Source organism: Ochotona princeps, chromosome 22 (assembly GCF_030435755.1).
Source record: "Ochotona princeps isolate mOchPri1 chromosome 22, mOchPri1.hap1, whole genome shotgun sequence".
Taxonomy (NCBI): domain Eukaryota; kingdom Metazoa; phylum Chordata; class Mammalia; order Lagomorpha; family Ochotonidae; genus Ochotona; species Ochotona princeps.
This window is the reverse complement of record NC_080853.1, coordinates 34824422-34967315: the sequence shown is the minus strand read 5'-3', so window position 1 is coordinate 34967315 and position 142894 is coordinate 34824422. Positions and strand designations below refer to the sequence as shown.

Genomic DNA, 142894 nt, shown 5'->3' with positions numbered 1-142894 from the left:
TATATATATAATTTATTTTTGAATCATACATATGACAAAATTACACACATACACACGCGCGCGCACGCGCACACACACATACAGTTTCATCTGCTGGTTCACTCCCCAAAGGGTTGAAATGGCCAGAATTGGAGTTGAGCTGAACCCAGAAGCCAGGAGCCAGGAGCTTCTTCCAGGTTGCCTACATGGATGCAGGGGCCCAAGCACTTGGACCATCTTCCACTGCTTTCCAGGTGAGGTACCAGGCAGCTGGATTGGCGCTGCAGGTGCCGGCTTTGCCGGACACATCTCAGTGCTGATCCCCACAGTTTTTAGTTCTTGAATAACCCCCCGCAATGTGGTCAGACTGTGCTGAAAACGGCTGCATTGGTGGTATGCCTGGGTTGTCAGTGTGAGTGACTTTGCTCCAAGAGAGATAATGTCAGCGGCTATGCACTTGTGGTTAGAGGTTGCTTGCAGATACGAGTGTGGGCTATGAATTTCTCTGAGTGTGGTCTGAGAGTGCATTAAAAAAGCAGTCCTTTTTAAAGATTTGTTTTATTTTTCTCTTTTATTGGAAAGTTAGATACACAGCAAGGAGGAACAACAGAGAGGAAGATCTTCTGTCCAAAAATTCAATCCCCAAGCAGCCACAATGGCCAGAGCTGTGCTGATCAGAAGCCAGGAGCCAGGCGTTTCTTCCAGGTCTCCTACGCAGGTGCAGGGTCCCAAGGCTTTGGGCCATCCTTGACTGCTTTCCCAGGCCAAGGGCAAGGAGCTGGATGGGAAGCAAGGCCACTGAGATTAGAACCGGAGCCCATATGGGATCCAAGGGCGTGCAATGCGAGGACTTTAGCTGCTAGGCTACCATGCTGGGCCCAAAAGCAGTCATTTGTATTTCAACTTGTGTGGCAAGAAGTGACCTGTGAATACATCTTACATTTAATAATTCAGTGGAAAATTTGAATCCTATTTTGCAGATACGTGTCCTTTGAATCAACTCAAGCAAACGAACTAGAAATGTGTATGAGTCAATGAGGGGGAGGTGAGTGGTGGAGGAACGTTTGGCAGTTTTCATCATGCAATGAAACCAAGCAGTGAGGATGCTCAGGACAGGAGTCCCTCCACTCTATAATCAGGAGCATGACGAGGACACATGGCCGAGCCTCTAGGAATGACTTGAGGCTTTTTGGAGGAGGAAAAGCTCACTCCACTGATCTGAAGGATGCGAGGAGCTAACAGGTGCAAGCTGAGGGTGAGAGGGTCAGATACGAGTAATGGAAAGTGCGTGCAGGAGAAGCTACTCAGCCAGGTATGAATGCAAAGGGGAGCTCCTTGAGACTGAATGTTCAGCAGGTTTGTCCTCGAGTGTGGCCAGAGAGGGGGCTGAGCGGGGATGTGGGGCGGGGGGGGAATAAACATTGACAAAGGCCCAAGAATTCTTGTAAGAGCAATGAGAAGCCAATGAAGGAGTTACTTGACTGAGCCATGGGTTAGAAAAATTACAGCTACAAATCCCAATCCCAAGACATCCCCAAGTGCAGAAGTCCAATACTCCAACCCTCCTCTTTCTGAGCTGTAGATTTCACCTCCCTTACCAGTAACTATTGCTTCATGCATGACAGGTTCTGTGGTAGCAAGTGGAAAGTTCCAGTCTAGGATGAGGGACAGACTGCTTACCCGTTGCTGTGGGTTGAACTGGATCCCTGTCCCCGTCCATGTTGAAATCTTGTCCTCAAGGACCACATTTGGAGATAAGACATTCAGGAGATAAGCAGAGCTCAAATGAGGTCACAGGGGTAGGGCTTTAAATCTGTATGTTAGTGGTCTTACAAGGAAAGAAGGGAAGAAATGGATGGTTAGCCTAGTGGTTAAGATCCCTTTGTCTCGTCCAGTTAAGCTGCCACTTGCAGCGCCAGCATCCTACCTGTTTGAGTCTTGGTTGCCCCGTTTCTGATCCAGCTCCCTGCTAATGCACTTGTCTTCATCTCTGCCATTTGGGGCGTGAACCATTGGGTAGAAAGCTCTCTCCCTCTTTATCTGTAACACTGCATATCAAATAAGTAAAGTGAATCTTTTTTTAAAAAGCTGTCTGTCCCACATACAGTGTCTGGTTTCAGTTCCCTACCAGGGCCCTTCACTACAGCTTCCTGCATTTGCAGACCCTGGTAACTGAGTTCAGGTCATCCCGGGAGGATGGGGGATATCTGCATTGCATTCCTGGCTCCCGGCTTTGGCTCCAGGAATGAACCAAACAAATTAAGGATTTCCCAAATCAAAAAAGTTCTACTTACTAGCAGAGAATGAAGAGGGAGAGCAATTAGTCTATGCATGAGGCCAGCACAGAGGGGCTGGCAGTGAGCAGGTGGCTACCTGCAAACCAGATCGAGAGGCCACATAAGAACCTTCCACACTGGGACCCTGGCCCTCTGAAACTGTGAGACTATGCTTTGCTCCTGGTTGAACCACCAATCTGATATTTTGTTGTGACAGCCGAGCAGACTAACTCTACTAAGGCCCTTTCCACCCAGATAATTCTGGGCTGGGACAAAGTTTACATATTTCAAAGTCTTAATCCATTGACCTTGACTGATTTTTAATGATGATTAACATCATACCCCACTGTAGCCATAGTTTCATATTCATCCAGGAGTTCCCTGTATCCATGATTTTACTGATTGATTCTGCAGCCCAAAACCATCAGATGGAAAATTCCAGAAATAAACAATTCCCAAGGTTTAAATTGTTCTGAGTTGCATGGTAAAACCCTGTCCCGTCCTACTCCATCCTGCCCAAATGTGAGTCATTCCTCTACCTAGCATGTCTTGTAGACCGGCCTCAGTTGGGCCAACCTGTTGTGACATCATAATACATCTAACCCTTACTTTATCTAGTAACAAGCCGAAAGTTTGCACACCGTGAGGCTGAGGGGGCCAGCTTTCTCTGTATCTCCTGCCATCATGGTGCTCTATGACCTTGCAGAGCTCCCAAAGGCCTCCTGCAGACACTAATCAACATTTCTCAGTGCTCCTAGAAAAGAATCCAGGAGGCAGAACCCACCTGCACAATCAGGTGCCCACTTTGGCCAACCAACTATCACCGGCTGCTGAGAATGGATGATGTAAGCAGTGCTGCAGGCTTCCCCTTGGAAGACAAGAATGGGGCTCACATATAATATAGTTGGGAGAGGATCTTGAGCAGTGCCCGTCAAGAGTGGAGACACAGCAGAGGGAGGCGGAGGAAGCCTGGTGTGTTGGCGAAGAAGAAGCATCAGGGTTTGGGGCCTCGGGAGGAGAAGGAAGACCTGTTGCAGAATCATTCCATCTTAGGCGTTAGGTAGCTGCCTTATTTACTTACTTTCCAGCCTCCACCACTCATTGCTTGAGGGTAGCTTCTACAGCATTAATTCCCCATTGCTTCCAAGGTTAGTGAAGGTGGAATACCCAGGCACTGGCACCCAGAAGCAGAGGATAGAAGCAGATGTTAGGTGCCATGGTTAAGATGCTGCTGAGCAGCCCACATCTCAAACTGAGGGTGCCTGGATGGAGTCCTAGCTCCTATGCTTCTGGTCCAGCTTACTGCTAAGACTGTGAGAGGAAGCAGAGGATGTCTCACGTGTTCGGATCCTTGCCACCCATTCTAGAGACCCAAATGGAGCTCAGTGCTCCTAGCCTGACCTGGCCTAGTCCTGGAGGTCTGTGGTATTTGGGAAATGGATGAACAAATAAAAGATCTGTCTCTCTGTATTTCAAATGAAGTGGAAAACATTTTAAAAGATTTATTTATTTAATTTAGGGCCCAGCGCTGTGGCCTAGTGGCTAAAGTTCTCGCCTTGAATGTGCTGGGAACCCATATGGGCACAGTTCTAATCCCAACAGCTTCACATCCCATCCAGCTCCCTGCTTGTGGCCTGGGAAAGCAGTTGAGGACGGCCCAAAGCCTTGGGACCCTGCATCTGTGTGGGAGACCTGGAGGAGGTTCCTGGTTCCTGGCTTCAGATTGGCACAGCACCAGCTGTTGGCGGTCACTTTGGGGGTGAATCATCAGATGGAAGATATTCCCTTCTGTATGTCTGACTTTGCAATAAAAATAATAAATAGGTCTTTAAAAAGATTTATTTCTTAATTTGAAAAAATTACAATTAAAGAGAGAAATGGAGACAGAGATCTTGCACCCCCTGATTTACTCCCCAAATGGTTGAAACAGCCAGAGGTAAAGTGATCTGAAGCCAGGAACCAGGAGCTTCTTCCAGTCTCCCGTGTGCATACAGGGGTCCTTCAGCCAATCCTCCATTGCTTTCCCAAGCCATAAGCAGGGAGCTGGATCAGAAGTGGAGCAGCAAGGGCTTGAACTCACATCCATATGGAATGTTGGCACATAAATGGTGAGAGGCGTTTGCTCAAAGCACTAGTGACATTGGCTACAGAGTCTGTGAGGGGCCATGTGAAAGGAGTCCCAAAGGCTTCGGAGAAACTCTGGGAGAAACTCCCGCTGTCCCAGTGAACTGACAGTGAACCGCACAGCAGGGCTTAGCAGCGGGAGAAAGGGCCCAGGCACGGACAGGCCCGCAGACGTGCCTGCTGTAGCACAGCAGAGCAGTTCACCAGCCAAGGTTCTCCCTGTTCTGTGAGAAGTTTGAAGTGAGACAAAAGAAACTGCTCTTTTAAATAGCTGCTTTTACCTGGTGCCATGAAAAATATGAAATCAGTGGTAACAGAACAATGACCGATTCTTTTTCTTTCCTCCTGCATTGTCCAGTGTTTGGGCAGCACATGGACCTGAGAGCACAACAGTGCTTCCTAAAATGCGTTGTATTTATTTACTGATTGAAGTTTTCTATTGCAAACTGTCTTTAACTTTTGTGACACCCTCAGTGGCAGAGCTGCCAAGATGTCCCCTCTTGAAGACAATGCAAAATCCACACTCAGCTCCAGTGCCTGGAGCAAAGACAGCAAAATGGGATCTGTGAGACTTGGGGTTCCTGCCAGTGCTGCAGATGACAGCTGGGGCTTGGGTGATCAGCTGGGGTTCGCTATCTGGGGGGAGGGGCAGGGCTACAGCCCAGGGCCCTGGACTTACCTGCTTACAAGCCCAGGGGTGACCAGAGACACACATGTGTGAAACAGAAGCCTCTCCCTTGAGGAACAGGGCTGCCAGGGCCCCCTCTGAGTCACCTCCCACCCCTTGACATGAAGAGGCGATGCTACCAACTGCGTGGAGATGTCCCCTCCTACGTCTCCACCCTACACTGGTAAAGACTTGGTGTTTTCCCTAGTGCATGGAACAGTTGCCCTATACTCCTGAGGGTCTGCAGCAGGTCAGCAGATGCTAAAAGATCCATATACTAGAATTTTCCCCCAAGTGATCTTGTTTTTTCTTAAAAATGTGTAACCCCGAGTTAAACCAATGCTTGCAATGCCAGGATCCCATATTAGAACACTGGTTTGAGTTTCGGTTGCTGTGTTTCCAATGCAGCTCCTTACTGGTGTGCCTGGGACAGCAGCCAAAGACAGCCCAAGTGCCTGGGCTCCGGTCACCCATGTGGCAGGTTAGTACAGAGAGGCAAGCTCCTGGCTTTGGCTTGGCTCATTCTGGAATAGCAGCTATTTGGAATCTGTGGATGCTAGATGGCTCTCTCTATCACTTCTCTTTCCCTTTAAATCTGTTTTTCAAATAAATCTTTTAAGCAGACTGACAACTCCCAGGGTTGGTGAGGGTATACTATGTCTTAAAAACTGGCAAGGGAGGCCAGGGCTGTGGTACAGTAGGTTAAGCTGCCTCTTTCCATGCCGGCATCCAACATTTTAGGAGTTTCCCATCCGTCTTCCTGGTAATGAGCCTGGAAGGCAGCTGATGATGGCCCATGCACTTGGCCGTGCCACCCACGTGGGAAGCTGGATCCGGTTGCTGGCTCCTAACTTCAGCCTGGCGCAGCCCCAGGGAGGCAGTCACCTGGGGAGTGAACCAGTAGATGGAAGAGCTCACTCTCTGTTTCTCCCTCTGTCTCTCTGTAAATAAAATATATCTTTTAAAATACAATAAATTCAAATAAATATAAAGTGTTAACCAGTTATCAGTGGCCAGGATCCGTGAGGATGTATACTGCTGGGGAAGCCGATGGTCAGGAGAGCCCTTCTAGAAGACAGTGTCGCAGGACAATGTGTCCTTAGTTTAAACACACATACCCTATGACACAGTGGTTCCAATTATAGCTCCCTGGCCCAGGGAAATAGTCACTAAGGTACATAAAGGGCCAAAGCTTGAGTACAAGAAGTGTGAGTCATAAGACATTGACAACAGTACACAGGCTCAGCATGGGAGAATGGTTACAAAAGCCATGGTTCATCAACACCCAGTACCAAGGAAGACTTAGGAAGATCTCCATGTACTGACATGACAAGATAGGGCCAAGGATAACCAGTGAGGGCCTGCCTGGATTCAAATCATGGTTGTGGGAGTTCCTGGTGCCTAGATTTTTGAGAAGGCACTCCAGCTCTCGAGCCTTTGCAACGTGGGACAAGCAGGCTTGTGTGCCTCCTAAGGCTTTTAGGAAGAATACCAGGGCTCAGCACTTTGAATGTACATCGCTCTAGAAGCTCATCAGTAAGTGCCAGCTTTTCTATATTGTTCAAAGAGAAAAGCAAGCTGTGCAGCATCGAACATGGTATCAAAATGTTACTTTAAAGATAATACATCTTTAACAGAACGATTTATCTCCGAGGTGGGGGTGGGAAATCAGAAGAGGCTGAGCAGCAAAGGGACTTGTCCGACCTGCTTACTGTTCAGTGTTGTTCAGTTTTGTACAGCAGAGAATGTGACTTCTGTAAACACAACAGAGTCTAACAACTTTATAACTGGAACAGCATCCCAGGCACGTGTGCACACATACACACGCATACATACCTGTAACTATGGCAAGGCAGCGCCAAGCCTGTGCCCTGAGGGATTTGAGTCATGTTGCAATCAACAGCAACTTTTTAATTCGTTAATTTATTTTTTATTTGAAAGGCAGAGGACACAGGAAGGAGAAAGAGTGAGAGAGATATGAAAGGTCCTTGAATCCCAACTAGTTAATTCCCCAAGTGCCTGCAGCAGTCAATGCTGGACCAGGCTAAAGGCAGAGATAGCTCAGTTTGGGTCTCTCTCACAAGGGTCAGGCATCCAAGCGCTTGAGCCGTCATCTGCTCTTTCCCAGGTGCACATTTGCAGAAAGCTACAATCAGAAGGGGAGCTAGGACTCAAAGCCAGGCACACCAATATGGGTTGTGGATGTCCCAAGATGCGTCTCTAAACAAAGATGGTTTTATTTTTGTTTAACAGTCAGAGTTATAGAGAGAAGACAGACATAAAGAGAGGTCTTCCATTTGTTGGTTTACTCCCCAAATGGTCTCAATGGCTGGAACTGAGCTGATCCAAAGCCAGGAGCCAGGAGCCAGGAGGTAGGAGCCAGGGGCTTCTTCTGGGCTTCCCACATCAATGCAGGGTCCCAAGGACTGCTACTGCCCTCCCAGACCATAAGCAAGCAGGAAACTGGATGGGAAGTGGAGCAGCTGGGACATGAGCCAGCATCTATATGGAATCCCAGCGTTTACAAGATGGGGGTGCAGTCACTAGGCCATTGCACCAGGCCCCCAAGATCCACTTTATAAACTGTATTAATAAAGAAAAATGTTTTTGAAATATTTAATTTGACACATAAAACCAGGTATTAAGACACATATTTATCTGATTTACACATACTTGCATTGGGTTTTGATGCTGTTTTGTCTCATTTAAGATTTTTTATTTATTTGAAATGCAGAGTTAGAGACAGAGGAATTAAGAGAGAGAGAGAATCTTCCATTCACTGGTTCACCCTCCGATGGCTGCAATGGCCAGAACTGGGCCAGACTAAAGCCAGGAGCCCCAAGCTTCTTCCAGGTCTCCTGTGTTGGTGTAGAGCCCAAAGCACCTGGGCCATCTTCTGCTGCTTTCCCAGGTACACCAGCAGGGAGACGAATTGAAACTGGAGCTACTGGGTCTTGAATCAACACCCATGAAGGATGTCAGCATCACAGAAGCTTAACTTGCTATGCTACAATTCCAGCCCCTCTGATGTCATTAAAATTTTTTTGAAAAATAAGAAACTCTGCAAATCCACTCAACAACTCTCTCCCTCATCAAGTCTTTTCTGCTTCCTTCTTCAGCTACAACAAGGCTTCTGAATTAGAGTGTTTAGCATCAGCAGGCATAGTTTGAATGGTATGAGGAAGTGTGGTTAAGATCCCATTGGGACACATGCTGTATCGGAGTGCATGGGTTTGAGCCTGACTTCCTGCTAACGGACATCCTGAGAAGGTAACTGTGACGACTCAGTTAGCTGGGTCCCTGACACCCATGTGCGAGGCCTGAGCTGGGTCTGTGCCACCTGTGTGCAAAACCCGAGCTGGGTCCCTACCATCCGTGTGCGAGGCCTGAGTTAATGCAGGGATTTGGAGAATAAATTTGAAAATTAAAAATTCCACCTCCTCCCCCACTTGTCTTTCTTTTAAATTTGTAAAATAATAAGATTTCAAAAATCCTTTCCACATCTATATATGGGTATTTCAACAAGTTTTTGAAGCATGGAATAAAAAATTAAATTCATGGTGTCAGCATTGTGGAGTGCCAGGTTAAATGGCTGCCTATGATGCTGGTGTCTGTATGGGCGCCAGTTCAAGAACTGGCTGCTCCATTTTCAATGCAGCTCACTGCTAATGCACCTGGGAAAGCAGCAGAAGATGGCCACTAATGTGGGGTACCAGAAGAAAATCTGGGCCCCCGGCTTTGGCACAACCTTGGCCATTGCAGCCATTTGGGGAGAGAACCAGCAGAGGGAAAACCTCTCTCTCTGTCCCTCCACTTTCTCTCTATCCCACCCTCTTCAAATAAATAAATATATAAATCTTTAAAATAAATAAATTCATAGGGTTTTCAGTAAATTCATGGGAAAATAGCACACAGATGTCAAAAATGTTGCTTCACCAGAATTAAGCTTATCATTAAAATCTGTTTTCCAGGGCCGGCACCATGGTGTAGACGCTAAACCACAACAGCCTGTATTGGCACCTATGGGAGTCCGCTTCTGACCCAGCTCCCTGCTAAAGGCCTGGAAAAGCAGTGGAGGACAGCCAAGGGCTTAGGACCCTGCGTCCATGAGGGAGACCCGGAAGAAGCTCTGGACTCTGGCTTTGGCCCGGGTGATCTCAAGCCTTCCAGGCCATGTGGAGAGTAAATCAGCAGATGGAAAACCTCTCTCCTTCTCTCTGTAACTCTGCCTTTCAAACAGAAGAAAAAAAATCCTCTTTTCCTTGAACTTTTGAAGCATCCTTGGATATGCATGACTCAGATGCTTTGCAGGTGCACAGAGTGGGAGGCCAAAGCAGAGGGTGTTACAAGAAAACTCTGTAGAGGCCAGTGAAGAACCTTGAGGGCAACTGAAGGGCGCTTGCTACGGAGCCCAGAAAGACATGCCCACCGCAGAGGTGACCTGATGGCCTTCGTGAACAAGCACAGACTCTGTCAAGCCCAGCCCAGCCCAGCAAAGGAGAAGTGGAGGGGAAGGTCCTGCGTTCAACACCCAGCCTTGTCCTCCTGCCCTCCTCAGACTCCCACTGGCTTGCCGCATGGGGTGAGCCCAGCTAATGCCGGGGAAGGGAACTAGCTGTCCGAGGAATGCGCACAGTCTCCTGGGGCCGGAGGGGTGTAGAGAAGGCTGGAGGCTGATCCTGACATTGGAGAGTGTGTGCTCACAAACAACACAGAGCACTGTGGATGTGATTTGTGAACTTACTCACCTGATACCATATTGTTGCATGGGCTTTGGCAGATCACTTTATGTGTTCATTTGTTTCTGAGCTGCACCCATACTGAGAAATGTAGTTCTAATTCATGGTCCATTTCAGTTGTTCCGTAACAGTGCCCCAGCACTTCAAGATCTTAAGCAATGTTGCAAACAGGAAGCTTAAGCACACACACTCTGGCTCCTATGTGGGAGAGAACCTTGCTTGGAGAATGTAGACGCCTGTTCAACTGAGGTTATGAATGCACCAAGCTTCCCAAGGACTGCAAAATCACTCCCACAGTCACTACTCCTGTATCACTCCCACAGGCCAATCTGAAAGTACATTCCTCATTCTCTACTGTTGTTCCAGTTGTATTATCGGACTGCCAATCTGCTGGCTCTGACACTGTATCTTCTTTGTATTTTCATTTCTCTTTTCCTGATCAGGAGTGCTCTTTTCTTTCCTGTGCCTCCCAAACTCCAGCAAGGATGCGGAGATGCTGCCCACACTGTCGTGTCATTGCAAAGCCCAGGTTTTTGGTTCTAAGGTTCACAGAATCCACACTGCCTTCACTAGCTTGCTCACTCCTCCAACTCCCTGAGCTTGCCACACTCCGACTTGTGAATGCCAGAGCACTTGGTGGTGCCTTCAGGGAGCAGCTTGTGCCAATCCACTTCACAGGCAATCCACTGAAGCACACGTGGCCTCCCATGTTTTCGTGTCACGTTGGAGGAACATTCCAGATTCAAGTTGCTTATGCAATGAGCTCCAAGATTTTGCCTCAAGAGGCACCAAGAGTTTGTTTACCATGCGATAAAGAGAGGGAACAGCAGGTGCTAGAAAGTTTGCATGTATTAAAAAATTTCAAAGGTGTAAGATGCGTTGGTTGGGGCCAGCGTTGGGGTGTAGCTAGTTAAGCAGCAACCTGCAGCATCAGCATTCCATCTGAGTGCCAGTCTGTGTCCCAGCTGCTCCACTTCCTATCCAGCTCCTTGGTAGTGGCCTAGGAAAAACAGTAGAAAATGACTCAAGACTTTGGGCCCCTACCACCCATGTGAGAGACTTGGAAGAAACTGCTGGCTCCTGGCTTCAGCCTGGCACAGCCGTGGCTGTTGTAATCATCCTGGGAAGTGAACCAGCAGGTAGAAGATCTCTCTGTCTCTTTCCCTCTCACGGTGCAACTTCAACTTTCAAATCAATAAATTAGTCTTTTGAAAAATGTGTATGTGTGCATGGGATATTTTAGGGTTAGTATTTCAGACACAAGGAGGGTTGGTTGCCTCTAAGCAGTAGACAGATTTTCAGGCTCTGAGTAGGGAATGCATTGAGTTTCCATCAGCAGCTCTTCGTCTTACTACCTGCAAACAACTGAACAAAACAGAGAAGAAAATCTGGTTAAACTATAATTTGTGCCTTTGCTCATCTAAATTTTTTTTTAAAGATTTATGTTTTTATTTTTTTATTGGAAAGTCAGATATACAAACAGGAGGAGAAAGAGAGGAAGATCTTCCGTCCAATGATTCACTCCCCAAGTGGCTGCAATGGCCAAAACTGAGCTGATCCAAAGCCACAAGCCAGGAGCCTCTTCCGGGTCTCCCACACAGGTGCAGGATCCAAAGGCTTTGAACGTTCAATACTGCTTTCCCAGGCCACAAACAGGGAGATGGATGGGAAGCGGGGCTACCGGGTTTAGAACCAGCGCCCATATGGCATCCTGGCACATGCAAAGTGAGGACTTTAGCCACTGGGCCAGCATACTAGGCTCATGGATCATTCTTTTAAAATTTACCTTTAAATGAGTTATTAAACAGCAATCATGGGTGACATTGCATTTCAACCTATGACTGACCGCACGTGTGACAGTGGCCTCATGAAATCACTTATAAGTTGTGAAATTCTCATTGTCCAGTGACATCAAGGCCACATCATAGCACTGTGACATCTGGATGTGTTTACTGCCTCTCTTTGTTACATTATTTTCCTTGTGCTTGATTGATTATTGTGTGGAGCATGGTCTAGGTGGAGAGCAGGCCACAAAGCCTAGGACTGTGTGATGACACTCTATGACAAGCTCACAATGACGCAATTGATGATGTATTTCATAGATTGTGTGCCATCACTAAGTGACTTGTGATGTAAGTTCTGTTTTAGTCTGGGTTTCTGTAACTATGTGGTTTATAAACAACAAAAATAGCACAAAGTCCAGGATGCAGGTGCTGGCAGATGTGGTAAATGGTGTACGCTCACTTCCTGGTTCATGTATATATACAGCTGTGTTCTCACTATAACCTCGGGTGACCCAAGGGCCCTGGGAGCTCTGGGTACCCCTTATCAAAGGTCACTAATCCCATTCATTAGGGTTCTAACTTCATGACCTAACAGCATCCCTAAGGCCCCACTTCCTGACAGCTTTGTATAGGGAGCTGGGTTTGCACACATGAATTTCAGGGGGATCCAAATGTAGCAAATCCAGAACTATTTGAGAAGGAAATCACCTCTCAGAAATTGTGAAAGGAAAAGGTCAACATATTGAGTTATTTGTTTTTTCACTCAAAGATTTCCTTCTAGTGTGAGCAATCCATGTTACTCTTGTGGTTTGGAAGCCGGAAAAGGATGGAGGTCACTTTGACACCCAAAGAAAGGACAAAGAGCATCAAACAGGTGCTTGACAGCTGTAGGCCAGTGTCATTGAGGGAACAGGACTTGGGCCCCAGAGTCACGTCAGCCCCTAGCCTGATGGCAGATCCCCCAGGGGGACTCCCTAGCCGCAGGCATTCTTTTACAACCAGTTCAATCCAGAACCCTGTGTTCCTTGCCACCTCACCTCCGCATTCTAGAAAGGTCCACTGGTACAAACCAGATGAGCTTCACCCACTGCCCTCCCTGCAGGGGTGGGCCTCTGCCACCTGCAGCACCAGGCACCTGCTGGCAGCTAGCCACTTTGGCAAACTTCCTCCTTTGAAGGAATTTACTGTGACTGTGAGTTCGAATCCTGTCTGTCCCCCCTCTCTTTTCACGCACAGCTTCATTTCGTGAAAGTTGTGAAGTTCTGTGAACCGGCATAACTGCTATGTGGCGATCTGCCATATCCATTAATGAAAAAATTTCCACTCCACATTCCTTTCACATTGCTAACACATTTGCCTGGGCTGGCAGCAGATGATTTTGCCTCTCTGGGCAGCACACAGAGATAACTGGACGTCCACTGCAGTCTCAACACAAGTCCTCTGATGAGCTCTCTTGCTTTGCTCCTGAGGGTGGCGGACCCTACACTTCCGGATGAGCGACAACATTCCCCTTAGAACCTGTTAGATCCCTCTCCCCACAGGCTCAAATACATAATTCCCACCAAGCAAATGTTTTAAAAATAAGCATTTTTGATCTGCAAAGTTGTTTTGTTTTGGGGGTATGTATTTTGTTACGTAATTGGGTTGTCCGGAAATGATAAAATGAGTATTGTTATGATAGCATACTTTCCATTGTGGTTGTATTTATCACGTTACTCACTTTGTTCAGGATGCACGTAGACATAATTGATAATGTATAGAATGTTAAACACTATGAAAGTAGTTCCATAAACGTTCTTCCCTCCGTTCCGTATCACAGATCCCTCCGGTGTCTTGAAGGGCACTTTGTGGGACTAGTATTGTGGCACAGTATGATAAGCCACCATTTAATGACATCAGCATCCCATATTAAAGTACCAGCTTAAGTCCTGACTACTCTGTTTTCAGTCCAACTCCCTGCTAACGCATGTGGGAAAGCAGTGGAGTTCAAGTTCTCGGGCCTCTGCCACCAAAAAAAAAAAAAAAAAAGAGTAATTTGAAAATCATAACATACGTGCCAAGTCTATTCATTGATGTGTTCTTTCTTTATGCTATTTACTTGCAAAGTATCCCTTAGTGTACACTTTGTGCCAGGCACAGTGTCATTGCTGAGGATACAAAGATTAAAAAAAGCAACCTACCCCTACTCCAGTGGGATTTCACATACAGTAAAGGCCCGTGACGTGCAGAGGCTGGGGGCTGTAAAACCCTGCAAGGGTTATGAGAGTCAGCTGCCCCTGACATGCAGGGGGTACGTCAGTTAACTATCTCTGCGTAACAAACAGCCCTCAGATTTTTCATGACACTCACTACAACTCTGGGAGCTGTCCCATGTAGTCTCTCCTAGCATGACTGCACTGGGTGGCTCCATTCAGCTCCTCTTCTCTCCATCCTTCTCCTGCAGTCACAGGCTAGCCTGAAATGTTCCTTTCATCTTGGTAATGCAGAGGGAGGCAGAAGCACATGTCGCTTTAAGAAACATATATTTATTATATTTTATTTTCATTGGAAAGTCTGATTTACACAGAGAAAGAGACAGATCTTCCATCTGTTGGTTTACTCCCCAAGTGGCCACAACGGTGGAGCTGAGTTGATCCGAAGCCAGGAACTGAGTTGATTAGAAGCCAGGAGCCAGGAATTCCTCCAGGTATCCCACGCGGGTGCAGGGAGCCAAAGCTTTGGGCCGTCCTGCTGGACGGCTCACTCGGGCCACAAGCAGGGAGGCAGACATGACCACTGCTTGACATGCCTGCAGAAAGCACCTGCAGTACCCACCTCTCCTGAGAGCCAAGCACAGCGCTGGGAGGGGAGGAGGAGGTATTTTTACTTTCACCGTGTTTGTCATAGAAGCAAAAGAGGGGCAGCTGCTGGGGGTGGCAGGAGTGCTTTCAGAAAACCCAAAGGACTCTTCCCACCCACACGTGCATTGCCCCGCCAAGGGGGGGAAATCTGCTGCCCCCCAGCCCCACCTCCTTCGCGCTGAGGCTACGGATCAATGAGCCGTGGCTTGAAGAGGCGTGAGGACGACTGGTGTACATTTATGGCTGGAGAGTGCAAGGGTGGCCCCCTGACTCATCTGCACAGAGCCCTTACGGGGGGTCACAGTGGGAGAAGGGCATAAACGTGGAAGGCGGATCCCAGTGCCCAGAGCGCAGCATGATGGCGCTTGCGGAAGTATCACGAACCCTCCTTAGAACAATGTTTGAGTGCAAAGGAAACCATTTATATGGAATGCACTTACCAAAATATTTTTAGAAACAAGTGTCTGATACAACCGTTAAATATCAAAATCTAAGCACATGTGGAACAAAGCAACATTAGCATTTGTTATTGTTGAGGGGTGAACAAGAGTCCCAGTCTTGAAGCATCACTTACTTAATTCTTGTAACAACTCAAGGCCCTCTCTCCGTTCCTTCCTGAAAGATAAGCTCCGAACAGCAAAGGGACTGCCCACAAGGTGTGAGCGTAAGAAGGCAGGGTCAGGGTTCAAAGAGCTGTTGGGCTCCACTACCCACTTCACAGCGCGCCTGTTTTGGGTGCTATGGGACGCATGTTCCCTCTGCTTGGAACCCTTTCTCTGATCCTTGCCTACCCAATCCTGCTCCTGGTAAGCACAGTGGGGATGCCCCGGCCTGCAGCTGGTTCATTGTGCACCAGCACCTTCCTGCCAGCACCTGTGTCTTTGACCTAAGCGCTTTCCAAGCTGCGGCTGCCTGGGGCATACACGCATGCAGTAGGTGGGCCAGCCAGGAAATCCATGCCCTTAGAGAGGCTGTTGATGTGCTAAACCCCCACCCCCCCCCCATCCCCAGTGCCTAAATGACAGCAGAACTAGTCATTTTTCTCTGCCTTCCTGGGCACATTAGCAGGGAGCTGTACTGGACCTTGAACTGGTGTCCATATGAGATGCTGGCATTGCAGGTGGTGGTTTAAGAGTCACAGCATTGGCCTCCCAGAGCACATTTTGTGTTGATGTCTTTCTTCCTTTGGCTCACTTTCTCCTTTCCCACTCATGTCTGAACAGCGACTTGTGTGGAAACCTTGTCTCAGGGTCTCTTTCTGGAAGCTCTGACCATGACACATCTTCGCTGGAGATCCCGCCCCATTCTCCTCAGCTAAGGTGATTGTCTTCTCTTCTGCCCACTGTTTGGGGCACAATCGCCATGGTAATACGGCTCATATTGCCTCACAGTGGTGAACTTACCTATCAGGATGTTATTCGGCTGTTGCCCTGTAACAAACTGCTACCTATTTGTTGGTTCAAACCAACACAAGCCAGAGTCCAGATGCAGCATAGCACAGCTGGAGCCTCTGCACAAGGCTGCAAGGAGCTGCCAGCCATGGCATGGGGCTGACAGAGCCGTGTTTCCTCCTACAGGTGCTGGGGACAGACTCCCTGACAAACTGTGTTAGTTTTGGCAAGTCTGTTGTCCTGTGGTCCTGGGAAGAGGGTTCCAGATTCCTCACCAGTGGTCAGCTGAAGATCAGTTCCTGCTTCCAGAAGTTTCCAGCATGACATTTCACACCTTCCATGTGGCTCCTTCCAGAAAAGGCATCTTGACCTACGTTCCATTCCTAAGGTCCTCCCCCCTATTTTTCATTGGATAATGTAAATCTGCACGGGTGCTGAGAGAGGAGGGCATCACACCATTAGGGTGAGGGTCACTTCCTGCACTGGACCATCTCTCCACTCCATCAGGTACCTCTTTGTTTAGACACCTGCAAATTCCAGGGCCTCAACTAACAGAAATTTTATTGTCTCTATGCTTCTGAGCCTGAGAGTGGGTTCTGCTCAGCATTTCTTCTGCTGGTCTTGTCCAGGATTGGTCAGCCTGCCTAGCCCATAGGCCACAGGGTATGTGAAGTCATTTGATCTGGCTCTGCCAAGGCCACTGTAGGTAGGACTCAAGACACAACGATTCTATACAGCAGGTTAATTTCTAAGTTGATAGGTTTAAATGTTCTGTGAATAATGTTATGAATATCCAGATGGCTCTTGGCAGAGTCTTTCTGGAGAGTCTTTTCTGGAGGGTCAGGGATAACCTCACACTCGCTCCTGTGTCTTTGATATTGGCTGTGAGTTGGGTCCTTCCCTTGCTCGATGCGCTCTTGTTGTTTGGTCATTTATCCCAGATGAGTCTGCATGGAGGCAGGAATGCCACGAGGAAGAGGATGAAGTTGCAAGAGATCTTAGGTTCTATGTTCAGGACCAGGGAAGCATTGCTTCTGCCCATTTTGTCCTCCAAAGCAAGCCACAAGTGCAGTCCAATCCAGTCAACCACAGTGACACTGGAGACTTCTCAAGGACAGAGATTGGACATTGATTATCCTTCCGCCCCAGTATTTTGCCTCATACATAGTAAGATTCAGTAATATTTGGGCAATGAATACATTCATGCCCAAATTCATTCATGTCGGGTAGGTGACAAGTTGTCTGTCATGGTGTTCCCTTGAGCAGCCATTTTCTAAAACTATTAACTCACTAACAACCACAGCACTGAAATCAACTTTCCTTTTGCTCACATCTCCCCACTAACTTTTAAAAAAGATTTTTTTTTTTATTGGAAAGTCAGGTATACAGAGAGGAGGAGAGACAGAGAGGAAGATCTTCCATCCAATGATTCACTCCCCAAGTGAGCGCAATGGCCAGTGCTGTGCCGATCTGAAACCAAAAGCCTGGAGCCACTTCCAATTCTCCCACGCGGGTGCCGAGTCCCAAGGCTTTGGGCCATCCTCTACTGCTTTCCCAGGCCACAAGCAGGGAGCTTGAAGGGTAGTGGAGCTGCCGGGATACAAACTGGCAGCCATATGGGATCCTGGTGCGTGCAAGGTGAGGACGTTAGCCACTAAACTATTGCACCAGGCCTTGTATTTATTATTATTTTTTAAAAGTTTTGTTTTTATTTAAAAATAGGATTTTACAGAGAGAAGGAAAGAGAGAAGGTCTGGCCCTACAAGGGCCAAAGCGGAGCTGTTCCAAAGCCAGAGCCGGGAGCTTCTTCCAGGTCTCTCATATGGGTGCAGGAGCCTAAGGACCTGGGCCATCCTCTGTTGCTTTCCCAGACCATAAACAGGGAGCTGGATGGGAAGTATTGCAGCTGGGAAGTGAATGAACACATACCCATGTGTGATGTGTATGCCACAGGCAGATGATTAACTTGCTGTGCCATGGCACTAACCCCCTTAGTAGTTATTCTAAGAAAGCCCACCCAATTGAGGAAGCAGGGGGAAAGCAGGTGCTGAGACAGGAAATGGGGGATAGCCCCTCTGTGGCTTAGGTGGCACAGAAAACATAGCAAGAGGTCCCTCTTCTTCCCCTTCCCACATCAGGCCCACCTGAGCTCATCGCAGGTGCACTGGCTAGCCTGCCACCACCCAAGCCACACAGCTCTGCGTCGGAGCCCCCAGAGGACTGCATCTTCATGCTCCAGACATCCTGGCTGGCAGCGCTGCATGGCATTCCACGGCAGGAGCCCCTTGTGTTCAGTGAGTGAACCCCACCCAAGGCCTTACAACCATAGCACAGCAGGTTGATCCTCTGCCCTGTGGCAACCTCACCATTGGGAAAAGAAACAGTCCATTATCAAAACAAATTTCATGCTGAGGTTACAGATTCTCGTTTCTGAATTTCCTCTACTCCTTTCTATGATTTCCAAGTTGTGTGTCTGTGTTTGTGTTTTCAGGAGGGCTGAACCAACTTCTGTGCCTTGAAGCAGAAAGCTCTGCTTGCGCCAGGTTCCTGCTCCATGACTTTTTCAGCTTCGTCCACATGAGGCGAGACAGCGCGTGCAGCAGTGTCAGGATGCAGGCTCTTCTGTGCAGCTGGACTGCAACCATCCCGTGTGAGGATTTGTGACAACATGAGCTTACCCTCTGCCTTCAAAGAAAAATACCTGGCTACTGCAATCATGGCTCATTCCAGCTTTTGCTTTCCTAAAGAATTGTTTATTTATTTGTAAGGCAGAGTTACAGAAAAAAAGGGAGCAAATTCTTTCATGTTCTGGCTCATTCCCCAAACGGCTGCAACTGCTGGAACCGGGAGCCAAGAGCTCCATCCTGGTCTCCCCCGTGGGTGGCAGGGGTCCAAATCCTTGGGCCACTTTCTGCTGCTTCCTTAGAAGTCATACCATAGGGCTGGACAGAAGCAGTGCCAATGAGACAGAAAGTGGCACTCACAAGCTACAGCTTAACCTACTGCACCGCAACTGCGGCCCTTTACAATCAATGTTTATTTATGTTTCTGTATTTTACAATAATATTGTAATAATAATGAGGCAATAATATACCTTAGTTTTCATAATAAGAGGGGAAAGTATGAGCTGATTTTTTTTAAGATTTATTTTTTTTTTATTACAAAGTCAGATATACAGAGAGGAGGAGAGACAGGAAGATCTTCTGTCCGATGATTCACTCCCCAAGTGACCACAACGGCTGGTGCTGCGCTGACCCGAAGCCAGAAGCCAGGAACCTCTTCCGGGTCTCCCACAGGGGTACAGGGTCCCATGGCTTTAGGCCATCCTTGACTGCTTTCCCAGGCCACAAGCAGGGAGCTGGAAGGGAAGTGGAGCTGCTGGGATTAAAACCGGCGCTCATATGGGATTCTGGTGCATGTTCAAGGTGAGGACTTTAGCCACTAGGCTATTGCGCTGGGCCCTGTACAATTTTTTTTTTTAATCTTTCAGAGCAGACATTGTGGCAGAGCAGACTAAGCTTGGAATAACTGCATTGAAAATCAGAATGCTTGTTCAAGTCCTGGCTAAATTTCACTTCCCATCAGCCTTCCTACCAATGTCTCCTAGAAGCCAGCAGGGTTCAAGTGCCTGGGTACCTGAAATCCCCAAGTGTCCAGGCTCCTGGCTTTATTCTGGCCCAGCCCTGGCTGTTGTGGGCATTTTCAGAGTGAACCAGTGGATGAAAATAAAAAAACAAAAATTTTTAAAAACTGCGATCCTATCCATCTCTAACAGTAGTAGATTTTTTTTAAAAGTTCATGGAAAATGTGTACCACAAAAAAATTATGCATGGATTTCAAAATATTTTCAACAAAATAAATGTATTTTAAATGTAATACTGTTAACTTAAAAACATTTGCACGTTCTAAACATGCAAAAAAAGATAACATCACAAGATATATTTAAGTATGGAAGGTTCTAGAACTTCCATTGCTGGCAGTGGCACTTTGCTGACGCTGAAGAGTTCTACAGCTTGTTTCAAAAAAACAGTTGGAAAACTACCGCGCTCAAGTGAAACAAACCGAAACAAACAAAAATCCAACCCTTCTCATGCTAGCTGACCCCCCTTTATGTCCACAGCTACTAATGGCAGCAGAATGCCATGTCACTGTATACAAAGGCAAGACAGCCAGAAGTGAAACAGATGCCCATTGCGGTGTTAACAGGTCCAGCCTCGCAATGCACACTCTGAGCTTCAGCCCCTGTACAGGCACCTGCACCACTGGCTTAGTGCCACACAAGGAGCATCTGGCGTTTGTCACTGTTGTTCTCTCTTTACAAACTGTATGTACAGTCAGGAACTCAGGAGCTGTAGGCCACCACCAGAGAGCTAACACAGCCTTACACATTAAATGAGAAGGCCAGAAACATCTTGAAATGCCTTTGTTATGTCAACAGCAAAGTGCACAGAGTAAAGAGAACACAAAAGTGCCTTTTCCTGTTAAGAGCATTTGGAAACATGTACAGCTTTGATACAGTTTCAGGATGCTCCACACACCCATGGCCGCATCAGGGAAACTGACAACTTTGAGAACACTTCAAGAAACCACAGTGATTGTGTTGAACTTCTGTAATTAAGCCTAATGAAGGCAATAGACACATCTCAGACAAGAGACGTGCTGGTTACCACACTCCCCTCCTCTAAGGTGTTCACAAGGAAACAGAACAACCTAGTTTGTTTGTATCCCTCTTCTTCTTTGTCTTCCTCTTCCACTTTTTTTTTAAGATTTATTTTATTTTTATTGGAAAGTCAGATATACAGAGAGGAGGAGAGACAGAGAGGAAGATCTTCTGTTCACTGATTCACCTCCCAAGTGGCCAAGCTGAAGCCAGGAGCCACTTCTGGATCTCCCACATAGGCGCAGGGTCCCGAGGCCTCAGGCCGTCCTCGACTTCCTTTTGGTTTCTCTTTGCTGGCAACATCCTTCTAGTACTTCTCCTTTAGCTTTGCCACTTTAATGATGTACAGATTCTTTTCACCATCACTCAGGTTGTTCCACATCGCACCCAACTTCTTGGCTGCATCTCCCATGGAGATTCTAGGGTTGGTGGATTTGATCTTGTGGCAAAATTCTGAAATGAAGAGGAAGAATCCTTATGGGGGTCTTTTAGAGACATGTGGGTCCTTTTTTTTCTTGCCTTCCTTAGCTGGTGCATAATCCTTCATTTCCCAATCATAGCGCACTTTAGCTTCCTTCGCCATCTGGTCAGATTTGGATTTCTCCTTCCCAGACGTTGGTTTCCACCTCTCAGAGCACTTCTGGGAAAATTCTGTGAAATTCACAGGGATCTCTGGGTTTTTCCTCTTATGTTCCTCCTGGCATGTCTGCACATACACTAACAACTTGCCCTTTGACTTCTTGGGGACACTTTTAGCCATCCTGATTGAATTGTACGCTAGTCTGGACCTAAATGTATTTTTTTACTTCCACTTTTCCTACCGATTTCTTGGAGGTACCTTCACACGTTACATAAAAGAGTCTTTCCTTAGAAGCAGGTGTTTGATGCAGTTCAGAGTAAGTGATGGCTCCAATCTGTGCATCCCTGGGTTGAGTTCCTGGCACCAGGCCTTGGCCTGGCTTGTCCAACCACAGTTGTTAGAGACAGCTGGAGAAGGAGCCAGGGAGTGCAACCTCTCCCTCACCATCTGTTGGACTCTCTCTGCCTTCTAAACATAAGCAAACTTTAAAGGTTCAAAAAAAAAAAAAAAAAACCCACACCTTTCTTTCAATTGACAGCCATCTCCCTTTGCAAACAGAAACTGAGGGTCAGGGTGGTGGGATTGCGGTCACCTGGCTGTTCGGTAGGTTACTCGAACCCTCCTGGGACCACCCTGGGCCTAAGTCTTGTCTTACAGCGAATCCTCAGAAGCTGACAGTAGGCAAGGATTCTTCTTCTTCTTTTTATTTTTTAACACTTATTTATTTTATTGGAAAGGCAGATATACAGAGAGGAGGAGAGACAGAAAGGAAGATCTTCCTTCCAATGATTCACTCCCCAAGTGAGCGCAATGGCTTGGTGCCGTGCCAATCCGAAGCCAGAAGCCAGGAACTTCTTCCGGGTCTCCCACACAGGTGCAGAGTCCCAAGGCCTTGGGCCGTCCTCAACTGCCTTCCCCAGGCCACAAGCAGAGAGCTGGGCAGGAAGTGGAGTTGCTGAGATTAGAACCAGCACCCATATGGGATCCTGGCGCGTTCAAGGTGAGGACCTTAGCCATTATGCTATCGTGCCGGGCCCTAGACAAGGATTCTTGAGCAAGCGTTTCTGTGGGGGGTGATCCCAGGAAACACGGCTGCTCACAGAGTCAGGAGAAGAAAAGGAAGCTTTGAAGGACCTAGGGGTCCTGTTTGCAGGGGGCCTGTAGAAGAGAGTAAGGCAGCTGGGTACTGACTAAATCAACTGTCATCACCAGGTCTCAAGGGCCATTCCCAGGGTGGTGGCAGTCCATGGGCACTCCGTCCCATGGGTAGGCAAGTGGGCTCTGCATCATAGAGGAAGCTTCCAAGCAGCTGGCAGTGGGGAACTGCCTGATGACGCTGTTAGAGTGAGGGACTACGGGTGAACTACAAGAACACCTGCTACAGGCATCACAGGGAGGCGCCTAAACTACACCGAGAGGAACATCAAGATCCACAAAGCTACAGTGGTGGTCACGGGCCCCATCTCACCTTCAGGAGCATCATTTGGGGCGGTGGGGGCTAGAATGCATGACCTCCAGGAAGTATAAATGAACAGCAGCACTCAGTGGCCCACAGTAGCCAATGACACCTGGGTGAGTCAGGAGTCTTGATTTGCAAGGGACAACTCCCAATTCCAACCCATACAGACGCAGGAGTGTCTACAAGTACGAAGTCCTCTCCCTGGTACCTGACCGATATGACTTTATTTGGAACAGGGAGCCTGCAGACCTGGTCAATTTGAGATGAACTCGTCTGGCTGAGTTGAGACAAGCATAACCACTATGTGATAGTGGAGATAGATTGAAACGATGCATGAGCAAGCCAAGAATTTCCAGCAATTTCAGAAGCCAAAAAAAAGGCGTGGAATGGATTCCCCACTGCAGCCTTTAGGGGCCTTGCCAACATAATGACTTCCAGCCTGCACAGCTACAGGAGAGTCAATGTCTGCTGTTCTAAGCTGCCCAGGGTGTGGTATTTTGTTATGGTAACTCTAGGAAACAAATACAGTTACTAACCAGACAAAGGAGAACTGGTGGGAAGGGAACACCAGGTCCTGGCAGGACAGGGACGGGCAGTGGGTTCAGCATGAGGACACTGGGCAGATGGGAAAGGGAACCAACTCCATGCGTTCTTACCAACACGTCCCCCGCTGGGCTGTGTAAGACTGGTTCTCTAGGCTTAAGGGCGGTCTGTCTTGGTTCTTATCCTATCCACTTCCAATCCAGCTCCCTGCTAATGTACCTGGGAAAGCAGCAGGAAGATGGCCGAAATGCTCCAAGATGGGAGGCCTGGATGGAGTTTCAGACTCCTGGCTTCAACCTCGCTCTGTGTGTGTGTGTGTGTGTGTGTAATTCTGTCTTTCAAACAAATAACCAAACAAAAACAACAGCAAAAAGCGAAGAAGAGGGGTTTTTTCTTTTTTCTTTTTTTTTTGCTTTTGCTACTATAGATGGCTAGTCCAAGACCATTACAGCTGTCTGGAGAGCGAACTAATGGTGGAAGATCTCTTTTTTTTCTGTCTCTGTAAAAATTAAAATAAAAATTAGAAAGTCTTTTAAAAATATATACCCTCTGACAGCTATCTTCTTTATGCCCTTTTCCTGTGAACTTGGAGGGCCCAGTGTCTTCACAGGACCTTCATATCCCAGCCTAAGAGAGCACTTCTTCCTGGCCCCGCCTACAGTATGTATGTCTCCTTGAATGGTTGTGCGTGGAGCAGTTGATGGCTGACTGGCTCATGGCTGCACCCCTGGGCGTGAGGATTTGGTCCAGCCAGCCTCATCAAATCATCAAAACAGAGCCTATTCAATTTTTTTAAAAGGAGTTTATATATTTGAAAGTCACAATTACAGAGCTGGTTCATTTCCCAAATGGCCCCAACAGCCAAACCTAAACCAGGATGAGGCCAGGAGCTTCATCTGGACCTGTCACGTGAGTGCAGGAGCCCAAACACCTGGACCTTCTTCTGCTGCTTTCCCAGGCCATTAGTGGGGAGGTTGATTGAAAGTGGAGCAACCAGAACACAAACCAGTGCCCACATGGGATGCCAGCCCTGCAGGCAGAGATTTTAACTGCCCAGGAGTTTATTACTTTCCCGTACATACAGGCTGGTGTGAAACAACACAAACACAATATCCAGCATTCTGGAGCGCAGGGGTCTGAAAAGAGAATCACTGGGCTAAAGTTCATTTTCTATCGCAGCCGCCATCCCTGCTGAAGGCTCCAGCACAGAACCTGCTTCCTCGGCTTTTCCAGCTTTCAGAGACCACAGACACAGCCAGCAGCTCTTGGCTTGTGTCCATTTCCCCCGTCTCAAACGCCAGCAATGTCCTTCCCAAGTTGTCATCATCTGTCTCTTGTTCCCCTGGCCCCTCTGCCACTTGGGGGCTTGGGATGATCCAGAATCATCTCTCCGTCTCCAAACCGGCTGATGAACAAACTCTTTGCTTTGTAACCTACAGAGTCATAAATTTTGGGGTTATTGCATGGACACATCTTTGAGGGACAGTTATATTGCATGCCACACAGAACAATTACAATGAAACAGGGTATGAGTGGTCCCCCACAGGAAGGAATATTGAGCAGAAAAAAAGCACGTGTCCTGTGCCATAGCCCAAGGCTTCACAGGGCATGTGTGCAGGACCGGGAGGACCTCATCTCTACTCATTTCAGTATATCCTTAATGGGCAGTACATGTCCTTAGTCGGCAAGCATTATCAAGCATACACTGGAACAAAGAACATTCTCTGCTTCTTAAATCTGTGTAAAATTGAAAGTATGTGTGTGTGTGTGTGTGTGTGTGTGTGTGTGTGTGTAGCAGAGAGGCAGAGAGTCAGAGAGAGAGAGAGACATTTCCACCTGCAAAGCCAAGGCTGGGGCAAGCTGAAGCCAGAGAAGCCCAGAACTCAATCCAGATCTCTGATGTGGGTGGCAGAGATCGAACCCCTGGAGACATCACCTGCTGCCTCCCAGGGTGTGCCTTAGTAGGACGCTGGGTCAGAAGCAGAGTTGCAGGTCTCTGAGATGGGATGCAGGCACCCCAAGTGGTGGCTGCCTCACCGTGCCAGATGCTCTCCTCTGTCTGCTTTCTCTAAGACAGCAGGTAGGGCCTGAGGACGCAGGGGAGTTACTATCCAGGCCCCATCTGAATCTGGCTCGGACGTACCCACTGGGGAGTGGGTCACAGCTTCCATCCTCTGGCACTGCTTTTCTGGTATCGTTCCTCCAGAGAGAGCAGGTTGGAGTCACCCTCACCAGTCCATCTCATCAACATACCTTATGCTCACTGCTTTTCCTTCTCTGTCACATCCTCCCCCATTTTTATTTCTGCCTCCTGGGATCACCTCCCAAATAAGGTTTGCGAGAAAACCAAGTAAAAGCTTGGGCAAACCCAAGAAGACAGCGCTCACGTTTGATGATGCTTAGTGATGTGGCCGACTGCACAGCCTGCCTGTCAGGATGAGCCGAGGCTGGCGTGTTTACCATGAGCCAGTGTTCATCGGTCGTGGGGCAAGGGCCCATGACACACAAGTCATCTCCTGCTACTAAGGTTTGTCAGTGCAATACAAACCCTCATCACTGACATGTCCTTGGCTGGTTGTGAGATTTCAGCTCAGCCACGTGGGTGAAGAACACAAACATCTCAAAACGCAATCCCATTGGACCATGTGCTAAGAGGTCTGTGCACCTCAAATAGGGAGGAAAGGTTGCCTGAGGTCTTCCCCCGCAACCCTCTCAGTTCAGGCTAAGGTCAGGGTTGTTTATTTGCGTTCTGGCAATAACCCTGGGAATTTATTCAGGTGCCAGGGGAACTTGAGGACGTAGGCTCTAGCAACACTGTGCTCTAAGCTGCAGAGTGCAGCAGATGTAACCCAGAGAGAGAGATATACTAGGGCCTTGCTCTAGCCCCAAGAGGTGCAGGTGTGATAACATTTATGGCAAGGTGTGTGTTCAGGGTTAGCCAATGAGGATTTCATTGAACCCATGTACAACTGATAGGCATTTCAGAGAGCAGGCAAAGCATGAATCTCAGAAAGACTGTTTTTTTTTTATCCCCCCTGGGGTCGTGTGGTATTCCTATCAGCCCCACATATTGCCACCTGCTTTAGGGAGTTGAGAACAGGCTCCCACACTCTCAGGTTCTCTGCAGATCCCTTCTAGCATTGGTAACGTGACCTCCAAAGTGAAGATTCACATGTGGGAAGCTTTCTGGGCCTTTGGGGGAGTCAGGGAAGAAAGATCAGGCACCCATGGGAAGTTGGACTTCCCCAGGATGAGCCACAACTGACCACACCTGCGGGAGGGATGCAGCTGGGTGGCCCCTGAATTGGCTGAAATGGTCACAGTGGGTCAGCAGATCCAGACCAGTGCTAGCAAGGCCATGGAGCCGGGGCCAAGGAAGCCCTGCAGGCCGGCTCTTCCAGCAGCTGTTGGGGAGGGATACTGGCAGGCACCCGGCACCTACCACAGCTGCTCCAGTTAATGCCACAGGCTCGGGTCCCAGCCCCTCAGCCACCTTCAGCTACCTTCAGCCAGCCCAGGGAGTACCAAGAGCTGCTTTTACCTCCCAAATGCAGAGGGCCGGCTAGCAAGGTGAAAGAGATGAAGCAGTCTGCCTTTCGCTAAGTGATCCTGGCTCACAGATGGAGTCTTTCAGAGACTTCAAAGCACTTTTGCAGACATGGTCTTACTTAATCTTTACATACATCTGTAACATTCACAACACCCATTAATTATTAACATGAAATGTAGAAGAATCAGTTCCCATTACAGATGAAGAGGCTGAGGGCTAGAGAAAGTAAATGCTTAATTAAAGAGGACTTAGGACCGGTGCTGTGGTGTAGCAGGGAAAGTCATTGCTTGCCGAGATCCCATACAGACACTGATTCCAGTCCTGCCTGCTGCACTTCTGATCCAGCTCCCTGCTAATACACCTGGGAAAGCAGCAGAAAATGGAGTGAGTACTTGGACCCCTAACACCTTGCGCCTAGAAGAAGCTCCTGGCTTTGGACTAGCCCAGCTCTGGCCATTTCAGCCATCTGGGAAGTAAATCCATAGATGGAAGATCGCTATCTCTCCTCTTCCCTCTGTAAATCTACCTTTCAAAAAAAAAAAAAAAAAAAAACAGTTTCAATAAAAGTATGTAGAAATCTGGGTCCGGAGAAGTGGCCTAGTGGCTAAAGTCCTTGCCTTGAATGCACCGGGATCCCATATGGTTGCTGGTTCTAATCCCAGCAGCCCATCTAATCCCATGCTTTCCATCCAGCTCCCTGCTTGTAGTCTGAGAAAGCAGTCAATGATGGCTTGTCCTGAGGAAGTCGCTTTCTAAAAGAGAGACCAATGACAAAGGGCCAGGCAGGAAGCGGATGCAATCATTCAGCAACATGAAGAGCCTGAGCCTTTCACAAGACTCAGGCAAGACTCAGGATCAGTGACATCTTTGTTTCCGTCTTTGCGGACGGAGTTGTGCATCTGCACCTCAGAGTCTTGGCTGAATGCCCTTCCAGTTAGCAAGGCATCCGCCCCGCTTGCTTACACGAAGGGATGGACTAGTTGCTGTAGAACCTAGCCCTGCACACGCAATTTGTTATCTCTTGGAATAAATGGAAAACGAGGGCAGAAAGAGACCCAGAGCCCTACTACAGCAAGTGGTATTCTGAGCAGCACATTGATGGAGATTCTCTCCGAATGCCAGGAAGTTTCCCAGCATACAAAAGTCTTTGTTGCTGCAGTCACTCCGGTCTCACGGCAATGTAGTGTCTGACCTAAAGTCTGCTAGATTTCCTTGCTGATGCAGCTGCGTGCAGCAAGGAGCCTCGCCCGCCACAAGCCAGAGCACAGCCTCGCAGAGCTGCGAGCAGGACCCCAGCAACGTCAGCCCGCTGACATCTCCCATGAGTTTGGTCTGGAAATGCCAGCGTTGGAGTTGACGGAAGTAAGATTTTAGTGTTAGCTGTCACTTCTACAGGAAAAATCCCGAGGAGTCCTTCCTTTGAATAATTAAATGTTTGTACCCAGTCAGAGCAAACAGCAGGAAAAAAAAAAACATCTGTAATCAATCAGACTTAAGGGGGCCAAGGCCAATTTTTATTCAGCCTGCTGCAAGCGAAACTGCACCAGCCAGTGCTCTTCGATAGGCATGGGGAGCAGGGCTGGGTATTACATATATTTTTTTTTCAAAAGAGCATTGTTATCTGCTTGGGAAACTGTAACGACAAAATGAATTTAAAGCTGCTTCAGGACAGAAGTATAAATGGACACCCAAGATGGTAAACTGAGGTAAAGGTTATGTAGCAAACATAACACTATTAGTATAAAGATTAGATGTCAATAAACCAGAGACACAGCGTAGAGGAGGAAGACTTGGTACTGGGTCGTGGCAGCCACTATTACGCGTTAGCTCTTCCTGTTGGCAGCACACCCTTCTGTGCCGCAGGGGCGTCAGACCTTCGCGCCGATTGGTTGGAGGCCCTAAAGAGGCTAGCAGGGCTGCGTGCCTACAACAGAGCCTGACTCTCCTCCAGCTCCTGCACCCACATCACTTGCGCGTCTGCGCACACTGGACCTGCACACTCAGATGTGAAACACAGGCGTCGTAGCCAGTTTCCTAACAACTACATCAGACACCTCTCCCTGCCTCCCGCTCTGGCCTCTTACGTTTATCTTACAAGGACCCTTGTGATGACCTTGGGCCCACCTGGGTAGTCTAGGATCATCTTCTCATCCTAGAGCCTGAAGTCAATCACACACCTACAAAGTCCCTTTTGTCCCGGTGAAGCAGCACTCAGCAGTTCCAAGGATGAGGACACGGACCCCTTTGGGGATGAGGGGGTGTCACTCTGCTCCCCACTCTTTCACCTTCCCTGCTATATTTGGGCTGCCACGACGGCAGCTTCCTTTCTTGACGGGACTCCTAAGCGCAAGACCACGGAGGGGAGGTTTAGATATGGCAGAAAACGCAGCAGCCGTTCACAGGGGCTGTCTGGGCTGTGGCTGGATGTCCAGCTACCCGCTGATGTACTGGCTTGTCTGAAGGCTTTTCTAACTCTCAAAGCCTCCCACAGCCATCCAGGGGCAGGCCTGCAGTGTAAGGAATCCATGCTCCTCTCTCTCCTACGTATTGCTAAATGCTAACTGATGAAGACCCAACTGTTCTTGTGTTCTGAATAGGAAAATCTTCCTACCTTGTCCTCCAGCATTCATTCAGCTCTGTTTGTCTACAGGGGTGCTAACAACACAACCTCCATCTGGTGGCCTTCTCAAGAAAAAAAAAAAGATTTTGTTTATTTTTTTATGTGAAGGATTTACAGAGAGGAGAAACAGATCTTTGATCTGGTGGTTCACTCCCCAAGTGACCACAATGGCCAGAGCTGAGCCAATCTGAAGCCAGGAGCCAGGAGCTTCATCCAGGTCTCCTTTGCGGGTGCAGCGTCCCAAGGCTTTGGGCCATTCTCCACTGCTTTCCCAGGTCACATGCAGGGAGCTGGAAGTGAAGTGGAGCATCTGGAATATGAACCGGCACTCATATGGAATCCTGGTGCACATAAGGTGAGGACTTTAGCCACTAGGCTACTGTGCTGGGCCTGGCCTTCTCCTTCTGACCTCATTAACCTCATTAACCTGGATCCTCTTGGGTGAACTGACTGAACTCAAATCCTTGCCCCAGGATTCACTTTCAGGGAATTCAAACTGGGAGGTTCGGGCACTCAAGTCACTTGTTTCCGGGTTTCTCTTCACTGTCTTGCTCCCCACTGGCCTGACAGAGACTGCTGGCCCAGGACACCACTGTCCCAGGAGGGAACCTAGCTGGAAGGTGCCTCTGCTCGAGTTACTGCTTTGAAAGAAGAGAAGTTGGCCTACCCTGCGAGTGGGGCCTGCACTTTGCTCATCCCGGGCGTGGACCTGCCTGACAGGCAGTGGCTAGTGCTGGGAAGCCCAGGCTGTGAGAGCCTGTAGAGCTTCCTGCACTTCCCAGGAGCCATGCAGATGGAGCTGCAAGATGTAGTAAGGAGGAACTGGGTAAAAGCGAACAGGCATGTGCAACTTGTCAATATGTGCACAGGGCTAGAGCAGTAGACCTCAGGCCTGGCCCCAAGGCCCAGGCTGCCCGAGGCCATCTTCCCAGGATGTGGCTCCACCGCTGAGCAGCTCTAGAAACGTTGGCTTACAGCCCATGAAATGTTTGTGTGACTGAAGTGAAAAAAGAAACAAGAGAGCTGCCTCTTTTCCTCTCTTTTGTTCATGCTGGAACTGGAAGAGCGATGACTTTAAGTCTGATTTTACAAGGATGAAAATATCATGACTAAATAAAAAAATGTATTTATCTATGTAATGGCAGAGTGACAGAGAGTGAGAGGGAGAGAAAAAAAGAATTGCTGGTTTGCTTCCCAAATAATGGTTGCAATGTCCAAGGCTGGGCCATGCTAATGCCAGAAGTCAGCAGCTTCTTCTGGGTCTCCTACAGGGTGGCAGAGACCCAAGTACTTGGGCTATTGTCTGCTGCTCTGCCAGCCACATTAGTGGGGAGCTGGATTGGAAGTGAAGCAGCTGGGATTCAAACAGGTGTCAGTATGGGATGCTGTTGTCCCAGGGAGTAGCTTAACCTACTGAGCTACAACATGTACCTGGATAAGAATTTGCCTTAAACAGAATCCTTGGCCTGTTGAGGCTTGTATGCTTAATTGTGTATGCAATCCCTTTGGTTCCTGGAGCAGAAAGCTTTGAAGAACAAGGGACTATGTGAACACTTGAGTTCAGAATAGGTGGAGAGTGTCATGTGCACAATACGGCAGGCTGTCCATTCATAGAAGCAAACTGAAAGTTCCCTTTGAGTTCTGGATGCCAAGTTCAAATCCTAGTTTTGTTGCTGACTTACGACATTGAGACTTAAGTGATCTTCTTAGCCTTTCTCCTTACTGGTGAAACAGAGCTGGCATTCCAATTAGTGGCTACATCCTCGCTGGACCATCAGCAGAGGAGGAGTCTGCTAGGGGACCTGCATGGTGGGTTAATCCATCCGCGCAGCTGGGTCATCTCATGAAACCGACGTAAATGTCAGTTTAACCGATTGACAGTAGAGGACGGTGTTGTGGCAGAGTAGGTAAAGCTGCTGTTTGTGAAACTGGCATCCAGAATTGGAGCAGCAATTCGAGTCCCGGCTTTTGATTTAATCTGGAACAAAGAGTTTGGGACCAAATAATTTTCCCACTAGAAAAATATCTGAAAGACTTATCTAGGGAATGAAACAACATGGGAGCTGTTGTGGCACCCCCACTTTGTCATTCCTCCTCAGGCTGTAGACTCACAGGGATCCCTGGACCTGAGCTAAGAAAATAGACGGGTAGTAGGTGTGAGCAGCTGGGAGAACAGGTGAATGCCATCACCCCCATGGGATGCTCCTGGATTGGTGGGGAAAAGGTGGAGGATGCAAAGCCTACTGTCCTTGTGGGTGGCTCAAGAAGGGTGGGGAATTCAAGGGCCATCTCTTTCTCCAGGGCAGCCGCTGCCAGTGAGATAGGTATCTGCCACCTAGGCAGTAACATGGTTAAGGAAGTTTGCAGCACACGGTTACTTAGCCTGTTCACAGAGGGGTGTTTTGGTTTCCTGGCCCCCATGTGCTGTAGATTCCATTTTCACAGTCCACCCCACTGATGAAGCAAGGTGAATCAGAAGGCCTAATGGAAGCCACCCAAGTGGTTCAAGCTCAGCCTGAAATAGAACACTCTGGTAAAATGATCACAGTGGAACAAAGGCTGCATCTGAGACAGCAGGACAGAGAGCAGGTGATACTGTGGCCAGCAGTGCTGCAGAGACTTCCAGGAACGAACAGGTGGCCAGCTCGGAGAGGCCACACGAATCACAGACTCTGGGTGTTCCGTAGTTTCCAAGTGCTTGGTTGTGTCATGTAAAATGGACTCTCATGGGGCAGAAGTTTTGAAGCAGAAATGGAATCTAAGCCCGTTGGCCAGTTAGGGACATGAGCTGCCATCTATCGAGTGTGCAATCAATGAGGATTGGCATCTAGATGGAAGCAAGGGGTGTGAGCTCACTGGGTGGCCCACAATCACTTTGGAGGAGAGCTGTTCTGTGTTACCATGCTGGTTTTGTTGTTGTTGTTGTTGATATTTGTGAACAACGTCGGAATTTATTGTGATCTGGGTTCTTTCTTGGAAAATCATGATTGTCTTCTGTGCCCTGTTTTCCCAGTATCGTATTCAAATTGAGAAGATTGAATCTAATGAGTCCGTGAAGAGAATGCCTTCCCTTCTGCAACAATGCCCAACGCACTGGCTCCAACACTCGGTTTGCCGCTGACTCTGCAGGTGAGGGGCACAGGCATTCCACTGAGCTCTCCTGCAGGGATTCTTTGAGGCCTGGGATGGTGGTACTTTCTCCGTGGAAGATATTTGCTCCCTTCTGCCAACCATCTGGAGGGAAAACCAGTCTGGGTTGACCTTAATTCAGTTAACATTTCCAGTTTCCTAAGACTACTGGCTTCAGGCCCTAAGGTGTTGGTTTACTACTGAGCACCCTCATCTGAAGACGAAGGCTTGGTCTCAGCCTTGAGTGGAAAGTGGTCTATCAGAATCTTCAACCTAGATAAGCCATGACCTTTGCCGCATTCCTTAGGAGTTTAAAATCATAGCTCTGTTTTGTGGTTGTTGCTTTCAAATCAACAGATGAGCCTCAGGCCAAAACAGTTCCCAGCATCATGCTGACTTCCTAGCAGCCCTGCCTGAGATACTTTTGCCACATTAGTTCTCTCTCCCTCTCTCAAGATTTTTTTTTTTTAAAGATTTATTCATTTTATTACAGCCAGATATACACAGAGGAGGAGAGACAGAGAGGAAGATCTTCCGTCCGATGATTCACTCCCCAAGTGAGCCGCAACGGGCTGGTGCACGCCGATCCGAAGCCGGGAACCTGGAACCTCTTCCGGGTCTCCCACGCGGGTGCAGGGTCCCAATGCATTGGGCCGTCCTCAACTGCTTTCCCAGGCCATAAGCAGGGAGCTGGATGGGAAGTGAAGAAGCCAAAACTAGAGCCCGCACTTGTACGGAGGGTGCCAGTGCCACAGGCCTATTTAGTATGCCATGGCACTCGCCTCTAATCATGTTTCAACACAAAGGTATCAGTATGAGGTTTTAATTTAAAGGAAAAGTCTCACAGTGGAACTTTCATGCACATGCAAGTTGCTCCTTACAGGGCCCCAGATCTGTTCCTCGAAAAGCTTCCTTCTGTTGAACTCCTGTGACCATTCACCCAGTGACCTCTCCCGAGCACTCCACACAGTCACCTGTTTCTGGTTTGTCTATACAACAGTGGAGATTAGAGCAAGTGATTTTTTTTTTCCAGCTGAATGAGCACTCTTTAAGGTGTGCCTCCCACAGAGAGGAACACGGTGACTTAGATGAAGTCACTTATAAAGTAACTGTGGCCCCAAGCAGGGGTGTTTTGGTTTCCTGGTCCCCTCGTGCTGTAGATGCCATTTGAGCAATGCTCTAAGAGCGCACAAGGCTTGCCTCCCTCTCTGGTCCCACTCTTGAGAGAGCAGGCACAAGTGACAAGAGAGCTTACACCCGTGGCTTCACACAGAGTTCTAGAACTCTACCCACTCTGGTGTCCTGGGCTGTAATCTGCCTCCCTCCAGGTCCTTTCATGTCTGGGACACTACTTTTCCTGTTGCTGCTGACTCTGCTCATGTTACCATGGTGTCCCCACTCTGCCAAAGGCCCCACAACTTTTGAGGTTGTTAGTGTATCCATGCCCTGGGTTAAGAATTGATTTCTGACAAGGAAAGCTTAGAAACAGACAGGAAACGGTCAGCAGGGATGCACCTATAACTCACTGGGTGGGACACAAAGATTAGTCACTCCTCACTGGGGTGTTGAAGATTCCTCTGCACACCCCTCCTATAACTGTTCACCTAAACTGTTGACATATGTCTTGTTATAGAGTTAGACTACCAAAAAAACCAGCCAGGTTCAGAGAAACCATGCTTCAATGCTATAAACTGCTAAATACTAAAACTAAAATGGACATGAGACAGCTGAATGGCAATCCATAGCCATTTTAAGGTGTATAGAACTCGGTAGAATATAAACCAAAATGGAAATGTCTATGAAGAAGTCACAGGTTGTGGTTGAGAACCTGCATTTTCCTATTAACATACTGGTTAATCAATACCATGTCAATTAATGCCATAATGTTGTAATTGGTTGTAAATATTATGTTGGGGCTTTTAATTGATTGGGATGATACTCTGCTGGCTCTACCTTCAGACCAGAGATGGTCTCACCAAGAAACTATTGAACTTACCAGAACAATAAGATGCTGGACTGTATGCTTGGTAAATACCTCCAATGAAAGAATCTCAACTGAATTTGAACTATAGAAATGCAATAAGGTGGAACAATCCACCGTGGGGGGAGGGTTTAGGGAGGAGTGGGGGAATCCCAGTGCATATAAAAATGTACCACATAATGCAATGTAATTAATAAAAAAATGATTAGAAAAAAAAATTGATTTCTGAATGGAGGTTGCCAATGAAGCAGGGAAACTTCCTTCTGTGACATGAAGTCCCAAGAAGTTTAGACATGCCAGCCACAATGAGACACCATGCTCTGCCCATGAGGTTGGCAAGATCAAAGTGTCTGATAAACTCTTTGGGGGGTGGGAGAAGCAAATACGGCTGGCGCAATGGATATCAGTAAAACACTGTAGCAGAGTGACTTGGTCCGGTCTGCAACAATGAACAATGCCCTGTCTATTTGAGCAAATCTACCTCTGAGTTATACTCCAACACAAGAGGAGTGGCAGGTAGAGGATGATCATTGCAGCGGAAGGTTGGAAACCATGGGGCAGCAGACGCAGCCTGGCTTTCCCACGCCCCCTTGGCCCACTTTGGAGGTCAACAGCTGCCAGGAAAAGACGTTCCACACACGGGCAAGATGTCCCACCACACAGCACCTGCAGCGCCCTTGAGGAAGCCCTCCTGTGCCCGTGTTAGTCGGCTCAGACAGCTTCAACGAGGAACTACAGACTGTGTGGCTGAGCAATGGAGATGAATTTTCTCACTGCTCGGTAATCTAGGAGGCTAAGATCAACATTCTGACAAGTGTTTTCAAGTGAAGTCAAGTGTTAATCAAGTGTGAAAATCACACGTTCTGCACGTGCAAAGCTAGATTTGCTTTTCTTGGACCATCCCTCAAAAACAGGCAGTGGCATTCAAAAGAGTAAGTAGCTGCCATGAAAAAGAGCCAGCGCCCGATATGCAGAAATGTTCGCAGCATTATTCAATAGGCCAGTTCTCTAAAATACCTTCCTCAAAAGAGTTCTGAGTAGCACAAGGTGAGATTAAAGTGATTATTCCAAAGACCAGGCACGTTCCTTGGTGTCAGGGTTGGAGCACTCACTCGGATTTCACAGCACTTGACTTGGGTGTGATTAACTCAACCACCTGCTCCACCCCCGAGCGCCCCTCTGGTTCCTCCATTCTGCAGAGCCAACACAAACATTTGTTCATGAAAGAATTAGTAGGTTTTTTTTTCTTCGTGTAACTGATTTCACAAACACTGTGTCAGGAAGCGACTACTTCCCATAATGTGAGTTGACAGATTTTTTTTTCTTGTTCTTTTTTTCATTTGAGAGGTAGAATTACAGAAAGAAGAGGAGAGAGAGAAAGATCTTCTATCTCCTGATTTACTCCTCACATGGCCACAACCACGGTTGGGCCAGACCAAAACCAGTAGGCAGGAACTTCATCTGGGTCTCTAATGTGGGTGCAGGGAATCCCACAACTTGGGCCATCTTCTGTTGCTTTCCCAGGCACATCAACAGGGAACTGAATTGAAAGTGGAGCAGCTGAGAGTTGAACTGATGCTCATGTGGGATGCCACCATTGCAGGCAGTGGCTTAACCAGTTTCACCACAACACATGCCCCTAGACAGAAAACTTTTGAAGTGTGGATAGAGAGCAGATTTAAGGGCTCGGCGCGATGGTTCGGTTGGCTAATCTTCCCCCTTCAAGTCCTAGCTGCTCCACTTCCCTTCCAGCTCCCTGCTTGTGGCCTGGGAAAGCAGTCGAGGACAGCCCAAAGCCTTGGGACCCTGCACCCGTGTGGGAGACCCAGAAGAAGCTCCTGGTTTCTGGCTTCATATCAGCTCAGCTCAGGCCATTGTGGCCATCTGGGGAGTGAACCAGTGGTTGGTAGATCTTTCTGTTTGTTGCTCCTCTCTGTGAATCTACCTTTCCAATAAAAATAAACAAATCCCTTTAAAAAGAAGGAGGAGGATTTAGAGTAGCAAAATGGATTAGAAAATGATCTCACCAGAGGCTGGTGCCTCAGCATGGCCTGTTAGGCTGTGATGTCAGTATCCCGTCTTGGTGTACTAGTTATCCTATTTTGGAGTACCAGATTCTGTGCCCCTCTTCCTCTCCTCCTCTTTCCTCGTCCCCAAAAGGTCTCGCTGTTGCTTTTCTGTCACATAGATCACAGTTTACAAATGTAACTTCTATGAAAAAGAACAAGGCCCTCCTTTTCTTTCTTTTTACTCATTTTTATTGGAACGTCAAATATACACAGGGGGAGAGACAGAGAGGAAGATGCTCCGTACACTGATTCACTCCTCAAACCGCCGCAATGGCCAGAGCTGACAGGAACCTGGAGCCTCTTCCGGGACTCCCACACTGGTGCAGGGTTCCAAGGCATTGGGCCGTCCTCGACTGCTTTCCCAGGCCACAAGCAGGGAGCTGGATAGGATGTGGGGCCGCCAGGACACGAACCGGTGCCCAGATGGGATCCCAGGCATGCAAGACAAAGACTCTGGCCACTAGGCTATTGTACCTGGTCCAAGGCTATCCTTTTCTTCTGTCTTCAGGTTCTGTGAGGTTTTGTACAGTCTTTTAGAGCACTAAGCTCTGGTCACATCAGTTGCTTGGAAAAGATGAATTTACATTGCAAGGACGACTCAGGATCACGTTAAAGGAATTGGGGCACACATCATTCTTGAAAGCACTAAGCTTCGGGCATCTTATCATGATCATCAGGTTTGTTAGTAAGAATGCTTGCCCTTTGTGGACCAGGCAGCGCTGGACTGTAATACCCAACCAGAATGGGTGTGGCCAGTTGAACAAGGACAAGGTTCTTGTCAGGACAGGAGGCAGACAAAGTCCACCTGGGTCAACAATCCACTGGTGTGTGAGGGAATTGCCACTGGGAGGAGACTCGATGGAGGAGCTCAGGAAACTCCTTCATTGGGATGCATTCCCTGCAGGTAAGCGCAAGAAGCAAGGCGAGGAGCAGCCCAGACCATGCCAGGTTACAGTACCCGCCGGTATGCATGTGGGTCAGGCCTGGGGACAGACCAGTCTGGACCAGCACGTAACACCCACTGGCAGACTGAGAACCAGGGCAAGAGGCAGGAGGAGCCAGATCAGGCCACAACACCAGCCAGTTGACATTAGGACCGGGACAGCAATCAGGCTGGGCTGGGATAGGCTGCAGCACCCACCAGCAGGAGCTGGAACAGGGGGCAGACTAGACTAGGCCAGGTGGTGCAATGAGATTGTGAACACTGAGGTGTGGCGAGTCATGCCAGCCTGGACCCAGTGGGGGCCAGGTACATGAGTCCCAGGGACAGGAAATCTGACAGAGCCCGTGTAGCTTGGCTCAGGTCTGGGGCCCCCCTGTGTGGTGGGGCTGGGTTCCTAAGCCTCAGATACAATGGAACTAGAGGGGTTTGGGTCACTTGGCTCAGGTCCTGGGGCCCACCTGTTTGGTGGGACTGGGTTCCTAAGCCCCGGGGATGGGGGAAATGGTGGGGTTTGGGTCCCTTGGCCCAGGATCTGGGTAGGCCTACTAGGTGGGTATCAGTTTAGTGAGTCCCAGGAGTGGGGTTCTGGTGGGGCTCAGGTTGCCTGGCCTGGGTTCTGGGGCCTATCTGCTAGGTAAGGGCTGGGTTTATGAGTTTCGGGGTGGGAGATCTGGCAGGACTTGGGTCACCTGGCCCAGGCCCTGGGTCCTGCTTGTGAGGTGGGGGCTGGGTTTAAGAGGTCTAGAGGCAGGGGATCTGGTAGGGTTTTGGTTGCCTGGACTGGGTACTTGGACTCACCTGCAAGAACATGCCCTACTTAATGAAAAAGGTAGAGCAGTAGACACAAGCCCTGTTATAAAAGGAGAATATGGCAGCTCATTCGGTGCAGAAGGAGAACAGGACAAGCTGGACAACGACCCCAAACAAACGATGACAGCAAAAATTCTTAGTGACTGGAGCCAATGGACACTGGGAGGGTGACATCATCCTTGGATGGGTGAAAATGGCAGCATTTCAGAACCATCCAAGCCGCTTGGACAGAACCCTCGGAATATGTACACGTTGAGAAAACTTCAATCTTTCCCACCCGATCCACCATGTAATCATTATTTAAAAAAAAAATTAAAAGAAATGAAATATGTTGAGCACCCCACCACACACACACACACAAAGAATGCTTGTCCTTACTCACTACCTGCATGAACCCAGATATTCCAGTTACCTTTACTGCAGCACAAACTACTCCAAGTGGCAGCTTAACATGTTATGCCACAATGTTGTTCTCCAAGGTTCCTTTCTTTAATGGTAATGATTTGTTTCATATAATTTTTTTCCTCTATTATTAACTTACTGACTTTTTAAAAAATTCTTGACTTTTTAAAGTGTCCTGTGGGGTGGGCCCTGGCTGGACACTTGAGCCAAGACACAAGCATCCAATACCCTCTACTTGTACTGGAAGGTAGAGGATACTGGTCAGTGTTGTGGTGTCACGTGTGAAATCAGGAGCTTGGCAGGGCTAGAGTGGAGTGTGTGTATAGGAGAAGCAGAGACAGCCAGCAGAACGCCAGGGAAAAAGCAGAAAGTGACAGGGGCACAGAGAAAGAAGGCGTTGGGGCAGACAGCAAATATGGCTTCTGCTGTAGCTTCTCCCTCACTACCTGATGCCCTCTGACCTCTGGCCCCTGACCTGTGAATTAAGCCAATGTACATGCAATAAACTTCTCCTTGTCTCTCAAGCCAGCTCAAAGCGCCATTGATTACGCAGTACCCAAGAGGCAGTTAATTCTGAAAAGCGTCATAAAATGACATGTTTGCAGTGAGCCAGAAAGTTCTGTTCCACTTGGCCCCTTTTGAAAAATGTCCTTCTCACAGCCCTGACAGCACAATGATCGTTATTGTCCCCACAGGAGAGTGAGCAAGTCTTTGATGGCCCTAAGGCACTCACAAACCGTGCCCTGAATCCCTGGCTGGTGCACAGAATGAGGCATTGCAGGCCAAGCATTCTAGAATGGAACCATTTATTCCCTAATTACCTAGCAGGGGAAGCACGGGCTCACTAAGTGACTCCAGATTTAAAGGTATGTGGGTGGGCAGGTCAAGTAGGCATGGGCGGGGGGCACCGACCATGAGGCCGGCCCCGCAAGCACCCTGCTGAGGCTTGCCAGGACGTCTGCCTTCCTTCCACCTTTGCTCCTGGGCCACCTGGCAGAGCACGCACCCCCGAGATGATGTTGTCACCCAGAAGCAGCGCTCCTTCAGCTAGAAGCATCTTATGTCTTCCAGCCCACCACAGTTCTCCTCATTCTCATCACCCTAGCTTATTTCCACGACTTGGAGCACAAATGTGCTATCAAGTACTGGAAGACTGGAACCTGAGACCCTGCTTGTAGGGTGTGTCACTCTGGGTGGGCCATAGAGCAGCTCAGAAGCCCCCAAGCTGGTTCCCAGAACCCCTCACAGCCGCTCCAACTTCCCCAGATGTTCATCCACAGAGCTGTCTCCCATGGAGGGTCTGCCACTTCCTGGGGGTCCTGGCAAAGGCCCGACCTTCTCCACCTCGTCTTCTCACAGGAGGTGGGGGAGAGTGGTGCCCCAACAAGGAATCCAACACCTTATCCTGGAAAAAGAACATTTCTTTCTCTTCCCTCTGGTGGGACCATTGATGTTGTTTACGCAGATACACCAGCCCACGTGAACAAAGGTTGAGTCTGGAATGACCTCAGCCCTCATGCTCTTGCACAAAGAATCCAAAGCCTTTGTGTCGTGCCCCACCCCCTTCGCACACACGCACGCACGGTAGGGTGGAGGCAAGGAGATAAACTGCTATCTTTCTGGTGTTAAGAGAAAGAATGTAAGAAAACATGGCAGGAAAACAGTCATCAAAGGACCTTGATCTGTTCTGGAATCAGATTCACTGGTTGAGCAAGCACCTCTCAAAGTCCTACACCATGGCATTGGGAAAGCAAAAACAAGGTCTTGCTCGTTTGAAACTCAGAGAATAAAGCAGCTTTGAGCAGAAATTAAATAGCCATCACACAATAATCGTTTTCAACCTGGGCTGAGTTTGCTCCCCAGGAGACATATGGAAATATCTGGAGTGACTTCCATTGTAACTGGAGAGGCTGCTATTGGCATCCGGTGGGCTGAAGGAGGGATGCTAACAGACGTCCTGGCATGAACAGAACAAGCCCTTCCCGATAACGCATCCTGACTCAACAAGCAACAGTGCCACATGTAAGAAACCCTAAACCAAGGCGATGATGCTTAAAGTGTGGTTCTTGGACAGGTGGCATCAACTTCACGGGAGCTTATTTGAAGTGCACATTCTTGGGGCTGGCTTAAAGCTGTTGCTTGCAATGCTGGCATTCCCTATGGGTGCAGGTTCAAGTCCCAGCTACTTCACTTGCAATTCGGGCATGTACTCATGATGTCAGGACAGCTGTGGATGATGGCCCAAGTGCTTGGGCCCCCACTACCCACACCAGAGAACTGGAAGAAGCTTTTAGCTCCTGGTTTTGAAACATTTCAGTTCCAGCCATTGCAACCATCTGGGGAGTAAACCAGCAGATAGAAGATTTATTTGTCCCCCAACTTTCTCTCTCTCTTTTTTTTAAGATTTATTTTTTTATTGGAAAGGCAGATAGACAGAGAGGCAGATCTTTCGTTCTATGGTTCACTCCCCAAGTGAGCGCAATGGCTGGAGCTGAGCCAATCCGAAGGCAGGAACCAGGAAGCTCTTCCGGGTCTCCCAGGCAGGTGCAGGGTCCCAAGGATTTGGGCCGAGTTCGACTGCTTTCCCAGGCCACAAGCAGGGAGCTGGATGGGAAGCAGGGCCGCCAGAATTAGAACTGGCGACTACAAGGGATCTTGGTGCAAGTCAAGGACTTTACCCACTAGGCAATCGCGCCAGGCCCATTGTCTCCCCAACTTTCAAGTAAAATAAGTAAATCTTAAAAACAAACAAACGATCAAGAAACAATTTGTACAGCAAGCCACGTGGTGCAACCATAATCGGCTGTTTGGGACGCTCCTATTCCTTATCAGAGTACCAATCTGAGTCCCATTTCCTTTGTTTCTAATCCAGCTTCCTGCTAATACACACTCTGAAAATGCTCCAGACGTTGGCTGAACTGCTTGTGCCCCGCCACTTACCCAGCCATGTGGCAGACTTCATGGAGCTCCTGGCTCCTGGCGTTGGCTTAAGTCAGCCCTGTGTGTTGCCACTGTTTTGAAAGTGAACCAATGGATGAAGGATCTCTCTTTTCCCCTCTGCCTCTGTATTTCAAGTAAGTGAAAAAAAAAAACTAATAAATGAGGGGCTGGTGCTATGGTACAATAAGTTAAGCTTTTGCCTGTGGTGTCACACCTTTACGGACGTGTCAGTCAGTGGATTCTGGACAGATTTCATCGTGCTTGGAATAGAGAGACTAACAGCAATTCAGAACTGTTGAACTATTGAAACCGCTTGAACAGTGCCCTCAGAGCATGCCCCACATCGGGGACCCCGAGATGGTTGGAAGGTGGGTGTGGCTTCTCCTTTTGTCTCCCACTCTCCCCCCATATACAGGAAGGAAAAAAGAGAATGTGGAAACTATGGTCTTACCCACCTTCCTGCAGTCCTTGACCCTTTGTGCTTTCGTCAACTATGTAAAGATCATCAAAATAATAATAATAAGACAACGTGCATTTTCTCTGAAATTTTCAAGCTTCTTTACGTATGTGGCTACCGATAGGTGTCAGACTGCAATGCAGACATGACAGTTTGAGTTCACACGGCCGTTCCGGGCCAGGGGGTGGGGGAAGCCAGATGTCTAAAGGAGGGGTGCAAAACACGAGAGTCTGTTGTCCTGTGACCGTGGGGCTGGACCAGCAGAACTGAGCTGCACTCAGTGGAAGACGTATCTGCTCCGTGGAGGTTAGCTCCTGTTGGACATGAGCGAGCCAGCCATAGCAGGCTCCCCATGCGCACTGCTCTCTTAGCAGCCCCACATCTACATACATTCTGTCATTCTGGCGTTGGGCCTTCCTCAGCCCTCCAAGGTCTGTTTGAACACCCACCTTGGGTTTTGACCTGGACTCAGATCTGCTCGCTCAAATCTCTGACCAGAGGCTTATCTTATTTGTCTTTAGAGCACCTCTACTTATAGCTTACTTCTGATTAAATTGCAGAGGCTAGCCCTGATCAATTCTCAGTTCTTTTCAGTACTTTCAAAGACAGATTTGTTTATTTAAATTCATAGTTACAGAGAGAGAGAGACAAAGAGATTAAAAATTATCTTCTCGGGCTCGGCAGCGTGGCCTAGTGGCTGAGGTCCTCGCCTTGATCCCATATGGCCGCTGGTTCTAATCCCAGCAGCTACACTTCCTCTCTATCTCTCCTCCTCTCAGTATATCTGACTTTGTAATGAAAATAAAATAAATCTTTAAAAAAAAAATTATCTTCTCAGATGACCAACAGCCAGGGTTGGGCCCAAGCTGAAGCCAGGAGCCAGGAGCTCCTTCCAGGTCTCCCACATGCCAGGACCCTAGTAAGTGGGCCATCTTCTGCATTCCCAGGCTATTAGCAGGGAGGTGTATCAGAAGTGGAGCAGCCAAGACTCAAGCTGATGCTCATATGGGACTCTGGTATCACAGGCAAAGAGCTTTATCTGCCATGCCAAAACACTTGTATCTATTAGCTCATTTATTCAACATTGACTAAATATCTCCTATATACTTTGAAATCATGTGGATACAAAAATCAGCAAAACAAAATCTTTCATCAGAAATTTGACAATGCAACAGAAGAGCGATGTGGCAGCAACAGACATGACAGAACCAGGGAGGAGCTGGAGTTGGGCACTTTGGGGAAGTCTGCAGTTTTCAAAGTCCTTCCCTGAGTTCACTTCTCTAATTTGTAAGATCATAATTAGAACTAGACTTTTTAAACTGATAATATTTAAAGACAGATTTCTTTAAAAAAAAAAAAGGATGTATTTTTATTTAAAAGGAAGAGTTATATGGACAGAGAAAGAGAGAGAGAGAGAGAGAGAGCCCGTATCCATTGGTTGGTAACCAAAGAGCTACAACGGCTGAAGCCACCTGGTCTGAAGCCAGGAGCTAGGAGCTGCTTCCAGGTCTCCCACACGGGTGAAGGATCCCCAACACTTGGGACACATCTTCTGTTGCTTTCCCAGGTGCATTAGCAGTGAGCTGGATCCAAAGCGAAAGAGCCAGGTTTTGAATCAGTGCCTAGAGAGGATGCCTGGGCTGTAGGTGATGGCTCAGTTTGCCTTACCTCAGTGCTGGCCCCAGATCTAGACTTTTATAGGTTCCAATATTCTGATCATAATGTCACACTCCACATTTGGCTCTGATCCCATATTTCTTAGAAGCATCTGAAAAAAACACTCTTATTTATATGCTCGCTCAAAGGATGGAAAATAAGCAGTTTGAAAGAGTTAGGGTTTGCTTTAATTTTATTCATTTATGAGAATTTAATATCTACCATGTATTAGGGTTAGAGGTAGATACAGGGATAAAATGGGAATGAGCAACTAGTATGGCCCTGTCTCATGGATATGAATAGCAACCATAAGATGTTAGTTACGATTAAATGTTTCCAAGGCAAGGTACACGGTACTAAGAGATGATCTATCAGGGCACTGGTTCTAGTTGATGCGAGCACAATGGGGCGGCCTGGAGGAGGGAGGTGGAGCGTTGGAAGGCCACAGCAGGAAGAAAGCCTCGCAGCAGGGTAGAGTACCCAAGGAACCAGCCAGAGGAACTGAAAGTCAACCGGAGAGGTGGGGCCCAAAGAGCAAAGGGAAGTGAAGATGACACAAGAGGAGACTCAAAAGGTCGCCGGGGCCAGATGGCAGAATCTCTGTTAGATCCGTCGTGATCTTGGCTTAGGAGTAATGGGAAGGAAGGAAGTGAAATGATTTAGAGCAGGAGTGGGCTGAGCAGTTAGGATGCCCAGGTTCAATATGTGCCCCTGGCTCCTGATTCTAGCCAATGGGATTCTCCTAATCCCCACACCCCAGAGCTAACGGTGATGGCTCAAGTACTCAGGTCCTTGCCACCCTCATGGGAGGCCTGGCTTGAGTTCCTGGTTCCTGCAATCCACCTGGCCTAACCCTGGCCAAACCCTGGCCAATGTAGTCACCTGGGTGGATCAGGTTGTTCCATCTATAAAATAAATAATAAAAACAACGTTTTCTAACAAGATGATTTTCTGATCCCAAAATCCCATCACAAAAATTAAAAAGAGTAAAGAATTCTGGCTGCTTAGTGAAGAGCAGAATATAGAAGTTGGAGGTAAGAGTGAAAAATTGGGGGGCATGGTAGGCGGCTCTTGGCAGCAATGTGGTGAGAATAGCTCAGACTAGAGTGTGGAGCTGTGGGGAAGTGCGTTGATGGGAGAAGTCTACAGGAGGGTGGTTAATGGTTTGTTTTTAAAATTTAATTAAAATTTGTTAAGTTGAGAGGTTGAATGACAGAGAAACAAGAGGGAGGGACACAGGGTGAAAAAGAGCGGGGTTGGCAGTGGGGAGAGAAGCACACACACACAGACACAAAGAGATCTTCCATCTTCTGGTTCATGTCCCTAGTAGTCACAATAGTGGGACTGGACCAGGTAGAAGCCAGGAGCCAGGAGCCGCATCCTGGTATCTCATCAGAATGACAGTACTTGGGTCATCTTACATGGCCTTCCCATTAACATTAACAAGACGCTGTGCTATATCTGGACAGCAGTATACTAAATTCTTTGCCATTGTCCATGCCTGCAACGATGGACATATGACTGTTTATGAAGAACTATAGTGTAGTAATACTGTAGGGGAACTCAGTGAGGGGGAGGGGACTTGGGGTGGGGGTAAGAGAAATCCCAAGGCTTATGGAACTGTAACACAAAATGACAATAATAATACAAAAAGTGTGAACAATAACAACAAAAAAGGTGCTGGACTGGAAGCTGAACACCTGAGCCTCTGAGAAGATGCTGGTGTCCCAAGCAGTGTCCAGCTCAGGCAGTGCTACGATGACACTTCTCGGTGAGATCAAAAGTCAAACTAGATTTGCAGATCTTTGATGAGTTTCCCTCTTAAAACATATCGACTTCGACATGCTTTTGAAACATCCAAATGGAAATGTAGTCTACGGCCATATCATCCTGAATGTGCCCAATCTCGTCCCAATCGAAATGTCATCAAGGGAATTAGAAAATCAGGTCTAGGGTCCGGTGCAGTGGCCTAATAGCTAAGGTCCTCGCCTTGAGTGCGCTGGGATCCCATATGGGTGCCAGTTCTAATCCCGGCAGCTCCACTTCCCATCCAGCTCCCTGCTTGTGACCTGGGAAAGTAGTAGAGGATGGCCCAAAGCCTTGGGACCCTGCACCCATGTGGAAGACCTGAAGGAAGTTCCTGGCTCCTGATTTTCAATTGGCACAGCACCGGCCATTGCAGCCACTTGAGGAGTGAATCATTGCACGGAAGATCTTCCTCTCTGCCTCTCTCTCTGTATATCTGCCTTTCCAATAAAATAAATAAAGCTTAAAAAAAAAAAAAAAGAAAGAAAATCAGGTCTAGATTTGCTGACAGGTGCGAAGAGGGTGGGACACAAATGATGCTGAGTGATCTCTGAGTTGGTTTTGGTTTGTCTGCTTGTCTGTTTGAGAGGCAGAGAGACAGGCTGACACTGTATATACGGACAGCACCATCAACAGTGACAGTGCAGTGCTGCAGGGTAGGTGGGGCAGCACCAGCCTGCGCGGAAACCAGACTCAGCTAAGGAGGAAGAAAGAAAATTGATCATCATGATCATTTAAAAAGAAGAGAGGCTGGCAAGTTGAGCCACAGCTTGTGACACCAGCAACCCAGATCAGAGTGTCAGTTCGAGTACTGACTGCCACGCTTCTAAGCCAGCTTTCTGACGTCAGTTGGCCTAAGCACCAGGCTCCGGCCACTTTGTGGGGACCAGGATGGGCTCCCTGGCTTTTAGCTCTGGCCCTTGTGGTTGCCATTATTGGAGTGAACCAGTGGTTTGAAGATCTCTTTTTCCTTCTCTCATATTCTCTCTGTCACTCTACCTTTGAAGTTAATAAATGAGTAAATTGAAGAAGAGTGAGAGAAGAAAAAAGAGAAAGAGGAAATTTTTCATAGTTAAAAAAAACCCACACGCAAAAAGCAAGCAAATAGAAAATACCATAACTGAGGTAAAAAAAAAGTGACAAACTTGGAGGAAATACTATGACCTAGTATATTTATTATACATATTATAAAGGAATCTACCAGATCAGCCAAGAAGGAGCAACTGGCGAGGGAAGCGAACATGAGTAGCATGAAAATGAGTGTGCCATGTGAGGGCCCTGGCTGGCATTGAAAGACCAAAAAGAACCATCTGTAACCCTTGCACTAAATCGAGTGGAGGAAGAGGGTCTGGGTACGCATGCGTTTGGATCTTCAGTGAGAGAAATTTGGATCATCATGGTGGTGGAGAAGTGTCTCTGCAGACTAGCGGTGGAGGACCAGGACCTGAGCAATCATGCGCTTGCGCAGTTGGTGAGCGAGCTTTTCCAAAGACACCACGGTGCCCCAGTCCCTCAGTGATGTGATCTTGTACTGTCTTCTGGAGAAAAGGAATCGTGCCACTTCAACACCGTCATCAAGGAGGCGTCATCATGAGATCCAAGGGCAAGGGAGGAAATGAAAGGACCGGGAGCAAGCAGCCGTTCAATTTCCAACGAAAAGACTATGCTGAACTCAGTATTTCCCTGGCAAAGCAGGTGAACCAGGCTGAGAACCTAGCAGTGTTAGAGACGGCTGTTAGGCCAAGGCCAAGGGTGAGGTCCCTTGCCCTCTGCCACTCCCAACCGCGTGCCATGCATAGATTGGCTACGCAGCGATAGTTTCTGCTAGGAGAACCTTCACGTGGCCGGGGTTGATGGGAGTGGTCCTTGGTTTGGTGTTGCTAGGGTTTGGGGAATGAAGCGCTCATTTCATCCTTGCAGGAAGAATATGGACATGGTGGGCGCTTCAGTGAAGGGATCTTTAATTCCAGTTCGAGCAGAATTCTAACACACGTTCCATGGAAAAATTAAAACATAATCAGAACCCCAAACCGAAACGCCAGTCCCAGGGGGTGCAAGGGAAAGGAATAGTTCCCAGCCACCCCACCTGGAACACTGATGCTAGCCCAGCTCCGTGCTTGGGTCTGCAAACCAGAAGAGGGAAGACAGCCAGTGAGTCACCAGTCCGCTGGCACTGGTGGCTGCTGTTTGCTGGGAAATCGTCACTTGCAGGGTAGGGTGTGGTGGTGGGGGTATGATGTCAGAGGGAACCGGGCCAGAGTTGAAGTTTCCGCACAGCTGGAGCAGAAAGCAGATGTTCAGCCTGGCCTTGTTCATACAGCGCTGGATGAGCCAGAAGTCTTAGAGCCCTCAGAGTAGGAAGGACTGGCCTTGGTGGTCTGTGTCGCCCTCCTGGGGAGTCCCCTGACACCCCTGAGCCTGGGGGCGTCACATTCAGTAACCCAGCTTTTAACTCAGTGCTCCTGGGCCTGCTGTGAGTGTGTCTACAGCTGGGAGGGAGACTATTCACTGACTCACACTTCTTTCATTTATATCTTTTTTTTATAAAGATTTGTTTATTTTTATTGGAAAGGCACATTTTACAGGGAGAAGGAGACAGAGACAGCAAGATCTTCCATTCACTGGTTCACTCCCCAAATGGCCGCAACAGCCAGAGCTAGGCCAGGAGCCTCTTCCAGGTTTCCTATGTGGGTGCAGGGGGCCGAAAGAATTGCCTCTAGTCCCAGGAACTTTAGCAACCTCTGGCTTTCCTGGGGCAGGAGGTCCCTGATTTCAACGGGCTGCAAGGACTTATTGGTATTTAGTTAGATGGAATCAGAAGACAGCAATCAAGTTCTTCCAGACAAAAGGGAGAAACGACAGGTGCTCAGCACGGCTTTTATTACCTCTTTTTTATAGAACAGAAGGCATAGGAGCCCTGGGAACTGGAGCTGCTGACTGTGGGAGAGCCACAGCAGCCTGAGCTCAGCATGCTGCCTCCCCTGAGTCTGTCCAGCCACCACAACAAAGGAGGGCCCGTTGAAGATAATAGGTCCCTGGCAAGAGAGGCCTTCATGTTTTTTTATTTTCTACATCAATTGGTTTCCAGCATTTGAGTTTCATAATTATACATTTCTCCTCATTTATGCTTGCATTGCAATGTTTCCTCTCTTGGCCTTTAAGCAAGCCACCCCAGTAATGAGGCACCCTTGGAAGGCAGCCATGCAAGTGGTGTTTCTAAAACGTAAACGCCTGGGCTCAGAGATACCGAGGACGACACTATAGGCAAAATAATGCCGAAGTTCAGTGTACTCTGGCTCAACTCCTTCTTTAACTGAACTTACCTTTGGAGCCAGTGAGGCAGCTCTTAGGCTAATCCTCCACCTGAGGTGCTGATATTCCATATAGACATCGGTTGTGTCCTGGCTGCTCCACTTCCCATCCGGTTCCCTGCTTATGGCCCGAGAAAGCAGTGGAGAACGGCCCAAACCCTTGGGCTTCTGCACCCACACGGGAGACCCGGAAATGGTTCCTGGCTAGATTGGCTCAGCTTTGGCTATTGCTGCCTTCTGGGGAATGAACCAGCCAATGGCAGATCTTTCTTTCTGTCTCTCCTTCTCACTCTAAAATCTCCCTTTCAAAGAAAAATTAAAAAAAAAAACTTGTGTATTATTTTTTATTTTTAGTTTTTAAATTTTATTTATTTATATTGGAAAGGCAGATTTACAGAGAGATCTCCTGCTTTGCTCCCCAAATGACTGCAATGGCCAGAGCTGAGCCAGATTGAAGCCAGGAACCAGGAGCTTCTTCTGGGTCTCCCACACAGGTGCAAGATTCCAAGACTTTGGGCCATCCTGTACTGCTCCCCCAGGCCACAAGCGGGGAGCTGGAAGGGAAGTGGAGAAACTGGGACACAAACTGGCACCTATATTGGATCTGGGCGCGTGAAGGTGGAGGGTTAGCCAAATGAGTTGTCATGTCAGCATTCTTTAAAGCAGGGACTGGCAATTGTGATGCTTTCTGGAGTAATTGCATTCTTCACAGTTTATATTTTAAAATAGCTTTTTAGCCAACTCATCCTTTTATAAGCTCTGTATCTCTCTACCTCCATTTCTTCACCCACAACATGGACACCATAATAGCACCCTCCTCACAGTATTGCTAAGAAGATTAAATGAGGAGCGCCCAACACAGCAGCCTAGTGGATAAAGTCCTTGCCTGCGTGTGCTGGGATCCCATACGGGCACCGGTTTCTGTCCCAGCTACTCCACTTTCCTTTCAGCTCCCTGCTTGTGGCCTGGGAAAGCAGCTGAGGACAGCTCAAAACCTTGGGACCCTGCACCAGCGTGGGAGACCAGGAAGAGGCCCCAGGCTCCTGGCTTTGGATTGCCTCAGCTGAGCCCATTTGTGGAGTATACCGGCGGATGGAAGATCTGTCTGTGTCTATATATATATAAATTTGCCTTTCGAACATAATTAAATATATCTTTTAAAATAAAAAAAATGATGAAATCGACATGATTAAATTTCCTTCCACAGTCCACAGTATTGAGCAGGATTAGCATTTCTAGAACTATTCTGGATGGTCAAGGCCAAGCTATGGGAATGGTGATCCACAGGTTATGTCGAGGGAATTGAATGCCCTGGCCACACTGGCAGAGACCCCCTGCTAGGCATGCTGCACTCTGTCTTCCTACATGTAGGGGCCACATGCAGGACATACTGAGCAGGATACATGAAAATCAAAAAAAAAAACAGTACACTGTCCCTCATGTGAAAGTGGGCAACCTCAAGTGGGACAACTGTCCCTCCCCAGGCTGTGCCATCCTTGTAGAAGGCAAGCCTGATCTCAAGAAGGGAGCATGCCCTGGCACTGAGAAGCCTGCGCAAAATGTGGGGTTCTAAAAAAAACAAAAATGCTAACAAAGTTTTGAAAATGTTTTGGACCCAGAGTTATGACGTGAGCATTAAGCATGACTGGGAAACATAGGATTAATGAGGAGGATATTGGTAAACTGGCTGCCTAATAAGTGGGATACAAAAGAAGTATGATTGCATTATTGACTTTTAAGAGCATTACATTACCTGAAAAAAAAATGATGCAATACATTATCGCTTTTAGTTTGGGCTGGTGTGGTGGCTCTACAGGCTAATCCACCTGCAAGTATGAGCATTCCCATATGGATGCCAGTTCTTGTCCTGGCTGCTCTACTTCCGATCCAACCCCTGCCTGTGGCCTGTGAAAGCAGCAAAGGAGGGCTTTCGTTCTTGGGCCCCTACATCCACACAGGAGACATAGAAGAAGCTCCTGGCTCCAGATCGACTCAACTTTCATTGTTTTTCCCATTTAGGGAATGAACAAGTGGAGGAGGGAGGATGTTTCAGTCTGCTCCCTAACTGCTTTTCCAATAAAAATAAGTCTTTCTTTAAACCATCATAACTCTCAATTTTTTTATAGATTTATTTATTTTATTGGAAAGACAGATGTATAGAAAGGAGGAGAAACAGAGAGGAAGATCTTCTGTCTGATGATTCATTCCCCAAGTGAGCGCAATGGCCGGTGCTGCACCGATCTGAAGCCAGGAGCCAGGAACTTCTTTCCGGGTCCCAAGGCTTTGGGCTGTCCTCAACTGCTTTCCCAGGCCACAAGCAGGGAGCTGGATGGGAAGTGGAGCTGCCGGGATGAGAACCGGCACCCATATGGGATCCTGGCGCTTTCAAGGCGAGGACTTTAACTATTACGTTATTGCGCCAGGTTAATTTTTAATAGTTGCGGAGTTTAGTGGCCAGCAATTGTGGCTTAGCAAGTTAAGCTGCCGCTGTGGTGTTGGCATCCCACATGGATGCTGGTTTATGTCCTAGTTGCTCTACTTGTGGTCACACTCCTTGCTAATGACCTGGTAAAAGTAGCAGAAGATGACCCAAGTGTTTGGGCCTCTGCCACACACGGGAGAGCTAGAAGCAGCTCCTGGTTCCTGGCGTCAGTCTTGCCCAGCTCTGGTTTTCTGGCCTTGTGGGGAGTGTACCCACAGAAGGAAGTAATCTCCCCAATGTGTGACTGTGACTTTCAAATTAAATAAACTTTTTTTTAAAAAAAAAGTTAACAAAAAAAGAAGAAGAAGAAGGGAGCATGGTGCCTGGTGCCGTGTGCACAGGAAGGCTCTGCTGGACGGGGTGGGTTTGCCAAGGCTCCAGTCACGATGAATCAGCACACAGGTGATGGCCTGAGGGTGGGGCATGCTCTGGGACGTGGATCCCTACCTTGCCCACATCAATAACATGTACTTAAGGTAAGAAATAAATAATGTGATGATTTATAGAGTGAAAAATAGCAGTGTCCAAGTTTTTTTTTTTTGACAGTCCTGTGACATCTTTCCACAGAATCTCCTCTCGAACCACTTATTTACATAATGTGGACCTCCCTGTCTGATTTGCACATGGCTCCTGTATCTGGTTGGGGCACATTTCTTTGTAGTCAAATTCTCACCCTTTTCCTTGCACTTACCGGCCTTTGCAGAATGCTCTCAAAACCCCTGTCGGTCAGCATTTAGAAGTCCACCTGCCTGTAATGATACTACACTTGATCTTAGCCAAAAGGCCGAGAAGCGATTCCCTGCCCGTAATAAAAAACAAAGAGGTATGCGTAACTCAAGAGAACTTTTGGAACTCACATTCTTTATTACACAAACCCTTTGTAAGTGTTGTAAGAGATGTTACTTCAACTACAGGGGAGAGCCGCAGGATGAGGACATCGCTCAGGCTGCCCGTACCGGCCAGTGCAAGTCACGGGCTTCCCATACTCTGTAGCATGTGGGGGAAAGGAGGGTGTGAGTCATTTGGTGGTTGCCAGTTTTGATGGGGCGGGTGTTACGGTATGAGAGACTCTGCCTTTGATCTCTGCATCCCATCTGGGAGAGCTGCTTTGAGTCCTGTTGCTCTGCTTCCAACCCAGTTCCCTGTTAACACACTGAGAAGGCAGTAGAGGATGGCCGCACAGAGGCCTAGATCAAGCAAGCAAGCAAGCAAGCAAGCAAGAAAGAAAGAAATGACTCCTGCATTTGGCCTGGCTCAACTGTGACTGTTGTGGCCACCTGGAAAGTGAACCAGTGGATAGAAGATCTTTCCTCTTTCTCTGACACTCAGCTTTTCCATCTTTGCAAAAGTTTATAGTTGAGCCTGTGCTTAATGTGAGGTTTGCTTATACATGTATTCATCTTCTTTTGAGAAATACCTATACAGATTCTTCACCTAGTTCTTTTTTTTTGTTTGTTTGCTTGTTTCAAGGTTTACTTTTTAAAACTGGAAAATAGGAGTTTGCAGAGGAGTGGAGGGGAGAGGGAGAAGAAGAAGGAGCAGGGGCAGGGGGAGAGAGAGAGGTCTTCCATCTGCTCATGCACTCTCCAAGTGGCTGCAGCACCAGGCCTGGGGCAGGTGACACCAGGAGCCAGGAGCCCCTTCTGGGCCACCACATGGGTGGCAGAAATCCAAACACTCGGGGCCCTTCCACTGCGTTTCCCAGGCTGTTAGCAGGGAGCTAGGTCTGAAGTGAAGTAGCCAGGACACACAGGCAGGTGCCATAAGAGACACTGATGTTACTGGTGGTGCCTTTTCCTGCTGCACCACAATACAGACTTCCTTTGCCCATTTCTTAACCGGATTGTTTTTCCCCAGAGAGTTGTTTAAACTCTTCTGTGTTTTGAACATGTGAATCCCTTATCAGATAAATGGGTTACAAGTATTTTTCCAATTGTAGAGTGCTTTTTAGCCCTGTTGATGGCTTTCTCTGTTGTACAGAAGCTCTGTAGTTTGATATAATCCCAAGTGATGGCTATGGGACTTTTGTCTCTGCTACCCATCCGAAGATGTGAACTGAGCTCCAAGATTCTGGCTTCAACCTGGCTCAGACCCAACCATGGCTGGCATTTGGGGACTGAACCAGTAGATTAAACTTCTCTCCGCCTGCCTCCACTCATCTCTCCCTTTGGAAGGCAGAATGTGGGTGGGGGAGGGATGTCTTCCATCTACTGGTTCAATTCTTCAGTTGGCTGTGATAGCCAAGTCTAGGCCAAGCTAAAGCCAGGAACTCTGTCCAGGTCTCCCACACAGGCGTCAGGGGCCCAAGCACGTGAGCCGTCTTCTGCTGCCTTCCCCGGCATATTAGCTGGAAACTGAATCAGAAGCAGCCTGGACTGGTACTGTGATATGGGATGCTAGTGGCAGCTTAACCTGTTATGCCACAATCCTGGCCTCCTCTGAGGATATTGAAAGATAAAGTTAGACTCTATATAGGTACATGCTCACAGTCTGGTTATCTGTATTCTTCAGTATTTCTTCCCCATTTTACAGAGCCCTTCAGGAAGATACCAAGTAATTAGGAGCAGAATATTGTATGTCATATAGTCATTAGAAGTCTCTCTGGGGTCTGTTACATTAACCATGAGGCTCCCCACATTATCATTATTTTTTATTAAAATTATTTTTATTGTTAAATATATTTTGTATTTTAAAGGCAAAGAGAGACAATCAGATAGAGATAGTTCAACTGCTGCTTCATTCCACAAATGCCTCCAGCTGTTTTTTTTTTTTTTTTCAGTAGTCCAGGAGTCTTTTATTGTCTGTTTTTCCCAGATAAGGCTAAATGTTCCAGAAAGGTTAAGGGTCAAGTGGCTACAGTTACACAAATGCTTAGGAAGCAGGTTCCAGCTCAACCTCCTGGCTTCCAATTCAGAATGCTGGCTACTTCGCTACTGAATGTGGACTTGAAGGTGGGTCTGGGACACGTGTCTCTGGCATCATGAAAGGCCTGCTGCTATTAAACCACTTGGGCCATTTCTCAGGATACATTACCAGGAAGCCTGATCAGAAACAGAGGGATCTGGACTAGAGCCTGCAATTAGTATGCAATGTGTATTCCAAGGGCAGCTTAACCTACTATGCCACAACGCCTGCTCCATCAGGCATGATTTTCAGTTTATCATTTGCCTGGCCTTGTGCTAGTACTGATTTTAGTTCTAAAAAGCCAACTTCGTGTTTTTTCTAAACATAGAAGGAGCTATTGAATGAAATACTTCAAGCATATCATATTCATTCTCAAATATGGATCTTGCGGTCTTGTTGGGGACCTTACAATCTGACATTTCCCCCTTGATGTCCAGTATATTCATTCCTTAACTATGGTTTTAGAATATTGCATATTTGGAAACTGGTGCCATGGTGTAGCAAGTTCAGCCTCTGCCTGCAGCACCGCCATCCCATATGGGTGCCGGTTCAAGTTCTGACTGTCCCACCAGATTCTTGCTAACTCACCTGCGAAAGCAGCAGAAGACGGCCCAAGTGCTTGGACCCCCACACTCATGTGGGAGATTCAGAGGAAATTCTTGGGTCCTGGTTTTGGACCTGTCTAGCTCTGGCCATGTGGGGAGTGATTATTCACTCCAGTAGCTGGAAGATTTTTCTTTCTTTCTCTTTGTTTCTCTCTCTCTTAAAAAAAAATTTTTTTTAATTTTATTTGAAAGGCAGATTTTAGAGTTAGAAGGGGAGACAGAGAAGATCTTCCATCTGCTGGTTTACTCCTCTGACAATTGCAATGGCTGAAGCTGGGAATGAGGAACTTCTTTCAGATATCCCATGCGGGTGCAGTGGTGCAAGCACTTGGGCTATTTTTCATTGCTTTGCCAGGCACATTAACAGGAAGCTGGATAGGAAGTGGAGCAACCGAGACCTGAACCAGCGCCCATGTGGAATGCAGGTGCCACAGGCAGAGGGTTAACCTAATACATCACAGCAATGACCCCAAGATCTCTAACTCTGCCTTTCAAATAAATGAATAAAACATTAAAAAAGCATATCACATACTTTAAAAATCAGTATCACATCTTAAACTTCAGTGACATCTCTTTTCCCCTTTCTTAAAGTCAAGCCCTTATTTGGGAGATTAATTTGATCAAGGTTCAGAATGACACGATTAGATAATCTCAAATGACATCACCTTCTTGGAAAGAGCTATTTCAGTCTTTCAACTGGAGTGATTTCTCTCAACTGAAAAATTTGGCTGAGGCAGATGGCTTAGCTGATGGCAGAAAATCAACATGTGCTCTAAAAGTGCTTTGGAAAATTGGGACACAACCCAATTTATACGTTGATTATATAATCAATGGCAAGACAGTGGAAAATGCAAAATAATTTATGCTTCTGGGATGCAACAAATTCTATATTGATGTCTATGCAATATCTGTGTTTTGGGTTTTTTTTTTTTTTTTTTTTTTTTAGATGACTGCTTCAATTAGTTCGTATTTCTTGTGCAATGAGAATTGGTAATAGGAGATGGTTCTGTCCGGAGATTCATGTTCTGGCTGCTCCACTTCCCATCCAATTCCCAGCTTGTGGCCTAGGAAAGCAGAAGACAGCCCAAGTCTTTGGGCCCCTGAACCCATGTGGGAGACCGGGAAGAATGTCCTGGTTCCTGCCATCAAATTAGTTCAATGGCCTAAATGGTTATTTGGAAGATTTCTATCTCTCGTCTTCCCTCTATAACTCTGCCTTTCAGATAGCAAAACAAAACAAAGTGAAACAACTTAGATATCAGATGAAATCAGAATGGAGTCATTCATGCTAACTATCAAGGGATCAAAGTTAACTTTGGAAAGGAGTCAATTTTCCAGACACTGGAAGTTCCGTTCAACCTGAGAAAGTGTAGTAAGGAATTCCCTTCTAACTTAACTCTATGTTCTTCAGTCCTTTAAGCCAGGTCCCAGCCTTTTTGGACACTGATGAGATCATCACGACAAAGTGTTGTAGTTTTGCCTTTATAGTGGTCCAGCATTTCTGGTGTTTGTGAATAGGTACTCACAGGCATTAATTTTCATCTTCTGAGTTAATTTTTATTCACATAATATTTAACTTTTTAAAATATTTTAAAAATTTTCCGTTCTTCTACTGTCTACCAATTACCCATATCAATAAACCTCCTGTAGAAACAGCCTAAATAAACAAGAGAGGCAAACTTGCCAGGACTGGACAAATGCCCTCAACCAAGATGGCCGCGCCTGCCTGCCACTTATTTTTCCCTGCGCACAGCAAGGATGACTTCGGGAACTTTTTTTCAAATCTCTCCTTTCCCAAAACAAAGATGGCGTCCCACTTCCGGCTCTGGGCTCTCGCTGGTGGCAGCGTGGTGAGTGTTACTGTGGCCGTCAGTGTTTTCTCCACCAGACTGGGCAGTGGACTGGGCAGCGGCTGCGGAAGGGCCGGGAGCCGGCCGCTTCTAGAACTGGGAAGAGGTGGCGGCTGCCCTGGCTCTGGACGCTACCGCCGGCCCCTCAGCCGCCCCTGCACCTGGCGCGGCAGCCTCCTCCCCCCTTGGAAAGATTACGTTTTTGTTTTGTTTTTTTTGGAAACAGATCTTTTTGAGAAATTTCTCTTTGCATACCATATGGCTTCCTCATTTAAAATGCAGAGTCCGTTGGGTTTGTGTACGGGGTGAATATCTGCTGTCACTCTGAGTAAATCCCCCACGCGTTGGCGCTCACGCTGCGTTTCCTGCCTGCTCAGCCCTGAACGTGCAGTTTCTGTCGGTGTGGACGTGGGATTCGGGCTCCTCTCTCGCAGGGGGTCGTGCAGAGCCCGTTGCGGTCACTCCTTTGCCTACAGAAAGCTGCCTGGAGAATCCTGTATTTTGTTTACCTGTTCAGCAGTCGATGGATAATTCGGGCTACTTTGGCTCACTGTTACGTAGAATGTAGCTAAGAGTGTTTGTGTAGTTATCTTGTGGCCATGTATCTATTTCTCCTGGGCAAACATCCCGCAGTGGGATTGCCTCATCAAAGGGAAGCTCTGTGTCTAACCCTCTGAAGCACTGCCAGAGTTTTTCCACAATGCCTGCCTGCCTCCTTTTATGTGTTTGGACCTGAAGACGCACTGGGACTGTGTTGCAAACACTGGCCTTTCAATTTGTCTTGGCTCCCTGTGGAACATCAATTGACCATAAATGTACGATCTTACTCTGGACTCAGTTCTGTTTTATCGATCCGTATGGCAGTACTCATTGCCAGTTCCACACTAACTAACTGGCTTTATGATACGTTTTGAAATCAGAAAGCTTGAGTCTCTGAGTTTTTTCTTTTTGTAGATTGTTTTGCTTATTCTAGGTCCCTTACATTCTCACTGGGTTTTAAAAATAAATGTTATTTATTTGAACAACAGAAAGAAGGGGAGAGACCAAACGGGAAAGAGAGACAGAGAGGAGAGAGAGATCTTCCATTTCTGGTTTGCAGCAGTCAGACTGGACCAGACCAAAGCCAGAGCCTGCAGCCTCAGTCTGGTTCTCCCGCATTACACAGGGGGGAGTGGGTGGGGGGACGACCCAAGTGCTCGAGCCGTCATCCACTGCTTCTCAATGTGTCAGCAGAAAGTTGAGTTAACAAGTGTAAGAGCCAGGATTCAAACCAGGCACTCTGATACGTGATGCGCGTGCCTCAGGGTTTGGGGTGAGGCTGGGAGTAGGACGTGACCAATGGCAAGGCACATGTGCTTTCAATGAAGTTTTGGAACAGTTATTAAGTCTGACTTGTGACCCTGGAATGGCTTTTCATTCATTTAGATCTTTAATTTCATCCATCTTTTTAAAAATAGTTTTTAATGTGCATGTCACAACTTTCACTTAACATAGTCTTAAGCACTGTGTTGTATTGTAAGATTTATGTATTTGAAGAGAAGAACAAGCAGAGAGGGGGAAAGATTAAGATCCTCCATCTTGTCAGTTTGCTTCCCAGGTGACTTTAACATCCAGATCTGGATCAGGCTGAAGCCAGAAGCCAGGAGCTCCTCCTGGGTCTCCCCTGTGAGTGGCAGGGCCCATGCACTTGGTCTTTCTCTGCCTTCCTAGGTGTGTCAGCAGGAAGCTGGAATGGGAGCGGAAAAGCTGCAACTTGAAGTGATGTGGAATGCTGTGCAGCTCACCCGACTTCCGTCACAATGTCGTCACCTGGAATTGTGCTTTAAATGTTATTTTCAGATCATTTCTTAATTTTCTAAAAATTAAAGCCTCTGTATCCTGCAACTTTAACTTATTAGTTCTGCTGGTTCTTTTTTTTATCAAAGCCCTTACCATTTGCTGTTTGTGAAACGGCTTTGTTGAGGTGGGGTTGCTCTTTCCAATCTGAGTGCATTTTATTGTCTCAAAGAATCGTCTTGTTTAAAGCTTTCAGAGCAAAGCGGAAATGACAGAGCAGCAGCCGCCTTGTTTGTGATCACAGGGGAGAGATTTCAGCCTGGTCCTGTGATGTATGAGCTTAGCTGTGGGCTTTTCAGATGGCCCCGCATCAGCTTGAGGAGTTTCTGTGTTGTTTTAATCGTGGAAGGTGTTAGACTTTGTCAACATCTGTTTGTGGGTGTTGGCTTGTGCGTCCTTTGTTCCACTAAGGTGAAGTTTTACATTAATTGATTTTCAGGTATTAGATTAAATTTGAATTCTTGGAATTTAGTTCTGCTTAGTCATGGTGTATACTTTTTCTTGTTGTTGGATTTGGTTTTCTGATGCTCTGTTGAAGTTTGTTTTGTGCTCCTCCTGTTGGTCTGTAGTTCTCTTGTGATTTTTTTTTTCACTCCGGTTTTGATGTCAGTGTAGTACTGAAAGTACACAGCATACTGGGCAGTATTTCCTCCTCTGCATTTTTTAGTAGAGTTATGTAAGAGAGGACGGTACAGCCCTGATGCGGGGCTCACTGGAGAGCGTGAGGAATGTCCCGGGTGTGCCTGAGGCCCAGATGGTGAAGGCAGGAGAGGCCAGCTCAGCCAGCTTGCTGGAGCGAAGCTCGTGGGTGACCACACTGTCTCAGAGGAGGAAAAGAGAGGAGAGGCCTTTGGGCCAGGCCTCGAGGAACATTCCAGAGGAAGCTGGGGGCTAGGAGAGGGTGAGCAGGTGAGAGGGCAGTCAGCAGAGGGCTTCTGGAAGGTGTGTTGCTTAGAATGAGTTCCTGCAGTTGTCCAGTGCAGTGGGTGAACTGGTGAAGTTGAGGAACTGAGTCAAGTCTTCGGCTCTTCTGAGAAGTTTGGAGGGGGCAGACCAACCGGGGATAACACATTATGGGGTTTCTTTTCATTTTTTTCTCATTCTTGACAACTTTTTATTTGGCTGTAATTGTATGCCTTCAGAAATTTACAAAGTACAGCAACTCCAAAAAAACTTGTTTGCTCCATTTACTTTATCATTCTCTCTCTCTGTATATATATTTGTGCATACATGTAAATCTATATATAGATATGCACATATATCTGTATAGAGATAAAATAGTAGTTTTTATAGATGAAGCTGAAGATAAATGATTTGTGCAAGGGGACAGAGCCAAAAGGTGACAGCCTGGGGACCTCGGCATGATCCTCTGCCTGTGGTGGCATCTCAGATTCGAGTTCTGGCAGCCCCACTTCCCATCCAGCTCCTTGCCTGTGGCAGTCAAGGATGGCCCAAAGCCCTGGGACCCTGCACCCATGTGGGAGACCTGGAAGAAGCTCCTGGCTCCTGACTTTGGGTCGGCTCAGCTCCAGCAATTGCGGCCACTTGGGGAGTGAACCAGCAGATAGATCTTTCTGTCTGTCTCTCCTCTTTCTGTAAAGCTGCTGCTCCAACGAAAATAAGTAAATCTTTTAAAAATTCCTTGGTTTCTCTTACTACAGAGCTATGCATGTTCTCTAATACAGACTCAGCTACCAAAGTGAGCATGTGAAAATGCAAACGAATCATACCACATTCCAGCTCAGAAGCCTTGATTATATTAGGATCTAAATGGAAAAAAAAAAAAAGACTTAAGTCAAAATATGTATTTTAAAAAGATTAATGGATGATAGACCATTGGCTAGGTGATCAATGAAGCAAATGATAGTAAATGTTAATTGAGGGGAGAGGTGACCACTCCGTGTTCATTGTGTAATTCTTTGTTTACATTTGGAGATGATGTGAAATACTGGGATGGTGGTGCCTTCACTGAACAAAGTAAATGAAGTTCAAGTACTTCTGCTGTGTGGCCCCTGCTGAGACTTTGCCTGTGGGGTTCTGCAGAGTAGGGAGTACGGCTGCGTTCTGGATGTTCCGTGGAGTGGGGTGCCGAATCCCAGCATTGCGAAAGGGTGTTCAGACTGTATAGTGAAAGCACATTGAAGAAGGCACTGCGTTCCGCTCCAAGCAGGGCTCTCATCGGGCTCTTTTGCCAGCTTGCTCCTGTGCACACGAGCTGGGTCCCCACCAATGGCCTTGGTATGCACGGGTGTGTGTTTGGTAATAAAAAGGATTCTGCCTTTCACTGGGCATTTCTTTTTTTTTTTTTAAGATTTATTTTTATTACAAAGTAAGATATACACAGAGGAGGAGAGACAGAGAGGAAGATCTTCCGTCCGATGTTTCATTCCCCAAGTGAGCCGCAACGGACCGATGCGCGCCGATCCAAAGCCGGGAACCTGGAACCTCTTCCAGGTCTCCCACGCGGGTGCAGTGTCCCAATGCATTGGGCCGTCCTCGTCTGCTTTCCCAGGCCACAAGCAGGGAGCTGGATGGGAAGTGGAGCCGCCTGGATTAGAACTGGCGCCCATATGGGATCCCGGGGCGTTCAAGGTGAGGACTTTAGCGGCTAGGCCATGCCACCGGGCCCTCACTGGGCATTTCTTAAAATCTCTTTTTAGGTCTCTCTCTCCCTCCCCTTTGGAGAGGCACCCCACCTCCCAGCTTTCTCTCCGGAGGTGCTTCCCCTTCCTCTCCCTTCCCTGCTCACCTGGTCTCTTCGCAAATAAACTTTTCTGTCTGCAACAACAACAACAACAAAAATCTCTTTTTAGTATCTTTTTGATCTAGGGCCTAGTTTGGGATATATTTGGCATTTAATACCAGGATTCTTCAAAAAGTTCATGGACAAGGGACTTATAAATTTGTTTTGATGCAAAATATTTTAAAATCCTTGGATAGGTGGGGTCTGCAAAAAGTTTTCGGAAAATGTGTATTGCAAAGAAGTGCATGAATTAAAAAAAACATTTTTGCAGCAAAATGAATGTGTTTAAAATTTAAAATGTTTTTTTGTTTGTTTGTTTGAGAGGCAGAAAGAGAACAAGAACAAGAGAAGGATGTTGGGCCCGGCGGCGTGGCCTAGCAGCTAAAGTCCTTGCCTTGAAAGCCCTGAGATCCCATATGGGCGCCGGTTCTAATCCCGGCAGCTCCACTTCCCATCCAGCTCCCTGCTTGTGGCCGGGGAAGGCAGTCGAGGATGGCCCAATGCTTTGGGATCCTGCACCCGTGTGGGAGACCTGGAAGAGGTTCCAGGTTCCTGGCTTCAGATTGGTGCAGCACCGGCCTGTTGCGGCTCACTTGGGGAGTGAATCATCAGACGGAAGACCTTCCTCTCTGTCTCTCCTCCTCGCTGTATATCTGACTTTGTAATAAAATAAATAAATCTTTATAAAAAAAAAAGAGAGAGAGAGAGAGAAGGATGTTTAGAGGGTGCCCATCCTTTGGTTTACTTACTTTCTAAGTACCCACAGTGGCCAGGCCGGGCCAGCAGAGCCCGGAACCGGAACTCAGCCTGGGTTCCCTGTGGGTAACAGGATTCAAGTACTTGAACCGTTACTGCTGCATTCCAGGAAGCTGGCGTCAGCAGCCGAACCTGGACTTGAACCCAAGCAGTCCGATGTGGGATGTGGGTGTCCCCAGGCGGTGGCTTACCTGGTAGGCCAAATGGCCACCCCCAAATAAACTTCCTTTTTAATTCAATTTTCCATCAACTTTCTTTTTTTCTTTCTTTTTAAAAAATATTTATTTATTTTTATTGGAAAGTCAGATATACAGAGAGGAAGAGAGACAGAGACAGGAAGATCTTCCATCCGATAATTCACTCCCCAGTGAACGCAACGGCCAGTGCTGCCCTGATCCGAAGCCAGGAGCCAGGAACTTCTTCCAGGTCTCCCACACGTGTGCAAGATCCCAAGGCCTAGGGCCGTCCTCGACTGCCTTCCCAGGGCCACAAGCAGGGAGCTGGATGGAAGGTGGAGCTGCAGGGATTAGAACCGGCGCCTATATGGGATCCCAGTGAATGCAAGGTGAAGACATTAGCCACTAGGCCACTGCGCCGGGCCCTCTGAAGTGCTCTTACGACACAGGATTCTATGAAAAATGACAAGTATTAACATTCCTGTTCAACCAATGTTTAGCAGAACATACTGGTAAAGAAGAATGTTCTATTCACTCTATCACCAATGACACCTCAGCCAATGGTTCACTTCTTAGCAGGCAGGGTGGACTGATGTCATTCATTGACTTGTTTGTTCCCTTCCAGAAGCCTCCTGAGCACAGGATTAGGTAACGTGAGTCGAGAAGGGGCAGCCTGCCACAGAGATGTTTGCTGAAACCATGGCCTGGCTGGTTAGTAACGGACATGCCAAGAGACAGGGTGTTCTCGCCTCTCTGGGACCTTGGTCACTCCACTCCCTTCAGGAGCAGTCAGCTGTTACTTGGACTGATGCTGCCTGCATGAGTGCCCAAGCAGCACGTGGCCAGGTGTCCTCAAGCAAGAAGGAGCTTGCCAGACTTTTCTGTGGATCTGTTTTGATATGACCTCTGTCTTTGCCTGATCAAATGCTGGCTTAGTCGACAGTATGGAGAGTACTGTAGGAATAGTGGGCTGTGTGGCCCTCAGGCCTGGTGCATCCAGGCTGGGCTGCTTGCTGGATGTGTCCAAGGGTGACCGACTGTAAATGAGAGAGAAGATAGTATTTCCTGCCTGCTAGGGTTATTGCAGAGGCAGCTCCCGGCACCTGGGATCTTCCTTTGTAAATGGGAATTTGTCTTATTATTTACTGCTCATGTTATTCTGGAATTGCCGCCTTCAGACACGTGCCTTTGAGGTCGCTCATGTTCTGTTTTGTTCACAGCTACATAGTGCTCCTTAATTTGGAATACTGTCTTTTCCCAAACTGTTCTGTCTCTTAACTTCTGTAACTCGGTTGATAGTCACTTGTCACCAAAACTCTTTGCTCATTGATCTCAGCTTTCCTTCAGTTGCCTTTTTTTAAAAAAAAAAAAAGAAGCTATATTAAACAGTGTTTATTCATTTTCACCTATTGGAAAAGCAGAGAGAGAGAGAGAGAGAGAGAGATTTCTCTTCTGCTGCTTGACTCCACGAATGCCTGAGACAGCCGAGACTGGGCTAGGCAGAAGGCAGAAGCTCTAAATTTCATTTAGGTCTCTCTCCTATGTGGTGGCAGGAACTCAAGCCACCTGCTGCCCAGGAACCCGGGAACTCTCTGCTTCCCGGGCTGCATTAGCAGGGAGCTGGATCCTAAGCAGAGCAGCTAGGACTCCAGCTGGCACCCGCTTGGGATGCTGGCAGCCAAGTGCTGGTCTAACGCACTGAGCCACCATGCCCACTTCTCAACTCCTCTTTCTCCATCTAGTTGTTAGGTCCTTTTCTCACTTTGCTTCCTAAATATATCCCTTTTCTTTTTAAAAAGGATTTGCTTTTTATTGGAAAGTCATATTTATAGAGAGAAGGAAAGACATAGAGAAAGAGTTCCCATCCATGGTTCACTCCCCCAGTGAACGCAATGGCTGGAGCTGAGCTGATCTCAAGCCAGGAGCCCGGAGCTTCTTCCAGGTCTCCCACGCGGGTGCAGGGTCCCAAGGTTTTGGGCCGTCCTCCACTACTTTCCCAGGCCACAGGCAGGGAGCCGGATGAAGTGGAACAGCTGGCATATGAACTGGAACCCATATGGGATCCCGACGCATGCAAGATAAGGATTTAGCCACTAGGCTACTGCCCTGGGCCCCCTAAATATATTCTTTTTAAGAAAAACTTTGAGAGCAAGAGCGTACGAGAGTGAAGAAACTTTCATCTGCTGGTTCACTTTATACAAGTTTGCAGTGACCAGGGAAACTGAAGCAGGAACTCAGTTCACAACTCTCTCATGGGTGTGGGACCCAGCCACTTGCACCAGCAGTGTTATCTCTTAGGGTGTGCAGTAACGGGAAACTGCACCCAGGGCTGGGAGCAGGGTATTGCACGCAGCCTCTCCAGCAGTTTCACGCTAAGTCTAACGTGCACCCCTGCTTGTGCTGCCAAACACACACTGAACCTCTTCCCTGCTGTTGATCCACAGGCCCTGTCCTACGTCACATGCTTTTCCTCTGTCATCCGGGTCACTGCAGGTGATTGCGTTCTTGCAGCTCATCAGCTAGCCTGTTGTCAAAATTAAACGGACTGGGGCCCGGCACGGTGGCCTAGCGGCTAAAGTCCTCGCCTTGAACGCCCCGGGATCCCATATGGGCGCCGGTTCTCATCCCGGCAGCTCCACTTCCCATCCAGCTCCCTGCTTGTGGCCTGGGAAAGCAGACGAGGACGGCTCAGGGCCTTGGAACCCTGCACCCATGTGGGAGACCCGGAAGAGGTTCCTGGTTCCCAGCTTCGGATCGGCGTGCACCGGCCCGTTGCGGCTCACTTGGGGAGTGAAACATCGGACGGAAGATCTTCCTCTCTGTCTCTCCTCCTCTCTGTATATCGGCTTTCCAATAATAATAAAATCTTTAAAAAAAAAAATTAAATGGACTAAAGCCCTGCAAATGCACTTGCTATCCAGCGAGAAGAGCCACAGATGTGAGCATGGCACCCCTCCGCATGGCCCACAGGGGCCGGTGGCATTCTTGTCGCTTGGTACTGACTCCCGGGCTTACTGATGCCAGCATCCCGTGAGGAGAGCCTCAGAGGGTCTCTCACCAGGCACATCTTTATTTTATTGAATGGTGGCCTGGGCTGGAGGTACTGCAGGAAGCCTTCTAGTAGGTGATCTAACACTACACAGGTGGAGGTGCGCCCAGGAAGAGCAGGAACATCCGGTTTTAAACAGATGTTCTAGTGCCTCAGCCAGCTGTCTTTTTGGTGCCTGGATCTCGGAGAGAGTTTCAGATCTAGGTTGCTGACGGCAGCTAGGCCTTAGTCGCTTCCCAGCGCTGCCGCAGGAGGCGGATGGTTCCAGCTGACACAGGCTCTGTCCCTCCCCACTTGCTCAGTGTATAACCTCTTCTTAGCAACTCTCCCTGCCGCCCTGCTTGTCCAGACCGGCCTTGTTCAAGTTCATGCTTTTCCTCCAGGCCTGGCCTGGCCTGCCCAGCACCTCCAAAGAGCTTCTTTGTCTTGACTGACTCTGTTGATAGGATGTGTCTCTGTGTTCGGAAAACCCCAAGGTGTGAACTCCCAGCGGGAGAATCTGTGATGTTCACCCAGTGCCCTATGCCAGGCCTGGCCTGTTGAATAATCAAGCAAAGGTATGTTTGAGTAGGCCATGGGGAAGAATGCAATTCACCCATTCTCTCACTACCCGGATAACTTCTGAAATTCACCTGGGAGCTACTCAGCTGGACTTTCTTTCTCCTACCTTATGTCCCTGTACTTGACACACACATACACACAGGTACATCCTGCACATGATATCTTATTATTATTTTTTTTTTTAAAGATTTATTTTATTTTTATTACAAAGTCAGATAGACTGAGAGGAGGAGAGATAGAGAGGAAGTGGAGCTGCCGGGATAAGAACCAGCGGCCATATGGGATCAAGGCGAGGACCTTAGCCACTAGGCCACGCTGCCGAGCCCAATATCTTATTATTTTTTGAAGATTTTTTTGTTGTTTTATTGGAAAGGCAGGCAGATTTACAGAGAGGAGATAGAGAGGAATATCTCCTGTCTGCTGGTTCACCCTGCAACTGGTCGCAAGGGCCAGAGCTGAACCAATCTAAAACCAGGAATCAGGAGCCTCGTCTAGGTCTCCCACGCAGGTGCAGGGTCCCAAGGCTTTGGGCCGTCCTTGACTGCTTTCCCAGGCCACAGGCAGGGAGCTGGATGGGAAGTGGAGCTGCCAGGACTTGATCTGACGCCCATGAGGGATCCCGGCAATTGTAAGGCGAGGACTTTAGCCGCTAGGCTACCATGCCTGGCCCAGGTCTCGATCTCTTATGTGGGTGGCAGGGACCCAAATACTTGAGCTGTCAACTACTACCTCCCAGGGAAAGCTTTATTAGGAAGCTGGAATCAGAAGTGGGGACCAGCACTAGCATCCGGGCACTCCAGTATGACACCCAAAATGGCATCTGGACCACTTAGCCACATAGCTTCCCCCACACAATATTTTATTTTATAAAATCCTATCTATAATTGTGAAGTGTTTTACATTTAATATGTCATAAACATTTCCCCTTGCCATCATCAAATATTCTTACAGCCCTTGAATAGCAGTGTGGTATAATATTTTGTGTACGTTGTGGGGGGCATACTGTAGAATTGAGCCTTTCTCCTTTTCACATCAAATGACTAATGCTTTCTTTGTGCTCAGGGTTTTTTTTTTTTTTAAGATTTATTATTATTGGAAAGCTGGATATACCAAGAGGAGGAGAGACAGAGAGGAAGATCTTCCATCCAATGTTTCACTCCCCAAGTGAGCCGCAATGGGCCAGTGCACGCCGATCAGAAGCTGGGAACCTGGAACCTCTTCCGGGTCTCCCACATGGGTGCAGGGTCCCAAAGCTCTGGGCCGTCCTCGTCTGCTTTCCCAGGCCACAAGCAGGGAGCTGGATGGGAAGTGGAGCTGCCGGGATGAGAACCGGCGCCCATATGGGATCCCGGGGCGTTCAAGGCGAGGACTTTTAGCCGCTAGGCCACGCCGCCGGGCCCTGTGCTCAGGGTTTTTCTTTTACGTGATGAGAAGACATGGTAAACGAATTTTGGGTCAAAGTTAAAGAACGTAAAACCATTCATGGGAAAGGAAATCATTCGGGTCTTACTGCTATTTAAGCTTTAAGATTTTTAGGATTGTTCCAGCTGTGGCCCCTGTGAAACCTCCTGCCACGTAGGACCTTCTGTGTTGAATTTTTCATTTTGATCTGTGTATTTTTCTGCCTGTGGCAGGACCATGGCAGCCCAGGAAGCCGCCGCAGGGAGCCTGTCCCCGGAGAGCTGTGTGTTGGAGCTGCCTTCCACCTATGACATCGGCCATTTCGTGCTGCAGAGACCCAGCCAGGAGCCCAGCAGCGAAGCTTTGGGTCCTCCTGTGGAATTCCAGTCTCTTCCTTGCTCTTCTGATGTGGATTCAGGTAATGATCAGAGCGGAATAACAGGAAGTACACAGAAAACCTGGCTTTGTTGGTGTGCCGTCGCCGACTCCGAGGCGTGACAGGTTGTCTTAGGCAGGGAAGCACTTCACCTGAGTGGGGTTGTTAGGGTGTCGGGGTGACTGAAGACTTGGGCCGGCTGCCTCTCTCCCTGTTCTAACAGTCATATACAGCTGTTTCCTGGCGCCTTTTTTTTTTTTTTTAATGTCCAACTCCCTTTCTGATCGCAATCCAAGTGTGTTCAAAGGCAGGGAGACACTGGCTTGAACAAAGAGATCACAGAATTGTTTATTATATATTGTTCTTTCAAAACTTCAGAAAGTAGCAGCCTAGGCCCTGTTACGGGTGGCAGCTAGCTGGAATACTTCAGTATTTTCTCAGGAAGTGTACTTCCGGTTTCAGTCACAACATCTCTGCAGGTTTTCTTGATTGAATGGGCATAATCTGTTATCGGAATGTACTGATCATTTCCCGCGTTAGGCAGTGACCACATCCATTTGTAAGGCCCACCTCTTGTTCCTTCGTTGCCCAATCCTGAGGTCCACAAACCTGGATCAAAAGTCTGGCCTGCTGCCTTTCGGCCTGGTGATTTGGGGCCTGCTGCTTAACCCTGCTAAGCTGAGTCGTCTACACAATGGCGTTGTAGAAAGTAGGTTTTACTCTGGGGACAAGGTGAAGTACTCCTCACAGTGTTTGCAGGGTGCTCTGTCAGTATTGTGGTTGAATTCGTTGTTCCCAATAAGAAATCTAAATTCTGTGTGTATACATTTTTCATATTTATTTTTGTTTCTATGAAACATAAAGAGAGGGAGAGACAGCAAGAGATACGAGATCCTCCAAGTGCTGGTGCAGTTTCTCAAAAAGCCCACAGCAGCCCGCGAGGACCGGGCCGAGCCGGGAGCCAGGAGCTCGTTCCAGGTTGCTCGCGGAGAACTGTCTTTCTGACCTTCTCTTTCTGAATCCTTTCTCCTCTGGGCTTCTGGGAGGGAGCCGCTCTGGGAGTTCATGTTCCTATTTGTGCTCTCTCTCTGTTGCCAGTTCCCTTTTATCTCTCTAACCTTTAAGGTTAGAGACTTCAGTGCCAATTTCTCAAATTGCTTCTCTTGTCATCACGCCCTGAGTGACCTTACCCAGTCGGGGGACCTTAAATACCCCTACTGCCTTGCTCACTTCCAAATGTCTTGTCTCCGGCTTGGACCCGTAGGCTGCTGACATTTAGACCATCTGTGCCCTTGACGTCATTGTTTGACTTCTGTTGGACTTCTTACATTTGGCACACCCTAAAGCAGATTCGTAATTCCTCCACCTCCTTCCCAGTCCTCCCCTGCCACGATGCACCTGTGCCCTGAGGCTTTCTCATCTGAAAAGGAGCTTTGGTATCCTTCTGTTCCCTTCGCAAAAATCTAGGAGTCAGCCTCAGCTTTTTGCTCTTAAACTTGACATCCAGTTCATCAGCAAATTGTTCCCACTCTACCGGTAGGATAAACTAGGGTTGAAGCAGCCTTGGCCAATTGCACTTCTACCACCCTGACCCAAAGCACTAGCATCCCTTTAGTGCATTATTATTGCTGCCTTCTCCGTAGCTTTTCCACATCTGGCCTTATCCCCTGATAAGCTCTTCTCAATGGCAACCGGAAGGGCGCTGTGGGCTAGCAACCAGATGGGCCTTCTCATCTACCTCACAGTAAATGCCATCATCCTTCCCAGAGGACCCACGTTCTCTAGGCTGGGCACCTGCTGCTTCTCTCTCCTCATCTCCCACTGTTTGCACTCCCTCCATGGGTTCTCACCGCCCAGCTGTGCCGCTTCCACAGCAGCTGAACCCTTCTGTCCTATGTGCTCAGCTGTCTTGGAGGCCTACCCTCGCCTCCTGGGTTTAGGGACCAGCTCGCCCACCTCCCACTGACACTCCTTCCCAGATTTCTTCTATTTATCCTCCTCTTTGGCTTCCTGCTCTTCCTGCTTTTTCTAGTTTAAAAGACTTATTTGGGCCCAGTGCGGTAGCCTAGTGGTTAAAGTCCTCGCATTGCATTCACCAGAATCCACATGGGTGTAAGTTCGTGTCCCAGATGCTCCACTTCCCATCCAGCTCCATGCTTGTGAACTAGGAAAGCAGTAGAGGATGGCCCAAAGCCTTGGGACCCTGTACTCGGCTCCTGGCTTTGGATTGGCTCAGCTTCAGTCATTGTGGCCACTCGGGGAGTGAACCAGTGGATGAAAGATCTTTCTCTGTGTCTTTGCTTCTCTCTGTAACTCTGATTTTCCAAAAAAAAAAAAAAAAAAAAAAATCTTTAAAAAAGATTTATTTGAAAGAGTTAGAGACACACACACACAGAGATAGAATCTTCTATCCATGGTTCACTCCCCAGAAGACCATAAATCCAGAACTGGGCTGGGCTGAAGCCAGAAGCCAGAAGCCAGGGACTTCTTTTAGATCTCTCATGTAGTTCAATAGGGGCCCAAACCCTCAGACTGTCTTACTGCTTTCCCCAGGGTGTTAACAGGGAGCTGGATTGCCAGTAGAGCAACTGAGACACAAGCCGGCACCCAAATGGGATGCTGGGGTCACAGGCGGCTTTTTCCTTCCTTCTTTCTTAGTTTCTTTCTTTCTCTCTCTCTTTCAGTCTTTTTTTTTTTTTAAAGATTTATTATTATTACAAAGTCAGATATATAGAGAGGAGGAGAGACAGAGAGGAAGGTCTTCCGTCCGATGTTTCACTCCCCAAGTGAGCCGCAACGGGCCAGTGCGCGCTGATCCGAAGCCGGGAACCAGGAACCTCTTCTGGGTCTCCCACGCGGGTGCAGGGTCCCAATGCATTGGGCCATCCTCGACTGCTTTCCCAGGCCACAAGCAGAGAGCTGGATGGGAAGTGGAGCCGCCGGGATTAGAACCGGCGCCCATATGGGATCCCGAGGCGTTCAAGGCGAGGACTTTAGCCGCTAGGCCACCGTGCCGGGCCCATCTCTCTTTCAATATTTCTTTTTTGTTATTTTTATTGCAAAGTCAGATATACAAAGAGAAGGAGAGACAGGAAGATCTTCTGTCCACTGATTCACTCCCCAAGTGGCCACAACAGCCAGAGCTGCACCAATCTGAAGCCAGGAGCTTCTTCCCGGTCTCCCATGCAGGTGCAGGGTCCCCAGTCTTTGGGCCACCTTCGACTGCTTTCCCAGGCCACAGGCAGGGAGCTAGATGGAAAGCGGAGCCACTGGGATTAGAACCGGCACCCATGTGGGATCCTGGTACATGCAAGGTGAGGACTTTAGCTGCTAGGCTACTGTGCCAGGCTCTCTTTCTCTCTCTGTCTCTTTCTTCCTTGCTCCCTCCTTCCTTGCCTCCCTCCCTTCCTTCCTTCTTTCATCCTTCCTTTCTTTCAAGCCTCAATGCCAGCTCCTTACATCCTTTGCCGCAGTAGTTAGTGCTATTGGTACTTTATATGCATGATTGCTACATCTTTATGAAACTTCTATTTATTTGAAGGACAAAGGGCAACAGAAAAAAAAGGAATCTCCCATTCACTGGTTCAGTTCCCAAATGCCTACAAATGTCAGGACGGGCCAGGTTGAAGCTTGATCTCCGTCTTGATCTCTTGTGTGGATGGCAGGGTCTCCAGTACTTGAGCCCTCTGCCTCCCAGGGTGCGCATTAGAGTAAGCTGGAATTGGAAGCAGAGCGAGCCGCCAAGCCAGGCCCTCCGACATGGCATGTGGGGCTGTCCCAAGCAGTGCCTCGACTGTTGTACCTAGCTTCTGCCCCTTCCACTTGGCTACCTGTATTTACTCATTCCATTTATTTACCTCCTCCCACTGGAATATCAATTCCAGGAAAGCAGGTACTCGGTAAACACTTGTATGACTAACAAGTGCCCAGATGTTAACCTCTGACATCATTGTTTCGTTAAGGTAGGTGCGTATAGATGTGGGGCTAAAGTTCATCATAACATTGGAAAGTCTTTCATCTCTCTGACCATGGTGTGTGGCTGCAGGCTGGTTTGGGGACCTTGAGGAACTTCCGTGTGAAAGGAATGGGAGTCTGGGCCCGGCGCAGTGACCCAGGGGCTAAAGTCCTCGCCTTGCACGCCCCAGGATCCCATATGGGCGCCGGTTCTAATCCCGGCAGCTCCACTTCCCATCCAGCTCTCTGCCTGTGGCCTGGGAGAGCAGTCGAGGACGGCCCAAAGCCTTGAGACCCTGCACCTGTGTGGGAGACCCGGAAGAGGTTCCTGGCTCCCAGTTTCGGATCTGCGCAGCACCAGCCGTTGCGGCTCACTTGGGGAGTGAATCATCGGACGGAAGATCTTCCTCTCTGTCTCTCCTGCTCTCTGTATATCTGACTTTGTAATAAAAATAAATAAATCTTAAAAAATGAAAAAGAAAGAAAGGAGTGGGAGTTATACATACCGCTGAGAGAGGTGAAGCCTAAACTTGGCCCCCTAATGTTGGAACAGCAGGTGGCCAGGTCTCTTCTGCTTCCCAGGATGGGAGTCAGGACGTGTGACTGAGAGAGACTCAGCAGAACTGTTAGTCATAAACGGCTGTCAGGGTATGTCCCGCCCCACTGCTGCGAGATAGGAGCCAGGTGCAGCGCGCACTCTGTGGCCAGTGAGTCACTCTGTGCTGTGCCCTTCTGCCCCCAGCTCTCACTCGCCACTTTCCTTCCTCCCTGTCTCTCAGATGATCAGCGCATGCTGGAGTCTCTTCTCAGAATCTCTCAACGCTATCTGAAGCTTAGACGAAAACACAAATAGCTGCCTGTAATCTCACATGTTGCCTTAACTTGAAAAACTAATGAAGTTTCAGGAACCAAAGGACAGGTAGAAGGGGAGATTTAGCATAGGGGTCATCAGTGAGGAGAGCACTGCTTCTCTGACGTTCCTGAAATGCAGGGACTTACGTTGCAAGCTTTCCAGGTTCCTTTTATTTTTTTAAGATCTATTTTGTTTTTTATCTGAAAGGCACAGTTACAGAGAGGAGAGACAAAGAGATCTTCCAACCACTGGTTCACTCCCCAAGTGGTCGCAACAGCTGGAGCTGGGATGTTAGAAGCCAGGAGCCAGGAGTTAGTTCTGGGTCTTCCATGGATGTGCAGAGTCCTAAGGCTTTGGGCCATCCTTCACTGCAGAGACTGTAAGCACAGAACTGGATCTGAAGTGGAGCTGCCGGAAGATGAACCCGTACCCATGTGGCCGTATGGGATGCCAGCGCCACAGACTGATTTAGCTTACTATGCCGTGGTGCCAGCCCCCCAGGGCACCCTCTCATGAGTGATTACTTATAAAAACAAATCAGGAGAGTTACACAGAGTGAGAGAGAGAGATTTTTCACCTGCTGGTTCAATCCCCATAAGGCTGTGATAGTTGGGGCTGGCCCAGACCAATGGCAGCAGCCTAGATTTCCTGCCAGTTCTTCCACGTAGGCAGCAGGGATCTGGGTGGCCCAGGATCCGGATTGGAAGTGGAGCATGTGGGTCTCAAACCAGCACCCGTCTGGGATGCCTGTGTCACAGATGGCCGCTTAGTGCTAGGCCACAAAGCTGGCACCCAGGGACCAACCTTGAAGTTTCTTAGAGTTGTCTGGGGCCTGGGTTCTTCCTTTGACATTTGGGAATTGGATCTTTTTTCTTCGCATCATTCCATGTTCATAAATAGCTGTAGTTTGGGCTTCTGCCTCCCCAGCCCCTGCAGCAGCCTTTTATCAGAGTTTTAACCCATCCTGATAACTTGGCAGCTGTTGTTTGTGCAGAAGTGTGGCTGCCTTCACACTGATCTTGGTCAGCATTCTCGTGCCTTGCATTCTGTTTCAGGTTCTTCACACATTCTGTTCACAAGCCAGTTGGAGATTCTCGCTGGTGATGGTGTTATTGGAAAGTGAAGCAGGGAGTGATGAATTCGGTCAAAGATAGCTAGTTACGCAGTCATTCATGGTAACCCTGCCTTGGTCAGTCCCCAGCCTGGTCCTCACTCAGTGAAGCACATTGTTGGCCACATCTGGGGCTTGTGCTTGGCTCAAGACATAGATGTCTCAGAACCGGAAGAGTGTGGCAGGTGGAAACAGGAATGCTGAAGGGTGGGGGGATCTGAGGTGAACCAAGGGTCTGGCTCCTCCTGCTGCTGGATGAAATAAGAGCCAGGAGCTCCCCCTTGGGATTCAGTCGAGTCATCCCAAGTTTCCACATCCAGGCACACAGTTTGCAAGGAGGTGGGGTCCGCGCTACGGAAGTGGCATAGCCTCCTGATAGCAATGGGGAGAGCCAGGAGGAGTACCGAGAGATGCAAGCAGCTCTGCCAGCGTGCAGGTAGCTTATCAGTGGATACCAAGATCTGGCTTTCAAGATCGAAGTCAGTGTCATGGTTCTATCCTCCACAAGAAGAGTAGACCAGAGAAAGGTGGCCTAATATGTTTTTTTTTTTCCTTTTTTAGATTTATTTTATTGTAAAAAATTTTATTTGGAGGATGATTACATAGTTGAGAAGGATGCATGCCCATGTGGACCACTGATGAGGATGGGAAGGGTCGAGGAATAGGGGAAGTTGGATGAAACCGCTGTTTGCAATTTTGTTTTTCTTCCTGTATTTGGGGGGTAGGGGAAAGAGAAGGAAAGAAGCTCCATCTAACAGCCTAGGGTGGCCCAGGTTTTAGGAGGCAGTAGGAATCATTTAAAAAGCTAGGTTGTGGGCTTGGCAGCATGGCCTAGTGGCTAAGGTCCTCGCCTTGATCCCATATGGCCGCTGGTTCTAATCCCGGCAGCTCCACTTCCTCTCTATCTCTCCTCCTCTTAGTATATCTGACTTTGTAATAAAAATAAAATAAAAAAAAAATAAATAAAAAAAAAAGCTAGGTTGTAGGAATGTGAACCAGTGGGATGACTCAACTGGCTAATCCTGTACCTCTCCGCTCCAGGATCCCATAAGGGCACTGGTTCATGTCCTGGGTGCTCCACATCCTTGCTTGTGGCCTGGGAAAGTAGAACAAGATGGCCCAAAGCCTTGGGACCCTGCACCCACATGGGTGACCCAGAAGAAGCTCCTCGATCCTAGCTTTGGATCGACTTAGCTCCAGCCCTTGCGGCCATTTGGGGAGTGAACCGGAGGATAGAAGATCTTCCTTTCTGGGCCCAGCATGGTGGCCTAACAGCTAAAATCCTCGCCTTGAACGTGCCAGGATACCATATGGGCACTGGTTCTAATCCCAGCAGCCCCACTTCCCATCCAGCTCCCTGCTTGTAACCTGGGAAAGCTGTTGAAAATGGCCCAAAGCCTTGGGTTCCTGCACCTGCGTGGGAGACCTGGAAGAAGTTCCTGGCTCCTGACTTTGGATTGGTGCAACACTGGCCGTTGCGGTCACTTGAGGAGTGAATCATCAGGTGGAAGATCTTCCTCTCTGTCTCCCCTCCTCTCTGTATATCTGACTTTGCAATAAAAATAAATAATGCTATATTTCAACCAGTTCTAATCAGGAAAAAAAAACCCTTGGAAATCTCTTCATTATGACAGCACATTCAGTAGAAATTACTGATGTGCTAGCAAACCATAAAAGGTGTAGCTCTCTAGAAAGCACATTTTGTTGATTGTTTCACTGTCTATTATTTACCATGATTCTTGATGAACGACGTTCAGTGTTGTAAACATCAGTGTGCAGTCTCAAGTCCTTGGGCAGGAAGGCTGGTTCACAGCTAGTGAAAAGCTAGGAGAGTCTGAGTTTTAATGGCTGATAAACCTTACATCCTGCTGAGGAGGAAAGCACTTTTCCTTTTTTGCTACTTAGAGTGTGGCAGAAATGTTATGCTGAGGTAGCCCAGTCAACCATTATTTTTTCTTTTCTTGTAAATTTGGCCTCAGAATATTTCTGGAAGCGTGACGTTTCGAAGAAGCCACTGCTGGGACCGGCTTCCACTGCAGTCTCTAATGCTGGGCACCTGGCTATCCTCTTCCGTGGCTTTGTCCAGGCACTGATTACTGTTCACATGCTGTAGGGTTAATTTCACTGGGTCATATTCCCAGAGCTGGTTGCCTTTTAGGTGGTGGCATTTGAGCATTGTGACTGGCCCATTAAGTTTGGAAACATCCAAGCAAAGGTCATCTGTTCTAATTTCTTTGTTTGACAGTGTAAGAGAAAACCTGATTACCTCCCATACAGTGACAATTAAAACTTCCAACTTTTTCATTTTCTTTTCTAGCCATGTTATCAAGACACTGATTTGTTTCCACATTTCAAATCTCTCCCAAGGAGAAATAGTGATGATATATTAAACATTGATATAAAAATAAACGAAAAAGAACTGGAACCAGATTGAGAATCATGAAAACATTTTTACAATTAAAGAAAACTATATTAAACAGGGTTTAAAGGAAATTAAAACAGAGCTATGAGAAGTACAATTTGTTATAATATAGTATCAAATTTCTATATAGATTTTATACCTCAGTGGGGGAAAAAAAACTTGATTCCAATAACATTCATTTTGTTTTCATCTGTGATAGACATGGATGCTTTTATTTTCCTCCAAGTGCTGAAAAAAAAAAAGCTCTTTGAACATAGAAAAAAAATAAATAATGCTTAAAAAAAAAGAGAAGATTTTCCTTTCTGTCTTTCCTTCTCCCTGGAAATCTGCCTTTCCAATAAAAATAAATAAATCTTTAAAAAATATGGAACAGGCTTAAATGTAACTTTTAAAAAATTTACTTGTTTTTACTTGAAAGTCAGAGTTAGAGAGATGTGTGGGTGAGAGAAGGAGAGAATGATTTTTTATCCTCTGTTAAACTACCCAAATACTTACCAGCGCCAGAACTGGGCTGATCCGACGTTAGGAGCCAGGAGCATCTTGGGGCTCTCCCGTGTGAATGCAGGGACCCAAACACTCTATTACTTTCTTAAGCCATTATCAGAGAGTTGGATGAGAGGTGGAGCAGCCAGGACTCATCAGGACCATATGGGCAGAGGATGAGCGCACCATGCCATCCCGAGGGGGAGACCTGGAAGAAGCTCCTGGCCCCTGTCTTTGGATCGGCTCAGCTCCAGTTGTTGCTCTGGGACCCTGCACCTGCATGGGAGACTCGGAGGAAGCTCCTGGCTTTGGATCAGCGGATCTCTGGCCATTGTGGTCACTCATGGAGTGAATCAGCAGACGGAAAATCTTCCTCTCTGTATATCTGATTTCCCAATAATAAGAAATAAATCTTTAAAAGAAAAACTTCGGGAGTAGAAGTCCTAAAAGGCCACCAAGTGTTGAGCCTTTCAGTCTGGTATGTAAAGGAGACAACACTGGGCCATATGGTGCCTGATCGCCTGAGTCATGCTGAAGTTCCCCTCCTGAGGCACTGATGGAGTGAACAGCTGCTCACCCAGGCCAGGTGCAGGGCCACGAAGCCCTCCCTTGCCCCTTCCTGCTGAGCTAAGAGAAGGCTCAGTGCTGTCAAAAGGTCTTCCTGGACAGTCTCTGTGATGTCCCGTTTAAATCCCTCTGAAACGTTGCCATGCACCTGCTCTTCCCTGCCAGCTCCAGTCAAATCTTCTCTTTTGGGGGGGGGGCTCTAGAATTTGGTGGCTCAGGTATTTGTTCCAGTTATTTAACAGGTATTGCAGAACTTTTTTTTTGTAAGACTTTTTTTTTTTTGAAAGACAGATATATGGAGAGGAGAGACAAAGATCTTCCGTCTGCTGCTTCACTCAGGAGCCTGGAGCTTCCTCTGGGTCTCCCATGTAGGTGCAGGGTCCCAAGGCTTTGGGCCGTCGTCTACTGCCTTCCCAGGCCACAGGCAGGGAGCTGGATGGAAAGTGGAGCAGCCAGGACACAAACCAGTGCCCATATGGGATCTCAGCATGAGCAAGGCAAGGAATCGGCCACTAGGTTACCGCACCGGGCCCTATTACAGAACTGTAACAATGGGTAAGGCCATACAGGTGCAGACCAAAAGAGCATAGGCCCTCAGTGGTGTCTAACTAGCACAGGTCTGCAACTCTGGTTTTCCGGCCATGCCAGTTCTTGGTGCCTTCGCTGCCCGATTCCCTTTCTGGAATGTGCTTCCCACCCCCCGCACCTCTCCAGTAGCTACAGGCCTCTCCAGGGACTGTGGGACTGAAATCCACCAATTAGTCCCAGGCCAGACTTGTTGATGAACTTGAGATCCCTGTCAGATGCTTGTTTCCTTTCTCTTTGTTGCTGCCTCCAAGGAAGTCTTGAGTAGACACATGAAGAGCCAAGTTCAAGGATGGATGATCCGCCAGACCTCTCAAAAGAAAGGTCACAAAGGTTTCCTGGGACACAGCCCCAAGTCTACGCATACAGTTTGTAGTCTGACTTCTTGGTGTTGTCCATGGGCCAGATGTTGTCCAGGCCCCAGGGCATCTTTCCTGGCATGCTCCCACGTGCGTTCTAGCATGAGACAAAAGGCCCCTCCGACGTTGTGTAGACATTTTTGTGTGGATGTGGGAAATCTTGGCCTTTTCCTCAAACTTGACCTACTTCTAAGAGCACTGTCAGGGAAGCCGGTTGGATGTATACAGTGGATTGAATGTATAAGCACAATAGGTCTTTGATGATTAAAGGCCCCTGCTGACAGATGGCTGTAAGTTTGAAGTAAATGGTGGTTAACATCCCCATCTTCAAAGACCGTTTTGTAACCCGTGTCTTTAGGCATTATATCCAAGTCATGTATTTATTTAAACTTTCTTTCTTTTTCTTTCTTTCTTTCTTTTTTTGTTTGGAAAGCAGACACACACACACACACACACACACACACACACACACACACACAGGGGTCTGTTGACTCACTCCCCGAATGCTTGCCTCATGTGGGCTGGGCTAGACCAAAGCCAGGAGCCTGGAACGCCATCTGGGTGTCCTGCATGCGTGGCGGGATCCCAGGCACCACAGTCATCGCTGCTTCTCAGGATGGGCACTAGCAGGAAAGCAGGATTGGGAATGGAACCAGAACTTGAACTCCGGCATCCCAGTACATGATGCAAGGATTCCAGGGGTTAGCTTCTGCACCAAACACCTGCCCCGCTCTGAGGAATTTAATATTAAAGAATAAAGATGTTTCTTTTTTTCTTTTCTATAATTCATGTGCTGTCCTTTTGTAATTCTGTACAATTTCTTTCTTGTAAAAAAGCAATTGTAAACTTTTAGATTCCAAAACCAAAATTTATATAACGATTAGAAAGTTGTGGATGTGTATTGTTTTTAAATATAAGTCAGAACATGTCTTAGACACGTAAATAGCATTAGAACGCTTTCTTTTAATGCATGCAGGTGCATTAAGTGACCTCTCACCCAGTGGCTCATCAGTTGGTACCCGTTAAACTTGACCTAAAACATGAAAAAGGGGGACAGTGACGGAGGAGCCAATTTTCTGAACAAAATTGGGTACTTCCTGAAACAAACCAGGTTTCTGGGTTTCATTTGAAGGATTCAAGTTTTTGCATGGCAGGTGCATCTTGGCATTCCTGATTTCTGCCTGGACTAAGCTGTGCAGATCCTGCTATCCAGGCCGGCATTCCTGATTTCTGCCTGGACTAAGCTGTGCAGATCCTGCTATCCAGGCCACAGTTTTCCCTCCAGAACAGGATTTGACCTCGTGGCACCTGCTGACGGAAGGCGGCAGTGTCCTCACGAAGTGGCTGGAGTGGGGAAGGAAAAACCCAGAGTGCGGCTCAGGCCCACTGTCTGGGCTAGGCATGTCTCTTTTCTTTCTTTTTTTAAAAAATCTTGCATACATTGATTCACTCCCCAAGGAGCCGCAATGGCCAGAACTGAGCCAATCTAAAGCCAGGAGCCAGGAGCTTCTGGGTCTCCCACATGGGTGCAGGTCCCAAGGCTTTGGGTCATCCTTTACTGCTCTCCCAGGTCATAAGCAAGGAGCTGATGGGAAGTGGAGTAGCCTGGGCATGAATAGGCACCTATATGGAATATGGGCGCTGCAGACAAAGGATTAGCATGTTGAACCATCCTGCCAGCCCCGGGGCTAGTGAGTTTTGGTCAATGATCCAGGAAGCGCTGTACAACCTATAGACTTGAGGCTGGCAGTGAGTCCTGAGTTTCTGGGGGCCCTGGCCTCCCTGGCCTTATGCATCCTCTCAACTTGTGTACACCATGGGCTTCCAGGCAAGCAAGAGGAGTGTGAGAGCTTCCACGCTTGCCCCATCTTCGATTTTCCATATGGAGAAGTCAAACCCCTGGGTAATAAAAATCAGTGAACGACATGTAGCCTTCTGGTGACTCCTCATTCCTGCAATGTGCTACCTCTAACTATGACTTCAGTATTCCTCCCTTCCCTCGTTTGTTTAAAATAAAAGGCAGAATTCAGTGTTTTAGACTGCTGAGTTGTGCGTCACTTTAAACAGTCACAGAGCTAATAAGCTTTAATGGGGGGGCTTGTTTCTGAAAGCCCAAGGAGGCTGTTTGCTGTCTGTGGCAACTCCAAGGGCACCTGCTCCGAGAGACGTGTTTACGTCCAAGTGCTTTGCCTGCAGTTACCATTTTAAAAGAACTTAAACTGAGTTGAAAAACAGGCCGTGCTCCAATCACCAGATACAGCTGCAAAGCAGTTCTCTGCAGGTTCCAGCTGTGCAGCTGGGACCTCATGGGCAGCCCTGGCACCTTTCTGCAAGGGAGCGCTCATTAGACCTTGTCCTCTTACAGGGTAAGAAACCACCCTGATTCAGATGAGCAAATATCATCACTAGGCTTATTCACCACTGCGTAGTTATAAGATGAACACGGTACACAAGACCGGAAAAGTTGACAGTTCATCATTTATCGTACACTGAATGTGCATTTTACAAGCAGTTTTGCTTTGCAACATTTTGGTTTTTTTAGAGAGGGGCAGAGCAGAACGAACTTCCATCCATCCACTGGCTCACTTCCCTGTTGCCTACGGCAGCCAAGGCTGAGCCAGTGAAGGTAGGATCTGAGATCTCACATGGGTGGCAGGGGCCTGTTACCTTCCAGGGTGTACATTAGCAGGAAGCTAAGCCTGGGCACGGGAGCTGGCACTTGACCTCACGCACTCTGTTAGGGCAGAGGGACATCCCAGAGGTGCTGCTACTGCCGTGCCGATTATCTGTGCCTGGTTCTTTGTTGTTGTTGCAAAGTCAATTATACAGAGAAGCGAGACAGAGAGGAAGATCTTGCATCCATTGATTCACTCCCCAAGTGACCACAATGGCTAGAGCTGAGCCGATCCAAAGCCAGAAGCCTGGACTTTTTTCGGGTTTCCCATGTGGGCACAGGGTCCCAAGGCCTTGGGCCATCAGCTGCTCTTCCAGGCCACAAGCAGGGATGTGGATGGGAAGTGGGGCCACCGAGATTAGAACCAGCACCCATATGGGATCCCAGCCACATAGGATTTAGCCACTAGGCTACTGCACCAGGCCTGTTTTTGGGGGGAGAGGTTTCTCACAAGCACCTCCAAGAAGTATATAAAGACTGCTAGGATCTTCATGTTTCCCACGAGGAAAGGGAGCCTTAGAGAGGTGGCTACATATTATATCCACAGAATGTTACCCACAGAAGGGTGGGGGGGCTCAGGCTGCCTTCAGACGCGGTATATTAGGTGGAACGTACTATCCAGCTCTGAGTGAATGCTAGGTGGGAGGCATTGGCTGTTGCGTGACCTCTCAGGTTGCACTGGCTCTGCACGGCGCCCCGTCACCCGCGGCCTCTTGGGGTCAGCGCGTGTCATCTGCTCCCTGTGCTTTTCCTGCCAGCTCTGCCCTTCTCTCTGGCAGGCGCTGCCACCACCCACAGCCCACAGGGGAAGGCATCGCCTTCCACCTCCAGCTGCTCCCACCAGGAGGAACCCCGCATCATTGGCTAAAAGCCAGGGAAGAAAACAAGGCAGGAATTTTAGCTCTGTTTCCCGGGATGAATTGAATCCTTCTGTACAGCAAACAGTTTTTTTGTTTGTTTGCCTCTAGAACTCTTCTAATTCTTCTTTTTAAAAGATTTTATTTCCTTAGAAGAGTTACAGAGGCGGGGGAGAGACAGAGAGAGCTTCGGTTTACTGGTTCATTCCCCAAATGCCCACACCAGTCAGACTAAGCCAGGCTCAGGTCAGCAGCCAGGAGCTGCATCTGGGCCCCACGTGGGGGCAGGGGCCCGAGCACATGGCCTGTCACTCACTGCTTTTCCCAGGCCATCAGCAGGGAGTGGACCAGAAGTGAAGCAGCTGGGACCGAGCCGGCGTCCAAGGCGGTAGCTTCATTGCACCATGGTACGGGTCCTTCAGAATTATTTATTTACTTATTTAGCCTTTTTTTTTTTTAATTAGGGAATGTCAGGTAGAGTATAAGTAAAATATATATATATGAATATATAAATCATTCACAGGCCAGCATAGCTTTGTAAGTGGGGTTTGGGTGGAAAGCGATTGCACATTTTTAGCCAGTAAGAGGCAGCAGCTTGGAGCCGCACTCGGCGTGGTGCGCACGGGTGCTCATACTATTGACTCTGCTGCCCTCTTGCGTCTGCTTTATTCACAGGTCCCTGAGCTTTACTGGAAAAAATAACTTACCTGCACCGGACATAACCTTTAATCTTTGTCATGTCCTGTGCCCACTAGAGGTAAAAATTAAAACTTAAAAAAATATTTATTTTTTTAATTGGAAATTCAGATTTGCATAGAGAAGGAGAGACAAAGATCTTACATCCACTGGTTCACTCCCCAAGTAGCCGCAACATTCAGAGTTTCTTCCCAGCAGCCAGGAGCTTCTTCCGGGTCTCCCACACGAGTGCAGGGTCTCAAGGCTTTGGGCCGTGCTCGACTGCTTTCCCAGGCCACAAGCAGGGAGCTGTATTCAAAATTTTTTTGTCTAGGATGTATGTGTGAGTGTATGTTTTATATGCCTATTAAATACATCTCTGTGGGCATGTGAATTTATGTATTTTAATACCTTTGTTTTTGTGCAGATTTTAACAAAAACAACCTCTAAGAAAACATGCTCTATTCCATCTTGCCTTTTCAAACTCCATGTTCAATTACAACCACTCTATAATGCCAGTGTCTTGATCCTTTTGAGGTATGTATAGCCTTTTAGGGTACGAGTATACTATTAACTTGTTTAACTATACCTCTGCTAATGGTCATTAACTTAGCTAATCTCTTGGCAGTTATAAATAAACATGTGTTTTTGGGCCCAGCACGGTAGCCTAGTGGCTAAAGTTTTTGCCTTGCATGTGCCAGGATCCCATGTGGGTGCTGGTTCTAATCACAGCAGCCCCGCTTCCCATCCAGCTTCCTGCCTGTGGGCTCATATGGGATCCCGGTGCGTTCAAGGCAAGGACCTTAACCGTTGCGCTATCACGCCGGGCCTGTAAATAAATCTTTAAAAAATGTGTTTTCTTGGGCCCGGCGCGGTGGCTGGTGAACAAAGGTGATGTGGCGCCTCCCTGCAGGACAGTAGTGAAAGCAGGAGTGACAGGATTCAGAAACTGGCAAAACAACTTTGAAGCCACTAAATGGATATGAAACACTGCGCTGAATTCTGTGACACTGATGGGAATCGTTAACGTCCGATCACCTTGCTTTGTCCCAGGCAGCGAGCACAGTGGCCGCAGTGGTTGTCACACAGTCGCACCAGTCGGTACTCAGTACACCCGTCCGTGACTGCGGGGCCTCGCAGGCTCCTGCTCTCATGTCTGCCATGGTTCTGGCCACAGCCCGGAGCCATGTGTGTCCTGAAGATATTCTTCCTGGTCAGTTTCAAGTTTCACCCGTGGGCAAAGCGACGTAGTGTGGCCCCACGTGATTGGCCAGGGAAAGTGTGCTGAAGGATACTTGGTCTCGACTGGTTTTCGACTGCAAATCTGGATGATCACTTTTCAAATATTAACTCAACCTTCAGCAGGCCTAAGGAGTTGAAATTGTTTGCCGCTAGCTGGGGAAGTGAGAAAGCTTTCCAGGAGGCTCTCTGCATGCTAAGAACTGAGGAGGAAAAGAGACATAGGTCTGTGGGTTCCGTTTTTGCTCAGAGTACTGGCAGGAAACTTTATTTATTGAACAATGTATAATGTGGTTTCAGAAATGTAAAACTCCCCTTTCTAGGTGAAAGAAAAAACAATAAGGAAAGAAGGAAGCAAGACAGGGAGGTAAGAAGAAAGAGGGAGGGGAGAGATGCGGATGCCTATGTGTGCTATGAGGGCTAAGGTGATGGATGTGGGGGCCAGCCTTAGTGGCACTGTGGGATAAGCCACTGCTTGCGGTACAGGCTTCCTCTGTTGGAGCTCGCTGCTAGTACTGCTAGGAAAGCAGAGGAAGATGGCCCAAGAGCTTGGGCTATGAGGAAATTAGACAGAGTTCCTGGCTCCTGGCTTCAGCTCAGCCCAGCCCAGCGCTGGGCGTTGTAGTCATTTACAGAGAGAACCAGTGGATGGAAGGCCTTTCCCACTTTGTCTATCACGCTGGCTTTTAAATAAGTAAATAAATAAATAAAATCCATTTTATAAAGGGTAATGTGTGTGAAACTGGCCACCTCCCCATGACACACTGCTGCTACCTGCCATGGTGATGGTCACGTGAAGCCGCATGTTTCTGGGAACAAGGGTTGACTGAAGGTATGTCTGAGTGAGTCACACTGTTGTGACTTTACCATTCCTGAGCATCCTGGCACCTGGGCTGCTAGGGAAGCAGCATCTCCAGCTTGTGCTGTCCTAGGCCCTACTATTGTCACAGGTCTTTGTTCAGTCCGTTCTGCGGCTACTCAGTATGCCTTACGTCTGTCACCCGTGGGCATGACCCTTTGCCTCTGTTACTAGCAGTTGTATCACTGGTTATTTTCTGCTGCCGTACTATTTCTTTTTTTTTTTTATCAACTACCTCTGCCTTACCTGCTCACTTACCACTTACTACAGCTCATAGTTGTGCGGGTTGATTTGGTACGGCTGCATGACCCCTATGCTCTGCCTGGGGCTGCAGTCACCTGTGGGCTTGGCTAATTTGCAACGTTGGTGATGACTCACTCGCATGACGGACAGTCGGTGCTGCCCCCACCTAGGAGCTGCTGGGCTGTCTGCTGGAGCAGCCCTTCATGGCCTCTGCGTGCCCACAGGGCTCAGGCTTCTGAAAACATGATGGCAGGTGTCCAGAGTGAGCCTGCGGAGAGGAGAGAAGCCGCTTCTGAAGGCAGAGCAGTCAGAAGCCAACTGAGAGGCCAGGGGTGAGGGAAGCAACTCGAATCTTTCCTTCCTTAGGTTTTTATTTATTTTCCTTTTTCATTTGGAAGTCAAATCGGCTTAGTATTTCATCATTGTTAGCTCTTTGATTTTGATTGATTTGGTAAGGAAAGAGAGAGAGAGTGTGTGTGTGTGTGTGTGTGTGTGTGTCTTGCATCCACTCCATATGTGTGCGCCAGCCGGGGCGAGGCCAGGCCAAAGCTGTGGGTGGGAACCAGCCAGGTCTCCCCAGGAGGGGCAGGGCCCGCTCACTTGAGCCGCCACCACTGCTTCCCAGGGTGTGCACATGGGTGGCTTTTAATGCCTCGTTCCTTCAGAAAGTGCTGCCTGGCCTGGTTTCTTTCTCTGGCAAATGACAATACCTCTTTCCCCCTTCCCTTCCATTTTGTAGAAATGTGAAGTTAGGTTTTCTTTCTCAGCTCTATAGTTTGCCATCGTGTTTATTGTGTGTCCTTACAGCTACCTTCAGTCATCAAATGGAGAAAATAGAGGTATACACAAACACGTAAATAAGACAAATTGGAATTATCTCATTACTGCAATGTAATTGTCTCAGCACTGACAGGAGGTCAAGGCATCATGCAGACACAGTACTTTTTTTTTTTAAAGATTTATTCATTTTATTACAGCCAGATATACACAGAGGAGGAGAGACAGAGAGGAAGATCTTCCGTCCGATGATTCACTCCCCAAGTTGAGTCGCAACGGGCCGATGCGCGCCGATCCGAAGCTGGGAACCAGGAACCTCTTCCTGGTCTCCCACGCGGGTGCAGTGTCCCAATGCATTGGGCCGTCCTCGACTGCTTTCCCAGGCCACAAGCAGGGAGCTGGATGGGAAGTGGAGCTGCTGGGATTAGAACCAGCGCCCATATGGGATCCTGGGCCGTTCAAGGCGAGGACTTTAGCCGCTAGGCCACGCCGCCGGGCCCGACACAGTAATTTTTTTTAAACAGCAAGTGTTACTGGCTGCAGATGTGGAAGAACCCACCGATCTTAGAAATATTCAAATCATACAGACTTCATGCGGTGCCTGCAGAAAATAGAACCTAAAATCCAGGACGTGATAGTAAATTTCATGTGTCAACTTGACTGGGCCAAGGGATACCCAGGCAGCTGGTAAAACGTTGCTTCAAACGTGGCTTCTGGATGTGTCTGCAAAGGCGTCTTCACCCTCATCAGTAGGGGCATCATGCAGTCCATTGAGGGTCTGAATAGAATTAATCTATGGGGGAAGGTGAGTTTGTCTCTGAGTCTTCTCCTGCAGAGCAATCTTAGTTCTCTTGGTGCTTTGGACTTGGACTGGGACTGTGGGCTTCGATTAGACTGACGCCACCTGCTTTCCTGGGCTGCAGCTTGCAGATCACGCTCACTGGGACTTCTCAGCGAGAAGCCGATCCTTAGACTCCATCTCTTTCTACATCTCTGTGTATGTTCTGTTGGTTCTATTTTTTAACAAACGTGATAAACATGCTTTGGTCCTTTGAAATCAGAGTTCTGAAGCAGTTACCTGACTAAACAAAGAATATGGTGTGTGTGTGTATTAAACATTTATTTATTTGAAAGGCTGAGTGACATGGAGAGGGAAAGAGAGAGAGAAAGAATCTTCCATCTGCTGATTCACTCCCCCAAATGACAGCTGGGAGCTTGTGCTGGGCCAGGCCAGAGACTGGAGCTAGAGACCCCATCGGGGTCTCCCTTGTGGCTGCCAGAGACCTAGGAAGCTAGGAACCCTCTTCCGCTAGTTTCCCAGGCACGATAGCAAGACGGGAAGTAGAACAGCTCGGATTTGAACCAGTATGCTTTACAAGTGGAGGCTTTAATCACTACACCACAACATTAGCCTTGGGAATATGCTTTTTTTTTTTTTTAAAGATTTATTAACCTTTATTGGAAAGTCAGATACACAGAGAGGAGGGGAGACAGAGAGGAAGACCCTCTGTCCACTGGTTCACTCCCCAAGTGACCACAATGGCCGGTGCTGCGCTGATCTGAAACCAGGAGCCTCCTTTGGGTCTCCCACGCGGGTGCAGGGTCCCAAGGCTTTGGGCCATCCTTGACTGCTTTTCCAGCCACAAGCAAGGAGCTGGATGGGAAGCAGGGCGGTTGGGATACAAACCGGCACCCATATGGGATCCTGGTGCATTCAAGGCGAGGACGTTAGCCACTAGACTACCATTCCAGGCCCAGAAATATACTTCTAAAACTGGGGACTGGCACCGTGGCGTGCTCTGTAAAAGCACTGTTTGTAGCACTGGCATTCCACGTGAGTGCTGGTTTGTGTCCTGACAGCTGTAATTCCAATCCAGCTCCCTGCTGAAGCACCTGGGAAGGCAGCAGATGATAGCCCAAAGCATGTGGACCCTGCCACCCATGCAGGACACCTGGAGGAATGCCTAGCTGTCCTGGGCCTTGGCTCCTGTGGCCGTCTGGGACATGACCCAGCAGGTAGATCTCCGTCTTGCCCTCTGTTACTGTCACTCTGCTTTCAAATAAATGAAAACAAAATTAATGTGCCAGAAGGTGCTTAAATGAAAGAACTGTTGCAGAGATCCCGAGTAAGTCTCTAACCCTCAGGAAGTGCTTCCTGCAAAGGTCACCAAGACCGTGATTGCAAGGGGAGTGTGAAGTCACCTGAAGGCGTAATCATGGCAGGTGACACTAACTGCTTACGTGGTGTTAAGGGGATCCCTGAGAAAGCTCAGGAAGCGAGGACTGTTTGTATGTTTTCTGTTGGAAGCCACAGGTGGTCTGTTTCAGCTGTCCCACTGCGGAGACCACACCACCTGCAACCCAGGCCCACGCCCTGAGTGCAACAGGGCTTCTCGGGATTTCCTCTCGTGGTAGACCACAGAATTCTCTGTCACTCAGCTCTGTGGGTCGGGACCAGGGCCAAGGCCAAGTGTAAAATGGATTTCTACTTTGAGCTGGCTCTTATCCAGCTTGCTCACCAGCCCTGGCTTTCCCTTCTTGCCAACCTGGATTTATTGTCACCCTCATTGTAGAGTTAATAAGCAACTCAAGGCAGGTGTGTTTCAATACAACATTCACAAAGACCAGAGAGCCTGTTTTATTTTTAAAGATTTATTTTCAATAGAAAATTAGATATACAGAGAGAAGGAGAGACAGAGAACAAGAACTTCCGTCTGATGGTTTACTCCCCACGTGGCCGCAACGGCTGGAGCTGAATCAATCCAAAGCCAGGAGCCCGGAGCTTCTTCCAGGTCTCCCACGCAGGTGCAGGGTCCCAAGGCTTTGGACTGTCCTTGACTGCTTTCCCAGGCCACAAGCAGGGAGCTGGATGGGAAGTGGAGCTGCCGGGATTAGAACTGGAGCCCATATGGGATCCCGGGGCGCTCAAGGCAAGGACTTTAGCCGCTAAGCCACTGCACCAGGTCCTTGTCAGTTTTTTTGTTTTTAAATGATAAATAATGGAACAGATAACAAAGTGGAAGTGTGAATTATTGAATTTCTACTGAGTTTATAATCAGGAAGATGGCTCAGCCTGGCAGGATGGATGGCTAGACCTGCTGACCTTTGGTTCTGTGTCCAATGGGGCCAAAGAGTGGGCCTTGAAGTGTTGTCGACCCCTGACCCTTTTGCTTACTTGCATGAGCCCCACAGGAGACCCAGAGAGGGTTTTATGGGAGATTCACACTCAAACACAGGGAAGCGGGTGATGGGACGAGGCTCAGCCGACTGGCTGGCAGACAGCCTTGGGCAGGTGCTTCAGTGTGAATAGAGAGGCGTGGTTGCCCTTGACATTTGATGCTTCCTTCTCCAGCATTGTGTTCTGCATGCTGTGGCTCACTTCTCAGGGAGATCAGTCGTGTTGGCTGTCACATTGAGCAGGTGGCCAGTTGGGAATGTCCCTAGCAAGGCAGTCGGGGGGTCTGTTGAGGTTCGCGTCTGGATGCCCCTTGCCCCTGATTGCTTGGCAGCAGGAGCTGATGCACAGTGAGGTTGGGAGGGGCATGACTGAGTAAGTGCCACTTCTGCCTTGCCGCAGAAGGGCTTCGTCATGCTTTGCTTGGTTTCCTTAGGCACCTTGAAGAACGTCTCAGTGCCTCAGTGGGGGTCATCACAGCCATCTTATGGCGTTCATCAATAGCAGTCTGCATCCCTACACAATTAGGTTGGCTCGTGGACTTCCACTCAGTGGCCCATGTCCTGCAGCCTTGTGGCTTGTGCCCCCCTCCTCCCTGCTGAGTGCACTTGCAAGCCTCTGGGTCATCCTGTGCCTCGTGACGGTGGTGAAGCATTGGCTGTCTTCCCATACAGCAGCCCAGGCTGAGCAATGGTTAATGATTGCAGTGTTCTAACTTGGCAATGCTGTGGAAGTCACGGGCATTCACTAGAACCATGCTTGGACTGTGCAGTTGTGATCTGTCTTGGGCGAGTGATCTTTTCTGATACTGGGCAGCAGCAGTAAGCACAACTCCTGGTCCGCTGTGGAGTCAAAGGGGAGACTGTGGTGCCGAGCCACGGCATTGGAGAGGTTAAGTGTATTCAGTGCTCTTTTATCAAAAAAAGAAAAAAGAAAAGATTTGTTTATTAGAAAGGCAGAATTATAGATAAAGCTAGAGACAGGGAAAGATAAGAGCGAGGGCTTCCATCCACTGTTTCACTCCCCAAATGAGCACAACAGCCAGGGACAGGCCAGGCCAAAGTCAGGAGCTTCCTCTGGGTCTCACATGTGCGTACAGGGGTCCAAGCACTTGCACTGTCCTCTGCTGCTTTTCCAGGCCATTAGCAGGGAGCTGGATCAGAAGTGGAGCCCGTAGGGATGTCAGCGCTGTGGGCTGTGGCCCCACCTGCTACGTCATACTACCAGCTCCCTTAAGTCCCCTTTTGATGGGCAGTATGTTTGATGTGTGGTGGCCTCTCATTGTGCAGCCCCATTAGAAGTCAAGCAGTGTCTGTGTGACTATGAGAAAGCAGTTTGCAGGTAAATGCCTGTGTCTCTGCACATACCAGACATATGGTTTGTAAAATAATAATAATAATAATAACGGTATTTATTTTAGAAAGAGAGATTGAGAGAGAGAGAAAGAGATCTTCCATCTGCTCGTTCAATCCCCAAATGGCCACAAAGGCCAGGACTGGGTTAGGCTGAAGCCAAGACCCTGGAGCTTCATCCGGGCCTCCCACAGCATTGTAGGGGCCCATGTACTTGGGCCATCCTCCACTGCTTTTTTTTCTTTTTTTTTTTGAAGATTTTATTATTATTGGAAAGCCGGATATACAGAGAGGAGGAGAGACAGAGAGGAAGATCTTCCATCTGATGTTTCACTCCCACTCACTTATGAGAGAGTAAGAGAGGGGCATCTGTGAGTCCTGAACTTTTCTTCTCTTTCCTTTTCTTCTTTCTTTTTTTTTTAAAGATTTATTTTTAAATTTTCATTACAAAGTCAGATATACAGAGAGGAGGAGAGACAGAGAGGAAGATTTTCTGTCCGATGATTCACTCCCCAAGTGAGCCGCAACGGCCGGTGCTGTGCCGATCTGAAGCTGGGAACCAGGAGCTCTTCCAGGTCTCCCATGCGGGTGCAGGGTCCCAAGGCTTTGGACTATCCTCGACTGCTTTCCCAGGCCATAAGCAGGGAACTGGATGGAAAGTGGAGCTGGGACTAGAACTTGCGCCCATATGGGATCCCGGGGCGTTATAAGGCGAGGACTTGAGCCACTAGGCCACGCCGCCGGGCCCTCATTCTTTCTTACTTTCTCTTTTTCTTTCTTCTTGAGAGTGAGGAACTGTGTATTTTGACTCAGTTTTTATTTTTCCAAGATTACAAAATCAACGTACACCCGTGTCTTCCTAAATCAAGCCTCGTTTCTAAAAGAAAGGACATGTCAGGATCAAATATGAAAGAATTCTGATACAGAAATCAGCTTCCTGTGATTCCTTTTTTCCACTTGGTCATGGGCTTGTGGAGATCTCCTCATGGCCTGGTGACAGCCATTAGGCCCGGGAAACGATGCTTACTTGCTGGCCTGGTGCTTGGTGCGGGAGCAGCGGCCAGTGTGCGACGCCGTGAGGAGCGCTGCGCTCGGAGCCTGTGGTGCTGGCCGCAGCGGCGACTCCTGCAGGTCCTCCGAGGTGGCGAAATGAGCTCTGCTTCACAAAGCGAATCCTTAGGTGGGGGCCCGGGACTCAGTTCCTGGACAATCGGACTCGGATTCCAGTGGGTCAGAGAGCGAGTTGGAGTCGTTGGTAGATTGATACCTCCCTTACTCACAGTGGCAGCGATTCGTGCACAACAGACGGCTTAGTCTGTGATGGCAAGGAGGCCACAGGGGATACCGCCTCTGTGTCTGCCAGTGCGCGCGCTCTCTCTCTCTCTCTCTCTCTCTCTCTCTCTCACACACACACACACACATTTGCTTCCTCACATCTACAGCTGCTAGAAAGCAGTCACACATCCACACATCCAGAGGCCCACACCCATCCCTAACCCTGCCCCCCAGTTGCTTATATGGGCTTACAACAATAGTGGCTCCTTGCCAAGCCGTTATGTAACAGCGTTGTGGGCAGCTAGCTGAGCTGGTGTACCTGTTGGTTACCATGGCGCCGGTTGCTATAGATGCACAGAGAGATGGGAGCACAGAAATATGGCGGAAAGGTTCGGGAACTTGGTAAATCCCACTTTTCAGCCTCATCTTCTCACTCGGTGAATACATAACCTTGGCACGCGAGTTCCTTGCACCGGCTGGTGTGCCTTACCAACATGCCGAGTTCTTTGCTGTTGCAACATCACTTTCCAGAACCCTCAATAACCAGGTCCTTTAAAATGTAGAGAGTGGACCTGGCGTGTTGGCCTAGTGGCTAAAGTCCTCACCTTGGATGCACCGGGATCTCATATGGGTGCCAGTTCTAATCCCAGCAACTCCACTTCCCATCCAGCTCCCTGCTTGTGGCCTGGGAAAGCAGTCAAGGATGGCCCAAAGCCTTGGAATCCTGCACCCACATGGGAGACCTAGAGGAAGTTCCCGGCTCCTGGCTTCGGATTGGCACAGCACCGGCCGTTGCGGTCACTTGGGGAGTGACTCATCGGATGAAAGATCTTCCTCTCTGTCTCTCTTCCTCTCTGTATATCTGGCTTTATAATAAAAATAAATAAATCTTTTAAAAAAAATGTAGAGAATCTTGGGCCCGGTGGCATGGCCTAGCGGCTAAAGTCCTCGCCTTGAACGCACCAGGATCCCATATGGGCGCCGGTTCTAATCCCGGCAGCTCCACTTCCCATCCAGCTCCCTGCTTGTGGCCTGGGAAAGCAGTCGAGGACGGCCCAATGCACTGGGACCCTGCACCCGTGTGGGAGACCCGAAAGAGGTTCCTGGTTCCCGACTTCGGATTGGCACAGCATTGGCCATTGTGCTCACTTGGGGAGTGAATCATCGGACAGAAGATCTTCCTGTCAGACTCTCTTCTTCTCTGTATATCTGGCTTTATAATAAAAATAAATAAATCTTTTAAAAAATGTAGAGAATCTTATCCCTTCAGTCATTAAACAGCTATTTTACTGAGGATCTATTGTGTTCCAGGGCCTGTTTCAGGTATTAAGGGCACAGTGGAAACAAACTAGACAAAGGCCCTGCCATCAAGAAACGTTCAAATTCAAGTTATTGGAGTCCTGGCTGAAGGAGTACAGAAGGGGGAGATGGACAGTGAATTAAAGCAATATGCTGCAGCTGATGGTGCAAGGAGGAGCACTGGCAGCCGAGCTGAGGTGCGGTCAGTCGGGGTGTGGTCACGGTCGAGCGGTACTGAAGGCACGTGGCCAGGAACTGCCTCTCTGATAAGCGGCCTATGTGTAGAACTTAGTTGAGGCTTTGGTGTAACAGGAGCTAATTAGCACACTTTTCTTCCGCTTGTCAAGTTAAATGGATCCTGCGGTAAAGTGCCTCTTTTGTACTTTTCTCCTGATGGAGAAGAAAATGCAGATATTGGCAGCAAGCAGTTAGAGAAACAGTCACATATTTTCAGCACCGCTTCCTCAGATGACAAAGCTTAAAAGGCAGCAAACAAGGAACTGAGTTAAGTTCTTGTTTGGGACTTTCTTCCGAGAAATGAGTCAGCTTTTCTCCAGGCCCATTGTTGGCGCATCTCCTTGGCTGCCTGGGCTTCGGGCCGGAAGGCATCGTTCAGGTATTAAATATTCATGGACACTGGATCCAGTAAGTCTCACCTGTGAAATCTTTGTGCAGAACCCGAGTCTTTAAAAAAAAAAAAGGTTTATTTATTTTTATTTGAAAAGCAGATTTTACAGAGAGAAGAGATAAAGAGAGATCTTCCATCCATTGGATCATTTCCCAAATGACTGCAATGGCCAGAGCTGAGCTGATCCGAAGCCAGGAGCCAAAAGCTTCCTTCAGGTCTCGCACACAGGTGCAGGGGCCCAAGGACTTGGACCATCCTCTGCTGCTTTCCTAGGCCAGAAGCAGAGAGCTGGATGGGAAGTGGAGCAGCCAGGACACAAACCAGCGCCCACATGGGATGCTGGGGCTTGCAGGCTGGAGGCCAGCCCAGTATGCCACTGCAACAGTCTCTGAACACACGAATCTCCAAGGAGGGGACTAACGGTAGATGATTTAGTACAGCTCTGTAGAGTCCATTAAATAGTCTAGAATCCCGGAGGCATCTGAGCGCAGTCCTAGGGAGTATAATGAATTCCTTAGCAAGACTCCAAATTTGAAAAAGACTGAGTGTGAGTTAAATGACTTGTTTTTGAGGCTGAAATTGCTAGCAACATTTTAAATAAGTTCTGTGTTTCCCAAATTGCTTTTTCTACTAACACGTATACCACCAGAGAGTTGGAAGGGAATGTCAAAATTCACTTTTTTAAAAAAGGATTTGTTTATTTATTTGAAAGGCAGAGTTACAGTGAGAGAAAGACCCAGAGAGAGAGAGAAAGAGAGAGAGAAGAAAGAGCAAGTGAGCAGGCAAGAGTGAGCCAGGTACCTTCCATCTGTAGATTCACTACCCAAATACTTGCAACAGCCAAGGCCAAGGCCAAGGCCGGGGTAAACTGAGGTGCCTGGAATTCCCTCCGGGTCTCCTACATGGGTACAGGGACCCAACAACTCGAGTCATCTGCCACCGCTTTCCCCAGGCGCATTAGCAAGGAGCTGGATCAGAAATGGAGCAGCTGGGACTCAAACCAGTGCCCAAACCAGCAGTGTGGGCCGCTTTTTAACCCACTGCTCCACAACACTTATCTCAAAAATTCACTCTAACGTTCTTTTAAAAATGTGTTTATTTATTTTAAGACAGTTTCAGAGAGAGGGAAAGACAGAGAGAGAGAGAGAGCTCTTCGCTCCTTTGGTTTACTCCCTAGGTAGCTGTGATAGCCAGCCCTGAACCTGGCTGAAGTTATCTGGGTTTCCTGCATGGGTGGCAGGGACCCAAGCACTTGTATCATCTTTTGCTGCTTTTCCCAGCGAGCTGGATCGGAAATGGAGTAGCCAGGACACGAACCAGCACCCATAAGGGATGCTGGCCCTGCAGGTGATAGCTCTTTACTCACTGTGTCACAATACCAGACCCTCATGTTCTTTTTCACCACCCGTGTTTTTGGGAGTTTCTGCTCTTCTAGAGTTCACTCTTCCCTGAGAGGGGTAGGCATAGAGAACTGAGCTGCCTTCTCTACTACCCAGAGCGCTTGGTGACTTGGTATGGTTCGATTTTACTGAAAGAGTGGCTCTGTGTGCCTGCAGCATGTGTCCAAGTGCTTGGGACGTGGTTGGCTGTCTTCCCGGTGCATCAGCAGGGAGCTGAGTTGAAAGCCGAGCAGCCTGGACTCACATAGGCACTTGGTTATAAGAGGCAGCTTAACCCACAGCACCACAATGCCTACCTTAGAATCGGAACATTTCCCAAAGCTCCCCTGACCACTGCACGCCCCTTCTCAGAATTACGCCCCCTTGTGGAGTTCATGACTCCTTCTCTTCCTGTACTTAGGGATTTGTTTTTCTATGAAAGAAATAGCACAACGGGTAGAATTTGAGGCCGGTGAATTGTTAGGTTGTGAAGCTAATCACAAGTATAGGTGTTGTGACAAAAGGTTTCCCTTCTCACTGTATCTTTGCAAAGATTTTTAGTGTCACACCAACGATATATGTTCCTTAAGTGACAGTTTTCTGTTTTTATTTATTATTTGCCCCCACCTGCTCCAATTTTCTAGTTTTAAATGACAATTCCTGGGGCAGATTGCATTCAGGCATTATCTCAAGATTCCCCTTCAGAAATAGTGACATTCCACTGTGCAAACAAAGGATTTGCCAAATGCAATCTAATTGAAAATTCAGTGGCCGATTTCAAGGGAAGTGCCGAACCTGCGAATTCTGATGCTGCTTTGCCCAAACAGAAGGCAGGGTGAGTCTAAAAACGGAAAATTGTCCAGGCCCCATCTGCATTTCACAGCTGAGAAAATGCCCTCTAGGCTTGACATCAGCACTACAAAGCATCCGTGTTATTAAGCCCCACACCAGGTCTTGCAGGTACTAACGAGGAAACAAGGAAGAGGCTAGGTCAAGAGACCTGCTCAACATCACACAGCCAGTGTGTGGTTTGATAGGCAAGAGGTCTCTGTGTGCAAGTTCCTGGGTCCTTTGGTTTCCATAACAGAAGCTATATTAATTATTGTTATAATAGTACTTGAATTAAAATAACTTTATAATGAAGTGCAGTTAGCTCACGATATTAGAGGTTCAAGGGTACGTTGCTGGGCATGGATTCAGTTAGGATAAGAACCATCTTGGTTATGCCACACTGTGGTTGGGAGTATTTGCAAGGAGAATACATATTGCAAAAAAGAACCAAAGAGAAACTGGGATCCCAAAATCTCCCTTGAGGACATACCCTTAACCGACCTAAAGATTCCCAATTAAACCCCTACCTCTTAATGGTTCCAGCACCGCCCGTGACTATCACCTGGGGGCCATCCCTCTCCCAGCCAGAGCACCGTGTATAAGGAGTAGTTTATCAGTTTTATGGGATGTGGTAGTATAATAGGATAAGCTTGTGGTGTGAAGCTAGACAGGTTTGGGTTCACTGTTCTGCCATTTATTAGCATACAGTTATTTTCAGATTTCTTCATTTCTGTGAACCCCATCTTATGTCTACATCTCAAAACAGAATGATAGGAGGGTTGGTGGGAATGAATGATGAGCCCCCTCCGATATCTGTGTTCTAATCCACATGTGTGACAGTGTTGTTTCCTGTGGAAAGGGCTTTACTGTCTTTGCGTAAGTTAAGGATTCTGAGATTATTCTAAAAGAAATTGTAAGTGTTCTTGTAAGAGAAAGGCAAAGAGGCGTTTGACTATCTTGTGAACAGCAATTGAAGTGATGTGGCCACAAACCAAAGAATTCAGGAACTCACCAGAAGCTCCAAGAGATTAGGAACAGGCGACAGCCTTCCTGCCAGAGTCCCCAGAAAGAAGTGATCTGGATGGTTTGATTTCAGCTCACTAAACCTCCCTTTAGAGTCTGGTCTGCAGAAGTGTAAGAGAAAAAAAATGTCTTAGGAAGAAAGAGAGAAAGAGAGGAAGGGAGATAAAGAAACAAGTAGGAAGGAAGAAAAGAAAAAAAAGAAAATGAGCTCTAGCAAGTGAGTCTGAGGACCATGGCAAGATGCTGGCACCAAAAGCATCTGTTTTCTGCGAGTCTACCCCCTTCTCATGAAATAAATACTCTAACTAACATGCTTACCAGAGACCCAGCTAGTATATAGCTAGTATCCAACTAATACCCAGCTAGTACACAGTTAATATACAACTAAAACACAGCTAGTACACAGATGACATACAGCTAGTACCTAGTAAGTCCATAGCTAGTACCTAAGTAATACACAGATAATGCTCAGTTAGTACTCAGCTAGTTCATAGTTAATATGCAACTGATACACAACTAGTACAGATAACATACAGCTAGTACCAACTAGCACCTGGCAAGTACACAGCTAATACATAGCAACTCAGCTTATATCCAGCTAATACCCAACTAGTATCCATCTAGTACCCATAACACACAGCTAGTACCCAACTAGTACTTAGCAAGTACACAGCTAATACACAGCTAGTACCCAAGAAGTACACAGCTAATATCCAGCTAGTACACAGTTACTATACAACTAGTACACAGCTAATACAAGCTTATACCCAACTAGTACTCAGTTAGTACTCAGCTAGTACCCAGCTAGCATATAGGTAGTACAGAGTAAGTACACAGTTAATATGCAACAAATATACAAGTAGTATACAGCTAATACCCAGCTAGTACCCAGTTAGTACACAGATAACATACAGTTAGTGTACAACCTAGCAAGTACACAGATAATACACAGCTAGTTCCTAGCTAATACAGGAAGTACACAGTTAATATACAACTAATACACCAGTACACAACTAATACCCAGCTAGTACCCAGATAAAACATAGATAATACCTAACAAGTACCCAGCTAATACAAAACTAATACACAGCTAATACCTAGCTAATACACAGCTCGTGCCCAGCTATTACAGGCTAACACCCGCCAGTGATTTGCAGCCAGCCCTGTAGGGTGCCACGCTGGCATGCCACATCACTATGGTCTGCTGTCAGGAGTTGAGTTTCCCTGCTCTCAGTGAAAAACATTAGGTTGTTCCCTTTTCTGCCTCATTCTGTCCCTGAAGCGGCACCATCTTGTTGTCTTCCATCTTTAAAACCAGTTCATGCTAACTGTAGAAGAATTTGAAAGTACAGAGAGCTTGGGATTGAGAGATCATCTGTCTGTTGGTTCACTCCCTAAATGACAGCGATAAAACCAGGAGCCAGCAACTCCATCTGGGTCTCCCATATAATGGCCCAGATGCGTTCGCAGAGACCTGGGTTGGAAGTGGAACAGCCAGAACTTGCACTGGCACCCATGTGAGATGCCAGCATTGCCAACGGCTTGGCCTGTTTTGCCACAGTGCCAATCTCAGTTCATGTGTTGTGGTGGTTGGTTTTTTTTTTCCAATCTGAATTTTCTTTTACCTGTAAATTTCTTCAGCCCATTTTTTTTTTCCAAAGCAGACGTTAATATTTTTCTCAGTGACTAGGAAGAGGACAAATGGAGGAGTGATTTTGTTTTTTTGAGAATTGTTAGAAGGTTAATAGTTTGAGGATGGCATTGTGGCAGGGTGGACAAAGCTGTTGCTTGCTGTGCTGACCATCCTATGGGTGTATGGTTCTGGTTTGGGTTCTGGCTGCTCCATTTCCATTCTGGCTTCCAGTTAATGCCCTGGGAAGTCAGCAGAAGATAGTGCAAGGGCTTGAGCCGCTGCAGCCGAGTGGAAAACCCAGAAGAAGCTCCTGACTGCTGGTTTTAGCGTGATGTTTGAGGAGTGAACCAATAGGTAGAAAATTTGGCTCTCCCTCTGCCTGTAACTCTGCATTTCAAATGAACAAAATCCCCACCCCACCCCCCCAAATGGAAAAATGTCGGTAGTTCTCTGACCCGCTGCTTTGATGCTTGCTATCTGTTGCTCGCAGGCTGCTCAGCCGGGTCCCAGGCTGTGTGCGCTCCCTAGCTGTGCTTCTGCAGGCTTCCTGCCGGCAGCTCTGCACCCGCTGGCCTCGGGCGCCCCCGCGTGCCCGCTGCACAGAACCGCGCCTGGAGCCTGTCCCGCCGCTTGTTGCCGCTGATTTTACTGCGAAAATGGAAAAGAACAACAACAACAAAGCCCAAAAGCCTTTGTCCCCTCCCCTGGCCCCGTCCCCTGGCCCCCTCCCCTGGCCCCGTCCCCTGGCCCCGTCCCCTGGCCCCGTCCCCTGGCCCCGTCCCCTGGCCCCCTCCCCTGGCCCCCGTCCCCTGGCCCCCGTCCCCTGGCCCCCGTCCCCTGGCCCCCTCCCCTGGCCCCCGTCCCCTGGCCCCCTCCCCTGGCCCCCTCCCCTGGCCCCCTCCCCTGGCCCCGTCCCCTGGCCCCCTCCCCTGGCCCCGTCCCCTGGCCCCCTCCCCTGGCCCCGTCCCCTGGCCCCCTCCCCTGGCCCCGTCCCCTGGCCCCCTCCCCTGGCCCCGTCCCCTGGCCCCGTCCCCGGCCTGCTGTGGTCCTGCCTGTGAGAGTGAGGGAAGGCCAGTGTCACCACCCACTCGCTCCCATGACACCTGCAGTTACCACCTCACTCCTGCACGATTGATTTTTTTTTTCCTCTTGACCGGCTCGCTCTTTGCAGCAGAGATTATGTCGTATTTTCCAACTTAAAAAAAGAAAAAAAGGTCCCTTATGTCCCGTGTTCCTCTTCAGATCCTGCCCCCCCAAGTTCTTTGGTTCTTTTTATGGCAAAAAGCCTGTGACGGAGGCTCCTGATGGCGCTGTCTGCCCTCTCTGTACTTTGTCTCCAGCCCTGGTGCTGCCGTCCCGTCGCGGGGTCCCTGCGGTGCCTGGTGCTCTGCCCTGCCCTGCCCTCCCGGCTGTCCCTTCCTGGCGCGCATCCCCTCGCCGCCCCAGCTGCTGGGGCATGCTTTGCTGTTCTTCAGCACTGTTTTCTCTGACCTCAGACTCCAGACCCTCCTCTGTACCCTCCTCCTCTGTGCCTTGGTGTTCCCTCCGAAGCCCTGTGGTGCCACCTCTCGACGGAGCCCCGTCCGTGCCCATCAGTGACTACACAGCACGTCCGTGTACCGCGTTTGCATGTCCCAGTACGCACACAGGTGGAGGTTGGTTTTGGCCGGCTGGAGTCAGTGGGTCATGGCAGAGAGATTGCTTCTCCCTAGCTTTTGCTTCTCTTGGGTACTTCAGTGGTTGTCAGGACAACAGGCCGGCCCCCAGCCCGCTTCCTGGGAGACCCGTGCGGTTGGTAAATCGTGAATCAGTGAGTTGTTTCAGGTGTTTGCATTAGCACCTATGAAATGTCATATGAAAGTATACACGTGAGCCCGTAACACCTTGACTTAGCTCCTTCCTCTTTCAATTACTCCCATGTAATTCTGTGTGTAGCAAGTCATTTTATTTTTCCAATTGTTAACTATCCGTTTTGACTTTGGTTCATTTGAAAGGCAGAGAGGTACACACAGACATGCCATCCACTGATTTGCCCCGCAAAATGCCCACAACACCAGGGCTTGAGCCAGGCCACAGGCAGGAAGCAGAACTCAACTCTGGGCCTGTTGTCTCCAGGGGTGAACCTCAGCAGGAAGCCCAGCCCAGGCACTCCCATTTGGGATGCGGCTTCTCAGGCAGCATCCCACACACCACACCAAATGCCTACCCTTGTTCAATGTGTAACTTTTCCAAATTTTTATTTCAAGAATTTAAAAAAAAAATATCTGTGTATTTCCTTGAAGAGCTACAGAGAGCAAGCCAGAAAGAGCTCTTCCATCCTCAGATTTGGCCCCCTCCCCGGCAACTGTCTAGAACAGCCAGGTTGGGACCAGGTTGAAGCCAGGAGCTGCGCCCTTGTCTCCCACGTGGGTGACAGGCCCTGACTGTCGCGGTCTGCTGGCTTCCCAGGGGATGACAGGAAGAAGCCGGTTTGGAAGCAGAGTAGCAGGGACCCAAACCAGTGCTCTGCATCCAAGGGCAGCTTAGCTCACCACCCAACAGCACCAGCTCCCATTTAAAGGATTGTGTATTATAGGCATGAAAGGAATTTTACCTTCATAGAGATAACCTGGATTCATTAGTATTAATTTTTAAATTATTCTGAACAATGTTAATTCTGCATATTTTAGGTGAGTGACTTTATTTCAAAGCCTTAAGATAAAATAAGGTTATCTCTTCTTTTTTAGGCTGCATTAAAATACATTTTTGTCCTACTGCTAATTTTATAAAATATCATTGAAACGTCTGTAACCTGGGGCCCGTGTTGTGGCATAGCAGGAAAAACCTCCACCTGCAGTGCCAGCATCCCATACAGGTGCCAATTTGCGTTCCAGATTCTCTGCTTCTAATTCAGCTCCGTGCAAACAGCTTGGGAAAAAGCAGTGGAAGACAGCCCACGTGCTTGGGCCTCTGGTGCCCAGGTGGCAGACCTGGGCCACGTTCCTCCTTCCTGGCTTCCGCCTGGCCCAGCCCTGACCGTTGCAGCCGTTGGAGGGTGGACCTGCCTCCTTTCCCTTTCTCTCTAACTGACTTTCTTTCTTTTCTTCTTTTTTTTTTTTTAACTATTTTTTTCTTTATTTTTGATAATCCTTACATAGTTAATTAGGACACAAAGGTTCAATTAGGACAGGAAAGTGGGTAAGACTATTACTTCCTCATCATTTTTTTCCCTGTATCTGGGGTAAAGGAGGAGAAGCCCCACCCAGTCTCCCATCCATCCCAGGTCCCGGATGTGGGGCATGCTCCGAGGGTCTTGCTCAAGTGGTTTTGATAGTTCACCGGTTATGAACTGCTACCAAACTCACCATTCCAAGCACGATGAGGTCACTGAAGAATCCTCTGATTGACATAGTCCATCTTAGAGTCTCTGTTTGCCCTGTTTTTCAATGCCAACATATGGCTGGGGTAGTTCATTGATTTGTTCTGTCTTTTGTCTTCATGGTTAGGGTTCTGAGTCCGGCAGTTTGATTGGGGAGATCCCCAAAGAAACTTTGTTTGAGGTGAACCCAGACCAGGTTCTTGTGTGTACTAGCAAGTACAGGGCCTGGCACAGACCATCGCGCCAGTCAGCTGGTGGGTGCATTGCTGGGTCGGTTCTGTTCCCAGCCCTGTCTTCCGCATGAACCAGTGGGTGTTGCAGTCCAGCCTGATTCTGTCCACCGCACACTGGGCCCTCACATAAACCAGTGGGAGCTGCAGCCTCGTTGGAGCGACCCACAATAACCCCCATCAGGTCCGCCCCCTACCCTGGTTCCCGTGCTTTCTAACTGACTTTCAAATAAGTTGATATACCTGTCCTCTAAATGTTTATCCACGCAAGATTCCTTTGTTGAGCATTTGTTTTGCTGTCACTCGCTGTGGATTAAAATGGTTCCTGCCCTTGCTAGGTTTTCTGTCTAAGGAATGTTTTTCCGCACATATATAGGCACTTTGTTCGCAGTTATCACTAACGAGTTACATGGTGGACTGAATGCTTAAAGCAAAGTCCCCTGCGTCACTCACAGCTCGCCTTACATCAACACTGATATTGAAAGGCAGCGCAAGCATGCGGCTTATCGTTTGTACTTTATCTCAGACAACAGGAAGCCTGGCCTGAGCGGGGGATTTTAGTCTTTTGCAAGTGGGGCTGTTCAGACTGGGGGGAGGGGAGGGGATTACCGACTTGTGGTTAGGCCTGCAGACTTTCAAGTATCCTTCCCGAAGTGTTTGAGTTTTGCAAAATGCAGATGATACTTGTGTGGCTGTTTGGCAGATGTGAGAATCAGAAATAGAATTTAGACCGTCCTGTTTCCATTCTGAGAGCGATAACCATGCCTTTAGAGCTGTGCTGGCCGATATGGCAGCCACAAGTTAAAATATGGCTGTTTAAAATAAAACTAATTAGAATGAAAGAAGATGCGAAGTCCCACTCTGTGGCTGCACGTGCCATGTGTCAGGTGCCCTGCCCTTGATCTGGGAGCCAGAACCTTTGCCTGCGCATGCAGAAAACATTCTGTCATTGTGGAAAGTTCTGCTGCCTGGCACGAGTTTAAAGGCAACAAAAACTTTTTTCTGCTTGTGGTTTGGTGGGTTCTGCGATACTCCTGTGTTACTAGTCTGTTAGGTTTATTCAGTGAATTTTTTAAAACAGACTTTATTTTAAAAAGACATTTATTTTTATTGGAAAGTCAGATTTACAGAGAGAAGGAGATACAGAGAGAAAGATCTTCCATCCGCTGGTTCACCCCCGAAATGGCTGCAATGCCTGGAGCTGCGCTGATCCAAAGCCAGGAGCCAGGAGCTTCTTCAAGGTCTCCCACACAGGTGCAGGGTCCCAAGGCTTTGGGCTGTCCTCAACTGCTTTCCCAGGCCACAAGCAGGGAACAGGAAGGGAAGGGAGCAGCTGGGATATAAACTGGTGCCCATATGGGATCCTGGTGCATGCAAGGTGAAGACTTCAGCCACTATGCTACTGCGCTGGGCCCAACGTTTTTGTTTAGTGTAGTTTTAAGTGAACAGTGTAACTTAGCAGAGATCCAGGCTTTTTCCCTTGTCTTTCCACCTTGTTCCCTAACCTCCCCCATGACCAGCATCTCACCCAGCGTGCTTCATTGGTCACAGATGCTGAACGCACACCAACACATCTTCCTCACCCCAAGTCCATCGTTTCCTATTAGAATTCACATGTGGTGTTGGGTATTCTGTCGATATGCACAGATGTGCAACGGCATGCAGCTGCCATTACAGCGTCATACAATACAGAGTGCTTGTATCACTGTCCTGGGCTGGGTCAGGGTGAGCGCAGGAGCCTGGAGCTCCTTCTGGTTTCTTGTGCAGGTGACAGGAACCCACATATTTGGGCTGTCCTGTGCTGCCCCCGGCAGGTGCTTTAGCCGGAAGCTGGCTGAGGAGTGCAGGGGGTTGAGGGCTTGAACCAAGCACGCTGCTGCAGGCTGCAGGCGTCTCAGGGGCAGCCTAGCTTGCTGCACTGCAGTGCCTGCCCCAACAACCGCATCTTCAAGGGAAAATATGTACCCCGGGAAGAATTTTCTGACAAAATCTCCAATTTCCTGCGATGTGGATCGAAGGCTGTGTCTGCGATTTTATCTGCAGAGCCAAAAATTAAATTGCTCGTTCCAAATCCTAATGTTGGCACTGTTTTTCTTTTTTTTAAAAAGATTTTATTTTTATTTTATTACAAAGTCAGATATACAGAGAGGAGAGACAGATAGGAAGATCTTCCGTCCGATGATTTACTCCCCAAGTGAGCCGCAACGGCCAGTGTGCGCCGATCCGAAGCCGGGAACCTGGAACCTCTTCCGGGTCTCCCACACGGGTGTAGGGTCCTAATGCATTGGGCCGTCCTCGACTGCTTTCCCAGGCCACAAGCAGGGAGCTGGATGGGAAGTGGAGCTGCCGGGATTAGAACCGGCGCCCATATGGGATCCCGGGGCGTTCAAGGCGAGGACTTTAGCCGCTAGGCCACGCCACCGGGCCGGCATTGTTTTTCAAATCTCCAGTTGTAGACTGGTTCTTCTGCCTTCGCCAGCTTGTGCACCTTGCCACTGGTCACCAGAGGCCTCGGTGTGCTTTGCAAAACCGCCCTCCTGTTAGATCCCCAAGAGGACGTCTGCTCCTTTGAAACAGACAGATAGGGTCAGTCAGTAAGCCCCGCTATTCAGAGTGGGTTCTGTTCACACGAAGAAATGGAGGAACGTCACTGACAAGCACATGCCCTGTGCCAGCCATCCCCTCTGGCACTTTTGCACATGAAATCTGAGTGTGTGTGTGTGTGTGGTCACGGCATCTGTGTTTGAACCCTGGGTGAGTAGCGACAGACATGTCCTTTCTCTGCAGACCTGTCTTCGCTGTGCAGGGACACAGCGGGAGGACATCAGGAAAGCAGAGCCAAGTCAAGGCCAGTGAGCTGCGTTGGCAGCTGTCACAGAATGCCCACCTTGCACCTGGGGGCCGCTGGATGACTTTTCCAAGAGCTCCTTATTGGACTCCTCATTACAGTCTTGGCTGAGCTGGCACATTTGGCAGCCCACGGTGCAAATGGGAAGCTCATGGGTCTGACTAGGGAACAGTGACTAGGCATAGTGATACGGCTCTAAGCCAGTCTGATATGGGAGATGCCACTTAGAGCTGGGGACAAGATGTGCTGTGTCGCGATTGTCTGTGAGTTACAGAGCATGCTGCGTGTTCCAGAACTGCACTCATATCTTACCTGCTGCAAGACACCTTCAGCGTGCATTGGTTCACCTTTTCCTTCTGAGAGCTGGCTATTAGGGTTCTTGTGGGGAAGGTTTGAATTTTCTGCATCCCCAGCAGTTGTGGCGTTGAGTGCCCCAGAGGCACTTGTGGGCCTGGAGGGAGGAAGTGGAAGTCAGTGAGGTCCAGTGTGCTACTCTGTGGGTCTTGCAAGAGACCAGCTGGAGGCAAGGGCTTCTCTTTCCTGTCAGTGGGAGCAAACCTGGCTGCTGATGAGCTTCTGTGCCCTCCAGGGTTTTGATTCTCTTTTGTTGGCCTGGCAGCAAGCTATTTATTGTTTGTAGATAGAAAGTGTAATTCAACTCTTTCTCCTAAAGATTTACTTATTTGCAGGCCCAGTGGCGTGGCCTAGCGGCTAAAGTCCTCGCCTTGAACGCCCCGGGATCCCATATGAGCGCCGGTTCTAATCCCAGCAGCTCCACTTCCCATCCAGCTCCCTGCTTGTGTCCTGGGAAAGCAGTCGAGGACGGCCCAATGCTTTGGGACCCTGTACCTGTGTGGGAGACCCGGAAGAGGTTCCTAGCTCCTGGCTTTGGATTGGCGCACATCGGCCGTTGCGGCTCACTTGGGGAGTGAATCATCAGATGGAAGATCTTCCTCTCTGTCTCTCCTTCTCTCTATGTATCTGACTTTGTAATAAAATAAATAAATCTTAAAAAAATTTTACTTATTTGCAACAGAGACATCTTTCATCTGTTGGTTCACCTCCCAAATGGCTGCAAAAACTAGGTTTGAGCAAAGCCCAAGCCAGTGGCGCATGCGCTTGGGCCATCTTCTGCTACCTTTCCAGGCGCGTTAGCAGGAAGCTGGATTGAAAGTGGATTCGCTGAACTCAGACTAGCTCTGTGATACGGGATGATGGCCTACGAGCGGGCCTTAACTCACTGTGCCACAATGCCACTCTCTAATTCTATTCTTTCTGGTCAAAGCTCCAACACAAAATTATGCAGCCTTCAAAACGCTCTGTAACCACCACTGTCTTTTCGCCATACTGAATTGGCCACTCGCAGGGTGCGGATTATAGATAATGCAAGGTTCCTTAGGAATATAACCGGGGGCTCCTGGCAGAAGTGACTGTGATTTGTCTGGACACAGTCGTTTGGTTGAGGATTACTGCTCACCTGATTCCTGAACTTGGTCACCCCGGTGGCTGAGACAGAGTCACCTGAGAAAGCACGCCTTCCCCAGCGGCCCCGCTGCAGCAACCCACCCCAAGCTGCAGCATCTCACTGGCCCCAAAGTCTTCTTCGGCTGCAGTCAGAGTGGTCAGCTGGCACCCTGCCTGAGCACCTAACTCCGGTGCCACACTCCCCTGGCCTTGAGTCTAGGCTTCCCAGCTTCCCAGCGGGGAAGCCTGGGCAAATCTCTTGGTGTCTCTCCGCCTCAGTTTTCCCATGTGTGCAGTGGGTCTGTGGCTGGCCTGTGATTGCGCCTTTCCCACAGCTCCCCTCTTTGCTGCTGTGAGGACCTTCCATTCCTCACTCCCCTCCCCAACCCAGGTAGTTCTCTCTGTTTCTCTTCATGTCTTTCTGAGCCCTCCATCATCCTTGCTGCATGCCCGTATCAGATGGGGAACAGGCAGCCCTCCAAGGGCAGCGCAGGGTGGAGACAGTGCAGAGTGGGCATGGATGCCAGGGCAGGTAGAAGAATCTTTGCAGTGCCCTGTGCCATCCTGGTCTGCAGTCCCGACTTCACCTTGGAGCCTGATCCCTGGCAGTGTGCCACAAGCCCAACTGTCCATCCATAAAGCCCCCACACCCACAGCACAAGTTTTCTCCCTGGCCACTCTGCCATTGTGCCGGCCACTTGTCACTGTGCCATGGCCTGAGTACCTCTTCTGAATTTTCTGTGCCCGTTCTCTTTCCTGGGAGCCCCGTCACGGAGTGCTGCACATCCAGCCCCAGTATCCTTGCTCTCCACAGCCTTCCGGCAGCACATACAGCTGTGGCCTTGGTTTCTTGGTGGGAACGCTTCCTCCATGGACCAGAGCATCGACTCTGCAAGCAGAGGTCACATCATGGTCATCCCTGCGTCCATTTGTGGTGCCTCCCAGGGAGTTAGAATGAAAATGAGTGCTCAAAAGATCAATTGCATTGAAATGACAAATGCCAAGGTTGGTTACATCCCACTGGCCTGGCTGCAGGTGGTGGTAGCAACAGTGAGTCCAGCACAGTGAACTCTGTTGTATGTTGAGTGTAACCAGTTGGCTGCCTGCACCTGCCCTTCCCACATACATCCAGATGCGGCTGCCGTCACGTCCTCCAAGGGCACCTTGTGTGTCAATTACTAGAATTTCTCTGTGTAAGTGTTTACTCCATGTTTTATTTCCGCTCCAGGGCTTTGGCTGCTCAAGGGCAGGGGACCTGTTTGCACGGCTTGTCGTAGACTCTGTACCTAGAATGTTCTGCAGTAGGTCTGTTATGAACGTGCTATTTTCGTTTCTTGTCTCCCTCTTCCACCTGTGCTTATTTTTCATTTCTTGATTTGTGGTTCCAAGTAAAACATGTTTCATTGCAATTTGGATAATTTCAAACCTATTTAGGAATTTTGAAATACATAACATGCACTATTCAATCTTCTAATTGAAAATTGGTTTCGTTTTATATTATTTTACCATTGTGATGGTCTAACCAGATTTCACTATTAATGAAAGACTTCAGGGAAGCTCTTTTTAAAGGTCATGGATGATGTTTAATAACTTTGAAAAAAAGGTTATGTTGTGGAAACAGGAAGTAGCAGCATAGTGTAAAAGCTTCCAATTATTGAAGCCCTAGCTGCCGTCCAGTTATCTGTTCATCTGAGGTTTATTATTCTGGAACAAGCATCCTGGAAAGGAAATTAAACTTGTGGCTTGACATAACAGGGCTCTTGTGCACCTTATATACTAGAGATATTAGAAAAAGATACAGATCCAAAAAAAAAAAAAAGCATTCGGTTTTGAGGGAGTGACTAAATAGGTTTGTGGACAGTGGAAACCTAAAAAATGGAGCAGATGGTCCTCATGATTTGGGGAGGATTAACTGGAGCTGTGTTGTAACAGGTGTTCACTGACGTATCTGTTAGACGCTAATTGCCTCTTGTCGGCCTGATAACTTGGGCTTAGGTTTGGGGCTTTCATAACCGAAGCAATTAAGTGTTCAATAGTGCCCCTTTTTTCTGTTAATTTACCAATGAGTAGTTGAAGTTATCTGGATAATTTGGTTTATTTTAAAGGTAATTGTAAGTAATTAGAAATTGAGTTTTACCAATCAGCTTGCCCTTTATTTATTATAGCCTTTAGCTATAATAGAATTTCTTATATCCTTTTTTTTTAGCAGCCTCTTAGGAAAAATAAGCCTAGGTGGTATCTGTGAAGATAATTTAATTTACTTATATGAAAGGCAGAGTGACACAGAAGAGAGTAGGGAGTGGGAGAGAGAGACACAGAGACAGAAATTGAGAGGGGGGAGAAAGGAATATCTTCCACCTGCTATTTCACTCCCTAAATGTCCGCAGCAGCCAAGGCTAGTCCAGGCCGAAGTTAGGACCCTGGAACTCCATCCGGATCTCCCGTGTGGCCAGCAGGAATCCAAGCACATGGGCCAACCTCTGCTGCCTGGCACATGAGCAGGAAGCTGGATAGCAAGTGGAGAAGCCAGGACTTGAAGTGGCATTGCCACATGGGATGTGCACCTCCCCAGGGAGGCCATGCATGCTGTGCCACAGCATCGCCTAAGATAATGTTGTAAGGGAGATGAGAAAAGAGTGCTTGGTGGCTCTTTAAAAAAAAAAAAAAAAAAAAAAAAAAGATTTATTTATTTTTAATGCAAAGTCAGATATACAGAGAGGAGGATCTTCCATCCAATGACTCACTCTCCAAGTGAGCTGCAACGGCCAGTGCTGCACTCGTCCGAAGCCAGGAGCCAGGAACTTCATCCGGGTCTCCCATGCGGGTATAGGGTTCCAAGGTTTTGGGCCGTCCCCAACTGCTTTCCCAGGCCACAAGCAGGGAGCTTAAAGGGAAGTGGAGCTGCCAGGATTAGAACCCATGCCCATATGGGATCCCGGTGCGTTCAAAGCGAGGACTTTAGCCACTAGGCCACGGCACCAGACCCCTGCTTGGTGGCTCTTAATCAGGGGTGACAGAAGGTCAGAGCTGGCCCAGGGCTGGTACAGATTGGCATCATTAGCAGCAGAACTGTACATTTAATCTATTTGCATCTGCTGTGTCCCCCAGAAGCTGCACGCAGGTGTGCTCTGAAACCGTTACATCTCAGGTGCGCACCTAGCAGAGAGTTATGTTCACAGAAAGACATGCGCTGAAATGGTCAGAGCAGTGCTAACTTTTCTTTTAAAATATTTTTTTTTTTACTTTTTAAAGATTTGTTTACTTTTATTGGAAAGGCATATATACAGAGAGAAGGAGAGAGAGAAAGATTTTTGATCCACTGGTTCACTCCCCAAGTGGCCGCAACGGCCAGAGCTAAGCCAATCCGAAGCCAGGAGCCAAGAGCTAAGAGCTGCTTCCAGGTCTCCTAGGTGGGTTCAGGGTCCCAAGACTTTTGGCCGTCCTCGACTGTTTTCCCAGGCTACAAACAGGGAACTGGAAGGGAAGTGGGGCTGCTGGGATACGAACCGGCACCCGTCTGGGATCCTGGTGCATGCAAGACGAGGACCTACCCACTAGGCACCGCGCCAGGCCCAGCAGTGCTAATTGTAATAGCTGTACTGGAAACTGTTCAAGTGCAGTTTAATCAATAGAATGGATGGTCTCTTCACACAATGGGAAACTACTCCTCATTAAAAATGCAACTGCCTTTATGTTTAATACGGATTAAAGTCAAACATAAGTTTAAGTGAAAGAAGTCAGCTATCAAAGAATGTGAACTGCATGACTCATTTAAAGTTGAAGCAGGAGTTTAGTGCGGCAGTGAAGACTGTGTAGGATGCTTGCCTCCCATGCCTGGGTTCAAATCCTGGCTCCACTCTCGATTCCACTTCCTGCTGATGCACACCCTGGAGGCTGCAGGTGACGGCTCGTGTTCCCTGCCACCCACACCTTCCAGGCTTCTGGCTTCGTTCTGGTTCCACCCTGACATTTGCTTTGAGGAATGAGCCCTCAGTGGAAAGTCTGTGAGACTGTCAAACAACATGAAAACGGATCATCAGAAAGATCAAGCAGTGGGGGTGTGGAAAGTCAGTGTGGCGGCTGGCCATAGAGGGAAGGTGACCCCTGGATCCCGGTGCCATCTCAGAGGGCCGCTGACACTGCTGTGTTCCATTGGTGACAATCAAAGGAGTGTGCCATGGCTTAATACAAAGTGTAAAGGTGTGGCATTCTTGTCATTTGAAGAAGAGCCGGTCCATGTCTTCTGTGCTTAACCTCTCTGAGCCTGATGCCAAGTGAAAAGACGGCAGCGTGGCAGGCCAAGGCCATGCAAGTGCTGCAGGGTCTTCAAGCAGAACTCTGTCAGCTACCAGGAGGAACTGGGGAGACACGTCAGCCCGCCCATGGGGGAGTTTGTGAAGACCCATGAGATTGTTCCCAGGCCCCTACCTCCCTTGGGGATCAACTTCGGTTTGTGGTTCAGTGAAATCTCCGTGGCACCTCTGAGCATCTCTGATCTCAGCCATTGTCAGCAGGAGCGAAGCTGAGCAGTTCAAGGCACTCAGGTGTCTGTTTCTGCCTCTTTGTTGTCTGCAGGTTTCCTGAGGCCAACAGCCCTGCCTTTGGTTTCTCTCTGCAGGGGGAGGCATTTGGAGGACAGTTACTACAAGTTGGCCAGGGATGGGCCGTTGGCCTTGAAGACGTGGGAAGAGGAGTGTGGGCCGCGCGGCAGGCAGGCAGAAGCAGGTGTTTGGCTTTTTGAGGAGCGATCCTGTCCTGGCTTTGCTGCATTGTCTCAATTTGATTTCTTGAATCCCTTTGACCTTTCACTAGAGGTTTACGAAGTAAGGAGGAACACACAGAAGAGATGAAGGCGATGATGCCTCCCCATATCCGGGAGGCTTGGTCACTGTGTTCTGTTGTGTTTCTCCTTTGGCTTTTTGGTAACATTGTTGCTTTCATCCCGTTTCCTCTCTCCCACCTCCCACCTCCCACCTCTGCTCTGTTCTCCCGAGTGGTGGACGTGAACCGGGACAGCCTAGGGTTGTTAAAGACCTCTTGAGTACAGAGGAAACTGTGGGTGCTGAAGGCTTTCTCCACTCCCTTGACCCTGTACCAAAAGGCACAGCTTGGCTAAGACTCGGGCATTTGGGCATTCCTGCCTTCCTAGAGGAGTGGGGCATGATGTGTAAGGCAGGCTCCGACTCACCGCTTGCTTTGTGAGATTACCTAGGGGACTGTACACTTGCTGCACTGAATCACTAAGAAGAATTCTTCCGGGGTCGAAACCCACCACTTCCTAATACTATTAGAGGGATTGTCTCATGGCAATGAAGAATTAGGATGCAGGCAGAAAAGGGGGTGATCAAAGCAAAGAGAAGGTAGATTTCATTGACCCCTGCTTGCAAGGAAGGGTCCATCAAGGTGCACGCACAGGGAGTACATACCAACTGAACAATGCCTCTCCAGAGTTTCAGTGTTGCCAAGTGTCTGTTTTGTGTTGCTGTGCCTCTGGCATAGGGTCATGGTTCCCGACCAGCTAGCACGTAGTTATTATGTCGACCAGTCGGGAGATGCGACTGTTGGGAGAAATATTGTTGACCTGATCGATTAAGGCAGGCGATGCCTACCTGACCAGTTGTTAAGCACCTGAGACTTAACTGCCTTGCTGTGTGTCCTGGGATGATGCCGGAGTCACGTTTCTCAGATGGTTACCCGGGGGTATGACACCCACCATGTTTCCTATCAATCCTCTCATTTTTTCAGGTCGATAGCTGTCAATCAGCCAATGGCAGGTTGCATAGGAAAACCTGGTCCTGTTAACTCTTCGAGCGCCTCGCAGCACCATGCTCCCAGGCTCACCCTGAGAAGACAGCTTGTTAAATCCCATGAATCCTGGTTCTGTTTCCATGAATTGCAACAGTATTGCTTCTGCAGGTGCAGGGTCCAGTTGTCCAGCCTTATACTTTTCTTCACATCTCTGGAACCTTGTGGTAACTAGTCAGGCCCAGGTGGCTTACAAGGCCTACCTGCTGTGGCCTGGACCTCCTGGGTACACACAACACAGATGCTTTTGAGCTTCTGTTCTTTCCTCCTAAAAATAGACTCCCCCAACAGTCCAGAAATAGCCTGCCTGCCTCTGCTTCCCTTCTGTAGAAGCGCTCCTTCTCCCCAAACTCCTGGGAGCTCTCCCTGGTTTCTCTTTAGACTCCCGCTGTGTCTAAATGCTACTCAGCTCGAAGAGATTTTCTGGGAGAACGGAGAAAGCTTTTTGTGACCTCTCAAGTCCCTTAATGGGCACATCGTTTTGTTTGTTCTGTTCTGGTTAAGGATGATCTGACGTCTGTATTATGTCTAAGCCTGTTGAACTGTTGCTGTAAATTATTGTCTGTTTTGAACAGAGTCCAGCTAAGTGAGATTATGGCTGTGTGTGTGTGTGTGTGTGTGTGTGTGGTGCGCACACACGGGGCCAGGGACTGAGGAGGAGAGGCGTGTTCTTCCAGGGACGTGTTCTCCTGCTGTCCCTGGCTCTTGGGATGCAGGTGCCTGCATGAAGGTGCTTGTAGTTGTCATGTTTGTGTTCCACTGACTGCGGACTCCTGGGAAGGTGGGTCGGGAGCTGCCATTCCCATCCAAGCTTTCTCTTAGAGGCTGGGGGCCTGGGGCGAGGGCTCGCGGAGCTACCCATAGGAGGAAGGTCCGTGCAAGGGCCCTCCTGACTCACACTGTGTGAAATGGGATGCCAGGGTCTCAGACGAGGTCTTCACTGCTGAACCGAATGCCTGCCCAGAGTCTCCCGGAGAAAGATTCATTTGTTTGAAAAGCAAAGTAACAGAGAGAGAAAAAGAGGGAGAGAACTTTCATTGGCTGGTTCACTCCCCAGATGACTGTAACAACTGGGGCTGGGCTAAAGCGAAGCTAGGAACCTGGAACTTCATCCAGGTCTCCCATGTAGGCATAGCAGGGGCTGGGTCAATTGAGCAAACTTCCGCTGCCTCTCCAGATGTGTTAGCAGGGAGCTGCATTGCACAGCTGGGACGACAGCTGCTCTAAAGAGGGATGTTGGTGTCGCAGGCAGAGAGCTAACCCACTGCCCAACAAAACCAGCTCTGCGGGTCTCCTTGTTGGCCACCTGCTCGCATCTCTGAGGACATAGAGTATATTCTGTGGACGTGGGAAGTAGAGGTTCAGCTTGCGCCTGTCCTCCTCTCTCCACCACCAGCTTTCCAGATCCTTCCTGCTGGTTCTGTTGATGGTGATTTGGACTGTTCTTTAGCCTTACGAAGCAGGGAGTGCACTCATTCGATCTTTCTTGTTTGCTGTAAACCATCCCCTGACACTGCCGAGGTCACGTTGCCTGGCTCTAGGAAGTCACAGTTGGGTGAGGGAACTGACACTCACAGACTTAACCACAGGTGAGGGCTCCTGGTGGTGCAGAGCTGCATGGCAGGCGCTCAGCACCACCTGAGGCACTGGGCAAGGCTGCGTGGAGGAGGGGTGCAGGCAGGGGCCCCCTGAGGAGCAGGGAGGGGACATTGGAGCTTTCGCCAGAGCCTGGTGAGGAGCACAGATGGTACTTAGGGTAAACTCTGAGTCACTTTCCAAATTGCAGAAATTCAAGAAGGGTCTGGAAAGCCTCCAGCCCGTTATATCACCTTCTGGTCTCTCCATAACCAGTTGGTGCCCAGCTAATAAGTGGAAGTTCTTTGCAAAATTGTATCATACAGGAAAGGTTGCAGAATATATTTTTTGCTTGTTTTTTGAAGATTTATTTATGTGCATAGCCACAGAGAGAGATAGAAAGGAACAAAGAGAGATCTTCTAACTGCTGGTTCACTCCCCAAATGGTCACAACAGTTACAGCAGGACCTGTCTGAAACCCTGTCCCCCAATGGGTGCGGGGGTCTGAGCACTTGGGCCATCTTTGGCTGCTTTCCCAGACACTTCAGCAAGGAGCTGGATCAGAAGTAGCGCAGCCGGGACTCAAACAGGTGCCCTTATGGGATGTCAGCACTGCAGACAGCAGCTTTACTCACTGCGCCACAGCACTGGCTTTTGCAGAGTTCTGTTTGAGAAAACAGTTCTTATGCCTTCGATGGTTAGACCACACCGCTCGTTTTCATTGTGCTCATGGCCTTGGGCAGGTGAGTTACCACTGTGTTGCACATCCTCCCTTCTTGCCCCATCTGCCAAAATCGCTGGCTAAAGGTCAAACTTGATGTGCAAAGCACGAGCGAATCAAATGATGACTATTTTTTTTTTTAAATCTCATTTCCTTTTTTACTCCTAATTTTAATTATTTATTTTCGTTTTATTTGAAAGGCAGGAGTCAGAGGCAGGAAGAGAAAGCTTCCATCTGCTAGTAACTTCTCAGATCCCTGGACGAGGCAGAATCGGGCAAAGGCAGAGCCAGCAGGCTCGGACCCCATCCGGGTCTCCCCGGCCAGTGGCAGTGACTCCAACTACACAAACCATCCGTAGGTGCCCCCAGGGTACATAGTAGCAGGAAAGCGGAGCGGAAGTAGAGAAGCCGGAATTGGGACTAAGCACTGCTTTGTGAGTTGTAGGTATCCTAAGCAGAGTAACTGAGCTGCTGTCCTGCGAGCCTGCCGCACGTCTGATGCCTGTTGCCTTGACAATGAATAGTTTGCCTGGACTTTTTTTTAAAGCTCTTGATTTTCCCCAACCACACGAGTTGCTTCATTTGGCTTAGTTGCCACAGGTGTACACAGATGTATAGCCCATTCAGAACATCTCTAGCGTAGGGGTTTAGGAGATATGAGTGTTTTTATTTTCCGGCATCTTTGGAAGGTTGAACAGGGTGAACAGTTTCACATAGCCGTTAGCCTGCCTGATTAATCAAATAAAGGAAAATCAATAGTCATTTTCTATGCCTTGTGTCAAACATAAAAATAGTTTGCTTTCACTTATATATCATTTCACAAAATGTATATATTTTTAAAAGATGTGTTTACTTGAAAGACAGAGTTACACAGAGACAGGGACGGAAGTCCTCTACCTGCTAGTTCACTCTCCAAAGGGCAGCAACTCCCAGAGCTGGGCAAGCCTGAAGCCAGGAGCCAGGGGCTTCTTCCAGGTCTCCAGTGAGGGTAAGCAGGGACACAAGCCCTTGAGCAATGTCCCGCTGCATTCCCAGGCACATTAGCAGGGAACTGGATCAGAAATAAAACAAGCTGGATTCAAACTGATGCTCGTATGGAATGACGGCCCTGCAGGTGGCACCTCCACCCACCATGATGCCAGTCCCAGCGAAGGATTTTATTGTCTGACCTTGGCTTCCATTTACCAGCAGTGCAGGCTCCCCTGTCCTCCCCCTGTGCGCCAAGGGACCTGACCACAGGGCCTTCTGGCTGCTTCCCGTGCTCGCTGAGCTTTACCATGTCCTCTGTCTGGAGCCTGCCTACCCCACAAATCCTTCATGTGTGTCCCCCCATCCCGGCCCCTCCTGCATCCCAATCTCTGATTCAGTGTCCCACCTCACAGACATCCTAGACCTTCCTGTTTATTAGTACTGTGGTTGCTGTTCACCTGTTCGAAAGGCAGAGTGGCACACAGAAAGAGATCAATTTCCCATCAGCTGGTTCACTCCCCAGAGGCTCCCCACAGCCAGTGTTGGGCCAGATGGAAACCCAAGCCGGGAGCATCATCTGGGTCTTTGCATTGGTGCTGGGGACCTAATCACTTTGTCCATCATCTGCTGCCCTCAGGTGTGTCAGAAAGAAGCTTGACCTGAACCAGAGGTGGGACTCAGTGCCACACACTCTGATGTGGATGCACGCATCCCAACAAGCAGAGTAACTCCCTGCATTCCCCCTCCACCTTCCCGTCTGATAATCAAGAGATAGGCAGATCCGTATCTGCCCAAACTGTTCATCCATTCTTTAGGGGGGCCTCCTAGTCCATAATCCTTTCCCGTATCAGAAGCTTCCAATTAGCATTTTGGTGAATACAAACTCACAAAGATCACCAGCTATTTAAGGAAATTCTTTGTTATAAAATATATAGACCAAGACTAATAGGAAATTAAGAACCTGGGGGGAAAAAAAACAAACAAAGATGGGGCAAGACAAATCTGCAAACTAAAACGAAAGTTAGAAAATGAACCAGAGGGCCCGGTGGCGTGGCCTAGCGGCTAAAGTCCTCGCCTTGAACGTCCCGGGATCCCATATGGGCGCCGGTTCTAATCCCGGCAGCTCCACTTCTCATCCAGCTCCCTGCTTGTGGCCTGGGAAAGCAGTCAAGGACGGCCCAAATCTTTGGGACCCTGCACCCGTGTGGAAGACCTGGAAGAGGTTCCTGGTTCCCGGCATCGGATCGGCGTGCACTGGCCCGTTGCGGCTCACTTGGGGAGTAAATCATCAGACGGAAGATCTTCCTTCCTGTCTCTCCTCCTCTCTGTATATCCGGCTTTCCAATAATAATAAATCTTTAAAAAAAAAAAAAAAGAAAAAAAGAAAAAAAAAAAAAAGAAGAAAATGAACCAGAAAATGGAGCCAAGGAAGTCATCCCAGCGCGGTAGCCTAGCGGCTAAAGTCCTCACCTCGAACGCACCAGGATCCCATATGGGCACGGGTTCTAATCTCGGCAGCACCACTTCCCATCCAGCTCCCTGTTTGTGCCTGGGAAAGCAGTTGAGGACGGCCCAAAGCCTTGGAACCCTGCACCCACATGGGAGACCCGGATGAAGTTCCAGGCTCCTGGCTCCAGATCAGAGCATCACTGGCCGTTGTGGTTGCTTGGGGAGTGAATCAGTGGACGGAAGATTTTACTCTGTCTCTCCTTCTCTCTGTATACCTGACTTTGTAATAAAAATAAATAAATCTTTAAAAAAAGAAATAACAGAAGATAGGTGGGAGAACCGAGCAGGATCCCAGGTCACCAGTGGCAGTGCAGGTCACTGGGCACGAGGCAGTGAGGTGGGTGGTAGCAAGAGGAGAGAGTCACTCAGGGGATGGCTCGTGGGAGGGCGTGGATGGAGGCATCATCCCAGCAGTTGGCTGTGTGGGAAATTGTACCGAGAGCTGTTGGAGGGTGTGGGCAGAGGTGGTTAGAAAGCAAAGCAAGCAAGTACAGCAAAGAAATACCTTCTCAGCACAGCAACAATAATGGTGTTCAATAAAGGAAAGAAACCCTTGGTACGCTTAGTAATGATCATCCCATATGTGGTTATAATGATACAAACACTGAATATTGCTTTTATGAGAAAAGTGGCCTAACTGCATTTATTAGTCGGGGCAAGGCACACCTCCGTGGATGTGTGCATCCAGGAAGGTGTGTGCGTGTGTGAGCCTGGGACCTGGGTTCTTACCTTCCCTACAGTTCACCAACATAAAGCGTCTAATACTGGTGCCTTGTCCTGGAAGGGCATAGTAACTAGAAATAGAGTTTAAAAAATGGAAGGAATAGAACGGTGAGATGGTAGATTTGGGAAAATGGGAAGGACGGTGAAGAGAGTAAGAAACCACATATATTACATTAATTATAATAAGATTTGGTTATGAATTAAAAATAAGTATTAGGTTGCACTGGCTACAGCGCGATGTACATTTATTTGGTTGATACGACGTTCTGTCCAGCAGGTGGCTGACGTCCTTGGCTGGCAGGCCCGTTTAAACCAAATCCATTTTCACTTGCGCACAGAGCCGTTAACTGAGACTCCCCCTGCTGAAGCTCTGCAGACGTTGTCATTTCCTCCTACAAGGTGGGCACACAATGAACTGCGCTCTGCTTGCTGAGGCCGTCGGCTTATTAAGCATGGAGTAGATGCATGTGATATTAAATTGAGCTTTTTTAATTACTTTAGATTCAGTGACGTACCTTTGCCGTCTGTTTGATCAGCAGCAAATATTTACTGTGCCCAACTGGCAGCTTTGCACTTTATAACTTGTCATGTCAAATGAAGCATTTTCTCTTTTCCCTCCAGAGGGACCTCTGCTCAAAGTGGTCATCTTGTAAAAATAGTTGACACGTTCTTGAACATTCCAAGTTTCCATCCTGTGATTTAAAACTGATCTTTTTCGGTTCTCTCAGCCTTAGTCTTCCTTGGTGATGGGTGAATTCTTTTGCGCAACTTCATGTCTCTGTTCCGCTCTCTGGGTCATAGAAGGAGGGAGGGATGGTGGATGGATAGGCAGGGTTAGATAGATGAAGATGAGACAGACACGGGTGTAAGAAGCGTACAGACAACACCATACTAAGAAAGTACCCACTTGTGTATGAGCACCGGGTAAGCTTTTACATATGCATGAGTGTGTACCTGTGAGGTCATGATCCAGATCAACAGTTAGAAAAATAGAAATTGGAATGAAAATTTTTAAAGATTTATTTTATTCCAAAGGCAAAGTTGCAGAGAGAGAGAGAGATCTTGTGGAAAGAGGAAGAGATCTTCCAGAGAGAGAGAGATATCTCCTAGCCATTGGTTCCCTTTCCAAATGGCCACAATGTCTTGGCAGACCAAAACCATGATCCAGGAGTTTCAAGAGGGTCTCCCACATATGCATTAGCAGGGAGCTGGATTGGAAATGGAGCAGCCAGGATGAAAGACTATGCCTGTATGAGATGTCAGTATTGCATGTAACTTATTACCCTGCTGTGCCACCTTGAAAGAGTTATTGTGTGCATGGGGTTTGGGGTAGGAGCCAGAGTTTCAAATGTATTTGAGGTTTTGCCACTTAGAGGTTGAAAAAAGTCATTCAAAAATCACCAATATATATCAGGTGATTTTTCTATGTTTTTCTTCTTTTCAAGTTTCTGTTCTTTTGTAAGATGTATGCATTTATATGTGAAGTGAAATGGTTTAGGTAACACATCAAATTTAAATGTCACAAGGCAGTAAACGTTACCAGTCATTACTTCACGATGCACTCTGTCTTCTCATGACTGGTGTAGTTTATTGGTGAAAAGAAAGCTTACTGCCTTGAGCCTGATCAGTTGCTTCTGCATGATATCTTCAAAGTAGGTGAAGATCATGAGTAAAGATCATCATATTCCCTTTTTCCGTGGGAGTGTTTTGAACAGCTCTCCTAGTGTCCAGGGGCAGCGTTCTTAGCCCTGCCGTACAGAGGCCCCCTGGGCAGCGGGCTGGAGCTGAGTTAGGAAATGGAAATAGTCGGTTGCAGAGAAAGAAAATGCCATCTGCAAAGCATTATGAGCATTTACATTTTTTATAAAAACCAGCCTGGGACAACTTTGAAGTTGGATGATTAGGCATAATTGGCTTATTATGCCTAATTGGAATGAAACTTTCTGAAAATAGAGAATGAACATGAACTTTTACAAAGATCATCCGTGGTCTGAGATCAAAGTTACCTTTGGAGTCCCAGAGCACCTTGATGAATTAAATAGACTCAGGTCTGGAATCTGTTCTAGAGAATGGAAAACCTTAAAGCTCCACATGGCTCTTTCTCCTACCTTCACTTAAAATCTTTACAAACGGACTCAAGTGTCATGAATGAAGTCAGAATTAAGCATTCTTCGAGAATCAGCATTCTGGCTAGGACAGTCATCCTTTTGTTAATGGAGACTGATGTCCCTTCTTCACCATTTCCTGCTTGGCCTTAGGCTGCAGGACGCTTCCTTAGCGGTATCACTCTGTTGGCGGCTCTCGTACAGCTAAATTATCATGTATTTATGGGGAACTTGTGTTTGCCAGTTGCTTTTCCTGATAGGATTTTTTTTTTAAGTTTTTTTTTTTTTTAAGATTTTCATTTTTACTTTTATTACAAAGTCAGATATACAGAGAGGAGGAGAGACAGAGAGGAAGTGGAGCTGCCGGGATTAGAACCGGCGGCCATATGGGATCCTAGCAAGGACCTTAGCCACTAGGCCACGCTGCTAGGCCCCCTGATAGGATTTTAATCTTTGCCTTTGACGGTCTGCAGCTTTACCTAACTCTGGGTTTTATTTTTTTCACTTGGCTTAAAGAACATTGTGTGACTGTTTCATCAAGCCTGGGAGGTTTCTATGCATGAACTTGTTGAGCGCCGTCTTCCTTCCATTCTGCTGTTTCTCTCTGAAATTCCGGTTAGATGGTATGACTTACATATCTCATCAAGTTTCCTTTGAGAACTCTGATAAGTCCTAATTTCTTTCCACTCTGATTTCCATTTTCTAATTCTCTTTCCAGCTGTGTCTAGCCTTCCATTTTATTCGTTCTCTGAGGCGTAAATATGTATTATTCCCATTTGTCATTTTTCTGTCATTTAACATTTTAATCATTAATTCATTTTCTTGTTCATTTATTCCAGCCGTTGTACTTTACTCAGATTGTGAATTCCACGTTTTATTTCTTGAACACATTAGACTTGTGTTTTGTGTGCATTAACTCTGAGTCTTTTCTGCGTCTTGTTCTGCTGCCGGCTGTTTGTGCTTCCTTGGTCTCAATCAAAACATCCGTTTTTGACATGTAATTTGTTTTCTTTTCATCGTGAGCTCATAGTCCACGGAACATTAGTGTGAGGATTTCTTTCGAGATAGGCATCGAGAGTACAGAATGACGTGTTCTTCTCACGAGACAGAGGAGGACGTGTCAGTCTGGGACCGCACTAAAATCGGTACTGGGCTTAGAGGGGCGTAGACTACAAAAGTCGTTTCAGCTCAGCTCACAAACACCTGCAGTTCAGACTTTCTTGTGGTTGCATTTCACAGATCTCCTCCTCCCCCCTTCCCTCCCCCTCCTCTCTCTCCTCCTCCCTCCCTTCTCCTCTCCTATCCTCCTTCCCCTCCTCCCCTCCCTTCTTCCTCCTCCCTCCTCTCTTCTCCATATTCTCCTTCTTCCCTTTTCCTCCTCCCTTCTCGCTACCCACACAGTCAAGGCCAAAACAGACCAGTTTGTTACCGCAAGCCTTTGCAAGGCGTATTTCCCCTAGTTCTCCTTTTCTCGGATGCTGTCACTTCAGCCAGGGCTCTCTGTCTTCTGCAGTGACTTCCTTTTAAGCACCGTGTCCTTGTCATGGCTCTAGCCCTCATGCCCTGACCCTGTGTGGCCATGTCAGCCAGTGGGCTCAGTGTTGACACCAGCCCAGGACTCACTCAGCTCTCAGCATGCCTGCTTGCATTTTTACCTTTGGACTTTTAGATCTTTCCTTGTTTTATTACCAGCCCAGTCACATTTTAATAGATATTAAAATACTTTTATCCAGCAGTTTTAGACATTTGAGAACATGGAGGATTTTCTTAATATCCTCTCTGCACCCCTGCCAGAAGTGTCCTTGCAAAGGTAGAAATTTAATTCTGTAGTTGCCTTCACTTCTAATCTGTAACACTCCATGTTAGAAACATTTTCAAAGCAAGTGTGTCCCGGGCCCTCATGGCTTATTTTCTGTCACTTGATCATGTTAGCCTTCCTCTTCCTGTTGCCTGTACACTATTCCCACACAGACTGTTCTGTGCAAGTTGGACATTTTTTGGTGAATTTTCCAGTTTTCCATGCTCTCTGAAGTTACATGCTCCTAAAGGGAAACTCAAAGCTTTGCTCTCCTGAAATTCAAGTGTTAAGTGGGGCTATGAGAGGGGCTGAAAATTACCCCTATTCCTGATCTCAGTGGATCTGCAGTCTTTTAGAATTTAACTCAGCCCTGCCAGGCTGACTCAGCCAGCGCTCATTCAGTGAACCCAAGATCTTTTCTGCCCAGTTTCACACGGTTGCTATTGTTTTTGTTTGTTTGTTTGTTTAATGCCATCCTGTTTCTCCATTTTCAGTGTATTTGCGAAGCCAGACTTTTTCCTGATGCTCTTGGCTCGACTTACACGTATTACCAACTTTCAAACACAACCACCATAGACGGCCCCCACCAGGGTCTCTGGAGACTGAGACATGTCAGTCCCACCCATATTCTGGTGCTTGGGGCCAGCTGGAGGGCTCCCACAGCCTCGGCTTCTCTGTTTGACACTCCGCCTGCACCGAGACACCTGCTGTCCCTGCCCACATGGAGATGTTGTTTGCTTCCCAGTGGGTGTGCTTGGGACAGCTCGCAGTCCTCATCCTCCCACTGGGAGTGGGCAAGGCTGCCTGTGACTCATCGCTTCAGCTCCCAGGCCAGGACTGGGCAACAGTGATTGGTAAAAGGGATTTGCCTTCTGGCGCCAAGAGATGCTTATCTGGATTTTCCTCATGATAGGCATCTGTTATTGATCAGTAAACACACAGGAGAATTTACAACTTACTCTGTGAAGCCCCTGGTGTAAACAGTTCATTGCTACTTAGCTGGACCAGCCCAGCACGGGGGACTGTTGCTATGGTGATAAACATTAAGTGCCTGGTTTATTGAAGATTTACTCTGTAAAGCTAAGTTTGCTCCTGATAGATCATTTTCATTCTTATGCCAGACCTATGAGCCGAGAGCTGTTATGATTCCCATTTTTATTTTTATTGTAAAGGCAGATTTACAAAGAACAGCTACAGAGCAAGATCTCCCATCCACTAGTTCACTCCCCAGTTGGCCTCAACGGCTAGAACTGAGCCAAGCCGAAGCTAGGAGCCAGGAACTTCCTCTGGGCCTCCCATGCAGGCACAGGGTCCCCAGGCTTTGGGCCCTGCCATCCTAGGCCACAGACAGGGAGCTGCACGGAAAGTGCAGCCAGGACATAAACTGGCACCCATATGGGATATTGGTTCTGCAAGACAGAAGACAGCCAGTTGAGCCATCACTCCTGCCCCAACAACCCTTTTGTGTCAGATAGAATCACTCAGTTCTGAGTGGTGACCCTGAGTTTCTACAAAGGCCAGGTTGCAAAGGTCAGGGTTTACCTCCCTCTTACAAGGTAACACATTTGCAAGTGCATACAAGCTGATTGGTGAGTTCCTTTGGGAAGACTGACTTTCCAGACTTTCCATCTGAGGCCGTTCACCAGGCTTTGTCACAAGCCTTAGTCCCCAAAGGCAGTTCTATCCTCTGAGGTTGGAGATTTGTCACCATGAAGACATTCAGAGGAGGCTTCCAGAGGGAGAGGTTCTGACATGTCCTTTGTAAAGATTTATTTATTATTTATTTGAAAGGCAGAGTGCCAGAGAATCTTCCATCCATTGGCTTACTCCCCAAATGCCTTCAAAGGAACTCCATCCTAATCTCGCCCATGTGTGGCAGAGGCCCAGAAGGTGGGCTGTTGGCTCCTGCTGTTCCAGTCACATTAGCAGGGAACTGGGCCGGAAGCAGAGCCTGGGCTTGAACTGGGGCTCCGAAGTGGGATGCTGGCATCGCCGGCAGCGGTTTAATGGCCACACCACAATACTGACCAGTCAGTGTTATGTTCTGGGCCACACTGGCTCCCGGGGTGATCACATTGAAGAGGGAGCACTCGCTCTCTAATTGTGTCCTGCGTGTTGCTTTGCAGTTCCGTCTGTGACTTCCTGGATTGATGTGGAGTGAAATCCGTTTGCAAATATATACACCTAACACAAATGCTACCGCCTAAAGGAACGTGCCAGCTCTCCTTGCCTGTCACAGATGTTACCATGCCTCGGAAAGTCAGCACAGATGTCAGCATCAGCACTAGCAGTGTTGTGAGAGGAGCCTGTTCGGTTTCCCCTTCACGTCATAAAGTGACCAAATCTTGATGTGATCTGGGCCGCCGGTGCAAGACCCATTGCTGTTCAGTGGATGGGGTTTCTGCTTCTCCAGGCAGGCCAGTGGGAACAAGACCAGTCTGCCCGATAAACTTCACCCGGCAGCCCATCAAGTGTCATTTTTTAAAGGGTTTTTATTTGTCTTATAGGTGAGGTTAGAGCTTCAAGCCTTATCTTAATAAGTTGCTTGCATTGAACTCTGCTGAAGTAAACAGTCATCGTAAAAATAGCAGCGTTGCCATGGCTACCAAGATCCAGATCGCCTGACTTGCCTTTCTGCTTATAAGTGCTCCTTCCCATGGAGGCCAGTATGGGATCCAGTGCGCTGACATCTCCTGTATGAAATGAAAATTCAAAAACAAAAAACCACCCACTTGGGCAAAAAAGGTTTTTTTTTTGTTTGTTTGTTTGTAAGTGATTGCTGTGTTTCAGTGGAGCTCCTTGGCTCCAAATGGCTCCTAAAGAACATCCGAGCTCTAACACGGTCGTCCTGAGGACTGCAGGTGCAGAGTGCTGGAGGGGCTGGCGTGGTTGCTTAACTGGTCACCCTGGGGTGAATACAGGCTGCTTCCCCTCTGATAGCCTGGACCCCTGGACCCATGTAGGAGACCTAGAGCAAGTTCCTGGCTCCTGACTGCGGCCCGACCCAGCCCTGGCTGCTATGGCCATTTGAGGAGTGAATCAACTCATGGAAGGTGTGTGCACATGTAAAACTCTGCCCCTCAAGTAAGTAAAATACGTCTTAAAGATAACAATAATAAAAGAAAGAGAAAGGGTGTGAGAGCTGTTCCCCACTCATGGAGGAGGTTGGGGGCTGGTGTTCACGTTCAGTCCTGGCCCTGAGGGTCTGTTCCCAAGACCACCTCCTTCCAGCCAGGCTGCTGGTTAGGGAGTCAGGTTCTGGTGTTTCCTCCGGTCGCTCCTGTGTGGCAGAGCGTAAACCAGAGCGTTAGAAATACAGCCACAAGGTCAGCCTGAGTTACGGTGAAGAATTGGGCCGTGTTAGCTCTGGTTATTTGAGTCACCCTGGGAGGCTCTTGAACCCAGCTTGGCCTGCGGTCACCAACATGCAAAGCTAGCAGCGATCCTGATTACAGCAAATGAGAGCCGTGTGGAGGTCGTCATGGTTAAAAAAAATAATAGTAATAATGAGCAAATAAAGCTCGTTCGGCTTTGTCTTCCCAGCGCCTTGTATCCAGTTCTTCTGGAGACTTCTGTGTTTGTCTCAGTTTTCTAGTCTGGAAAATTCAGATGCAGTTGAGCCGGATGTTTTTCTGCTCTTGCATCCAACTCAGCGCATGGCTTCTTTAATTAAATGACGTTGAAACACAATCGCATCTCCTTTTTGTTGCGATAAACTGACACCACAAGGGTTGTTTTGCTTGTTAAGATTCGCTTTAAAAAGAAAAACAAACTTTGCAGCTTTGGGGGGAACTTTTATTTCACTTTCTTTTTATCCCTTTCTTCGTCCAAGACTGCAGTATCATGAGCCCAATCAAAAGAAATCACACAAAGCAACTATATTGCTTATGAATGTGTATGTGTATTTATGCATACATATATGTATTATTCAGAAAGGTCAGGGAGAAATAGAACGAAAAGATGTTTATTTTGCTACAAGGAAATTTTGAAATCTGTGCAGTTTTCTTGTTCTTTGGGGTTTTTTTAATTTTAAGATTTATTTATTTTTATTACAAAGTCAGATATACAGAGTGGCGGAGAGACAGAGAGGAGGATCTTCCATCCAATGATTCACTCCCCAAGTGACCGTAACAGCTAGTGCTGCACTGATCCGAAGCCAAGAGCCAGGAACCTCCTCCAGGTCTCCCACTCAAGTGCAGGGTCCCAAGGCTTTGGGCTGTCCTTGACTGCTTTCCCAGGCCACAAGCAGGGAGCTAGATGGGAAGTGGGGCTGCCAGGATTAGAACTGGCATCCATATGGGATCCTGGGGTGTTCAAGGCGAGGACTTTAGCTGCTAGGACATCGCGCTGGGCCCCGCAATATTCTTGTCATGCGCACTTTCCAGGAACTCTTCGAAGACTTTTCGTGTGTGTACATGCCTGTGTGCACCTAAGGTGGACAGGTGGACTACAAGGAACCAGGTTTATATCTATAAAGAACTGTCAACGTTAATGGGCATGTGTAATAATATGACTTGATGTAAATATGACTGCATGTTAAGTATTGATTTGAGATAACACACCTCTCTGCAATTTGTAGAACTTTTAAATTTCTTAATAGAAAAGTAGGAGCTGGCCTTGTAACTCAGTGGGTCAAGCTGCTGCTTGCAGCACCAGCATCCCATATCAGAGTACATGTTTAAGTCTCAGCCCTCTGCCTGCTCTGCTAGTCTCTGGGAAGACCAAAGATAACAGCCCAGGAACCCAGGCCCCTGCCATCCCCAAGGGAGACCCAGATGTAGAACGGGCTCTGGGCCTCCACCTAAAGCAGCCCCAGTCGTTGCAGCTGTTTGGCGAGTAACCAAGTGGATGGTCTGTTTCTTCTCACTCTGTCACTCTGTCTTGTAAATAAATCTTTCAAAAGGGAAAATGTAAAATGCCAAGATCAAGGTGAGATGGGTTACAGATCAGAACAGCGGCAGGACAGAATTGTCCTGACAGCTAATTTAAGGGCTGTTTACAGATAACGTGTGTCTGGATTTTGTTTTTCCCCAGCTATCATTTTCTTCTTCACAACAGTGGCCTCCAGGAGGACCCTGTCCTCACACTTTACATCTGCTTATCCTTAGGATGCAGATGACAGCACCTGTCACTTGCCCTGGTGATTCGTCCAGGTTCAGCTTTCAGACGTAAACAAGTTCAGAGCCTGTGCTTTTGAAGTGTTCATTTGGATGAGCCATCTGGGTACTCTCCTGCCCTCCCTTTGCCCTTGAGAAGAACAGCTGGTAGACTCCAAAATGAATAACCCTGAATGGTAGAGTTGCACTTAGGAAAGCAGAAGCTTAAGCTTAGTGATGTCTTTGGTCAATAATTTTGTGTAATTGATGAGACCAGGGACCAGCACTGTGGTACAGCTGGCAAAGCCACCATCTGCAGCACCAGCACTCTATACGGGCACCAACTTGTGTCCCTAGCTGCTCCAATTCCAATCCAGCTCCCTGCTAATGCACCTGGGAAAGCAATGGAAGATGGCCCACGTGCTAGGACCCCTACAGCCACGAGGGAAACCTGAATGCAACCTATGGTGCCCGATTCTGGCCTGGCCAAGCCTTCTTCTGGGGAGTGAACCATTAGCTGGAAGATCTCTCCATAGTTCTGTCACATTAATCTTTTAAAAATAATAATAATAGTAAGGTAAGATGTATATGCCTTAAGAGAGGAATCAGCTGGGGTGCAGGAGTGCCAGGGAATCTGGGCTCTTTGTTCATCATGAGTTACAAGGCTCTTGGATAGCACAGGACTCAGAGAGGAGCTGGCTGGGAAAGCAACAGAAAAAGGAAGGCTGCCTTGAGTAGAGGTGGAGACATCCACAGATGATTGAGCCAAAAATCAAAGTCTGAAAAACACCTTCCTGTTGACGCCATGGACTGGGGTTGTTTCTGACATCAAGCTCCAGCCCCTTGGGACATAGGACAGCTATTGGGAAGTTTCACTGTGGGCCCTGGTCTATGTGTCCGTTCGCCCAGTATGTCAAGTGTCAGGAAGCAGGTACATACATAGTGCATCTGTGGGTCAGGAGGGACCTTTGCAAGAGTCAATAGCTGCTATTAGTTGAGAAAATAGACACCAGCCAGGCCCTTCCCAGGCAAGCTCCAAGCCGCCCTGGTGAGTACTGGACACCCTAGTGATAGCTTCTGGCCTTAAGAAATGCCCGAAGCTGCATTGTGTCAGAGGTGTCTACTAGATGCCCTGGCCAGGCCCCCAATCCCCCAGAGCTCACCCCAGCCTCCCCTCTCTCCTGAGCAAGCCCCGCCCAGCTGAACCACCTGCTGGTTCATTCCTGGGCCTTCCTGTCTCCACATCTTGCCTTCCCCAGCTTTGTGCAGCTTCTGCCTCTGCCTCAGCTGTGTTAGCATCACTCAGCTCTCCAAGTCCAGCATCACCTGCTCACCAGCTTTGCTCAGCCTTTGCCTGCTGGGTCTTGGCCAGCTAACATTGCTCCAAAGCCCTGAGCTTTGGCTCGCAGACGTTCCAGAAATACTGATTGTGTCTGAAACGTAAAGACAGATGAGCCACTGGCAGCTGACAGAGGAGGATAGACAGTGCCGCCCTGACCTTCTCTGACCATGTGGGGACGGTTAGGTTGCTGCAGATCTTTGTCCTGGCAGCTTTCAGAATGGCTCTGAACCCGCAGGAGTCCGACCATAAGCAAAGATAGCTGCGGAGCTAGAGCTCTCTTCAGTCACAGCAGTAAAGAACAGCCCAGACAGCCATTGTCCACTAGAAGCGTAACAGGAACCGCACAGATATACATACATATATGTCATTTTAAGGTCCTAGTAGCTCTATTTAAGAATGTAAGGGAAATTGTTCCTTTTAATGGCATTTCTATTTAACTCAGTCTATCTAATATTTTCATTTTAATGTGCAATAATTGTTTTGATTGTTAATATATATAGTTCTTTCAGACTGAATCTTCGAATGTGCTTATCTCTTCTACTTTCAGTAACCATGTTTCACGTGTTCAGCCACCACACATGGCTAGTAGCTAGCTCCTGGATGGCATAGCAGGTATCTAGGTGTACATGTTGTTCAAAGCACCTTTCATTAGACCGTGGGGAATTCCTTACTTTCTTAGCGGAGTTCTGAAAGAGTTGTGCTCCAACAGTGTCGGTCTCGGGGAAACATTCCTGAGTAGAGTGTGTGATTGGAGGAGATGGGCGAGCAGCAACTCCAGAATTTGATTTCATCCATAAAATGTCTCATTGATGCATTGCACCAATATCTTGCGTGCACAGGGTTCTGGATTTGTTAAGCTTCCGGTAAGAAGGTCTGAGTGTTCGGCCTATGTTAGGTACCATATTGGGCTCACAGTTTGTGTGGTGCCTCACCTCGCTTAGCGAGGTGTCTTCAGGATGCATCCATGTGGCAGCATGTGTCAGAATTCCCTTCCTTTTTAATACTGGCTATTATTCCATTGTATCCGCATATCCGTCTTTGTTTTTTCACTCAATCTCATTGGACGTTTGATGACTTTTACCTTGTGGGTCTTGTGACAATGGGAAATGCATGCAGTTTTGAGTGGTGTCCGCAGGGAAGATAATGATAGTTGGAATTTTTATTTGCCAAGATTGTCTCCCTCTCCCTACAGGATTATCTTTCAGGCTCATCTTTTTATCATTTTTTTTTTTTTTTAGAGATTTATTTTCGTTCTTTAAAGACAGTTATCTTAGTCATTTAAAGAAAGCAGGGAGAGACAAAGAAGGAGATCTGCTTGCTCGCTCCCCAAACGGCTGCAATGGCAGGGACCGGACAGGCCAATGCCAGGAGCCTGGGACTCCACGCAGGTCTCCTACACGGGTGGCCGGAGCCCAGGCACTCGGACAGCATCCACTGCCTTCCCGGGAACATTAGCAAGGAGCTGGATCGGGAGAGAAACAGCTGAGACTTGAACCAGTATTCTATCGGTGATGTCAGGCAGGGTTCTAACCAGTGTGTCAGCCTTCCAGCCCCTTCGCCTCAGAGTGAGGCACAACCGTTTGGCTTCCCACTGGTCCGTGAAATGGGAACAGGAGTGCCAGAGCTTTTCCATGCCCCAGCTGCTTCTCCTTGCTCTTGACCTGGCTATGGTCCCTGAGCCTTCAGACTAGTTATGGTCAGGGGCCAGGATGAGCAGCTCTGCCTCTGTGTGCATGTGCCTGTGGGGTGACAATCTACGGGGGCGGGGAACCATCCTTTGTTGTTTCGCACTCCTGTGATTTGGGGCTTTGTTGCTCTGAAGCATGCCCCAGCCCGTGCAGAGGGACACCAAAGGCCTCGCTGAGCAAGCAACATGTGAACGGAGATGGAAGAGGGTGAGGGAACCAGTCCTGAGGGTCATGTGGATATATGGGCAAAGCAAGTTACCTGCAGAGGAACAGCAAGTGCCAACACTGGAAAAAGGGCTTGACCAGTGCATTCAAGGGTCAGGAAAGAAGCCAGATGTTGCCAGGCAGTGACAGCGATGGAAGGGCGTGCACCAGTCAGGCTAGCCTAGTGCCGTTACGGTTGGGCTGCAGGAATGATAAGCTTGCCCCGCTTCGTGACGCTGCTCATTCCATCAGAGAGTGTGTGGTGTGTCTCCAGAGTGAGAGGAGCAGAAGGGGGTGTGAAGCAATAGAAAGTTATGCCTTCAGCCTAGCAGAGAGGAGCACCCCCCACCCAAATATGCTTGACATGGTCATGTTGCCCCAGGAAGCTGCCCAGGGCACCAGGAGGCCTCTGGTGTCTGCATCCCAAGGGCAGCCAGGTGTCAGTGCGCAGGACAGGCCCTCTCTCTGCCACTCACCATGTTCTTCTCATGTCATGACCTTGTTCTAGAAAGCCCAGGAACCTGCCACAGGCAATCCAAGGCAGCAGGGCCTGGGAACTTCGGGGCGTGCCAACCCTGAAAGAGGGGGCAGCCGCCCATCCAGGAGGCGCCAGAGGCCACCAGAGAAACCACATGCTTCTCCCTTCCTTAAATCCTGACACTTTTCAATTTTGTTTTTGAGATGGTATTAACATTTTAGATTTCATTTGGCTCAGTTCAGCTTTGAAAGCACAGGCAGACCCTCCTATGAGCCTCTGCTGGGCAGAGAAGCTGGACCAACTGGTGGGCGGCCCTCGAGGCAGACGCAGGATGGAGACAGAATGCTAAATATCAAATCCACTTAGCAGCAACTTGTCAAAGTCAGGAGATGAAATGTTTTGCAGAGAGAAAACCCTGCTGTGCATTTATCAACCACAGAAGTAGCCATGGAAATTTCTCTGGAAAAACCCTGCCTCCCACGCTTGGGTTTCTACAGGCTAATCCGAAGCTCCCCGGACACAACTGTGGCTCTCACGTGCTCCATGCTAACCGACTGTCTGGAGTACTGAAAGAAATAGAAATATTTGTAGATTTATAAGATCTTTGAATATCTGTATGTTGTCTCTCTCCTTTTTTGGCCAAAAGATTTAACACATTACGCACTCGGTTAGATAGGCTGTCGTGAAATAATGCATGCCAACGTCTGTGGTTCTTAAGGGCTCTCTTTCTCCTCCATTCCTAAAGACCTCCTATCCGTGATGGGAAGTATATTGAAATAAAAAGGGAAGTTTCAACCAACGTTAGACAGTGCAGTAGTCCTTGGGACAGGGGACCTGCCGAGAGCCAGCAGCGCCATCCCTGCGCTGGGCAAAGGGGCACGTGGGTCACAGACAGGCGCTGGCAGAGGCAACAGGGAGCAGTGGCAGAGCGACCTTGGCGTTGCGAGGAAGGCCGATTCTTTGCGGTCTAGGAGTGTCTGAGCATTGTCTGCCGGTGACATCCTTGACCCATCACTTCACACACATGGTGCTCTGAGGTCACGGACACGTGCGTTTCCCTAGAGCCTCTCCAGAGGAGACCTTTCTGGCCCCAGGTGAGAACCCTGCAGTCAGCGAAGAGGTAGCAAGCAGCAGGGATGTGCAATGGCCGCACCACCCACATGCTTGGAGAGCTGGCTTCCTAGTCGGCGCTGAAGACGAACCTGAAAGGAATTGCACAGCATGGCAGGGGCTGGAGGCAGCGTAGCGCAGAAGGCCTGACACCCTAAGTGACTCAGCCCGTCTGTCACTGTCCCTCTGAAGGGGGAAGGGCTGTCCCTTTGAGGACAAGCTGCAGTCCGCTTGACATTTGCGTGGAAGCTATGGGAGACAGGCTAGCTTCCTAAGGCTCTTTCGTAGACACCGAATTTCAAAAGTTAAAATGAAGTGAAGTGGAATGGTGATGCTCAGGTGACGATGTGAAATTCCGTGTATCGGAGTGTGTTGATAGTCACTTGTTGGGTGCCTGCCGGCTGCTGGGAGTAATGTGCTGAGCAGCCGGCTGCCTTCCCCGGAGGGAGCAGGTGCAGGATTCTCTGCCTTGTTGCGTCTTGCTGTCTCCACCCTTCCCGACCTTCCTCCATCCCAGTCCTCCTGCCTTGTCACTTGGCACCGGAGCTTCTCCGGGAAAGGTGGAAGCAGCTTCTTATTGCCACAGTGGGACTCCTTCCCTTGCCTTCCTCCTTCCCCTCTCCCTAGCAAAGCCATTTATAGACAAGCACAATTTACTAGGTCTGAGTCTAAGACTCTACATTTAGTTGTTTGTTTTAATATTAAATTATAAAAGTTAAAATTTAGTAATAACCCCAAAGGATGTTTTAGTCTTCAGAAGTTTATTTGGAAGGCAGAGATAGAGTGAGACAGAAACAGAGAGGAATTTTCCATTCTCTCCTTCACTCCCCCAATGGCCACAGTAGCCAGGGCTGGACCAGAGCAAAGCCAGGAGCCAGGAGCTTCAGCTAGGTCTCCCATGTGGATGCAGGGGCCCAAGCACTTGAGCCATCCTCCACTGCTTTCCCAGGCACATTAGCAGGGAGCTGGATTAGAAGTGAAGCAGCCAGGACTAGAACTGGCTCTCATATGAGAGCCAAATCAGCCACTGGACCACAATGCCCCCCTTGGCTTGTTTTATGATGTTTTTGACGATGTGTTTGATTCTCGGAATACGTTTTTGTCTTACAGACACTTGTAACCTAAATACTGAACCAAAGGACTCTTGGGCCTCCGAGAACTACAGGACTTATGCTTCTGTGGAAGGCCAATCAGAAACTGAGGAAGAGGATGGGGGACTTCGGAAGGCCCTGGATGTATTCTATGAAGCGTTTGGCCGTCCACAGCCGGCCTCCAGGAATCCTCTCTCTGTCCGCATGTGCCAGTGCCTGACTCAGAAGATCACAGAGCTCAGGGGCCAGGAGAGCCAAGCGTACACCCTCCGCACTTTCCAGATGGCCCGGGTCATCCTCAGCCGGGATGGCTGCTCAGTCCTGCAAAGACACTCCAAGGACACCTGCTTCTACCCGCTGGAGGAGACAGCTGCATCTCTGGATGACGAAAAGCCAATCCCAGGACTGTCAGCAGATGTCATCCGCTTCCTCTTGCAACAGAAGGTCATGAAAGAGCCGTAACAGGTGCCTGGAGCTGGGCACAGGCAGAAGGTGCTGGGAAACAGCACTGTGGCTGGTGCTAACGCTGATCCAGGGTTCTCTTGGGTGTTGGGCCCGTTGTGTGTGCCCATCCCCCGGCGAAGAGCTTTCAAGGCTGGCACCAGAGGCCTGATCCCTGGTGTGTGCATCAACCCTTTGGAGAGCCAGCACGGTTGTGAGCATTGGCCTCTCCTCTGCTTGGCCCAGGGCCCTGACTGACTGCTGGTGGTCCTTGCCTCAATGAAGAACGAGCTGTGGAGCCCTCTTCTAGCTCAGATCACTGCTGTGCTCCGTGTGTCCCCCTCCCCACCCTGGCTGTCCACCCTCCACCCACTGGTGTCCCTGCGAGCCTTTGCAGAATCAGCATTCAGTCTATGTCTGAGAGGAGCAGGCCCCCGTGAGATGTGCTGCCCTCAAGGTACCAAGCTGTGTGCCGAATCGAGTCTAAGAATCCTTCCAGCTTGTCATAGAGACCATGTGATTGGGAATATATGTCCTAAAATAATATGAAGGTAGAACTACAGTCCCAAAAGTATGTCACACCTTCATCATCCCATGGCTTCTTCTCCGAAACCAGAGCTCTGTTTTATAATACCAACTAGATGTGGAGGGAACATTTGGAGCACCTAAAATAACTGCTAAAATTCACAAGTTGCTAAAAAAATTTAAAGGCCCTGTCTCCATCACAGAGGCAGTGTGCCAGGTATGAGGAAAACCAGTGCGTGCCCCACTACCACCACCACCACCACCAAAGCGCGCCTGTGATTGGCTGTGGCCTAAGAGAGTAAGAGTAAGAAACCATTTGCCCAGGCCGGTCCTCCTTCCTCTGGGGGCTTTTTGTCTGCTTCCTGCTGCCAGAATCTCCTGCCAACCTCTGAACGGTGGGCCCCTCACCCTTTACCCTCTCCTGGGCTCTGAGCTCTGTCTGCAAACACTTGCTCAGAGCAGGGCCTCCTGGACACCCACCCCTCCCCAGGCCTGAGCGCTCCCTTGCCAGGGAGAGCTTTGAATAGCCGGTGCAGGCCTGCCCTGGCAGGTGCTCCGCTCTGTGAGTCACGTCCTGGACCTCCGTCGATAGAATTACATCGCCTGGCAGCAGCCTCGCTGAGCCTGGAAATGGAAGCCTGATACTAATTCCTACTCGACAGTTCTTCAGATACATTGCATTGACAGAAAGGTTCTTAACAGCCCTGGTTTGGGAGAACCACAGAAGCTGCGGACTCTGCAATTGGATTTTGAGCAAAATCAAAGGGAAATTGAATGGGCACAAGATCCAGAAAGCTTTTTGAAAAGTGGATGATGCAAATAGGTCAGCCTGAAAGTGTACATTTTTTAAAAAAATTCTGTCCTAAAAAAATACTTAGTTTTACTTTTGTTTGAAGGGCAGAGATGCATACACACACACACACACACACACACACACACACGGGGGTCCTTCCATCTATTGGTTCAGTCCCCATAAGCTCTTAACAGCCAGGGCTGGCCCAGCCTAAAACCAGGACCCAGGCACCGTGTCTGCTTCCTCCTGGGGCTGACAGGAACCCAACCATTTGCTGTGTCATCTGCTGCCTTATGGGGAGCTGCGCTGGAAGTGGAGGAGTCAGGAAGCAAGCCAGGCACCCCAGTGTGAGGGGGGAGCATCCCAAGCCATGGCTTACCTGATGGGACAAACACGTGCCCCGAACGGTGTGCATTCAAAGTGGGAGTGGCGTCTCAGGAAGGTCTCTCGGGCCACTACCGCGTGCAGAGAGAGCCATTGGAAGTTCGAAATGACATCCTGCACCTTCCAGCTACGGAGCACTCCGAGGTGAGAACGGGGCTTCGGGCTGCAGCGCGGAGGCCCCACTGGTGGGAAACAAAAAGGAATAGGCTTCTGAGGGATTTGAGTAAACAACATTCGAGATCTTTCTTTGCATCTTTCTCCGAAGGCTTCTTTTCCTCAGGGTCCGCAAACAATCTTGAAACCTGTGGGACGGAAAGCCGACAGGCTGCCTGGTTTGCTAGGTTGCTAGTTGATGTGCTGTTGTTGTTAATGTGAGGCATATTCGTAGATGTCCTTGAATAATACTGTAGTTTTTACTATCATTCAGTCACTGAAATATTTGCAATTAGTCTCCATGGCTACCAATAGCAGGAAACTGGATTATTTTCTGCTGTGCGGAGAAAAGGGGCGAGGGGGGGGGAACTATTTGACTCATCCCTGCTGGAAAGCAGTTGAGTCGGTTTCAAGGCAGGAGTTTTGGTCCCGGGATCCTCAGTAGGATTGGCACAGAGGAGGCTCAGTGCCCGGGAGCCTGTGGCCCAGGGCGTGGAGAAGTCTAGAGGCCAAGGTCACCTGAGGGTGGCACAGAGCATGCCGAGTGTTTCCCTGCGTCTAAGTGTCTGTGCCAGGTCAGCACACGCCGTTTGATTCCCCGCCATCCTGCTCCTTAATTTTGAACTCTGGGAGGTTAGAACAAGCTTTTCCATTTATCTCTGTGAACCTCTAATGGAGGCTAAGAGAGAAGGCTACCGAGGCTCTGGCCTGCAGGTGAACTTGCCAACTTCTTACCGCCCCACGAGCGCTCCAACTGGCTCATGACAGCATCGGTGGCCCTTTCCCACACCTGTCAGGATCCCCAGGAGGGTAAATTTGTTTACAGAAACATCAAAACTTTAAAGAAGGGAGCAGCCGTAAATAAATACTAGAATGGCGAATAAATAGAAAAATGAACTGTGTGTACGAACAGGTGTTTCACGGAAGAGCTGCAGATTGTTGACCAATGTGAAGAGCTATTCAGCCCTGTCAGAAAGAAATGGAGAGTTTACAAAGTCTTGTTATTTTAAAGTTTACATGTTTGGCAAAGAATTGAGAACTCCAGTCTTATCTGGTGTTGACAAAGATAAGGGAACAAAAAAATGTGTATATTCAGCTTTGTAATTAAATAACTAAACGTCATCAGAAAGTTCGTTATTGTGGAATCAACTATGCACAACTTTAGAATTTTATTTTGCCCTCAAATAAACTCATCTTTTAATTCCATTGTTCACAAACTTTTGAAGGCCCTGCGTAAATAGCTGAACACTTAAAAATACGGAACCAATGTGCTCAGACACCATGGCGCTGCTCATTGCCCACATGCCAATTCTTAGCCAGCGTGTCGTAAGGTGGATCTGTTCAAGTGCTTCCCCGGGGATAGCTGTCACTCCAAATTGAACCCATTTTTACAGATGAAGACCGAAGCCCCATGCACTAGCAGGTCCTAGAGATGGTTCCTGAACTCATGTTTAGCTTCCTGGTCCAGGATGTGGTCCTTCCTCCCGCCTCATCATCCTGTTTGCAGCTCCTTTCTGGAAGGTTTCTTCCTGAGAAAGGCCTTTCTAGACTCATCTTCGCCCCTTCCCTTCTCCTCCCACACTAGAGGGTGGGCCTCCCTTCTGTGTGTTCCCATAGCCCTGTCCTCACCACCCCGTGAGCTCATGACTGCCCTCAGAGGGGTTCACATCTCCACGCATCTCCCATCCCTCCCTCGCCGAGCTCTGTCTTCTGCACCCGTGACTAGTACAGCTTGCCGGGCAAATGTTACTACTCAGACGTTTGCATAATAGAAAGCTGTCTTTAACAGCTGTATACCGAAGAGTTTAGCAATAAAATGTCTTAATGTCTATAAAGTATTTCTTTTTCTCTTTTGGAGATGTCCTTATTTTTATTGGAAAAGCAGATTTACAGAGAGAATGAGAGACTAGAAAGATCTTCCTTCAGCTGCTTCACCCTCTAGATGGCCAGTATAGCCAGAGGTGACCTGATCCAAAGCCAAGAGCTTCTCCAGGTCTCCCACACGGGTGCAGGGTCCCAAGGCTTTGGTCCATCCTCCACTGCTTTCCCAGGCCACAAGCAGGGAGCTGGATGGGAAGTGGGGCTGCCGGGATTAGAACCAGTGCCCATATGGGATCCTGGTGCGTACAAGGCGAGGACTTTAGCCACTAGGCTATGGTGCCAGGCCCTTCTGTGTTTTACTGTTTTTTTTTTCTTCCTTTTTTATTATATGTGAGAAGGTCTTCAAAAAGTTTGTGGAAATGCCTATGGTGATGAATGCATGGATTTCAAATTTTTTTCATCAAAATTAAAATGTCTCTTATTTGTATAGAGTTCTACAAACTTTTTGAAGTACATTTGTATTTACAGTTCTCTTCTCTTTATTTTATGTTTTAAAATAAAAGCAGATTTACAGGGCTAGAGGAACAGAGAGTCACCAGAAGAGAGAGATCTTCCATTGCTGGTTCGCCACCCAGAGGGCTCCAACATTCAGAGCTAGGCCAGGCCAAGCCAGGAGCATCATCCGGGTCTCTCCCGTGGACTTAGGGGCCTGAGCACGCAAGACAGCTTCCACTGCTTTCCCATGTGGATCGTAAGTGGAGCAGCTAAGACTCAAACTGGTACCCATTTGGGATGCTGGGCTGCAGGCAGTGGCTTAACCCATTGTGCTACAACCCAGTCCTCTTTTACGTTTAGATGAACATACCTACAGTGAACAACAACAAAAAGCCCTCATTTCATCACAGTTTACTTATTTTTTTGAAAATTAATGAGTTTCAGTTTTTTAAAGTTTATTTTCATCTTATTTGAAAGAAGGGAGAGAAAGAAGTCTTCCGTCTGCTAATTCGTGTTCCAAATGCCTTTAAGCAGCCAGATCTGATCCAGGCTGAAGCCAGGAGCTCCATGCAGGTGTCCCATGTGGATACAGGGCCCCACGTCCCTGAGCCATCACCCACTGTCTCCCAGTGGACAGCCTGATGGGCAACAGACAAGCCAGGTCGGAACCAGATCATACATTCTAGGCTGTGGCATCCAAGCAGCATGCCAACTGCTGTGCCAAGTGCTTGCCCGAGTCGCAGTTCCCTGTGTCCAGCACTCACCTTCTGGACCCAGCAGATAGCCCACACACGAGATGCTGGAGCTGGGAGACAGAGAAAACCTGGTTTGGAGATTTGACTGTACTGCTGTGCAGCCTCAGGCAAATTGCTCAACCTCTCTGGTTCTTCAAAGAAATAATGGAAGGGAAGAAGTTGAGCATCAGAAGCTTGGGCAGGTTCGTCAGAGCCTGCCAAGGCTGAAGCTGCGAGTTGGAAACTCAGAGTCTTCCACTGGAGTAGTAGGGACCCTATGTGCTTGAGTCATCACTGCTGTCTTTCAGGGTCTGTACTGGCAGGAAGCTGGACCTGCAAGCGGAGCCAGACTCCAAGCCAGGTGCTCAGATGATGAATGTGGGCATTTTCACTAGCCATCTCACCCGCTAGGCTGCAAGCTCTCCCCTGCCCAAGTGTTTTCAAATACCTCTCCATGGTGAGTCATTTCCCAGCCTTGGAAACACGCCCTCCTCAGCTTCCCTTGCTGCGCTTCGGAATGTTACTTGAGTTCCAAGAAGAAGACACACACATGAGCCGCAGCTGAAGGAATAGGCAGTGGGGCCCGGCGCGATGATTCAATGGCTGATCCCAAGGCTTTGGGTCATCCTCGACTGCTTTCCCAGGTCACAAGCAGGGAGCTGGATGGGAAGTGGGGCCTCCAGGATTAGAACCAGTGCCTAGATGGGGTCCATCGTGTGCAAGGCAAGGACATTAACCGCTAGGCTACCTCAGCGGGCCCCATTCATAATATCTTTATGTATGATTAGAACTGTCATTTATTTCTATTCTTGCATCATCATCTACCTCCATATTTACATACACGTCACCTACATCCATGCCGATACTCTCACCGCCTTAGGCTCCCTCTTCGGCTCTTCTGTCTGTGTCGTCTACGTCTGCTCACATCACAGCAGTCACCACAGCAAAAGATGTGTCGATGGATGCTTTCACATCAGACTCTCAGCCTGGGCACCTGTGCCTCCCAAGGGCATGTGGTAACACCCAGCCCAGACGGGGGGGACAGTTCCCTGGAAGCCAGGCAGGACTGTTGTTAAACCTCTAATGGTGCACAGGACATCCCCGAGGTCAGAAGGGCTGAAGCGGGGAACCCCTAGTCTCCATGGGCCCTGTCCTGTCTGGACTCACATCCTCTCTGTACCACCCGTGTGTGCGTCTGGGTCACCGGCACCCGTGCTTATTGGTCTGTCATTGACAGTTGTATCCACAGCATGCGCCGTATCCAGCCCGTCCGCATCATTCATACCTTCACTCAGCTGCAACATCTATAGTCCCGTGTGCATCTGATTTGCACTTCAACACAGGCTTGTTACAGCAGCGTGAGTAGTCCTTTTAAGCTAAATCTAAAATTGAATTTCAGTTCTCCCAGTCTCTGGCAACACGTGTAAAAGGTGAGGGGAACTGACTGGTGTGGTCACACTCCCTAAAATGTGAGGGACATAAACTCTTTGATGGATTTGTCTGTGCTATGAAACACCTCAAAACTGCTGGCTTGTGGGCTCCGCTAAGCAACCAGAAGGCTTCCATTTGACATGGATCACAGCAAGCAAGTAAGCCTGAGACTGATGAATAAATTTCACTTATTCTCTCCCCTCTAGTCCAGGCTTCCCAGGACCAGAGGGCATCTGCAGCAGACATAATTGCCTCACAGTTTATTACAGTGGTGATAAAGGGTAATTTCTTTTCAAAAGAGCACTGCACGATGAGTACCTGATACAGTTTGATCACATCTTGTTCCGCCTGCCCTCGACGGGGCTGGGCATGTGCGCCTGGCATATGACAAGTTGCAGAACCCACTGTTTCGCCCAGGGCTCACTGGGCAGTAAGTGACATCTGAGCCCAAGACCAAGACCACAGCCCAGGTTGCCACATTCACCCGAGTCTGCCAGTGCAGGCACTGTTGTTACCCGCCAAGACAACCATAAAATGGCGTTTCCAGATGAAATTAACAAGCGGGAGATAAGACAAATAAGGGCAGATTCCTCTGATGGGTTGTCACAGAGGGAGGGCAGGTGAGTGTTAAAAGCCAGTCTGATGTATCAACGATTGCTGTTTGATCCTGAACAACTTACTTTGCTTCCCTCAACTTTGGTGTTCTTATCTTCAAAGGGAGGTTAATGAAACCCAGTTTAGAGGAATATTTTCAGGAAATAGTCCTTAATAGAAGTAATGTCTGCAACACGGGAATCACTCCATAGGAAAGGAGGAGGCTCCCCAGGGTCTCGGCACGTGTCAACGCTGCTTGCTGTTCTCATGTGTGTCCCCAGCTCTTTGTCTTATTCAAACAGCTCTGTGTGATGCTCCTTGGGCTGTGATAACAAATGACCCTAACCTTGGCGGCTGAAAACACTAGAGCTTTCTCCTCCCCCAGTCCGTGAACTGGAGTTCGTACGGGGTCAGGTGTCAGTCGGGCCCTGTGCCCTCCGAATGCTGCAGGAGGAATCCGGCCTCCTCTCCTGCCTGTTGGTGATGACAGACACCCTTAGCCGCCTCTGACTTCCAACTACATCACTCTGATGCCTGGGTGCTGCTTCTCAGCTGAGTCCTTGGGATCCAAATCTACTTTTCCATTCTCTTCTGAAGGTGCCAGTCATCAGATTTAGGGCCCACCTGAATCCAACCTGACGTCACCTTGACTTTCCAATCATATCTGCAAAAACCTGGCTGTCAAAGGAGGTCACGTTCTGAGTTTCCACTGGGACATGATTCTTGGGGAGCCTATGACTGTTGCTTGATTACTCTAACAAGCTAGAGACAGTGGAACTTTTTATATATATATATACACAGAGGTATATTGAGCTCACAGCCTGCAGGCTGAAAGCCCCAGCGCGTAGAGCTCAGTGGCTCTGGTAGAACTTTCCTGGCAGATGGTGAAAACATGTGGAGGCAAGAGAACTCATCACCAAACAGGAAGCCAGAGAGCTTGGCTGAGGTCCCACAATTCCTGTGGAGGGTACACCCCCAAGTGACCCAAGAATCCTCCCCCTGCCAGCGGCTAAAGACCTTGCCTTGAACGCCCCAGGATCCCATATGGGCGCCGGTTCTAATCCCGGCAGCTCCACTTCCCATCCAGCTCCCTGCTTGTGGCCTGGGAAAGCAGTCGAGGACGGCCCGAGACTTTGGGACCCTGCACCCGTGTGGAAGACCCGGAAGAGGTTCCTGGTTCCCGGCATCGGATCAGCACAGCACGGGCCGTTGCACTCACTTGGGGAGTGAATCATCGGACGGAAGATCTTTCCTCTCTGTCTCTCCTCCTCTGTGTATATCTGACTTTGTAATAAAAATAAATAAATCTTTAATAAATAAATAAAAGAGGTCTGTGGGCCTGGAGCGATAGCATAGTGGCTAAAGTCCTCACCTTGAATGTGCTGGGATCCCATATGGGCGCTGGTTCTAATCCCGGCGACCCTGCTTCCCATCCAGGACCCTGCCTGTGCCTGGGGAAGCAGTCGAGAACGGCCCAAAGCCTTGGGACCCTGCACCAGCGTGGGAGACCCGGAAGAAGATCTTGACTCCTGGCTTCGGATTGGCTCAGCCCCAGCGTTGCGTCCGCTTGGGGAGGAACTATCGGACGGAAGATCCTCTCTGTCTCTCCTCCTCTCTGTACATCTGCCTTTCCAATAAAAATAAATCTTAAAAAAAAAAAGGAATTAAAAGCTTTAAAAGAAAAAAAGCAAGAGAAGAGGTCTGTGCAGTTTTCAGTTTTGGAGGTTCAAGGGCGTGTTGCGGCTCTGGCTCAGCTCTGGAGAGGACATGCTTGACTGTCACATCATGGCAGGAGTGCAACGTGTGTGTGTCTGATCACTCCCTGCCTTCTCCTGAGGCTGTCGGCTCCAATCGGAAGGCTCTGTCCTAATGATTATTTTCCAAAAGCTTCACCTCTGAACACCACAGCTGGATTGAGTTTCTATCCTCTTAATACCTTATCGCAGGGATTTAATTTCAACACGTGAAGGATGGGCAGTGGGAGACAGACCACATCCAAGCCTTAGCCAACAAGGGAGATGGACACGGTCTGGGGAGGCCTCGCTGCCCTTGACCTTAGCTGAAAGAAGCGATGGGGGAGGAGTCCTTCCTGAAAAGACGGCGTTGGAGCAAAGCCCTGCGTGAGGGAGCGAGGTAGCTGGGCCTGGATGGGGCACTTGAGTGCAGAAGGGCCGAGCACAGGATGCTTGGCCTGTTCCCCAGCAGTGCAGACTTCGGGGCTGTTGGAGAAAGTGCGAGGGGGGAGAGCAGAAGGCAGAGGCGGTGGGAGCTGTGTCAGCAGGGGCTGCTGGCCGCCTGCCCAACTACTATTCCCTTTATGGGAAATGAGTAGGCAAGTCTGTAGCCAGAAATGTATCTGTGTTTACCAGCATCAGAGGAGGGCATACAGGGAAGGACTCCTCATAGGTATGAAATTTCCTACCAGGGTGATGGAAAAGTTATAAAATTAGATAGTGACAGTGGTTGTAGAAGTCTATAAACATAGCGAAAATCATTGAACTGGACATTCAGAAATGACACATTTTATTGCACTTATGTTGTATCTTAACAAAGCTGTATTTTTTTAAAAAAATCCACTAACAAACATCATGTGTTGAACATTTTGTCAGGCACAGTAGTAAGAGGTTTACGGAAGCTGGCATCTTGGCTGCATGGCCCAGGTCTGGGATTGGTACGATTGTCATTCTTTTATATGTAAAAACAGCAAATTTCACTTAAATAGCATAATGACTGGTGATTGTTGTTGAAGGACTGTACTATTGTAATAAGATGGGAGAAATTAATGAGGGGGAGGAGGAGGAAGGATGGGAGGGAAAGGGGGAAATCCCTGAGCCTATGGAACTGTATTATAAAAATCTCTAAAAATGACAAAAAATAAAAAGTGAAAGCAGGAGGCAGGGGCCAGGGAGAAAGGGAACCTTTAATAAAAGTTATGACAAGTGGCACAGGACGCATCTGTGTCTTTGTTAGCCAGAACAACTATATGGGCAATTACATCATCACGGGTTTCAAAATATGCACATTTTACTTAACACTCATGGCTCCTTGAGGACTGTTACAAATTACTGGGAAATAAAATATTCATAGATGTAAAACAAGCTAGCCTGCATGAGCTGGCCCTGGAGCTCCAGCCACAGGGTGGAGGAGAGAGGCCTGCCTGGCGGGTATTGTGTTCTGATAGTCACCATAAATAATTAAAATCTACCTCAACCAGAGCAAAGTCAGCCAAAGCTCCCAGAAGCACGGGCAGAAGTGACTTGAATTTCAGGCGTCCTGGGAGAGTATAGAGAGGAGGGTCCTGAGACCATCCAGGCCACACCTTCAGGTGGGCGGCACCAGCATTGCCCACCCATTTTCTAATTAAGTAAGAGACCACCAATGGGGGACATCTTACTGTGGGTTCCTGCCCAACAAGGAGGGGTCGGGGAAGGCTTAAAAGCCCAAGACCCTTCCTGTAACCTTTGGTGTCTCTCTCCCTCCCCTTTTGAGAGGCACCCCACCTCCCGGCTTTCTCTCCGGAGGTGCTTCCCCTTCCTCTCCCTTCCCTGTTCACCTGGTCCCTTCGCAAATAAACTTCTCTGCAACAGATTCCCGGCTTTTTATTTCTATACTAAGCTGAGGAAAGAACCCACCGGGCATTTCTGGTAACAGGTCCCAAGCGCGCAGCAGAGAGGGGAGGCCGCGGAGCTTGGAACAGCCGG

At 48.4% G+C, this 142894-nt stretch overlaps 1 protein-coding gene and 2 pseudogenes across 1 annotated transcript; 1 reads left to right on the top strand and 2 right to left on the bottom strand.

Moving 5' to 3' along the window:
• Positions 1–20767: 20767 nt before the first annotated feature.
• Positions 20768–21220, bottom strand: LOC101536119 (high mobility group protein B3-like; annotated as a pseudogene).
• A 30712-nt stretch (positions 21221–51932) lies between these two features.
• On the bottom strand, positions 51933–51994 carry LOC118760208 (U2 spliceosomal RNA; annotated as a pseudogene).
• Positions 51995–56428: 4434 nt separating this feature from the next.
• SHLD1 (shieldin complex subunit 1) lies at positions 56429–132439 on the top strand. The gene is made up of 3 exons (XM_058679545.1): positions 56429–56557; positions 67313–67497; positions 131842–132439. The coding sequence occupies exons 1-3, from the start codon at positions 56466–56468 to the stop codon at positions 132282–132284; spliced, it is 720 nt and encodes a 239-aa protein (XP_058535528.1). The 5' UTR covers positions 56429–56465; the 3' UTR covers positions 132285–132439.
• Positions 132440–142894: the final 10455 nt, after the last annotated feature.

Bases quoted from the DNA above. Each gene is read 5' to 3' on its own strand.
- SHLD1 (XM_058679545.1), top strand. From the start codon at position 56,466: ATGACTTCGGGAACTTTTTTTCAAATCTCTCCTTTCCCAAAACAAAGA. The intron at 56,558-67,312 runs GTGAGTGTTACT...TGCCTGTGGCAG, and splicing joins CTCTCGCTGGTGGCAGCGTG to GACCATGGCAGCCCAGGAAG. The intron at 67,498-131,841 runs GTAATGATCAGA...TTTGTCTTACAG, and splicing joins CTCTTCTGATGTGGATTCAG to ACACTTGTAACCTAAATACT.